Source organism: Salvia hispanica, chromosome 5 (assembly GCF_029641045.1).
Source record: "Salvia hispanica isolate PSC_SH4W2 chromosome 5, Shi_PSC_v1, whole genome shotgun sequence".
Lineage (NCBI taxonomy): Eukaryota > Viridiplantae > Streptophyta > Magnoliopsida > Lamiales > Lamiaceae > Salvia > Salvia hispanica.
This window is the reverse complement of record NC_142696.1, coordinates 44806395-44948062: the sequence shown is the minus strand read 5'-3', so window position 1 is coordinate 44948062 and position 141668 is coordinate 44806395. Positions and strand designations below refer to the sequence as shown.

The 141668-nt window shown below is 35.4% G+C and overlaps 15 protein-coding genes, 3 long non-coding RNA genes and 1 pseudogene across 23 annotated transcripts; 4 read left to right on the top strand and 15 right to left on the bottom strand.

Annotated features, from left to right (window-relative positions):
- Window positions 1-12804: 12804 nt before the first annotated feature.
- On the bottom strand, window positions 12805-14682 carry LOC148926908 (uncharacterized). Its single transcript, XR_016130335.1, has 2 exons — window positions 13995-14682; window positions 12805-13068 (listed from the first exon to the last, which is right to left on the bottom strand). It is a non-coding gene; the product is annotated as an uncharacterized LOC148926908 (long non-coding RNA).
- A 14822-nt stretch (window positions 14683-29504) lies between these two features.
- On the top strand, window positions 29505-29995 carry LOC148926907 (uncharacterized). The gene is made up of 2 exons (XM_089059289.1): window positions 29505-29738; window positions 29906-29995. Exons 1-2 carry the CDS (start codon window positions 29505-29507, stop codon window positions 29993-29995), a joined length of 324 nt encoding a protein of 107 aa, XP_088915415.1.
- Window positions 29996-30448: 453 nt separating this feature from the next.
- On the top strand, window positions 30449-33241 carry LOC148926906 (uncharacterized). Its single transcript, XR_016130952.1, has 4 exons — window positions 30449-30610; window positions 30680-30745; window positions 31888-31949; window positions 32407-33241. It is a non-coding gene; the product is annotated as an uncharacterized LOC148926906 (long non-coding RNA).
- A 4826-nt stretch (window positions 33242-38067) lies between these two features.
- Window positions 38068-38918, bottom strand: LOC125216383 (5-OH-xanthotoxin synthase-like; annotated as a pseudogene).
- A 4490-nt stretch (window positions 38919-43408) lies between these two features.
- Window positions 43409-45206, bottom strand: LOC125187209 (cytochrome P450 71A1-like). The gene is made up of 2 exons (XM_048083755.2): window positions 44235-45206; window positions 43409-44159 (listed from the first exon to the last, which is right to left on the bottom strand). Exons 1-2 carry the CDS (start codon window positions 45129-45131, stop codon window positions 43569-43571), a joined length of 1488 nt encoding a protein of 495 aa, XP_047939712.1. The 5' UTR covers window positions 45132-45206; the 3' UTR covers window positions 43409-43568.
- Window positions 45207-47294: 2088 nt separating this feature from the next.
- LOC125188816 (uncharacterized) lies at window positions 47295-53309 on the bottom strand. Of its 3 annotated transcripts, none has more exons than XM_048085875.2 (13): window positions 53127-53307; window positions 52090-52509; window positions 51744-51990; window positions 51390-51502; window positions 50603-50682; window positions 50363-50504; window positions 50206-50286; window positions 50010-50114; window positions 49744-49926; window positions 49570-49662; window positions 49337-49476; window positions 47695-47761; window positions 47295-47620 (listed from the first exon to the last, which is right to left on the bottom strand). In XM_048085875.2, the coding sequence occupies exons 2-13, from the start codon at window positions 52480-52482 to the stop codon at window positions 47501-47503; spliced, it is 1764 nt and encodes a 587-aa protein (XP_047941832.1). In that variant the 5' UTR covers window positions 52483-52509; window positions 53127-53307; the 3' UTR covers window positions 47295-47500. The 3 variants fall into 3 exon arrangements, 2 of the variants coding, with proteins under 2 accessions (XP_047941832.1, XP_047941831.1); XM_048085874.2 differs by having other exon boundaries at window positions 52090-52515; window positions 53127-53306; XR_007170778.2 differs by lacking the exon at window positions 47295-47620 and having other exon boundaries at window positions 49337-49487; window positions 52090-52515; window positions 53127-53309.
- Window positions 53310-54710: 1401 nt separating this feature from the next.
- LOC125187157 (5-OH-xanthotoxin synthase-like) lies at window positions 54711-56537 on the bottom strand. Its single transcript, XM_048083691.2, has 2 exons — window positions 55558-56537; window positions 54711-55481 (listed from the first exon to the last, which is right to left on the bottom strand). Exons 1-2 carry the CDS (start codon window positions 56419-56421, stop codon window positions 54891-54893), a joined length of 1455 nt encoding a protein of 484 aa, XP_047939648.1. The 5' UTR covers window positions 56422-56537; the 3' UTR covers window positions 54711-54890.
- A 13369-nt stretch (window positions 56538-69906) lies between these two features.
- On the bottom strand, window positions 69907-71693 carry LOC125189251 (5-OH-xanthotoxin synthase-like). Its single transcript, XM_048086545.2, has 2 exons — window positions 70733-71693; window positions 69907-70646 (listed from the first exon to the last, which is right to left on the bottom strand). The coding sequence occupies exons 1-2, from the start codon at window positions 71600-71602 to the stop codon at window positions 70056-70058; spliced, it is 1461 nt and encodes a 486-aa protein (XP_047942502.2). The 5' UTR covers window positions 71603-71693; the 3' UTR covers window positions 69907-70055.
- Window positions 71694-72836: 1143 nt separating this feature from the next.
- On the bottom strand, window positions 72837-74587 carry LOC125186549 (uncharacterized). Its single transcript, XR_016130208.1, has 2 exons — window positions 73534-74587; window positions 72837-73070 (listed from the first exon to the last, which is right to left on the bottom strand). It is a non-coding gene; the product is annotated as an uncharacterized LOC125186549 (long non-coding RNA).
- A 2107-nt stretch (window positions 74588-76694) lies between these two features.
- LOC125190920 (aluminum-activated malate transporter 9-like) lies at window positions 76695-79037 on the bottom strand. Its single transcript, XM_048088342.2, has 6 exons — window positions 78736-79037; window positions 78536-78673; window positions 77969-78238; window positions 77761-77888; window positions 77534-77680; window positions 76695-77452 (listed from the first exon to the last, which is right to left on the bottom strand). The coding sequence occupies exons 1-6, from the start codon at window positions 79031-79033 to the stop codon at window positions 76844-76846; spliced, it is 1590 nt and encodes a 529-aa protein (XP_047944299.1). The 5' UTR covers window positions 79034-79037; the 3' UTR covers window positions 76695-76843.
- A 2348-nt stretch (window positions 79038-81385) lies between these two features.
- Window positions 81386-83249, top strand: AHP2 (Tat-binding protein 1(Tbp-1)-interacting protein (TBPIP)). Its single transcript, XM_048084020.2, has 6 exons — window positions 81386-81573; window positions 81660-81685; window positions 82011-82278; window positions 82527-82597; window positions 82665-82853; window positions 82937-83249. The coding sequence occupies exons 1-6, from the start codon at window positions 81546-81548 to the stop codon at window positions 83033-83035; spliced, it is 681 nt and encodes a 226-aa protein (XP_047939977.1). The 5' UTR covers window positions 81386-81545; the 3' UTR covers window positions 83036-83249.
- Window positions 83250-84273: 1024 nt separating this feature from the next.
- On the bottom strand, window positions 84274-92374 carry LOC125190388 (uncharacterized). 2 transcript variants are annotated; one of them, XM_048087685.2, is made up of 15 exons: window positions 91767-92374; window positions 90178-91205; window positions 89912-90075; window positions 89267-89466; window positions 88984-89052; window positions 88743-88815; window positions 88245-88401; window positions 87812-88103; window positions 87593-87707; window positions 87344-87507; window positions 87184-87258; window positions 86660-87078; window positions 86170-86233; window positions 85769-85822; window positions 84274-85622 (listed from the first exon to the last, which is right to left on the bottom strand). In XM_048087685.2, exons 1-12 carry the CDS (start codon window positions 92217-92219, stop codon window positions 86890-86892), a joined length of 2979 nt encoding a protein of 992 aa, XP_047943642.1. In that variant the 5' UTR covers window positions 92220-92374; the 3' UTR covers window positions 84274-85622; window positions 85769-85822; window positions 86170-86233; window positions 86660-86889. The 2 variants fall into 2 exon arrangements, with proteins under 2 accessions (XP_047943642.1, XP_088914511.1); XM_089058385.1 differs by having other exon boundaries at window positions 89267-89463.
- Window positions 92375-93819: 1445 nt separating this feature from the next.
- LOC125188381 (uncharacterized) lies at window positions 93820-95317 on the bottom strand. The gene is made up of 4 exons (XM_048085186.2): window positions 94901-95317; window positions 94683-94782; window positions 94528-94609; window positions 93820-94052 (listed from the first exon to the last, which is right to left on the bottom strand). Exons 2-4 carry the CDS (start codon window positions 94758-94760, stop codon window positions 93919-93921), a joined length of 294 nt encoding a protein of 97 aa, XP_047941143.1. The 5' UTR covers window positions 94761-94782; window positions 94901-95317; the 3' UTR covers window positions 93820-93918.
- Window positions 95318-95451: 134 nt separating this feature from the next.
- On the bottom strand, window positions 95452-99492 carry LOC125188379 (uncharacterized). Of its 3 annotated transcripts, none has more exons than XM_048085180.2 (7): window positions 99098-99492; window positions 97803-97873; window positions 97581-97703; window positions 96910-97459; window positions 96680-96813; window positions 96377-96593; window positions 95452-96292 (listed from the first exon to the last, which is right to left on the bottom strand). In XM_048085180.2, exons 1-7 carry the CDS (start codon window positions 99372-99374, stop codon window positions 95787-95789), a joined length of 1878 nt encoding a protein of 625 aa, XP_047941137.1. In that variant the 5' UTR covers window positions 99375-99492; the 3' UTR covers window positions 95452-95786. The 3 variants fall into 3 exon arrangements, with proteins under 3 accessions (XP_047941137.1, XP_047941140.1, XP_047941136.1); XM_048085183.2 differs by having other exon boundaries at window positions 96680-97093; window positions 97334-97459; XM_048085179.2 differs by having other exon boundaries at window positions 96680-97459.
- A 12297-nt stretch (window positions 99493-111789) lies between these two features.
- LOC125188610 (dihydrolipoyllysine-residue acetyltransferase component 4 of pyruvate dehydrogenase complex, chloroplastic-like) lies at window positions 111790-114459 on the top strand. The gene is made up of 6 exons (XM_048085555.2): window positions 111790-112632; window positions 113003-113194; window positions 113274-113361; window positions 113444-113514; window positions 113582-113665; window positions 114166-114459. Exons 1-6 carry the CDS (start codon window positions 111790-111792, stop codon window positions 114268-114270), a joined length of 1383 nt encoding a protein of 460 aa, XP_047941512.1. The 3' UTR covers window positions 114271-114459.
- LOC125188611 (ACD11 homolog protein-like) lies at window positions 114449-115831 on the bottom strand. The gene is made up of 5 exons (XM_048085556.2): window positions 115592-115831; window positions 115267-115510; window positions 115024-115196; window positions 114803-114948; window positions 114449-114729 (listed from the first exon to the last, which is right to left on the bottom strand). Exons 1-5 carry the CDS (start codon window positions 115645-115647, stop codon window positions 114623-114625), a joined length of 726 nt encoding a protein of 241 aa, XP_047941513.1. The 5' UTR covers window positions 115648-115831; the 3' UTR covers window positions 114449-114622.
- Window positions 115832-118494: 2663 nt separating this feature from the next.
- LOC125186020 (ubiquitin receptor RAD23d-like) lies at window positions 118495-121980 on the bottom strand. Its single transcript, XM_048082321.2, has 12 exons — window positions 121792-121980; window positions 120763-120924; window positions 120574-120627; window positions 120255-120325; window positions 120003-120080; window positions 119731-119902; window positions 119473-119613; window positions 119328-119396; window positions 119187-119234; window positions 118997-119106; window positions 118818-118896; window positions 118495-118723 (listed from the first exon to the last, which is right to left on the bottom strand). The coding sequence occupies exons 1-12, from the start codon at window positions 121855-121857 to the stop codon at window positions 118607-118609; spliced, it is 1167 nt and encodes a 388-aa protein (XP_047938278.1). The 5' UTR covers window positions 121858-121980; the 3' UTR covers window positions 118495-118606.
- Window positions 121981-123975: 1995 nt separating this feature from the next.
- Window positions 123976-124688, bottom strand: LOC125189253 (uncharacterized). Its single transcript, XM_048086547.2, has one exon. The coding sequence runs from the start codon at window positions 124572-124574 to the stop codon at window positions 124062-124064; it is 513 nt and encodes a 170-aa protein (XP_047942504.1). The 5' UTR covers window positions 124575-124688; the 3' UTR covers window positions 123976-124061.
- A 9383-nt stretch (window positions 124689-134071) lies between these two features.
- LOC125190918 (uncharacterized) lies at window positions 134072-134716 on the bottom strand. Its single transcript, XM_048088341.2, has one exon. It carries the CDS (start codon window positions 134575-134577, stop codon window positions 134260-134262), a length of 318 nt encoding a protein of 105 aa, XP_047944298.1. The 5' UTR covers window positions 134578-134716; the 3' UTR covers window positions 134072-134259.
- Window positions 134717-141668: the final 6952 nt, after the last annotated feature.

Here is a 141668-nt window from a genome sequence, read left to right as displayed (position 1 = left end):
CCTAACCTTAAATTTTGGTAATGGTATTAATTGTGGTTTATTATAATGTACTAGTATCACACCCGTGCGCGATGCACGAACCAATTGGTTTTCTATATGCATTATTTTAGATTGTTTTATCAAGAGCTAGCGTCATCATTTTCTTAAATTGTTTTATCAAGCGGTATTTAATTTATAGATATTCATATTTTAAATTTAATTGAAAAATTACAATAGTAAGCTTCTTGTGTGCCTTAATTGTGAGAGATATGACCTATGTACATTTTAATTTTTTGTCCACTTCAATTCTGTTGCCATGTGCTTTTACTTTTACCTTTCTTAGTGATAGTTAAGGCTTTTGTGTTGCTTAGGGTGTATAATTAGTTTTTACGTGCAATTTAATTTAAATGTCTTAAGACTTTTAGTTAATTATTTATTAATTGACTAAACTCCAATTTTGGTCTCTTACATTTGCCCTAAAATTTTTTGACTGTTAATTAATCCTAGACTTTAATTAAGTTATTAAATTGATCAAACATTTTGACTGTTAATTAATTTTAACAGAAAATGGTTATTTTGGACCAAAACAATATGTTGGGGACCAAAAAGTACCAAAATAATATGTTAGTGACCAAAAGGTCACAAACTTAATGTATGAGACCAAAAAGAATTTTAGGGAAAATATAAGGGACAAAAATGAACTTTAGTCGTATTGATTTTAGATTATTGTCTGTATATCTTCCTAACCTTAAATTTTGGTAATGGTATTAATTGTGGTTTATTATAATGTACTAGTATCACACCCGTGCGCGATGCACGAACCAATTGGTTTTCTATATGCATTATTTTAGATTGTTTTATCAAGAGCTAGCGTCATCATTTTCTTAAATTGTTTTATCAAGCGGTATTTAATTTATTGATATTCATATTTTAAATTTAATTGAAAAATTACAATAGTAAGCTTCTTGTGTGCCTTAATTGTGAGAGATATGACCTATGTACATTTTAATTTTTTGTCCACTTCAATTCTGTTGCCATGTGCTTTTACTTTTACCTTTCTTAGTGATAGTTAAGGCTTTTGTGTTGCTTAGGGTGTATAATTAGTTTTTACGTGCAATTTAATTTAAATGTCTTAAGACTTTTAGTTAATTATTTATTAATTGACTAAACTCCAATTTTGGTCTCTTACATTTGCCCTAAAATTTTTTGACTGTTAATTAATCCTAGACTTTAATTAAGTTATTAAATTGATCAAACATTTTGACTGTTAATTAATTTTAACAGAAAATGGTTATTTTGGACCAAAACAATATGTTGGGGACCAAAAAGTACCAAAATAATATGTTAGTGACCAAAAGGTCACAAACTTAATGTATGAGACCAAAAAGAATTTTAGGGAAAATATAAGGGACAAAAATGAACTTTAGTCGTATTGATTTTAGATTATTGTCTGTATATCTTCCTAACCTTAAATTTTGGTAATGGTATTAATTGTGGTTTATTATAATGTACTAGTATCACACCCGTGCGCGATGCACGAACCAATTGGTTTTCTATATGCATTATTTTAGATTGTTTTATCAAGAGCTAGCGTCATCATTTTCTTAAATTGTTTTATCAAGCGGTATTTAATTTATTGATATTCATATTTTAAATTTAATTGAAAAATTACAATAGTAAGCTTCTTGTGTGCCTTAATTGTGAGAGATATGACCTATGTACATTTTAATTTTTTGTCCACTTCAATTCTGTTGCCATGTGCTTTTACTTTTACCTTTCTTAGTGATAGTTAAGGCTTTTGTGTTGCTTAGGGTGTATAATTAGTTTTTACGTGCAATTTAATTTAAATGTCTTAAGACTTTTAGTTAATTATTTATTAATTGACTAAACTCCAATTTTGGTCTCTTACATTTGCCCTAAAATTTTTTGACTGTTAATTAATCCTAGACTTTAATTAAGTTATTAAATTGATCAAACATTTTGACTGTTAATTAATTTTAACAGAAAATGGTTATTTTGGACCAAAACAATATGTTGGGGACCAAAAAGTACCAAAATAATATGTTAGTGACCAAAAGGTCACAAACTTAATGTATGAGACCAAAAATAATTTTAGGGAAAATATAAGGGACAAAAATGAACTTTAGTCGTATTGATTTTAGATTATTGTCTGTATATCTTCCTTACCTTAAATTTTGGTAATGGTATTAATTGTGGTTTATTATAATGTACTAGTATCACACCCGTGCGCGATGCACGAACCAATTGGTTTTCTATATGCATTATTTTAGATTGTTTTATCAAGAGCTAGCGTCATCATTTTCTTAAATTGTTTTATCAAGCGGTATTTAATTTATTGATATTCATATTTTAAATTTAATTGAAAAATTACAATAGTAAGCTTCTTGTGTGCCTTAATTGTGAGAGATATGACCTATGTACATTTTAATTTTTTGTCCACTTCAATTCTGTTGCCATGTGCTTTTACTTTTACCTTTCTTAGTGATAGTTAAGGCTTTTGTGTTGCTTAGGGTGTATAATTAGTTTTTACGTGCAATTAATTTAAATGTCTTAAGACTTTTAGTTAATTATTTATTAATTGACTAAACTCCAATTTTGGTCTCTTACATTTGCCCTAAAATTTTTTGACTGTTAATTAATCCTAGACTTTAATTAAATTATTAAATTGATCAAACATTTTGACTGTTAATTAATTTTAACAGAAAATGGTTATTTTGGACCAAAACAATATGTTGGGGACCAAAAAGTACCAAAATAATATGTTAGTGACCAAAAGGTCACAAACTTAATGTATGAGACCAAAAAGAATTTTAGGGAAAATATAAGGGACAAAAATGAACTTTAGTCGTATTGATTTTAGATTATTGTCTGTATATCTTCCTAACCTTAAATTTTGGTAATGGTATTAATTGTGGTTTATTATAATGTACTAGTATCACACCCGTGCGCGATGCACGAACCAATTGGTTTTCTATATGCATTATTTTAGATTGTTTTATCAAGAGCTAGCGTCATCATTTTCTTAAATTGTTTTATCAAGCGGTATTTAATTTATAGATATTCATATTTTAAATTTAATTGAAAAATTACAATAGTAAGCTTCTTGTGTGCCTTAATTGTGAGAGATATGACCTATGTACATTTTAATTTTTTGTCCACTTCAATTCTGTTGCCATGTGCTTTTACTTTTACCTTTCTTAGTGATAGTTAAGGCTTTTGTGTTGCTTAGGGTGTATAATTAGTTTTTACGTGCAATTTAATTTAAATGTCTTAAGACTTTTAGTTAATTATTTATTAATTGACTAAACTCCAATTTTGGTCTCTTACATTTGCCCTAAAATTTTTTGACTGTTAATTAATCCTAGACTTTAATTAAGTTATTAAATTGATCAAACATTTTGACTGTTAATTAATTTTAACAGAAAATGGTTATTTTGGACCAAAACAATATGTTGGGGACCAAAAAGTACCAAAATAATATGTTAGTGACCAAAAGGTCACAAACTTAATGTATGAGACCAAAAAGAATTTTAGGGAAAATATAAGGGACAAAAATGAACTTTAGTCGTATTGATTTTAGATTATTGTCTGTATATCTTCCTAACCTTAAATTTTGGTAATGGTATTAATTGTGGTTTATTATAATGTACTAGTATCACACCCGTGCGCGATGCACGAACCAATTGGTTTTCTATATGCATTATTTTAGATTGTTTTATCAAGAGCTAGCGTCATCATTTTCTTAAATTGTTTTATCAAGCGGTATTTAATTTATTGATATTCATATTTTAAATTTAATTGAAAAATTACAATAGTAAGCTTCTTGTGTGCCTTAATTGTGAGAGATATGACCTATGTACATTTTAATTTTTTGTCCACTTCAATTCTGTTGCCATGTGCTTTTACTTTTACCTTTCTTAGTGATAGTTAAGGCTTTTGTGTTGCTTAGGGTGTATAATTAGTTTTTACGTGCAATTTAATTTAAATGTCTTAAGACTTTTAGTTAATTATTTATTAATTGACTAAACTCCAATTTTGGTCTCTTACATTTGCCCTAAAATTTTTTGACTGTTAATTAATCCTAGACTTTAATTAAGTTATTAAATTGATCAAACATTTTGACTGTTAATTAATTTTAACAGAAAATGGTTATTTTGGACCAAAACAATATGTTGGGGACCAAAAAGTACCAAAATAATATGTTAGTGACCAAAAGGTCACAAACTTAATGTATGAGACCAAAAAGAATTTTAGGGAAAATATAAGGGACAAAAATGAACTTTAGTCGTATTGATTTTAGATTATTGTCTGTATATCTTCCTAACCTTAAATTTTGGTAATGGTATTAATTGTGGTTTATTATAATGTACTAGTATCACACCCGTGCGCGATGCACGAACCAATTGGTTTTCTATATGCATTATTTTAGATTGTTTTATCAAGAGCTAGCGTCATCATTTTCTTAAATTGTTTTATCAAGCGGTATTTAATTTATTGATATTCATATTTTAAATTTAATTGAAAAATTACAATAGTAAGCTTCTTGTGTGCCTTAATTGTGAGAGATATGACCTATGTACATTTTAATTTTTTGTCCACTTCAATTCTGTTGCCATGTGCTTTTACTTTTACCTTTCTTAGTGATAGTTAAGGCTTTTGTGTTGCTTAGGGTGTATAATTAGTTTTTACGTGCAATTTAATTTAAATGTCTTAAGACTTTTAGTTAATTATTTATTAATTGACTAAACTCCAATTTTGGTCTCTTACATTTGCCCTAAAATTTTTTGACTGTTAATTAATCCTAGACTTTAATTAAGTTATTAAATTGATCAAACATTTTGACTGTTAATTAATTTTAACAGAAAATGGTTATTTTGGACCAAAACAATATGTTGGGGACCAAAAAGTACCAAAATAATATGTTAGTGACCAAAAGGTCACAAACTTAATGTATGAGACCAAAAATAATTTTAGGGAAAATATAAGGGACAAAAATGAACTTTAGTCGTATTGATTTTAGATTATTGTCTGTATATCTTCCTTACCTTAAATTTTGGTAATGGTATTAATTGTGGTTTATTATAATGTACTAGTATCACACCCGTGCGCGATGCACGAACCAATTGGTTTTCTATATGCATTATTTTAGATTGTTTTATCAAGAGCTAGCGTCATCATTTTCTTAAATTGTTTTATCAAGCGGTATTTAATTTATTGATATTCATATTTTAAATTTAATTGAAAAATTACAATAGTAAGCTTCTTGTGTGCCTTAATTGTGAGAGATATGACCTATGTACATTTTAATTTTTTGTCCACTTCAATTCTGTTGCCATGTGCTTTTACTTTTACCTTTCTTAGTGATAGTTAAGGCTTTTGTGTTGCTTAGGGTGTATAATTAGTTTTTACGTGCAATTAATTTAAATGTCTTAAGACTTTTAGTTAATTATTTATTAATTGACTAAACTCCAATTTTGGTCTCTTACATTTGCCCTAAAATTTTTTGACTGTTAATTAATCCTAGACTTTAATTAAGTTATTAAATTGATCAAACATTTTGACTGTTAATTAATTTTAACAGAAAATGGTTATTTTTGACCAAAACAATATGTTGGGGACCAAAAAGTACCAAAATAATATGTTAGTGACCAAAAGGTCACAAACTTAATGTATGAGACCAAAAAGAATTTTAGGGAAAATATAAGGGGCAAAAATGAACTTTAGTCGTATTGATTTTAGATTATTGTCTGTATATCTTCCTAACCTTAAATTTTGGTAATGGTATTAATTGTGGTTTATTATAATGTACTAGTATCACACCCGTGCGCGATGCACGAACCAATTGGTTTTCTATATGCATTATTTTAGATTGTTTTTCAAGAGCTAGCGTCATCATTTTCTTAAATTGTATTATCAAGCGGTATTTAATTTATTGATATTCATATTTTAAATTTAATTGAAAAATTACAATAGTAAGCTTCTGGTGTGCCTTAATTGTGAGAGATATGACCTATGTACATTTTAATTTTTTGTCCACTTCAATTCTGTTGCCATGTGCTTTTACTTTTACCTTTCTTAGTGATAGTTAAGGCTTTTTTGTTGCTTAGGGTGTATAATTAGTTTTTACGTGCAATTTAATTTAAATGTCTTAAGAATTTTAGTTAATTATTTATTAATTGACTAAACTCCAATTTTGGTCTCTTACATTTGCCCTAAAATTTTTTGACTGTTAATTAATCCTAGACTTTAATTAAGTTATTAAATTGATCAAACATTTTGACTGTTAATTAATTTTAACAGAAAATGGTTATTTTGGACCAAAACAATATGTTGGGGACCAAAAAGTACCAAAATAATATGTTAGTGACCAAAAGGTCACAAACTTAATGTATGAGACCAAAAAGAATTTTAGGGAAAATATAAGGGACAAAAATGAACTTTAGTCGTATTGATTTTAGATTATTGTCTGTATATCTTCCTAACCTTAAATTTTGGTAATGGTATTAATTGTGGTTTATTATAATGTACTAGTATCACACCCGTGCGATGCACGAACCAATTGGTTTTCTATATGCATTATTTTAGATTGTTTTATCAAGAGCTAGCGTCATCATTTTCTTAAATTGTTTTATCAAGCGGTATTTAATTTATTGATATTCATATTTTAAATTTAATTGAAAAATTACAATAGTAAGCTTCTTGTGTGCCTTAATTGTGAGAGATATGACCTATGTACATTTTAATTTTTTGTCCACTTCAATTCTGTTGCCATGTGCTTTTACTTTTACCTTTCTTAGTGATAATTAAGGCTTTTGTGTTGCTTAGGGTGTATAATTAGTTTTTACGTGCAATTTAATTTAAATGTCTTAAGACTTTTAGTTAATTATTTCTTAATTGACTAAACTCCAATTTTGGTCTCTTACATTTGCCCTAAAATTTTTTGACTGTTAATTAATCCTAGACTTTAATTAAGTTATTAAATTGATCAAACATTTTGACTGTTAATTAATTTTAACAGAAAATGGTTATTTTTGACCAAAACAATATGTTGGGGACCAAAAAGTACCAAAATAATATGTTAGTGACCAAAAGGTCACAAACTTAATGTATGAGACCAAAAAGAATTTTAGGGAAAATATAAGGGACAAAAATGAACTTTAGTCGTATTGATTTTAGATTATTGTCTGTATATCTTCCTAACCTTAAATTTTGGTAATGGTATTAATTGTGGTTTATTATAATGTACTAGTATCACACTCGTGCGATGCACGAACCAATTGGTTTTCTATATGCATTATTTTAGATTGTTTTATCAAGAGCTAGCGTCATCATTTTCTTAAATTGTTTTATCAAGCGGTATTTAATTTATTGATATTCATATTTTAAATTTAATTGAAAAATTACAATAGTAAGCTTCTTGTGTGCCTTAATTGTGAGAGATATGACCTATGTACATTTTAATTTTTTGTCCACTTCAATTCTGTTGCCATGTGCTTTTACTTTTACCTTTCTTAGTGATAATTAAGGCTTTTGTGTTGCTTAGGGTGTATAATTAGTTTTTACGTGCAATTTAATTTAAATGTCTTAAGACTTTTAGTTAATTATTTATTAATTGACTAAACTCCAATTTTGGTCTCTTACATTTGCCCTAAAATTTTTTGACTGTTAATTAATCCTAGACTTTAATTAAGTTATTAAATTGATCAAACATTTTGACTGTTAATTAATTTTAACAGAAAATGGTTATTTTTGACCAAAACAATATGTTGGGGACCAAAAAGTACCAAAATAATATGTTAGTGACCAAAAGGACACAAACTTAATGTATGAGACCAAAAAGAATTTTAGGGAAAACATAAGGGACAAAAATGAACTTTAGTCGTATTGATTTTAGATTATTGTCTGTATATCTTCCTAACCTTAAATTTTGGTAATGGTATTAATTGTGGTTTATTATAATGTACTAGTATCACACCCGTGCGCGATGCACGAACCAATTGGTTTTCTATATGCATTATTTTAGATTGTTTTTCAAGAGCTAGCGTCATCATTTTCTTAAATTGTATTATCAAGCGGTATTTAATTTATTGATATTCATATTTTAAATTTAATTGAAAAATTACAATAGTAAGCTTCTGGTGTGCCTTAATTGTGAGAGATATGACCTATGTACATTTTAATTTTTTGTCCACTTCAATTCTGTTGCCATGTGCTTTTACTTTTACCTTTCTTAGTGATAGTTAAGGCTTTTTTGTTGCTTAGGGTGTATAATTAGTTTTTACGTGCAATTTAATTTAAATGTCTTAAGAATTTTAGTTAATTATTTATTAATTGACTAAACTCCAATTTTGGTCTCTTACATTTGCCCTAAAATTTTTTGACTGTTAATTAATCCTAGACTTTAATTAAGTTATTAAATTGATCAAACATTTTGACTGTTAATTAATTTTAACAGAAAATGGTTATTTTGGACCAAAACAATATGTTGGGGACCAAAAAGTACCAAAATAATATGTTAGTGACCAAAAGGTCACAAACTTAATGTATGAGACCAAAAAGAATTTTAGGGAAAATATAAGGGACAAAAATGAACTTTAGTCGTATTGATTTTAGATTATTGTCTGTATATCTTCCTTACCTTAAATTTTGGTAATGGTATTAATTGTGGTTTATTATAATGTACTAGTATCACACCCGTGCGATGCACGAACCAATTGGTTTTCTATATGCATTATTTTAGATTGTTTTATCAAGAGCTAGCGTCATCATTTTCTTAAATTGTTTTATCAAGCGGTATTTAATTTATTGATATTCATATTTTAAATTTAATTGAAAAGTTACAATAGTAAGCTTCTTGTGTGCCTTAATTGTGAGTGATATGACCTATGTACATTTTAATTTTTTGTCCACTTCAATTCTGTTGCCATGTGCTTTTACTTTTACCTTTCTTAGTGATAGTTAAGGCTTTTGTGTTGCTTAGGGTGTATAATTAGTTTTTACGTGCAATTTAATTTAAATGTCTTAAGACTTTTAGTTAATTATTTATTAATTGACTAAACTCCAATTTTGATCTCTTACATTTGCCCTAAAATTTTTTTACTGTTAATTAATCCTAGACTTTAATTAAGTTATTAAATTGATCAAACATTTTGACTGTTAATTAATTTTAACAGAAAATGGTTATTTTGGACCAAAACAATATGTTGGGGACCAAAAAGTACCAAAATAATATGTTAGTGACCAAAAGGTCACAAACTTAATGTATGAGACCAAAAAGAATTTTAGGGTAAATATAAGGGACAAAAATGAACTTTAGTCGTATTGATTTTAGATTATTGTCTGTATATCTTCCTAACCTTAAATTTTGGTAATGGTATTAATTGTGGTTTATTATAATGTACTAGTATCACACCCGTGCGCGATGCATGAACCAATTGGTTTTCTGTATGCATTATTTTAGATTGTTTTATCAATCTAAAACCATGCCACGATCCATTGCAAAGAGAGGCAAATTTCGTTTGGAAACCCCGAAGGTGAAGCTACCCGCTTACACGGAATTTCTTTAGGAACGCGAAAATCTGTAATATCGATGTTACAAGCCAACAAGCTGATGGGGAAAGGATGCCCCGCATACCTTGTCCACTTGAACAAAGAGGAGAAAGACGAAAGGAAATTGGAAGAGGTCGACATCGCTCGCGAATTTCCGGATGTGTTTCCTGACACACTACCGGGTTTGCCGCAAGACAGGCAAGTGGAGTTCATTATAGATCTAGAACCAGGATCTGCTCCAGTATCAAAGGCACCATACCGAATGGCCCCAAAGGAACTAGATGAACTGAAGGTACAGCTGCAAGAACTCCTGGACCTGGGATTCATCAGACCCAGCGTCTCGCCATGGGGAGCACCTGTACTGTTCGTCAAGAAGAAAGACGGGACCATGAGGATGTGTGTGGACTACCGAGAGCTTAACAAGCTGACTCTCAAGAACAAGTATCCCTTACCCAGAATCGACGATTTGCTTGACCAGCTCAAAGGAGCTAGCGTATTTTCTAAGATGGATCTGAAGTCGGGATACCATCAGCTGAAGATTAAACCAGCGGATGTGCCCAAGACGGCCTTCCGAACCAGATATGGTCACTATGAGTTTACGGTGGTGCCGTTTGGACTAACGAATGCACCGGCAGTGTTCATGGACCTGATGAACCGCGTTTTTCATCCTTACCTCGACAAGTTTATCCTAGTTTTTATTGACGATGTGCTGATATACTCTAAGAATAGGAAGGAACATGAGGAGCATTTAAGGACTGCTCTAGAGACGCTTCGGGCGGAGAAGTTGTATGCCAAATTCAGCAAGTGCGAATTTTGGCTCAATGAGGTGAATTTTCTTGGACATATTGTGACAGCGGAAGGGATCCGAGTGGACCCTGCAAAAGTGGAGGCGGTACGAAGTTGGAAGGTACCAACTACGCCCAACGAGATCCGAAGCTTCTTAGGACTGGCAGGCTACTATAGAAGATTCATTGAAGGATTCTCGAAGATTGCACGGCCGATGACTCAGCAACTCAAGAAGGGAACCAAGGTCTCATGGTCTCCTGAGTGCGAGGCGAGTTTTCAGCTGTTAAAGGAGAAATTGACCAGCGCACCCGTACTAGCAGTCCTAGAGCCAGGGACGGACTACGTTGTCTATACGGATGCCTCCAAGAGCGGACTTGGATGTGTGTTGATGCAGAACGGGAAGGTGATTGCTTATGCATCACGGCAACTCAGGCCACACGAGCTCAACTACCCAACACACGACCTAGAACTGGCGGCAGTGGTCCACGCCTTGAAAATTTGGAGACACCACCTATATGGAGTTAGGTGTGAAATTTTCACGGACCACAAGAGTCTCAAGTACTTCTTCGAGCAAAAGGATTTGAATATGCGACAGAGGAGATGGCTCGAATTAGTAAAAGACTATGACTGCGGCATAAATTACCACCCAGGCAAGGCCAACGTTGTGGCAGACACGTTGAGCCGGAAGACTCAGCACCAAGTGGCAGTCCTGTTCACTCAGGAAGAGGCATTGCTGCGAGAATTCGATAGAATGAGTTTAGAAATGGTGCGAGCACCCGAAACTGTAGAAGGCATAATTTCTACTCTAGTAGTTATTCCCGATTTGAGAGGCAGAATCATCGAGGCCCAGAGACGGGACGAAACTTTAGAGAAGTTGCGCCTAAAAGTGAGAACGGGCGAACAAAAGAACTACCAGGAGGAGGCAGATAACGCCCTCACATTCGAAGGGAGATTGTGTGTGCCGAACCAGGAAGGGCTCAGGAACGAGATAATGAGCGAGGCGCACGACACTCCATACACCGCCCACCCAGGAAGTACAAAGATGTATCAAGACTTGAAGAAGAAGTTCTGGTGGGACGGTATGAAGAGAGATATAGCATCTTTCGTTGAGAGGTGTCTTGCCTGTCAACAAGTGAAGGCACTACACCAACGACCTTATGGAAGGCTGCAGCCATTGGAAATTCCCGAGTGGAAGTGGGAACACATAGCTATGGATTTCGTTACGGGATTGCCGAAATCTCAAAAAGGAAATACTGCAATCAGGTTGATAGTGGACCGTCTCAGTAAGAGCGCCCATTTTGTACCGATACCTATCACATACGGGTCGGAGAAGCTAGCCCAGTTGTATGTGAAGGAGATCATTCGCCTGCACGGCATACCAGCGACGATTACGTCAGACAGAGATGCTAAATTCACGTCCAGATTTTGGAAGAGCCTACAAAAAGAGCTAGGGACGCAGCTGAATTTTAGCACTGCTTTTCATCCACAGACCGACGGACAGTCGGAGAGAACGATTCAAACACTAGAGGACATGCTAAGGGCAGTAGTGCTCGATAGAGGGAGCAATTGGGAACAAGTACTGCCGCTAATAGAGTTTGCCTATAACAATAGCTACCAGGCAACGATTGATATGGCTCCGTACGAAGCTCTGTACGGAAGAAAGTGTAGATCACCCCTCTATTGGGATGAGGTTGGTGAGAGGAAAATTCTGGGCCCAGATGCGGTCGAAGAGATGATAGAAGTTGTTAGAAAGATCCGAGAGAGGATCAAGGAGGCTCAGGACAGACAGAAGTCCTATGCAGATCTTCGGCGGACGGATTTGCAGTTTACTGTAGGAGATAAAGTTTTCTTGAAAATATCGCCCTCGAAAGGGATCACCAGATTTGGAGTCAAGGGAAAACTCCGACCCCGCTATATAGGACAGTATGAGATTTTGGAAGCGGTCGGACCAGTAGCTTATCGATTGGCGCTACCGCCAAGCTTTGGAAACGTTCACAACGTGTTCCATGTATCCCAGCTAAGGAAGTATGTGTTCGATCCGAAGCACGTGATTCACCAAGAAGAGATGATAATTAATCCGGATCTGAGCTATGAGGAAAAGCCTAAGAAAATTTTGGATAGAAAAGTGCAACAATTGAGGAATAAGTCTATCACTTCGGTGAAAGTACTGTGGGAGCACCACGGGCAAGAAGAAGCCACGTGGGAGTTGGAAAATAAGATTAAGGAACGTTACCCCGAACTTTTCGAGTAGAGCTGCACAAATTTCGGGACGAAATTTCTTATAAGGAGGGTGGAATGTGACGCCCCGGAAATTTCGATCCTTTCTTTCGAGATAAATCGGATTTATTAGCTTAATTAATTTCTCTTAGAAGTTGTGTAATCGTACCTTTCCTCGTTGTTTTCGACTTTGGAGTAATTTAAGTATGTTTCGTGGAAGGAATAAAGTGCAAGGAAATTTTGTGTCAAGGATAAAAGTAAAGCTATGCTTTTATTAGATAAATAATTGAGGAACAAATTACACAAGAATGTTGGAGATACATCTAGCACATGTTACATATGTGAGGGTGACACACACACCTTCTCTACACCATTATCCTACACTAGTGAGCAAGTTGGAAGCTAGCTATTTTGGTGATGGAGCCAAAGGATCTCTAGAGGAGCATCTTCTTTCTTTCCCCCTCAATCTCCTTCTCGATTTTCAGCCCATAAGGCTCCAAATTTCCAGCCTTGTACCTGCAATATTAACACCAAAGAGGGTATTAGAAGATGACTCACAAGTAAAGAGAGAGGGAAGCACAAGCTAAATAAAGAGATGGAGCATTTAGTGATAATGTAGCTAAGTAAGCTACAAAGTATAGCATGAGGTGAGAAAATCTTGATCACCATCTCCTCTAACATCAAAAGGGAGTCGAGACAAAGGGGCATTGGAGAGCGAGCTCCTACACAAGCCCAAAAATAGAGGATGAGACAAACTCTCATCTCCCCGTCGATCGAGGCCGAGAAATCAGCCAAGAGAATCAGCCACAATCACCAAAACGGCAAGAATCTCACAATCATCAAGCTCGAAAGTAAGAGAGCTAACAAGCCCAAAATAGGAGTCTTTGACTCCAAGTCTCAAGCCTAGCTTTCAATAGCTTAGCACCATATAAGCAACCTCTCCTCACCTCCTCCACCACCACATTCCATCACCACAAATTCTGCAACACCAAACGCGAAGAGCAGCGAGGGAGGAGGGAGAGGGCAGCGAGTGGTGACGGCAAGGACAGCCACCACCGATACAAGTTCAGCAAGTGAGGTAAACAACCTCAACACCCATCTCCATCGCATCATGTAGAACAACGAATGGCTAGAAACAAGAACTTAGAATTTCCATAGGATCCTCGCAGCAAGGATAAAACAATAACAACCATGTAACACTAAGTTGAAGCTCAAGAGCTTAGAGCTATGCAAATTAGAGATAGCCGCGTGATAACCCCCCCCCCCCCCCCCTCCATATGAATTCAGTAGCATAATCTCATAAGCAAGAGCGTAACAAGGTTTCAATTTGAGCAATATATCACCATAAGCCACACAAGACCCCAATAGAGAATTTCCTTTCCAAGAATAAGCTGCTGCCATAACTCGAAAGAAAAAGAGTAAGGGGTAGGGGGGGAGAAGACTTAGCTTAGGCGGAGGGGTGACCGGGCGACGGCGAGCGTCGACGGAGCCGAAGAACCTCCGCGGAGAAGCTGCGGATCACGGCGGCAGCAGGGGCGAGGCAGCCGGCGACGGCGGGACTCCGAAAACCTCCGCGGAGCAGCTGCAGGTCGCGGCTGAGAGAGGGAGAAGGAGGCGATGCCTCCTCTCTGCCGCTAGGTTCGCCAAGGACGCCGGCGCTGGACGGAGAGCGCTCGTCGGAGGACGCCGACGGCGAGCGATGTCGGCGGCGGTGCGGTGAGGCCGCCGAGCGAGAGGGAGAAGCCGACGAAGGGAGAGGCGACGCCTTCTCCCTAACCGGGACTTCACCGAATGTAGAACCGGCGGAGTCAAGGCCGCCGAGGAGGAGCAGCCGCGAGATCGGAGCAGCGGCGGGCGCGAGGAGAAGACGCCGCCGGGTGCTTTGATTTGATTTCAATTTAGGGATTTTGAAATTGATTTAGGGATTTGATTTGGAGTTAGGAGATGAAAGAAAAAAAAAAAGGTTTTAGGGGAAGAAGGAGAGAGCTCCGGCGACGCCGGAGATGGCGATCGCCGAAAAGGTCGTGAGTAAGGGGCGGGGGCGGCTGAATTTCCGCCGATAGAAGAAAAGAGGGAAGGAGGTGAAATGCCTTGAGTTCTGAGTATTTTGATGAAGGAATATTGAGAAGTGCCGATAGCACTTAAGGAGAATTGGGTTGGTGCCTTATTTCTTTTAATTGGGCCTCCCATTATTTTAGTTGAGTTGTTTAGTGGACCAAGAGAATTATAGTTGGGCTAAGTCCCATTTAATGGAACAAATGGATAAGTGGGCCACTTGAATTGTTATAATTAATTGAGTGCAGTGCGCTTTGGGCCAAGATTTAAATTATGAGAAGTTGGAATTATTTAAGAATTGAGATGGAGCTCAATTAATTAATTCCCGAATGATTTACTAAGTTTCCAAATATGGAAAAAAATAGAGTTGGAGCTCGAAGGTTGAGGAATAAATTCTCAAATAATTTATTTAGAGTCCGGAAAAATAAAGTAGTAAAGTGGGAGACGCGAAAGCCGACCGGCGTCCCCCCGCGACGCCATGGGCGGCCTTAAGAAAAATCCGAAGAAAAGGATTTAAGAAGATACTTTCCAAGAATTTCCTATTCTTGTTAATAAGTGCCCGAATATTTGAGTTAGAGAAAACAGAATTTCTCCAAGTTAATAAAGAGAATAAACAAACTCTGCAGAGTAGTAAAGCTGAGGTAGGATTTAGAAAAAAATCCTATAGGCCGAGACTGAGATGTAAGTGCTATCCAATAGGATGCATGCATTCTTTTTAGAGAGAAATAATCCAAGTATTAATTAGCGTGCTACGCTATTTATTTTCAAGGGGTAAATTGCTCAAGGGCGAGTGAAGCCAAAGCTAGTAATTGAGTTGAGACATAAGCATATCAGGTGGGCTTTCTTTTAATATCCAGCACTATAGTGTGGATATAAAGCAAATACTTTGAAGTTATGAAAAATCATTTTTTCTCAAAATGAAGCAGTGATTATTTTTAAGTTGTTGTCATGCCATAAAATATTTGTTTTGAGGCCTATCTGTTGAGGTTGTAGCCTGTGGGGTATGGCGATGCCAAACCTAGTTTAACGAATTCGGTTCCCAATAGGACCGCAAATCCTATTCGGAATAATGTGCACGAGAGCCGTGAGCCATCAGCTGTTGGCCGGCGATGTGTCCGCTGAAGGTGGCCACCTTCACGGTACACGATTCACAGATATGGTAGAAATTTTGAAAGAACTTAGACTGCAGTCAGACTTTTAAGATCACAGAGAATTTAGTATGCTCGGGCCTTTTAAGAAAAACCCCCGTGCGATACTGTGGATGGATGACAACTATATATTGTATGTTTTGTTTTCGGCATGTGTCCACTGAGTACTCCTGTACTCAGCCCTGCATGTATTTATAAATGTGCAGGTTGAATGTCAAGAGGTTGGAGAAATGATCGGAGTCGATGCTACTAAATAATCAAGTGGATCTTTCACAATTCGTGTCTTCATACACGAAGTCGTCTAGTATGGACTTATTTCGCTGCTCTTTTGTGAAGTGAGACATCTTAGAATCTCACCTTCGAACTCTGATTTATTGATGTAATATTCATTCTAGTTCTAAGACCATGAAATGGTACATTTAGCTTCTATTCTATGAAGTGTTCGATTTGGCCTTCGAGTATATTCACAAGTTCTTTCCCCCTTTCTTTCCCCGCTTCTTTAATCCCCCATTAGTCGCGATTTACCCGCTTTCGCTATCCTTAGCAAAATGCGGTCGTGACAATTCTGTTGCCATGTGCTTTTACTTTTACCTTTCTTAGTGATAGTTAAGGCTTTTGTGTTGCTTAGGGTGTATAATTAGTTTTTACGTGCAATTTAATTTAAATGTCTTAAGACTTTTAGTTAATTATTTATTAATTGACTAAACTCCAATTTTGATCTCTTACATTTGCCCTAAAATTTTTTTACTGTTAATTAATCCTAGACTTTAATTAAGTTATTAAATTGATCAAACATTTTGACTGTTAATTAATTTTAACAGAAAATGGTTATTTTGGACCAAAACAATATGTTGGGGACCAAAAAGTACCAAAATAATATGTTAGTGACCAAAAGGTCACAAACTTAATGTATGAGACCAAAAAGAATTTTAGGGAAAATATAAGGGACAAAAATGAACTTTAGTCGTATTGATTTTAGATTATTGTCTGTATATCTTCCTTACCTTAAATTTTGGTAATGGTATTAATTGTGGTTTATTATAATGTACTAGTATCACACCTGTGCGATGCACGAACCAATTGGTTTTCTATATGCATTATTTTAGATTGTTTTATCAAGAGCTAGCGTCATCATTTTCTTAAATTGTTTTATCAAGCGGTATTTAATTTATTGATATTCATATTTTAAATTTAATTGAAAAATTACAATAGTAAGCTTCTTGTGTGCCTTAATTGTGAGAGATATGACCTATGTACATTTTAATTTTTTGTCCACTTCAATTCTGTTGCCATGTGCTTTTACTTTTACCTTTCTTAGTGATAGTTAAGGCTTTTGTGTTGCTTAGGGTGTATAATTAGTTTTTACGTGCAATTTAATTTAAATGTCTTAAGACTTTTAGTTAATTATTTATTAATTGACTAAACTCCAATTTTGATCTCTTACATTTGCCCTAAAAGTTTTTGACTGTTAATTAATCCTAGACTTTAATTAAGTTATTAAATTGATTAAATATTTTGACTGTTAATTAATTTTAACAGAAAATGGTTATTTTGGACCAAAACAATATGTTGGGGAACAAAAAGTACCAAAATAATATGTTAGTGACCAAAAGGTCACAAACTGAATGTATGAGACCAAAAAGAATTTTAGGGAAAATATAAGGGACAAAAATGAACTTTAGTCGTATTGATTTTAGATTATTGTCTGTATATCTTCCTAACCTTAAATTTTGGTAATGGTATTAATTGTGGTTTATTATAATGTACTAGTATCACACCCGTGCGCGATGCACGAACCAATTGGTTTTCTATATGCATTATTTTAGATTGTTTTATCAAGAGCTAGCGTCATCATTTTCTTAAATTGTTTTATCAAGCAGTATTTAATTTATTGATATTCATATTTTAAATTTAATTGAAAATTTACAATAGTAAGCTTCTTGTGTGCCTTAATTGTGAGAGATATGACCTATGTACATTTTAATTTTTTGTCCACTTCAATTCTGTTGCCATGTGCTTTTACTTTTACCTTTCTTAGTGATAGTTAAGGCTTTTGTGTTGCTTAGGGTGTATAATTAGTTTTTACGTGCAATTTAATTTAAATGTCTTAAGACTTTTAGTTAATTATTTATTAATTGACTAAACTCCAATTTTGGTCTCTTACATTTGCCCTAAAATTTTTTGACTGTTAATTAATCCTAGACTTTAATTAAGTTATTAAATTGATCAAACATTTTGACTGTTAATTAATTTTAACAGAAAATGGTTATTTTGGACCAAAACAATATGTTGGGGACCAAAAAGTAGCAAAATAATATGTTAGTGACCAAAAGATCACAAACTCAATGTATGAGACCAAAAAGAATTTTAGGGAAAATATAAGGGACAAAAATGAACTTTAGTCGTATTGATTTTAGATTATTGTCTGTATATCTTCCTTACCTTAAATTTTGGTAATGGTATTAATTGTGGTTTATTATAATGTACTAGTATCACACCCGTGCGATGCACGAACCAATTGGTTTTCTATATGCATTATTTTAGATTGTTTTATCAAGAGCTAGCGTCATCATTTTCTTAAATTGTTTTATCAAGCGGTATTTAATTTATTGATATTCATATTTTAAATTTAATTGAAAAATTACAATAGTAAGCTTCTTGTGTGCCTTAATTGTGAGAGATATGACCTATGTACATTTTAATTTTTTGTCCACTTCAATTCTGTTGCCATGTGCTTTTACTTTTACCTTTCTTAGTGATAGTTAAGGCTTTTGTGTTGCTTAGGGTGTATAATTAGTTTTTACGTGCAATTTAATTTAAATGTCTTAAGACTTTTAGTTAATTATTTATTAATTGACTAAACTCCAATTTTGATCTCTTACATTTGCCCTAAAAGTTTTTGACTGTTAATTAATCCTAGACTTTAATTAAGTTATTAAATTGATTAAACATTTTGACTGTTAATTAATTTTAACAGAAAATGGTTATTTTGGACCAAAACAATATGTTGGGGACCAAAAAGTACCAAAATAATATGTTAGTGACCAAAAGGTCACAAACTTAATGTATGAGACCAAAAAGAATTTTAGGGAAAATATGAGGGAAAAAATGAACTTTAGTCATATTGATTTTAGATTATTGTCTGTATATCTTCCTTACCTTAAATTTTGGTAATGGTATTAATTGTGGTTTATTATAATGTACTAGTATCACACCCGTGCGATGCACGAACCAATTAGTTTTCTATATGCATTATTTTAGATTGTTTTATCAAGAGCTATCGTCATCATTTTCTTAAATTGTTTTATCAAGCGGTATTTAATTTATTGATATTCATATTTTAAATTTAATTGAAAAATTACAATAGTAAGCTTCTTGTGTGCCTTAATTGTGAGAGATATGACCTATGTACATTTTAATTTTTTGTCCACTTCAATTCTGTTGCCATGTGCTTTTACTTTTACCTTTCTTAGTGATAGTTAAGGCTTTTGTGTTGCTTAGGGTGTATAATTAGTTTTTACGTGCAATTTAATTTAAATGTCTTAAGACTTTTAGTTAATTATTTATTAATTGACTAAACTCCAATTTTGGTCTCTTACATTTGCCCTAAAATTTTTTGACTGTTAATTAATCCTAGACTTTAATTAAGTTATTAAATTGATCAAACATTTTGACTGTTAATTAATTTTAACAGAAAATGGTTATTTTGGACCAAAACAATATGTTGGGGACCAAAAAGTACCAAAATAATATGTTAGTGACCAAAAGGTCACAAACTTAATGTATGAGACCAAAAAGAATTTTAGGGAAAATATAAGGGACAAAAATGAACTTTAGTCGTATTGATTTTAGATTATTGTCTGTATATCTTCCTAACCTTAAATTTTGGTAATGGTATTAATTGTGGTTTATTATAATGTACTAGTATCACACCCGTGCGCGATGCACGAACCAATTGGTTTTCTATATGCATTATTTTAGATTGTTTTATCAAGAGCTAGCGTCATCATTTTCTTAAATTGTTTTATCAAGCGGTATTTAATTTATTGATATTCATATTTTAAATTTAATTGAAAAATTACAATAGTAAGCTTCTTGTGTGCCTTAATTGTGAGAGATATGACCTATGTACATTTTAATTTTTTGTCCACTTCAATTCTGTTGCCATGTGCTTTTACTTTTACCTTTCTTAGTGATAGTTAAGGCTTTTGTGTTGCTTAGGGTGTATAATTAGTTTTTACGTGCAATTTAATTTAAATGTCTTAAGACTTTTAGTTAATTATTTATTAATTGACTAAACTCCAATTTTGATCTCTTACATTTGCCCTAAAATTTTTTGACTGTTAATTAATCCTAGACTTTAATTAAGTTATTAAATTGATCAAACATTTTGACTGTTAATTAATTTTAACAGAAAATGGTTATTTTGGAACAAAACAATATGTTGGGGACCAAAAAGTACCAAAATAATATGTTAGTGACCAAAAGGTCACAAACTTAATGTATAAGACCAAAAAGAATTTTAGGGAAAATATAAGGGACAAAAATGAACTTTAGTCGTATTGATTTTAGATTATTGTCTGTATATCTTCCTAACCTTAAATTTTGGTAATGGTATTAATTGTGGTTTATTATAATGTACTATTATCACACCCGTGCGCGATGCACGAACCAATTGGTTTTCTATATGCATTATTTTAGATTGTTTTATCAAGAGCTAGCGTCATCATTTTCTTAAATTGTTTTATCAAGCGGTATTTAATTTATTGATATTCATATTTTAAATTTAATTGAAAAATTACAATAGTAAGCTTCTTGTGTGCCTTAATTGTGAGAGATATGACCTATGTACATTTTAATTTTTTGTCCACTTCAATTCTGTTGCCATGTGCTTTTACTTTTACCTTTCTTAGTGATAGTTAAGGCTTTTGTGTTGCTTAGGGTGTATAATTAGTTTTTACGTGCAATTTAATTTAAATGTCTTAAGACTTTTAGTTAATTATTTATTAATTGACTAAACTCCAATTTTGGTCTCTTACATTTGCCCTAAAATTTTTTGACTGTTAATTAATCCTAGACTTTAATTAAGTTATTAAATTGATCAAACATTTTGACTGTTAATTAATTTTAACAGAAAATGGTTATTTTGGACCAAAACAATATGTTGGGGACCAAAAAGTACCAAAATAATATGTTAGTGACCAAAAGATCACAAACTTAATGTATGAGACCAAAAAGAATTTTAGGGAAAATATAAGGGACATAAATGAACTTTAGTCGTATTGATTTTAGATTATTGTCTGTATATCTTCCTAACCTTAAATTTTGGTAATGGTATTAATTGTGGTTTATTATAATGTACTATTATCACACCCGTGCGCGATGCACGAACCAATTGGTTTTCTATATGCATTATTTTAGATTGTTTTATCAAGAGCTAGCGTCATCATTTTCTTAAATTGTTTTATCAAGCGGTATTTAATTTATTGATATTCATATTTTAAATTTAATTGAAAAATTACAATAGTAAGCTTCTTGTGTGCCTTAATTGTGAGAGATATGACCTATGTACATTTTAATTTTTTGTCCACTTCAATTCTGTTGCCATGTGCTTTTACTTTTACCTTTCTTAGTGATAGTTAAGGCTTTTGTGTTGCTTAGGGTGTATAATTAGTTTTTACGTGCAATTTAATTTAAATGTCTTAAGACTTTTAGTTAATTATTTATTAATTGACTAAACTCCAATTTTGGTCTCTTACATTTGCCCTAAAATTTTTTGACTGTTAATTAATCCTAGACTTTAATTAAGTTATTAAATTGATCAAACATTTTGACTGTTAATTAATTTTAACAGAAAATGGTTATTTTGGACCAAAACAATATGTTGGGGACCAAAAAGTACCAAAATAATATGTTAGTGACCAAAAGATCACAAACTCAATGTATGAGACCAAAAAGAATTTTAGGGAAAATATAAGGGACAAAAATGAACTTTAGTCGTATTGATTTTAGATTATTGTCTGTATATCTTCCTTACCTTAAATTTTGGTAATGGTATTAATTGTGGTTTATTATAATGTACTAGTATCACACCCGTGCGATGCACGAACCAATTGGTTTTCTATATGCATTATTTTAGATTGTTTTATCAAGAGCTAGCGTCATCATTTTCTTAAATTGTTTTATCAAGCGGTATTTAATTTATTGATATTCATATTTTAAATTTAATTGAAAAATTACAATAGTAAGCTTCTTGTGTGCCTTAATTGTGAGAGATATGACCTATGTACATTTTAATTTTTTGTCCACTTCAATTCTGTTGCCATGTGCTTTTACTTTTACCTTTCTTAGTGATAGTTAAGGCTTTTGTGTTGCTTAGGGTGTATAATTAGTTATTACGTGCAATTTAATTTAAATGTCTTAAGACTTTTAGTTAATTATTTATTAATTGACTAAACTCCAATTTTGGTCTCTTACATTTGCCCTAAAATTTTTTGACTGTTAATTAATCCTAGACTTTAATTAAGTTATTAAATTGATCAAACATTTTGACTGTTAATTAATTTTAACAGAAAATGGTTATTTTGGACCAAAACAATATGTTGGGGACCAAAAAGTACCAAAATAATATGTTAGTGACCAAAAGGTCACAAACTTAATGTATGAGACCAAAAAGAATTTTAGGGAAAATGTAAGGGACAAAAATGAACTTTAGTCGTATTGATTTTAGATTATTGTCTGTATATCTTCCTAACCTTAAATTTTGGTAATGGTATTAATTGTGGTTTATTATAATGTACTAGTATCACACCCGTGCGCGATGCACGAACCAATTGGTTTTCTATATGCATTATTTTAGATTGTTTTATCAAGAGCTAGCGTCATCATTTTCTTAAATTGTTTTATCAAGCGGTATTTAATTTATTGATATTCATATTTTAAATTTAATTGAAAAATTACAATAGTAAGCTTCTTGTGTGCCTTAATTGTGAGAGATATGACCTATGTACATTTTAATTTTTTGTCCACTTCAATTCTGTTGCCATGTGCTTTTACTTTTACCTTTCTTAGTGATAGTTAAGGCTTTTGTGTTGCTTAGGGTGTATAATTAGTTTTTACGTGCAATTTAATTTAAATGTCTTAAGACTTTTAGTTAATTATTTATTAATTGACTAAACTCCAATTTTGATCTCTTACATTTGCCCTAAAAGTTTTTGACTGTTAATTAATCCTAGACTTTAATTAAGTTATTAAATTGATTAAACATTTTGACTGTTAATTAATTTTAACAGAAAATGGTTATTTTGGATCAAAACAATATGTTGGGGACCAAAAAGTACCAAAATAATATGTTAGTGACCAAAAGGTCACAAACTTAATGTATGAGACCAAAAAGAATTTTAGGGAAAATATAAGGGACAAAAATGAACTTTAGTTCAATTGATAAGTTTGGAATATGAAGTTTTGCCAAGAAAAGAGTAAAGGATAAATTGAGCACACACACATAGGATGTATGCATTGTTAAATTCATTTTTGCAAAGTCTAATTGTGCATATCATGTTTTCGAAAAGGGTGAATTGGTGCACGTTGGTTGCGGTTGGAACAAAAAGTGATTGAGGAGTAAGCTGTCGAGGTGGGCTTTCGTTTTAAATAAGGACTATGTCCTAAATATTTTTTTTATTATGTTAAAGGAGGTGAAAAATGTTTGTCTTGCCATGTTTTGTATTTGAATGAACCTATCTGAAGTGGCTATGCCATGTATTGTTAACGAATTCGGGTCCCAGTAGGGCCGCAAACCCTGCTCGGACTGGTGTACACCCAGTAGATCGTGCGCTATCTCATTGGAGTTGGCCGGTCTAGTGACTTGGTTCGTGGCCACGTTCCTTGTCATGTAGTTCAGATATGGTGATGGTGGATGTGGATGGAAAATGGTTGCAACCAAATTTATGTGAAATGTTTTTAGTGACTTGGGTTCTTTTCAATTAAAACACCCAAGATCACTCATTATGGCTTGACAAACTGAATTTGGCATGTGTCCACTGAGTGCATCAAGTACTCAGCCCTGCATATTTGTTTTTCTTAATATGCAGATAGAGCGACGACGGACGGGCGTTGAGGATGTTGAGCAGAATTTATGGATTATTTATGCTTAGAATTGTTGGATATGTCGTGTCTTCATACTCGGCATTTTTCCGTGTCTTGAACGCTTCCGCTAAGTGCATTCTCTATCTTTAGAACTGTCTTGTTATCGAGAGTCATACTGTTTTCAAAATTGTTAACGCTCCGGTCTATATTTCCTTAGAGTTGGTACTTTGTTGAGATGATACTATGTTGTTTTCTAAGTTATTTCAGTTATTTAAATATTTTAGTCAAAGATGTGAGTTTCCCCCTTTCTTCCCCGCTTCTTTAATCATCCCCTAGTCGTGATCAACCGTGTTTTCTATCCTTAGAAAATACGGGCGTGACAAAGTGGTATCAGAGCAACGTTCTTTCCGCTCTGGACTCAAGAGTCTTCTTTCTGTCTTGATCTAGATTTGTATTCCTAGATCAAAAATAAATAAATAAACAAAAATTTTAAAGTGTCAAATGGCTCAACATCCGACCGTCGCGCTCAACCTGAAAAGAGGTAACAAGATTTTGAAAGAGGAAGTGGAAGAAGTGTTGTATAGAAACAAAAAAAAAAATTATTTTGTATGATGTGAAAAGAACGGGTGCTAAGTTTTGAAAGCTTTGCGTAGTGTTTGACGTGTTAAAAAAAATTATATATATTTGGAAATGATTTGAGGTGAATGATTTGCAATGGTAATGACTAGTTGTTTTGGAGGAATTTGGTTGAGGAAAATATCTATGTTGAGGAAAATTATTGAAAATTTCAGAAATCTTTGAACTTTAAATGAAAGCATGCTAGTTCATTTCTTTTGGGAAATTGAGATTTTGCAGTGAATGAGAAATATGACATTGTTATGATTTGAGGTGTCTAGTGTTACATGTTTATGTAAGTTTAATTATGTGAGATATGAATGATGTTTTAAGTGATAGTTTATAGATGTTGAGGTATGAGGTATATAACGACGTTGTTTATGGAAGTTGAAGTAGGAGGGAATGAATTGTGTGAGAATATAGAAGGCCTATGTATCCGAATGACATTCAGGTAATGATTGATAGACGTTACGGTATGAGACTCTGAACTATGTTTGCGAATATAGAGTGCCTAAGAAATAGACTAGGCTGAACGCGCTTGAACTTAGTTGTAAGATGATGACTGCAATATCACTTTCCCAAGTGATTGGACAAACAAAAATATGAGGCAATGAGGATACGAAAAAAAATGTGGTAAATAAAAAAAAAATTATGAAAAGAAGAGGTGCAAAACGAAAAGAAGTTTCAAACGAGAAATGATTCAAGACAAGAAGAGATTTATTATGTACCCTCAACGACGATAGATCATGCCCGCGATCTAATAAGTTAAACCCAATCTTATGTCAAAAGTGGCGATGCGACGAAAACGACTGTTATAACATGTTGAGAGCGTGGGGATGATTACAATCTTTTATGATAATGATTGTTATAATGTGCGAGAACACTATGCAGATATGGCCATCGACTACGGTTATTGATTGTAACAATTCGAGGAAATCTCAATGGGGAACCTAGAGTTTCCTAGAGCGATCTTACCATGTTTGAGCTCGCGAAGGCGAACGAGAAAGTACCATTTTATTTGCTAGAATGGACAATTTTAATCAACAGTACTTACTTGGATTCTAAGGAATTCTTTTTCTGAACCAAATGCGAGACTTTGTCTATTTACAACCTTGGTCGATTCACACTTTGCAAGTAATTCCTATTATTTCTTTTTCCAACATCAAGTCATGACTCACTTTCAGTTCTCGGAAATTGGGGTTTGCCCTTATAGCTTCGGACACCTTGATTGGTTGTAATCCTCTTTGACTCATCATTCGTAAGAACAATATTTTTACTTTGCGAGCTTTCGCCATTGATCTTCATTCCTAAAGTTTCTTGCAGTTATGTCCTTCAACATAATCACGTCTCCCAGACATGTTTTCTATGGAATATTCCTCTTCGAACTTTTGTTCAGCTTTGCATTTTTGTAACCATGTATGTGGCAAGTTCTTTCTTGTAGAAGTGGAATTCTTTTTGTTCAGTTCCACTACATGTATCGTTTCTATATTAGAACTCTTCTTTCTACAAAACTAAGTTAAGGCCTGCATTTTGTACTTTCCCTTAACATATTTAATCCACTTGATTATTTTAAAAAAAGTCCCCTTGACTATGGCTCTCTTTCACAAATTTATGAACCCATTGATGTGATTTATTATTCCATATTATGATTTTCGTTTCGTTGAACCATTATTAGTACTGCTTCATGGAAACTGCCTACGTTTCTAAATCCTTATGCAATCGATCATTTCTGGCCGGACATGTTTGAATCATTATCCACTAATGCACGAGACCTTTCAAATTTGGTCGGACAATTGAATTATCTTGTTTGGTAGCCTACTACAAGAATTGATATTTATTTCAAGTCCATCCTATTTTCAATGACCTATCTTATGATATTTCAAGCTCTGTTGGGATGACCCAAACCAAATGTTGCAAGTTAGTGTTGAGATTCTAAACAAAAGTCGAGCTGAAATTGTAATTCTTGTTTCCTTGAGTAATTTTGGAACTCTTCCAATTTAAAGACATTTTAGTAGTGTTGTTATAATTTGAAATCGGCCCATATCCAAGTTAAGACTGTTTGATTAAATTTTTAGTTCTTGATACATATTCTGAGTTTTGATGCAAGGAAAGGCAAAAAAAAAAAAAAAACTTGATCTTTTGAGATACACATGGGAAATAAATCTTACAGACAGTCACGCGCCGAAATGATACACCAACCAGAAGTGTAGACATGACCAATAGAACGAGATCCGAAATATTTCGCATTTACGAACCGCTTGTAACGAGTTGCTAAGAAATTGAGTGTCGTGTTATGTACATAGATAATGAGATTGAAGAAAATAAATGTTATGAAAAATTTTAGGCACATAGGCCTAATTGTCTTTTATGGTGTAGAGATCTATGTGAAAATAGTTGCTCGATCGATACGAGGATGATGAATAAAACTAGGTGAACCACAAGGAATAGAGTATTTAAAGATCACTGCTACAATACAAAAATTGCAGAGAAAATACGAGTGTGTTAACAAGGTAGCACCATCAACAAAAAGAGGAACGTTGGGGACGAGATATGTCGAGTAGGAAAAGCAATCGAAAGAAAGAACGCGTGGTAGCCCCATCACCTCCTCAACCAAAGTAGAGAGTTAGGAATATTATTAAAATAATTTTCGCATAGTAAGAAAATGGATGGAATGTGGGGAGAAGTATTCAATGATATGTTCACAACCAGATGGAGTAGACCGAAAGTGGAAATGACAAAATAAGTTTATCTTTAGGATCGTTATGGAAAGTCGTAGTTTACAACTGATTTGGAGCTAGGATCGGCATCGATATCTAAGGCACCATACCGCATGGCGCCTAAGGAATTGGAAGAGCTTAAGATACAACTGCAAGAATTGCTCGACTTGGGTTTCATTAGACCCAGTGTGTCGCCATGGGGAGCGCCAGTGTTGTTTGTGAAGAAGAAGGACGGAACATTGAGGATGTGCATTGATTATCGAGAGTTGAACAAGTTGACACTCAAGAATAAGTACCCGCTGCCGAGGATAGATGATTTATTCGATCAACTTCGTGGAGCTGGAGTGTTCTCGAAAATGGATTTGAGATCAGGATACCATCAACTGAGAGTCCGACGAGAAGACGTACCCAAGACTGCTTCCCGAACTAGATACGACCATTATGAGTTTATAGTGATGCCTTTTGGATTAACAAATGCCTCGGCTGTATTTATGGACCTTATGAATCGTGTGTTCCATCCATATTTGGACAAGTTCGTCCTAGTTTTCATAGATGATGTACTTATCTACTCAAAGAACGAGGAGGAACATGAAGAACATTTGAGGACCACCTTGGAGACGCTAAGGGCCGAGAAACTCTATGCTAAGTTCAGCAAGTGCGAATTTTGGCTTAAGGAAGTGAATTTCCTTGGACACATAGTGACCACAAATGGAATTCGAGTAGACCCTGCAAAGGTGGAAGCTGTACAACAATGGAAGTCATCGACTACACCTAATGAGCTTTGAAGTTTCTTAGGAGTGGCGGGATACTATAGGAGATTCATCGAGAGATTTTCAAAGATAGCGAGGCCAATGACTCAACAATTGAAGAAGAGAGTCAAAGTGAATTGGACACCGGAATGTGAGGCGAGTTTCCAGTTGTTGAAGAAGAAGTTGACCACCGCACCGATTCTCGCTCTGCCAGGGCCCGACACTAACTATGTGGTGTATACTGATGCATCGAAGGTTGGACTGGGATGTGTACTTATGCAGAATGGGAAAGTGATTGCGTATGCATCAAGGCAATTGAGGCCACATGAGTTGAACTACCCGACGCATGACCTGGAGTTGGCAGCAGTGGTACATGCCTTGAAGATTTGGAGACATCATCTTTATAGAGTTTGCAGTGAGATATACACGGACCACAAAAGCCTCAAGTACTTCTTCGAACATAAGGATTTGAACATGCGCCAACGTAGATGGCTCGAGTTAGTGAAGGATTACGATTGTAGCATAAACTACAACCCAGGGAAGGCGAACGTAGTGGCTGATGCTCTAAGTAGAAAGTCTCAACCTCAATTAGCCACTTTTCTCACAAATGAAGAGCACTTGATACGAGAGTTCAGTAGGATGCAATTGGAAGTCATGAGGGCACCCGAGACAGTACAAGGAAGGATCGCCACCTTGGTGATGGAACCTGACCTAAGAGCTAGAATTGTCGAGGCTCAAAGACGCGATACTTTACTAGAGAAAATCCGTTCGGGAGCGAGGGCAGGAGAGCAAGAAAATTTTCACGAGGAGGCGGATAATGCCCTCACCTACAAGGGAAGGTTGTGTGTGCCTAAAGACGAAGGACTTAGAAATGAAATCATGAGGGAAGCACATGAAACACCATATACTGCGCATCCGGGGAGTACCAAGATGTATCAAGATTTGAAGAGACAATTTGGGTGGAATGGCATGAAAAAGCATGTTGCGGCATTTGTGGAGAGGTGTCTAGCATGTCAACAAGTGAAAGCTCTACATCAACGACCCTATGGAAGACTGCAACCACTTGAGATTCCGGAATAGAAATGGGAGCACATCGCAATGGACTTCGTGACAGGATTACCTAGATCTCAACGAGGAAACACGGTTATTTGGGTGATTATTGATCGTCTCACCAAATCTTCCCACTTTGTGTTGATTCGTGATACTTATGGAGCTAATAAGTTGTCTAAGATGTATGTGCGAGAGATCATACGCTTACATGGGGTACCGGTGACTATTACATGTGATCGTGATTCGAAATTTACTTCTAGATTTTGCATGAGCTTGGAGCGAGAGCTAGGCACTAAGTTGATTTTTCAGCACCGCGTTCCACCCACAGGCTGATGGACAATCAGAGAGGACGATACAGACTTTGGAGGGTATGTTGAGAGTCGTAGTGCTAGATCGAGGAGTAGGTTGGGAGGAAGTGTTGCCACTAATAGAGTTCGCTTACAACAATAGTTATCATGCGACTATTAACATGGCTCGCTCCTTATGAGGCATTGTACGGGAAGAAATGTAGATCACCAGACTAAGGAGGAGAAATGGTAGAGATTGTTCGAAAAATCCGTGAGAGGATCAAGGAAGCTCAGAATCGTCAGAAATCATACGCTAATGTTCGAAGAACCGATCTACAGTTCGAAGGTGGTGATAAAGTTTTTCTGAAGGTAGCTCTGTCAAAAGGAATAACCCGGTTCGGTGTGCAAGGACCTTATGAGATTCTTGATAGAGTGGGTCCCGTAGCGTATCGATTGGCGCTACCACCAAGCTTTGGGAAAGTACAAAACGTTTTCCATGTGTCACAATTGAGGAAGTATGCGTTCGACCCTAACCACATAATTCATCAAGAGGAGATGATGATTTTGAATCCAAACTTGAGTTATGAAGAAACTATTTAGATCAGAAGGTACAAGAGTTGAGAAATAAGTCTATTGTTTCGGTGAAGGTTCGATGGAGAAATCATGGTGTTGAGGAAGAAGCTACATGGGAGTTAGAAGACAAGATGAAGGAGAAGTACCCGGAACTGTTCAAATGATCTAAGCAAATTTCGGGACGAAATTTTTGTGAAGGTGGGTAGATTGTAACACCCGCTTTTATTATTACCTTTTCATATTGAGATTTTGTTTTGAAAACGAGCGAGTGATAGACCTTGAATAAAATACCGTCATTTTTTTTTTTGATGGTTTGCGAATGAAATTTGTGAATGCTTGATTTGTTGTTGGTTAATCGTGGGGTGTATAAGTAGTCAAAGAGAATGAAGTGTGATTCGTTGATGGGAAATTTGGGCGATTGTTTACAAGTACTTGGAATCACACCAAGATACTAAAATCAAACAGCAAAATTTAATATTTGGGCCTATCAATTTTATCTATATTTTTATTCTAGCTCATTTATCCTATTTCAATTGGGCTATGCAATTTATTCTTAAATTTCCCATTTATTTTATCGGTCAAGACCTTGGTCAAAACATAATTCTTCTCCTAATCTCTTTCTGCACGGTTTCTACACCAAATACCTCCACTCCCCAAAAATCTCTCCAACAAACAAATCAAATATTTACATTATATATCTCTTTCAACAACTGCATTTTATTTTATTAGCGCCGTTCTACAACTCTACTGCAGTGTTCTTTTTCTTCTCTTCCGTGAAGGTAATTTCTTCTCCTTTCATTGAGTACGAAAAATCTCCATATTTCTTGATTCCATAATTCGTATTACAGTGGGAAGGAGGAATTGAGAGTGTTGTGATTACTGTCTGTTTGTGCGAACCTTGCTTCTTTCCAAAGGTATATCCACTACTTCTTTTTGAATCCTCTGCATCTCATTCCATGCCTTAGTTCGCATATTCACACACGGGAATAAATTCTTTTGAAATTCTGGCATCTGTTGAATGATACTCCCTCCTAAAGCTTCGATCTTTAACACTTAGAATGCGCCTTTTGTGTTTCTCTTCAATTCCAAATTTCTAAATTTCAATTTCCTGCCCATAAATATTTGAGACGAACAACTATGAATTTTTAAGGAAAGATTTAGAGTTGGAAAAAGGATGAGAGACGTGAGTTTTAGAAGAGAGAGATGAGTACCTCCTATCTGTGTTTTTGGAGAATGGCGTGAAAGAGAGATATGAGAGATGGGAGTATTTGTTCCTGTTTCAAATTTGTGTATGAGTTATAGAGGGAGACTTTTGAGAAGTAAGAGAGAAAGAATTCATAATATTTGAATTGTTGAAGAAGCCATAGGTGATGGCTGGTAGTTTTAATGTTATAATCCTCATTTTTTTTTTGTTTAATAAAGGGGTTGGGATAGGAGTATAAACGTGTGACGTGGGAGTATATTAGAATATATGTTGCTGACTCTTTTCTTTTTTCTAATTTTAATTGTTGAGCACTACTGTATGGTTATATTATTTTGATGGGGCAAATTAGTTTAGTGTATAATAGTTTTGTAAAAAGAGTATATACGTGCAGTAATGTGGGAGTATGGAAATATTATGTTACTTTATTTAGTTTTGCTTTGATCACCTGAAAGAAAATAAAAATAAAAAGAGAGAGAGAGAGACAGATGCGTTGGTGACGGAAGGAAATATATATGGTCTATCTTATCTTGTTTCTTTCTTTACACACATACGTGGTTGATTTGGGAGTATAATATGTATTTTTCCTGTTCTTTTATTTTGCTTGCATATGATTGTTAGGCCATAGAATTGTTGCTATGGGATTTCTATTTGGCTGCGTGATTTAAATTCATGAGTGTACCGTCGGATGAAAGTATAATTTTGTTGATGTTGGTTTGTTCAATTGATAAGTTTGGAATATGAAGTTTTGCCAAGAAAAGAGTAAAGGATAAATTGAGCACACACACATAGGATGTATGCATTGTTAAATTCATTTTTGCAAAGTCTAATTGTGCATATCATGTTTTCGAAAAGGGTGAATTGGTGCACGTTGGTTGCGGTTGGAACAAAAAGTGATTGAGGAGTAAGCTGTCGAGGTGGGCTTTCGTTTTAAATAAGGACTATGTCCTAAATATTTTTTTTATTATGTGAAAGGAGGTGAAAAATGTTTGTCTTGCCATGTTTTGTATTTGAATGAACCTATCTGAAGTGGCTATGCCATGTATTGTTAACGAATTCGGGTCCCAGTAGGGCCGCAAACCCTGCTCGGACTGGTGTACACCCAGTAGATCGTGCGCTATCTCATTGGAGTTGGCCGGTCTAGTGACTTGGTTCGTGGCCACGTTCCTTGTCATGTAGTTCAGATATGGTGATGGTGGATGTGGATGGAAAATGGTTGCAACCAAATTTATGTGAAATGTTTTTAGTGACTTGGGTTCTTTTCAATTAAAACACCCAAGATCACTCATTATGGCTTGACAAACTGAATTTGGCATGTGTCCACTGAGTGCATCAAGTACTCAGCCCTGCATATTTGTTTTTCTTAATATGCAGATAGAGCGACGACGGACGGGCGTTGAGGATGTTGAGCAGAATTTATGGATTATTTATGCTTAGAATTGTTGGATATGTCGTGTCTTCATACTCGGCATTTTTCCGTGTCTTGAACGCTTCCGCTAAGTGCATTCTCTATCTTTAGAACTGTCTTGTTATCGAGAGTCATACTGTTTTCAAAATTGTTAACGCTCCGGTCTATATTTCCTTAGAGTTGGTACTTTGTTGAGATGATACTATGTTGTTTTCTAAGTTATTTCAGTTATTTAAATATTTTAGTCAAAGATGTGAGTTTCCCCCTTTCTTCCCCGCTTCTTTAATCATCCCCTAGTCGTGATCAACCGTGTTTTCTATCCTTAGAAAATACGGGCGTGACATGCGATGTGGGAAAACGAGGATGAGTTCTTGCCTGAGAGGTTTTTGGAGTCCGGCCTTGATCCAAGGGGCCAGACTCCAGAGTTGATCCCGTTTGGATTCGGGCGAAGAAGGTGTCCGGGGATTAGAATGGCAATGGCTGAGATGGAACTCGCATTGGCAAATGTTGTGGGAAAATTTGATTGGGAGTTGCCGGTTGGAATGAAGGAAGAGGATATTGATTTTGAGGTTTTGCCTGGAATCACAATTCATAAGAAGAATGCTCTTCGCCTCCTTCCCAAGCTCGCGATTGCATAGATCTTTGTAGACTATCTACTTACTATAAATGTCTAAGTAAGCAATGTTATAAACTAGACTCTTAAAATGTTCTAAACCCTGTGAAATATTTCAATTATTATGCAAAAGTTATAACTAGCTTGTATCGTTTACTCGTGGTCAGTAATGAACGGGTTTTGGAACCTAATAACTTGTAGTGGTCCAACTAGACATTTATTTCGTAGTATTAAATAATTATAACTTTCTATATACTAATCTACAAGATTCCCTCGTGTGGAAAACCTATTTTAAAATACATAGAGATATGAGGTGGGAAAACACTTATAAAACTTCCCTAAATGTGCTTGATTAATTTATTCAATGTATGCTACAACGAATAGACTAACAAATGGGGTGAGAAAATAATTGATAAAAACTTTCCAAATGTATAGGATTTACTTAAGTACTATATCTCACAAAGTATAATGTTTTACCGATTTAGGGGCCGACTTAAAGTATGGATCGTTGTGAAATTTAGCAGTTTCTTTTAATTATTCATAAATTATTTAGATGTCTAAAAACTATTTTTTTTAATCAGTAGATAATGCTCGAATGCTCGCATTCCAAGGAATGTCGGCAATGACACCTTCTCAATGGTTGAGCGTGGAACATGTACCACGTATGTCAGGCGAGCGGTCGCCAGTTTTCCCTTTCACATGAGCTGCCTCATACTGTCAGCCCATACAACGTCGCTCGCAACCGTGATCACATATATAATTTATTTGTAAAAATAAAGGTAAATCCATCTAAACCAAGGCCGAATCCTAGTTTGGGGGACATGACATGGCTCCATTTGTTGGAGTGGTGGCGGAGACCGGTCGTCAAATTAACTTGTGTAGATTGCCGATGAACGGTGGGTCCGGCAGTAGGGGTTTGTTGGCATGTTTAGATTTTAGTAATTATGGGGAGAGATAAGAATAATAAAGAAAGTGTCACATTTTTAAGTTTTGGTATGAGTCGTGTACTCTATTTACTAGATAAGATCACGGATTGCGTATACACATCTAATATATTAGCTACAATGCAAATTTAATTTTCAACGAATTATTAAAGTTGTTATATATATAACTATAACGTTGAATTAATTGCATATATGGGATAGACAAATCAAAATTTAGCTTAAGACAACAAATTGAAATTAACCAAAAAATTAAAATGTACACGGTACATATCACTCACAATTTAGGCACTTTTGACACTTGATATGGAATCAAGTTGGTTGCTGTATGTAATAAATACTCCCTCCGTCCAGCAATAGGAGTCCCGTTTTTCCATTTTGGGACGTCCAAGAATAGGAGTCCCGGTTCTACTTACCATATTCGGACAATCTAATTACCCTACTTAATTCACTTAAATTTCAAAAATGCCATTAAGAAAAACCCAAATTTATTCCCTAATTCCCATTCAGCCATTCTCTCTTTCTCACTCTCCCATTCTCTCTCGGGAAACCTAATCCCTCGCCGCCTCCACCGCTCCCTCCACTGCCTCCACCACATTGCTCCACCGCACCGCCACCACCACGCTGCTCAACTGCGCCACCGCCGCCATCGCCTCCTTATCATCTGTCGCATGCACCACACTTCCTCTACCTCGCCGCCTCCACCGTCTCCTTATTGCCCATCGCCTCCACCATGCCGCCTCCACCACCCCATATCAAACCCTAATCGGTCGTCTCCTCCTCTCGCTGACATGGAATAGAGTCCAAAACATTGTCTCTTATCCCTCTCTGCGAACCCTAATCCCCTTTCCTTTTCTTGAAATTAATTGTTTTGTTAAGTGTAATTAGGGTTTTTCGAATGGTTGTGTACCTGATTTGGACTAAGGTCCTAAACATTGTTGTATTGGAGTATTAATTTCATAAAATTTTGTTCTTGAAAAATCTGTTCTTGTGGCCACTCTGCTGTTTTTTTGAACTTTGATTTAAGCTCGGTGCTAGATTTGATGAATTAATCTTGTCTTTTGAAATCGATTCACATTGGGTTTGGATTAAAGTGTGGATTTTGCAGTGTGGATTGACTTGATTTGGTTCTGTTCTTGGTTCTATTCTTGGTGTTTAAATCCTCAGTGACTGTGTTTAAATCTTCAGTGACTGCAATTAGCGTGCTCTGTTCTTGGAGTATATAATTTGGAACAAAAAACAGTGATAAAAAAATATTAAAATCAGAAAATTATTGTACTATAAAAATGAATTTATAAATTTAACATTTTAAATGGACTCAAAATTCTACTATCATATACTTCCTCCGTCCCACAAAACAAAAGATGTCACACTTGTGGGACGGCACGGGATTTTAGGAGGTTTTGTTTTGTGTGTTAAATGGAAAGAGAAAATATAATTTTTATATTCATGTGGAGAGAACTTTTTCCAAAAAGGGAAATGTGACATTTTTGGTGGGACAAACTAAATAAGAAAGTGTGACATCCTTTGTAGGACAGAGAGAGTACCATTTATTACACTCTCCACCACTTTCTTAAAACCCGTGCCCTTTAGAAATGACACTGCTATTATTGGACGGAGGGAGTACTAGTATTAATTTACTCAGATTGTATGCCACAATAAATATACTAACAAACATGGTATGAAAACAATTTATAGTAGTACTAGTGTCGGCAATGGCACCATCTAAGTGGCTAAGACGTGGATTTGGCGAGCGGTAGCTAGTTTTCCCTCTCACGTGTGCGGTGTGTTGTCTCATTCAGCCCGCCTCTGCTCGCAACCGTCTCACATATATTAATGTTTTCTTAAACGGTGTACTTGTTGGAGAGACGGCTGATGAACGGTGGCGCTGGTGGTTCCTGCTGTTAGTGTTTGTTGGCATGTTTAGATTTTACTAGTTATTAAGGGGAGAGATAAGCACAGAAAAAGAAGTGTCATCACATTTTTAGTTGGTTTGAGTTGTGAACTCTGTCATGAACAATTATCAGCTATTGCTTATTGATATTCATATTTTAAATTTAACAGAAAAATTACAATAGTAAGTGTCATGAGTGCCTAAATTGTGAGAGATATGTTGCCATTAAGCTTTTACACTATCTTTTGATTGGTAATTAGGGTTTTTTATACTTTGGGTGCATAATTAGTTATTAGCATTAAATTTAAATGTAGTAGTTAGTTACTCCTTCCGTCCCGCTTTAGCAGTCCCATTGACTTTTCTGTCATCTTTTTGTAAAAATGATAAAAAATAGTTAAAGTGAAGAAATGGTAAAGTAAGAGAGACAATAATGTAGATAAGACTCTTCTCTATATTATTCTCTCTCTTAATTTACCATTTCTCCTCTTTAACTATTTTTTTATCATTTTGTACAAAAAGAGGGCAGAAAAGTCACCGGGACTACTAAAGCGGGACGGAGGGAGTATTTATTAAAGGGTCTGTAAATCTTCCTAAGCTACAATTTTGGTAATCTTATAATTGTGGTCAATTATCTAACATATTTTATACTCCATTAGATAAATTTTGATTTGTCTATCCCATGTATAAAATAAATTCAAGGCTTACAGTTGAACATATAACAAATACTAATGTTGATAATTAATCTGCATTATACTAGTTAATATATTGAATGTGTATATGTAGTCAGCGATCTTATCTAGCAGTTATATAGTAGTATATCACTATATGCATGATGTAGAATGATTACTATATTGTTTTTCAACACAATAAAATGATGATTCTTCTCTTGTTTTTGCGTCTCCCAATAATCATCACCCTCAACTTCCAAGCACAAATTTATGAGCAAGCCACGAAACTCCACCCAACGGGGCCACGTGGGCTCCCTCTTTGGCAAATGTATTGAACAAAAATAGATGCACGGTATATGCACGATATATGCACGTAAGTAAGCATTGTTCTAAATAAAGCTATTAAAATGTTCTAAAGCTAAATGATACTTATTAAATACTATTTGATTTATCATGAAAGTTACATTTAACTATATGAATTTTAAAAAAACTTTTTGGGGGCAGAAGTGAAAGGGTTTGAACTAGGGGTGTAAATTCGGGTTCCCGCGGTACCCAAACCCAAAAATTCGGGTACCCGAACCCGAAATCTCAAAAATATTATACCCAATACCCGACCCGTATGTGAATTCGGGTACCCTAATACCCGATGCGGGTACCCAAACCCAACTAATCGGGTACCTATAAACCCAGAATTATTATATTTAAAATTTATTCTTTTATATAAATTAAATTGTGATAAGAATAGAAATTATTAAAAATAACACAATACTTATACTATTTATTGACTATAATTCTATATTATATAAAATAGACAAATAGACACTACTTAATTTTAATATAAAATTTTTTTTGGTATAAATTGAAACATAAAAGAGATTAAAATAATTTTTAAGACATTAAATGAACATGTAAATAAAATAGAGAAAGCATAACTAATTAACTATATATTTTCAAAAGATAACAACGCAAATAATGCAACATGAACCTATACCCGAAATAAAGTTACCCTAGATTTACCCTGAGGGCCATAGGCATACTGAATAAAAATATTTATCACAAATACATAATTAATCGGGTTTAATCAGGTATTGGTCGGGTACCTTAATACGGGTTTCGGGTACCCTAAAACCCGAAAAATCCTAACATTAACTACCCAAACCCGTACCCAAACCCATAATTTCGGGTTTCGGGTACCCAAAACCCGTCGGGTATTGGGATTGAGTCGGGAATACCCGAAACCCGCGGATTAAATTTTCAGGCCTAGTTTGGACCCTAAATTAAGGTATACCTTAAGCTTTCAAAACCACCGTTCCATTAAGCTTGACCTTCATTTTGTATTTAAATCATCACAGCGTGAGCCGTCTCACAGATATTAAGTTTCTGTAAAATTAAAATAAAGGTATATTTATTAAAGGTAGATGTAGACCTTCAAAATTCTATCTTGGTGGATTCTTATACAGAACATTGTGTTAGACTATAGTCTTTATTTATTTAAAGAGGTGATTACTCTTTTAAACAACCTTGGCAAGGAGGCAAAGAGCATTCTTCTTGTGCGTTGCAGTTCCAGGCAAACACTCGAAATCAATATCATCTTCCTTCATTCCAATCGGAAATTCCCAATCAAATTTGTATACAAGATTTGCCAATGCAAGTTCCACCTCGGCCATCACCATTCCCATTCCCGGACACCCTCTCCGCCCGAAGCCAAAAGTGATCAACTCCGGACTCTGACCCCCCAAAAACCTCTCCGGCAAGAACTCATCCGTGTGTTCCCACATGGCGGGATCTCTTCCAGTAGCCCAAGCATTGATAAACATCATACTTTCACCGTCAATTTCGTAACCATTTACACTACATTTGTTTGTTGTCTCTCGTGGTACTCAAAGTGGAGTTGGTGGATACAATCTCACACTTTCCTTTACAACTGCCATTATACATGGAAGTTTCTCTATGTCTTTTTCATCGATTAAATCTTTCTTTCCTGCCATCCGCCTTATCTCCTCTTGCAACTTCTTCATTACCAAAGGCTTCTTCATCAACGCCGTCATCGTCCACACCAATGCAGCTGCTAACGTGTCGCTCCCTCCGGCTACTAAATCCAGCAAACAAACTCGCAATTATTTCTCAAATTATTATATTTAGATGTAAAATTCATTACCATTAGTACAGCTTTGATGTGGTCTAATGTAAGAGGAAATGAAGAGGATCCATTTTCTTTAATCCTTAACAAAATATCGATGAAGTTACCATCCATAGATTTAGGCCTATTAGGATTCATATGCTCTTCAAGCAGTTCCTCACAGAAAGAATACATGTTATGAAAATTATGATCGAGCTTTGCAGCCATTCCAGAGAGGCTGTCAATCCATCGAAGCCAAGGCAAGTAATCTTCCATAAAAAAACCTCCAATTAGGGGCTGAGTTTCGCAAAGAAGATCCATGAAACGATCATATACTGATATATGCAATGCTATACAGTACTATCATATAATTACTTGATGAGATCGCCAAATACACATACATATCCGTTATATTAGCTATATATGCGACTGCATTAGTACGTTTTATATAAGGCTAGTACTTATTAAATCTATCACCAATATATCATAATCCAAGAATTCACGATAGAATTGAGTTGAAAAGAATGCACTATCACCAAAAAAACTAGCTATCAAATTGTTTCTACATCATGCATTTAGGGAGTAGTAGTATGTTTTTATATAAGGCTAGTACTTATATATATTAGCTATATATGCAATGTATAGGAATAATGGAGATAATCAATATTTATCTAAATAGGGAGGAGTAATATGTTTTTATATAGGGCTAGTACTTATTGAATCGGTCAGCAATGATATCATAATCCAAGAATTGTGATAGTAATGTGTTGGAAAAAAAGTACAATTGCCAAAAAAAACTAGCAATCAAATTAATTCTACATCGTGCATATAGTGATACAATTACTTGATAAGATCACCGACTGCACATACACATCCAATATATTAACTATATATTTGCAAATTTGCAATATACATGTAGAATGCATATTTAATTATCAACAAACAATTACTTGTAATACTATAAGCCTTGAATTGATTGCATACATGGGATAGACGAATCAAAATTTATCAAATCAGTACATTTTATATAAGTCTACTACTTAATCAATATCCAAGAATTCAAAATAGAATGTTAGATATGTTATTTAGACTACAGCCAAAATCAGGGGCAGACATAGTAAAGACTAAAGAAGAGGGTAGGCCAAGCCTTGACCCAATTTTTTATTTTTATTTATTTTTTCCTGTTTTTCTGTTTTCTTTAAAAATTGCAAAATTTGTCTTAAGCCCTTACTATATATTGAGGGGCTGAATTTAATCTGAAATTGAATAATTAGAGGGGCTAAATTTAATCTGAAATTTTTTTTTTCAGAACAAAATGAAGGACAATGGCCGTCGTTTGTCGCAGGGAAGAAGAAAGACTTAATATGAAACCCCTTTTAAAAAGAGGTTGTAGTTTTGTTTTTAAAAGCGTGCCAAGCCCTTTACTAATAGACGTGCTATCAAACGGCTTGATTAAATTATGGGTGATGCATTTACAAAGAGCCATGTCAGCATAATCTAATTTCATAACTAAATTTTCAATAAACAAATATATAAATCAATTCTAACTTTAATAGAATTTGTTTGCATTGCAACTTTCTTCACAAAATTCGTGTTCTTGGTAGTATTAATGCGTGAGATAAGTTTTTCTCTAGTTTTTTTTTCTCTAATTTTCAATTCAATGATGTAAATTTTTTTTAATGGTTGAGTTTTGCTTGTTTAATTTGAATTTAAGTTGTTTGGATTCAAGATTAAAGATTTTTTATGCTAGTTCATTCCAAAAAACTATTATCCATTTCTATTTATAGTAGTAACCTCTTTTTTTAATCTCTAATGTAGGTCTCAATCTTCTTCAATAACAATATTGTAATTACTCTTTTTTTTTAGTCTCTTTTTATATTAAAACTTGGGGATGTAATCAATTGCTAACTAATTACTAATCTCAAATTGAGACCAATTTTCAACTATTAGATTAGAAGATCTTGTAGTTAATATAATGTCAAGTGTAATATATTTTAAATTTAAATAATTATTAATTAAATTAAAAGGGTATTAATGTTAAATCCTATATGTAGTAATTATAACTAACTACTTTCTCTCTCCTCAAAATCATCTCAAATCTTTAAATTTACGTAACTCTCTCAATTTAAATTATTTTTTCACAAAAAATATATCAAATAAAAGATAATTTAATAAGGATTCCAACGAGATCTCAATTGTATATGTTCCGACGATGTTCGGGTGATGAAATTTGATAAATTATATTTCAATTTTCGTACATGTTGATAAGCAGCTATTTTCAACAAATGCAACAAAAAATCTCAATATATTGTAGGCAAAATCTCAATATTATGCATGTCCAATCTCAATAAAAATGTGTTGATATTTTCTTGTCCTTGTGTTGATATTCTAATGTCATATTGTTGATATTTGTAATACACAATGTTGATATAAAAAAACACTCACGAAAATTATCATATGATAACATAATGACGATATTACCCAATTGTTGATATTTTGTCTACTATTTATTGAGATTTTGTGAGCTTTAATCTCATCCACTCATTTTAAAATCCAAGGGTCGAGATTTAGTCTTGATTTTGGATTAGGGTGCTATAAGCATTAGAATAGGACCCTTAAAACTTGTACAATACCAACGATATCTATTTTAATGAATATCAACGGAAAGTGAATCACACCTTATTAGAGATAAATAAATTTTCTGAAATAGAAAATTTCTATTTTTAGCAAATGGACAAAAAAGGAAAAAAATTCTATTTTGAGAAGACAAACATAGTACATAATTGAGCCCTTCCTGAAAAAATTTCTGCGTTGCCCCTGATTATAGCATATATTAGTATATTCATCAAAATGCTATAATTTCCGGTATCATAACTAGTTGTTGAGCTATTGAATATCGTCACTAATTCCATCAGTATTTTGCGTTTTTTTTAGTTGCTATAAGATTAATTAATCTAAAACCATCAAGATCATTACATGAGTTTGTCATTATTGACAATGTTATCACTATTATGATACTGAAAATCACAACATTAGCGTGGACTACGAAAACCGTAAAATCAACAAAATTAAGGTTACAAAATCTAATTAAAGAGTGAAATTTTAGACTATACTATGACGGCCCTTAGCTATTATAAAAAATAACAAGTGGGTTTTGGAGCTGCCATTATTTAAAAGCTCTATGGTAATTGTCATTATCATACCTAGGAAAATTTGTATAATCTATTTGCATTTGTTTATATCTTAGCTAGGACCCAACCACTTCTATTTAATGTGATGAAACAAATTTGTTGACCAAAGTATTTTTTAAGATAATTTTGTGATAGTATACTTATTTTGTAATGTTTAATGGCACGCTATAATATAGACTATGCGATAATTCGTAGCATATGAGAGGTGCCTGAATTAACAAGTGGGTTTTGGAGGCAAAATCATTGAGTTTAGGATATTGGTAACTAAAATTATAAACTTAACTTGGTCAAATTTGGATATTCTTCGCAAACTTTAAAATTGGTCTAAGATATTAAAAACTTTACGTTTTGTTTGTTATTTCTGAACCTTAACCAAAATAAGATATCTTCGGTGAAAAACTTATTCTACGTGCGCAACCGTGAAATGTTTATAATAATATTTTACCATTTTTTAATTTGTGGCAAGTAGGAAAAAAAGTCACGTTAATTTAGTAATGCCAAATAAGATAAAAAATGTACGTAAGTTAGTCGGATATAGGGATCGACCTGCCGTGGGAAATAACTAACAAAATGTAATGTTTGTGATATTTTAGTCCAATTTAAAGTTTGTGGAAAATATCAAAATATGTATAAGTTTATAGTTTTAGAGAACAACTAGATTTTATCCCGTGCCAGGTCAACTATTTGTTATCAAAATACGTTCGAAGAAGAAGACCGCAGTATATTCATTTTCTCAAATTCGATTCGCTCCGTGAGCCGTGACCCTCGCTTCTTGCGCCGCGTGCCGTGGACTTAGATCTTGACAATTGGTCTTTGGGGTGGGTCGTTGAGCCCTGCCTAATCTTTTTGGACCACCTTAGTCTTAACAAGGTCCACGACGTCCATGTCGTGATTGGACCCCAACGCAAAGCATGTGCCAAAAGGTCCACGATCCGCAACGCATAGCGCGTTGATGCATTATTTATTAGCACTAAAAGTATCTGTAAGTAGAAATGGTAGATCTAGTATAGCGAAAGCTCGGTACCAAATATCGAACACATGGAATAAAATTACACACTGCCTGTCACATACTCAACCTCACATACTATTTGGATAAACGGGATTTTAAGTATACTCACTATTAAAATAAATAAAGTAGTAAACAAAGCAATAAAAGAAACACGTAAATAAGCTGCAAAAAATCATATCAACAAGGGAACTAACCTTCTACCAAATCACTCTCCCTCAATTTTTATCCAATTTCTGCACAACTACTCTACAGCGTTGTCCCTCACACAGGTCTCTTTGACGCCCAATTCTTCAGCCATAGCAAACAGGTCAAAAACTGAATCAACTCCTTTCTAGACCTCTCCTCCCCGAACGCACGTGCAATGGAGTATAGATCTCATTCCTTAACTCATCTATCACACTCTAACGTGTCATTGTCACATGTCCCTCTGCTATATGCCAATAGAAGTGTATCTATTTATTATTGAATGAATTCAGTTAATACAATAGAATTTTAATCATATTCATCTCATTCATATCATTATCATATATAGATAAGTAGTAAAATATTTCAATATACTGTGTCTCAGTGGATTCATTTTATTAGAATCCTTTATTTACACAAATGATTAATCTCTAAAACAACTGTCTCGGTGGATTCATTTGGTTAGAATCCTTTATTTGCAGAGATGATTACTCTCTAAAACACTAAGCTTTATATGGCAATCTTGGGAACAAGTAAGAAAGGATTCTTCTTATGCATAAAATGTCCAGGCTCACACTCGAAATCAAGATCCTCTTCCTTCATTCCACCCGGCAATTCCCAATTAAATTTGTATACAAGATTTGCCAATGAAAGTTCCAGCTCGGCTACCGCCATTACGATTCCCGGACACCCTCTACGCCCGAATCCAAACGCGATCAACTCTGGATTCTGAAGGTCCAAGTACCTCTCGGGCATGAACTCATCTGGGTTTTCCCACACGGCAGGATCTCTTCCAATAGCATAAGCATTTGTAATCACAAAACTTCCTCCTTCAATTTCACAACCATTTACAATACAGTTAGTAGTAGTCTCTCTTGGCACTAAAAGTGGAGTTGGTGGATACAATCTCAAACCCTCTTTTACAACTGCCCTCAAATATGGAAGTTTCTGTATGTCTTGTCTATCGATCATATCTTTCTTTCCGGCCAACCCCCTTATCTCCTCTTGCAACTTCTTCATCAATAAAGGCTTCTTCATCAACGCTGTCATTGTCCACGCTAGAGCAGTTGCTGTCGAGTCGCTGCCTCCATTTGACAAATCCTGCAAAAATTAATCACCTATAAGCAATTGTTTCTCAAATTATTACTACTATATTTAGATTATAAAATTCTTTACGTTTTGTATAGCTTTGACGTGGTCTAATGTAAGAGGAAAGGAAGAGGATCCATTTTCTTTAATCTTTAACAAAATATCCGTGAGGTCACCATCCATAGATTTAGGCCTATTCGGATTCATATGCTCTTCAATGATTTCTTGACAAAAAGCATCAAACTTCTGAAAATTCTTTTCAAGCCTTGCTTCCAATCCAAAGAGGCTATCCATCCATCGAAGCCGAGGAAAGAAATCCCCAAAATAAAAAGCTGCAAGTACGTCGCGAGTTTCGTCAAGAAGGTCAATGTAACGATCACTTCCATACCCTCGATCACCATCATCATAAGTCTTCCCAAACAAAACACTGGAGAGAATATTACTGAAAAGCGACATCGCCATGTCTCTGAAATTGATGGCGTTGGAAGCAGAGGCATCTCTTGCAATCTTCTCCATCATCTTGCTCAGTTCATCTCTGAAACGGATGTGATTTGCTTGAACTTTGCTCGGGCTAAGGAGATGGAAGGTGGCGATCTTCCTCAACTCCCTCCACGAGTCGTTGTAGGCTGAAAACCCGATGTCTTGGTAGTTATACGATACCCTCTTCCCGGCGACAGTACTAACTCGGCTTGAGAAAATGGCATCGGTTGATCTCGTGATCTCTTTCACCGCTTCTATTTTCGAAATCACTACGACCTTCCGGGCTCCGAACTTGAGGGACAAGACGGGGCCGTATTGCTTCGAGAGGCGCTGGAGGTATCTGTACGGATTCTGGCCGTCGAATTGGTGAAAATTGCCGATGATCGGCAGCCCCGGTGGGCCTGGTGGTGGTGGTCCCAGTTTGTTGGCATTTTTGGATTTTTGTGTTTGGAAGTAGAGAATGAATATGGGAAGAAACAACAAGAGTAAAATAAGTGACATCATTTTGTCTTGTTTTTTATATGAAAATGATATTCTAGAATAACAAGTCTCTTCTTTTTGTTTGGAATACTGAATACAACAGGTTTAACTCTTATAAATAGGATATACATTTTTGGTAGGTCGTATAATTATATTAAGATAATAAAAATAACAGAAGGAAGTGGGCTTTTGAGCCGCAATTATTTAAAAGCTCTATGCTAATTGCCACTTTCATTAATTAAATAGAAAGGAGGAATTTTTGGGAATTTTGGGAATTTTGGAAATTATTTATATTGATGAATTCATTCAACCAACTTTTGGTGAAGCAATTATGATTTATGAAGAGGTATAGGTGTACTTTATGAATGGCAGGAATAAATAATGCTAATTTGTTTTTATTGAATGAGATAGAGAGGATTCTATAGAATTTATGATATTTTTGGATTCTATAGAGGCTATGCGACTGAGTTGTTATTATGTGTTGAATATAGAAGGTTGCAATACTATTACTATTTGATTAAATTTTATTTTCTGGCAGAGAAATCTAGAATAGTGACAAGAATGAGTATGCATTCAGTGAAGAAGTTGGTTACTTTTAGTAAGTGACATCATTTTTATCTTGTTTTTTATACGAAAATGATATTCTAGAACAACAACTCTCTTCTTTGTGTTTGGATTTAACAAGTCGTCTTATAAATAGGATACGTATTTTTAAGAGATTGTATTATTAAGGAAGTGGCTTTTGAGCCGCAATTATTTAAATAGAAGTTAGGAGTTTTGGGAATTTTATTGCATTTATTTTGGCTCTTAGCTATGCCCAATAAATTTGTTTAATATGATCGAAATAAATACCATATTGACAAACGTTTTATTCGAGATAATTATGCAAGAATAAGTTTCTTTGTAAATTATAATGGCCTAACAAGTGGGTTTAGAGCCGTAATCATTTAAAAGTGCTATGGAAAATGACATTATCATTAATTATATAGAGGTGGAAATTGTGCAATTTAATTCGATTTTTTTCTTTTAGCAACAACCTACAACTAGTGTTTGATATGATCTTAGCGAGTTTAAGTCCAAAGATCTATATAATAGGGGTAAGCTAAGAAAAAAATGGTATTCCTTCCTTTCACTATTAAGAGTCCCATTTGAGCCGCAATTATTTAAATGTTCTATGCTAAGTGTCATTAAACATGGAAGTTTGGGAGTTCTATTTGCAATTATTTTACTCTTTAACTAGGCCCCAACGACTTGTGTTTAATGTGTTTGAAACAAATATGTTGTAGTACATATTTTTACTCAAGATAATTTTGTGAGAATAAGTTTCTTTTGTAAATTATAATGGCTAACAAGTGGGTTTTGGAGCCGTAATTTTAAAAGTTCAATGGTTAAAGCCGCTATCATCGTGTTTAATATGATCGTAACAAGTTTAAGTCCAAAAATCTACTCCCCTGTCTCACAAAAATAGGAACTTTGAAGTATTGTGAGGCTTATCTCATAATAGAAAAAAAACATAATACCAAAAGATGAAGATGACTATTTTTGTCATATGACCCAAAACGAAAAAAAAGAGTTTAATTTTGTGAGATGAAGAGAGTATATAACATAGGTAAGCTAAGGAAAAAAAAATAATAAGAAACTATACAAAATACATTTATATCAAATTTACTTTTGTAAATTTATAATTCAATTTATTTATATCGGATATGATTTCTCTCGTGTATTTAATTTGTAATTGAGGACTTCGTATTAACTATAGATCAATAATAGTATAGATGATTAAGCATTTTTATTCTTATTATTTGGATTTCGTTAATCCTGAGAATTCAACTGTCTATCAACTCCTAATTAAGGCATCTATTAATTGTAATCACATGATTCATATTAATACTCCCTCCGTCCCATAGAAATATGGACAATTTTAACAGTGGTATAAGTTGTAAATAAGTTTATAAAAAAAATAATAAATTGTAATAACTTTCCAAAAATAAAATATGCATATTTTCGTGGGACATACTAAAATGAAAAGTGCACGTATTTTTATGAGACAGAGGAACTATTGTAATGCAACACCTTTTATTTCTCGAAGATATCTAATTATTCAATAACTTAAATATGCTTTTTTCTTAATGTACTGTATCATTTAGTTAGGGTGAGAATATTATTAGGCTTCGAAAAACAAGAGAATTAGACAAAGAAAGGCCTAAAATTAAGACATCAGAGTTGAGTATCAAGTCTGCGACTGTTTGAACTTAGCTTAAAAACAAGAAAATCACTATCTTATAAAACACTATCAATGGCACATCTCAAATAAAATCATGAGACAAAATACAAATGATTTGCATGCTAATTAGGTTCATAAACAACAATAGCTATAACTGGCGTGCGTTTTTCTAGCTAGACATCATGACATGATCGATTGACTGGAGCGCTTGATTCGCAAAAAAACGGACATCAACGTCAGGGTCCTCCGAGAGCTCGACCAAACTGGGACGAATAGTCTTCTCCACCACCTTAGAAGAGCAAGAAAACGTTTCAGAGAGTTGGAAGAAAATTAATCCCACATTGTAAAGGAGGTTATACTCACAGATTGATCAACGATGGGGATCATCGACTGCAACACCTTGGCCACGTTGAATTTGATGTTGGGCACCCTGCCAGGATGATGGGAGGTTTTGATTATTACAATACATCGATAATGGAGATACATAAGCAGTTTAGGAGCTTATTTTGCCAAACACATCTAAGGAGCTTATAACTCAACCAAACACCCCCGCAATAACTCAAGAGCTTATATTTAGCAGAGTGTTTGACAATTGAGCTTATAAAGATAAAGAATTCTAGTTAGAGACAGCGAAATAGAAGACCAGTGAAACTGAAAAGGTCTCAAGAAAGATGACCTATTCCTTGGGTGACACGTAATTTTATGTAGCTTTATTTTGTGTGTTAAGTGGAGAGAGTAAAGCGAGAGAGAGGGAGAATAAAGTTCAGATAAAGGTGTTTCAAATTTCAATAATGGGACATCTTTTGGGACAAACCAAAAATAAAAGTGGGTCATCTTCAATGGGATGGAGGAAGTATATTATACTCCCTTCTTCCCTGAAAAGCATGAACATTTGGGTCGGCACAAATTTTAATTTAGAATTGATAAAGTAAGAAAGATGGAGACAAATGGTTGTGTAAGTAGTATTAGTGGAGAGTGGGCTCCACATCATTAGGAGTGTAGTGTAATGATATAAGTTGTAAATAAAATAATGTGTAGGAGCATAATGTGTTGCTTAAGCTATTCTAAAATTATAAAGTTTATACTCTCTCCGTTCCGCAGCAGTTTGGTCATTTCATTTTCTGCACTCTTTTTTAAAAAATAATACACCCTTGGTCCCCAAAGAACATGCATTTTAGATTCGGCATGAATCATAATCCAAAATTGGTAATGTAAGAGATAGATAGAGAGAAAAAGTAATTAAAGTATTGTTATGGGAAATGGATCTCATCTCATTAGAGAAAAAAGAGTTCCAAAATTAGAAACTGCATATTCTCGTGGGACGGACTAAAAAAGAAAGAGTGCATATTTTTGTGAGAATGAGGGAGTAATAAACAGATAAAGTGGGGAAAAAAAGTAAGGTAAGAGAGTATAATGTAGATAAGACTTTTGCCTACCTTATTTTGTCACTTACTTTACTCTCTATCCATTTTAACTATTTATTATCAGTTTTTCAAAACAAGTGCAGAAAATGAAACTTCTCAACAACCGCGGAACGGTGGGAGTACTTTTAAGAGACAGACTAATAAGGAAATAGTTCTTACATTTCAGGACGGAGGGATTAAATACCAAACCATATTAGGGCTATTTTTATAAAATTATACTCCCTCCATTTGCGAATAGGAGTCCCATTTTTCCATTTTGGTCTGTCGGCAAATATGAGTCTCGGTTCATAAGTTCCACAAATGGTAAAGAAGCCCCACATTCCACTAACTCATTTCACTCACATATCATTTAAAACTAATATATACAAGTGAGATCTTATTCCACTTTCTTTTCTTAACATTTCCTAAAACTCGTGCCGAAAAGAAATAGGACTACTATTCGCAGACAGAGGGAGCAGTTTATAAGATTATTAAAAAGATAAATGTGGTAGTTATATGACTTTACCTATCCATTTACCTCTCCCATTGGAGATGCTCTTATAAGCTTAGCCAAACACCCTGAGGATGAAAGAGGGAAATACCTGTCCTTGGTAGCGTTGACAATGACGGGCAATAATTTGGAGCAAGTTATGTCGGAACCCATGACCGGAGCAAGTAGCGAGATTGCTTGAAGCACAGTCATACGGTACAAGTAGTGTGGGTTCGTCACCATATCCAAGACCTGCATTGAAACTATGGACATATTATATACAAAAAAAAGGTAAAATAGGAATATGTCAAAATGTAAGAAGCGTCAGCACAGCCATCCACAAACCTGAGGAACGATATGCTGCATTGCCCATTCTGGACCGAATTCCTCCGCCAGACGCTTCAAATTATTAGCAGCAGCTTCTCGGATCGAGTAAACCTGCATACAGTAGAACCCAAACTCTGAGTACGACTTTGAGGGAGTCTTCGGTAAGAGAGGCAATCAAAGGGAATCATGAACCTTGTCCTGCAGCCACTGCATGCAAAGGGCACCGAGCTTGTCGTCGAAAAATCCAACACCCAACTGACTAGCCAAAAGAGGTATATATTCTATGATGGCAAGCCTGACTCTCCAATGTCTGTCTTCTGCCAGCTCGACAATGGCTGGTAGTAAGGACTGGGAGAGAAGATCGATTCCTATAACCTGAATGGGCAGAGAGGTAAACCCTAAGTAGAGGCGTTAATAAAGTGAAACAAGAAGAACAACAGAAGCGAGGAGGCACAAACCTGGTTGACTTGGTCTAACTTGCTAATGATATTGAGGCGAACATCAGGGAATTCATCTTTCAAGAGGGAGAGAAATATGGGAAGAAGTTGTTCGATTGTTGCATCCTGCCCAATCATCAAAATTTGTAAAAAAAAAATAACCAAGAAGTTAAGAAAGTCAAGACGTTTGAGGTAATACGGTACTTGCAGATTTTACCTTTCCCAAGACAGGAGCCATCCCCATAATGACAGATGCCAAAGCAGATCTTACATGTTGGGAAGAATCAGATGACAATTCCTGCAAACAATGATATGGGAAACAATAGGTCACTAATTCTGTTACAATTGAATAATTCAAGTTAGGCTTCGGTTACCTTCACACAGGGCAGAATATGCTGGATAGCAAGTTCTGGATCAAGAATCCGACAGAATTTTGTAACTTTTCCAGCAGCTGCTATTCGCACTTCTGCTTCGTTATCTCGAAGCAGACGCACATATGCAGGAACTAAATCCGTCCTTGAAACATATAAAAAATGGTATTTTATCATGAAAATCATTCTAATAAGAAGGGAAAACGTATCAATCACAGCAACGGATCAGATATAGATACTTACCTAGTAGGTTCAGGCCCCACAGCCTCACAAAGCTCATATAATTGATTGGCAACCATGTAACGAACACGCCAAGACTTATCCTGATGAGAAACACACACATATCAAAAGGGTTTCATTGGGGAAAGAAGGAAAGGGGCAACATAATCAACTTGAACATAAGAACAAGCATTGAAAACTTATCATCAGATACACAAACTCATAAGCATAAAAAGTTGTACATTCAACCTCCCCCCAAATTAATAAGCTACAACAGTACCCAACATATTGATACAAGGAATGATGATTACAGCAACTACATAATTAGAACTCAACGTTATCAAGGTTATATATACTTAGGACTCGTTTGATACAAAAGATGGGATATGAGAAGATATGTAAAACAAGATAAGAAATACGGGCTTCATGTCAAGATATGCAAAGATATGATTTTTTTCCGTTGTTGTTTGATAGATAAGAAATTATCTAAATTTGTATTGTATATGAAATAACATGGCTTAACTTGACAAATTGGTGAGATACATAAACAAGGTTAATGTTATAATTTTGGTAAGATTAGATAGGGCCCTCGTCTTATATTGGGCTTTGAGTTAAGCTTAACTATGATATCAAACAATTAGAAATGTCCATATATAATTCTCTATCTTGGTATTACTAACTTATCAAACATGCCCTTAAAATACTTATTACCCACATTTAGACGGAGAGTCAACAACAAAGTAACTAGAATAAATTTTAAATAAATGGCTCCAGTTCATAACTATATAGCAATAGTTTCGACTCACTATACCTGTGAGAAGTTGACAATCACAGGCAGAATATGGGCAACACAATCCTGAGGCTCCAACAACTTTCCAAGAGCAGCGCAGCCCTCAACAGCCAGTAAGCGAACAGAATCTTGATCTGGTAAGATCAATTGAAATGAGTAACTTTCAGTATATTCACAGTGCCATCTACCATCTTAATTTCCCATATTTTGTAGCTATCCATCATTTAAGACAACAAAAATAATAATTCGATCACTTGATCTTTTGTTGCAATTTTTGCATTTGGTATATTCCAATGGTATCTTAACAAGTTCAAGTGATTTCTAGACATAGCCTCAATAAGACTATAAGAGCAAAAGACTCAGACTCCGATTTACCATCTTGTGTGAGGTCCTCAAACATAGACATTATATCTGTCTTGAGATGAGCAGCTTCCACTGTAGCAGCAAACTTTCCCAAGTTTGTTGCAGCCGCTCTTCTCACCATAGGCATATCATCTTGACATAATTGGCTGTATATTGACCTTAATTCTGTCTTTAGTGTATCCGGGGCACTTGGATATGCAATATGAAATATGCCACAAGCTGAGACACGGGCTGTAAACCACTCGCCTGCTGCCAGTCTCTGTAATTCAAAATAAAAAAACAACTCCAGTCAAGATAGACACAAAACTGACATATTTGGTATCTGACTAACTATCTTATAGAGATATTGCTCTTTAACCTTTGCAAGAGGAATAAACGAGTCAACCAAATCACTCTCCCTCATTTGTGATCCAATTCTGCATAACGATTCTACAGCTTTGTCCCTCACACAGGTCTCCTCCACAGTGCAAAGTGTTTCTAAAGGGGGGAGCAGCACGTTAGCATGTTCCTCTCCTCCAACATATGGAATGAAGACGCCCAATTCTTCAGCCATAGCAAGCAGCACCTCATCATCGTCATCATTGTTCTCACTCAAAAACGGAATCAACTCCTTTCTAGTCCTCTCCTCCCCGAGCGCACGTGCAATGGTGGATAGTCTACGTATGGAGTTCAACCGTAGCTGAATGTCCTCATTCTTTAACTCATCTATCAGGACTGCTATTGGGTACAATGGTTCATCCACCATCGACATAGTGGCACAAAATAATGGTACCAAAATCTGCAACTTCACATAATAAAATTCAGGAATAATATTAGCACACCATAGACCAACTGAATCCTAATTTACACAACCAAAAGAAATAATAAAATCAATTCATTCTAAGATTATTCTGTAAATAAAATCAAAATCCACAGGATTATATTGTTCCAAACCTCATTTCCCAACCAGACTCGAAAATTTTAGAAAACTATGGAGCTGAAAACGGATCAGAATTTCCATAAGAACAAAAAAATACGAGACTATAATCTAATCACGAGATCCCATCATAACGGGTGCTAAAATTATAACTCAAAGGAAAAAAGGTTAAGCTAGGTTCATAAAATAAGAGAGAAATGCAATTTACTCAGGCCAAAAACTAACGCAGGGATCACCCTCCCCCAGATCAAAAAAAGGGGAAAGCGAAATAATCTAAATTAACTCGGAGATGAGATATTAGACCCAAAATTTAAATTTGGCAAGCCCTAATTGTTTTTTTTATTATTATTATTTGGGAAGTTGGAATAAATTAAAGAGCAGATCAAAATCCATGGGAAGAAATCCAAGATCTGGGGTCTGAATCCTCAATCAACATCAATTAGGGCAAAGAGAGAAAATTGAAAGGAGAAGAGATTTACCTGTGGCAATAAGCTCCGCCGGCTCCCTCAGAATCAGAGGCGTTTAGGTGGAGAGATATTTATGAATTTTGTATTCGAGATTTCAGGCCAATGTTTGCATGTAAAAAGCTGGAGAAGAAGAAGAAGAAAAATGGCAGCCGAAATACAGTCTCATCAAAAGGAGCGATTAAATTTGCTTTACTTTAATCAGAGTGATGCCAAGGTTGAATATTTTATTTTATTTTATTTTATTTTCTATATAAAATAACACCTCTACCTTTTTTGATTTAAAAAAATACAGAGTACTACTAGTATCTTTTGTATTGAACAACTCCCACACAACCAACTGATTGAAGATCAAATATTTTGAACCTAAAATCTTGCTACCATTGAAAATCACCCCTTTCAATCTCCAATCTTAACTATATATTTCAGAACTCTAACTAACTAACTAGAGTTCAAATATCTCTAGCCTTGTTAGAACAACAACATCAGGATCTATGAACTCTGCCTCCTCACTAAGCTCCTCAAAGAAGTCCACCATAATTTTTTTTATGGACTTATTGAATGCTCCAGATTTTCGTGTGACAATCCTGTAATTTAACTATCAAGTTGCTGGCCTAACATTTTTAGTAATGTTTAAAATCTGTATTTCTGCAATAAAGTTTGGAAACTTCATGTCGCTAATTTTTATAAACAAATTATGACACAGGCTATGGGCTTAAACTGATTAAAAGCCCAGTGTAGTTATAGGCCCATGGCCCTTCCTTTTAAGAAAGCAACAATGGCAATCATCAAACGACAAGAGTAGCAATGAGATGAACATATCCTTTGGTAGTAGACTGCATCTTGCAAAGCAAATGATATAGATAAAGACATAAAAGAGCAATGCCTATCACTCAGAGAATTGATTGTATCTGAACAGGACCCCCCTACAATAAAACATGAAACAAATGAATCAGAAGAAAAATACCACTTCATTTCGAAGTTGAATTGCAATCACCTTATTCTTCAAATTGTGCAAATACAATAAAAAAATCAGCTATACTTACAAAAGCATATGGAAGTAAGAAGAGCCCTCTTCTTATATGTTCCCTAGCTCCGCTCAGAATAGACCTTCTTGTGCATTCTCATAAATATGGTCAAAAATGGGTAAAGAGTTACTACATATACACGCATACGAAATATGCTTATATTGTATACTAACCTCTGACACCTTTGATGTAGACCAAAAACTCATTCATGTAAAACATTCCATTTGCTAGAAATGAAATAAACATATATCCTATGCTGATTCTAGTACTTAAAACGTGAAATGAACTTGAGTCCTTTGATAGCAATCAACTATACGTTTGACGCTGTTTCAAGAATAACTTAAAATAAAAGGTGGAAAAAGGCGGATCATTAGAGACTTCTTTGAATAGCATAAGCATCTATCAGGACTCCAACGTGTCACTATCCTATATGTCAATAGAAGTTTATCTATTTATTTTTTGAATGAATTCGACTAATAGAATAGAGAATATAATTGTGCACACGTAGATTAACCTCCTCATTAAACCAATTTGAACTGAAGGTGGATCTATTAAGAAGAAAAAAAAGGCATGGATAAATAGATCTCATTCATATCATTATGTAAGTATAATATTTCAAACTATTGTCTTGGTGGATTCATTTTACTTGAATCCTTTATTTACATAGATGATGTATAAAATTTCAAAATATTGTCTAGATGGATTCATTTTCTTAGAATCCTTTATTGATCAGGGTCTAAAACACGAAACTTTATATGGCAATCTTGGCGACAAGACAAAGATCATTCTTCTTATGCATTGCTGCACCAGTCGTACTCTCGAAATCAATATCATCTTCCTTCATTCCAACAGGCAATTCCCAATTAAATTTGTATAAAAGATTTGCTAAAGCAAGTTCCATCTGGGCCATCGCCATTCCATTTCCCGGGCACCCTCTCCGCCCGAATCCAAACGCTATATCCTGAGTAGTCTGATCCCCCACGAACCTCTCCGGCAAGAATTCATCCGCGTTTTCCCACGCGGCGGGATCTCTTCCAATAGCCCAAAGATTCATATACACCATAGTTCCAGCTTCTATTTCATAACCATTTACACTACACTTTTCAGTAGTCTTTCTTGGAATTGAAAGTGGAGCTGGTGGATACAATCTCATACTCTCTTTTATAACTGCCCTCAAATATGGAAGTTTCTCTATGTCTTGTTTATCGATCATATCTTTCTTTCCAATCAACTGCCTTATCTCCTCTTGCAACTTCTTCATCACCAAAGGCTTCTTCATCAACAATGTCATTGTCCACAATATAACACTTGCTACTGAGTCGTTCCCTCCGGTAACCATATCCTGCAAAATTAATCACCTAAACACTTGTTCCTCAAATGATTATATCAAGATGTAATTTCAATATAAAATTCATTACCATTAGTGCTGCTTTGATGTGGTTTACGGTAAGAGAAGAGGTTCCATTTTCTTTAATCCTTAACAAAATATCGATGAAGTCACCTTCCATAGATTTAGGCCTATTCGGCTTCAGATGCTCTTCAATCAATTCTTGACAAAAAGAATCCATCATGTGAAAAGTCTTATCAAGCCTTGCAGCCATTCCAGAGAGGCTATCAACCCATCGAAACCAAGGCAAGTAATCCCCCACAAAAAAGCCTGCATATAAGCTCTGAACTCCGAGAGCAAGATGGTTTAAACGATCACCTCCATGTACCCCAAACACAAGTCTGACCATGATATTATTTAAAAGCATCGTCGTCATCTCACTGAAATTGGTGACGGTGGAAGAAGAGGCATCTCTAGCAATCTTCTCCATCATCTTTCTCACTTCATCGCTGAAAATGGAGTGAGATGATTGAACTTGCTTTGTGCTAAAGAGATGGAGGGTGGAGACCTTCCTCATCTCCCTCCACGTGTCATTGTAGTCGGAAAACCCGATGTCTATGTTGTTATACGACAGCTTATCCATGGTGACAAGAGAAGGTCGGCCCGAGAAAATGGCATCGTATGATTTCAAGATCTCTTTCACTGCTTCTACTGAGGAAATCACAACAAGGGGCTTGATTCCGAGCTTGAGGAACATGACCGGGCCGTATTGCTTGGAGAGGCTCTGGAAGTACGTGTGCGGATACCGACCGTCGATTTGGAGCATATTTCCGACGATCGGCAGCCCTGGTGGGCCCGGTGGTCTGAGTTTGTTGGCATATTTAGGTTTTTGTAATTGGAAGTAGAGAATCAAGATTATGGGAAGAGACCATAAGAGTAAAATAAGTGATATCATTTTGTTGTATATATGATTATACAATGAAATGATACTTTAGAACAACAAGTCTCTTCTTTTTATTTGGGATACAACATGTTTTACTTATAAATAGGATACACATTTTTGGGAGATCGTAGTATTATAGTAAGATAATAAAATTAATAATAGAAGGAAGAGGGCTTTTGAGCCGTAATTATTTAAAAGCTCTATGCTATTATCATTACCATTAATTATATAAAAATGGGAATTTAGGGGATTCTATTTGCATTTATTTTGCTCTTAGCTATGCCTAACAACATGTATTTAATTTTATCGAAATAAATATTATGTTGACCAACATTTTTTTCTAGAAAAATATATGAGAATAAGTTTTTTTGTAAATTATACTGGCCTAACAAGTGGGTATAGAGTAGGGGTGGCAAATCGTGCGTGTCGGGTCGTTATCGTGTCGACACGATAACGACACGAACACGATAACAACAAACACGAACACGACCCGTTAAAAAAACCTCAAACACGAACACGAACACGACCCGCTACCCCCAGACACGAACACGACACGAACCCGTTAACGACACGAACCGTTTCGGATCAACACGACACGAACACGACACAAACCCATTAATGACACGAAAATAAGTATTGAAAAATGAAAATAATAAGAATAATAATATTAAAATATTATGTGTTAATAAGAATAATAATATTAAAATATTATGTATTAACGGATAACACGAACACGACACGAACACGCATTGTTAACGGATAACACGAACCCGACACGAACACGACACGAAATTTTCGTGTCCTTAATGGGTCGACCCGATAAGGACACGAACACGATAAGCTCTGACCCAAACCCATTAATTTCGTACCGGTTCGTGTCGTGTCAAAATTTGCCAGCCCTAGTATAGAGCCGTAGTTGTTTAAAAATTCTATGGTAAATGTCATTATCATTAATTATATAGAAATGGGCATTTTGATTTTAGGGTATTCTATTTGCATTTATTTTGCTCTTAGTTATGCCCAACAACATGTATTTAATGTGATCGAAAAAAATACTATGTTGACCAACATTTTTTTCAAGAAAAATATATAGAATAAGTTTCTTTGGAAATTATAATGGCTTAAGTAACAAGTGGGTATAGAGCCGTAGTTATTTAAAAGTTCTATGGTAAGAGTCATTATCATTAATTATATAGAGAAAATTGTGCAATTTATTTCCAGTTTTTATTTTTCTTTTAACAATGGCCATCAACTTGTATTTGATATGATCACAGCGAATTTAAATCCAAAGACCTAAGAAAAAAATTGGTAAGAAATTACACATAATGAATCTATATCACGCATATCACGCTGAATTAACAACTTTGCACCTACTCATAACTGCCGCAATCTATTCTGATAAAGAGCAAGGAAGTGGGTTTTTGAGCCGCAATCATTTAAAAGTTCTACGCTAATTTTCATTATCATTAATTATATAGAAATATGGAAATTAATGTGATCGAAACAAATATGTAGTCCATGGAATTTTTTCAAGATAATATGTAGTCCATGGTTTTTTTCAAGATAATTTGGTGAGAACAAACATGGAAATTAATGTGATCGAAACAAATTATAATGGCCTAATAAGTGGGGTTTGGAGTCGTAATTATTTAAAAATTCTATAATAAACGCCATGATCATTAATTCTATTGAAACATGGAAATTGTGTCATTAACTTGTGTTTAATATTGACCGTAACAAGTTGAGTGATGCTAAATGGTCACATTATGGCCAGTCATAATCTTAAAATATTATTAAAATTCTGTGTAATTTGTGAATCTTGCGACACAATGAACACGAACACAAAAGAAGACAACGATATAACGTGGTTCGGCGTAAGCCTACGTCCACAGGCAAATGAGGAACTTCTTCACTAATCGATCAAAACAAGATTACAGTGTGGATCTCAAAAGCAAAACAAGAACAAAGAGATAACTAAGCTAACACAGCCATATTCTCCATCAACTATAGAACACTCTATTTCACTCTTGTGTCTCTTCTTCTCATGGAATGAAATTGAGTGAAGTAACGGCTGATCTCAGCTCTTATATGTGAGCTAACAGCCTCGGCTCCCAGAACCTCAGGTTAGTTGCAAACTAGCCGTTGCAACTAATATTTGAAACTGATCCAGCTCACTCAACCGACTTGCCCTTTTTCAATTGCTAAGATGATGATTTGTTCTACCATATACTTAACAATTCTCCACCTTGGTTGATCAAATCAGTTCTAACCATTCTCATCTGCCAAACGCCCCAGATTACTGACTGCTCAATCCCACCAGCCCCAAGCAATATTTGAACTTGGGTGCTAGGAGAGCTTTGGTTAACATATCGGCCGCGTTTTCCTCTGTGTTGACCTTCTGCACCTTCACCTTCCCCTTATCTATCTCATCTCTAATGAAATGGAGCCTCACATCAATGTGCTTCGTTCTTTCATGAAAGACTTGGTGCTTCGTCAGACATATAACACTATTACTATCACAAAATATGGTAACACATGTCTGCTCAAAACCAAACTCTTCTACCATTCCTTTCAGCCAATAGCTCTCCTTAACTGCCTCAGTTAAGGCAATATACTCTGCTTCAGTAGTCGAGAGGGCGACCACCGATTGTAGAGTGGACTTCCAACATATTGCAGCACCAAAAAAATTGAAGATGTATCCTGTCTGAGTTTTTCTGCTATCCAAATTTGAAGCGAAATCTGAATCGCAGTAACTAATCAGAGCATCTCCTTCATTGTTCTTCTTGGCTCTAAACAAAATTCCAAGCCCCTCAGTTCCCTTCAAGTACCTTAATATCCATTTAAGAGCTAGCCAATGCTCTCTTCCCGTATAAGCCATGTACCTGCTCTGACTACACTGATTGCATGAGCCACATCGTGTCTAGTACACACCATAGAGTACATAATGTTGGGGTTTGTATACTAAAAGATGCTTCGAGCGTACATGCCTTTGTACAGTTAGCTTGTACATGTATACGAGAAATGTCACGTCCACTTGTTTACCTATTTATGAGAATAAATAATATAATATAATGGTTTATTATTGAAATATAATAAACAAGTCTAAGGCTTTTTACTAAGAAGGTCAAGTAGGGAAATTCGATGAATCTCCTCATGAGTTTTCCAGTAGGGGACTTGGCCAGATCTAGTAAGAATAAAAATGTATTCACAACCTAGATAGGCTTTGGCTACCTATTGGTACGGTTGTGGTGTTTGTGATAATTCTCTCTTACCTAAGAAGAGATTAGTAACACCGGTGTGGTAAAGCACTGAAAGGATCTAATCCGAAATGTATTCTTTATTGCTATCTACTGAAAATATATATTTCAGAAAGTTTAGTATTTTCTAGTCTATGATATTAATATCAATATTGTTTATTCAATCAAACGCCACTTTGAGTCAATATGTGAGAGTTTGTACGTAACTCAAGTTCATGATATCTTGGGTGGTAGTAATTGAATAACATGAAGGTATTGGAATATTATTTCATAGAATTCGCGTGCCCAGTGTGGTATGATTAAATCCCTAAGGGGCGATCCCCAAGAGGTGTTTGAAAAAGGAATTTATTATTCAGAAAACTGCGCAGTTGGAATTTATTCCACGAATAATAAATAAAGTTTCAAACTAGAAAAACTCTTTGAAGAATTAATTTAATTCTATCATATAGCAGACAAAAGAATTAAATTGACGAATCAAGATAATCTTAAACGCAGGAAATATTATAAAATAAAATGGACCCAAGTTATTTGTAATTTGGTGATTTAAATGGGAGTGCAATATTATTCTTTAGTGGAACAAAATAATATTCCATTGATAATATATTAAATCATGGATCATTTGATTTAATTAGTAATTTATCTAATGGGTGAGCCCAACACTTAAGTCATTCCATGGATCTCCTTACTAGCCCAATAAGGTCCACTATAAATAATGAATGAAAGTAAAACTCTAGCACACAATCCAAGGCACCTCAAACCCTAACCCTAGGAGGCAAATCGGCGCCTCCCTCTGCTCTCTCATTTGGTCTCGATTTTCGTGCCTAGCACGTGGGAAAATTAGGGTTTTGATTATTGTTCTTGATCTATCCTAATTCATAGGATTAGATCTAGACGATTTGGTGTTTGTATTGGGTTTCCCTACATCCATTCAAAGTTATTTAATTGATAATCTAGATCCGCCCACACGGATGGAGAATCAAGGACAAGGGAATAGTACGGAAGATTCGTGGTCGATAAACCAAGGATCTCCGGGTGGTGCAGCTAGCAACGTCAATCCAATGATGGATTATGAGGTAACGATCGAATCTACATCGAATATGCATGATTATGTGTTTATTTGATGTTATATCTATAGATCTATATTTGTTGCATGAAATTGGAGTAGAATGCATAATCACCTAAATAGATCCGTCTAGGACTTGTTTGGTTTCCGTGTCTTCCGTTGCGGTAGTCCCAACACATAATACTGCCAACTACATTTGAATAAGGAATCTGATTCATTTCCCTTTCTTCTTCAATACTTTTGGGACACTGGTCTTTTGAAAGTCTGAAATGTTGAGGCACTAGAGTTGAAGTTTCCTTGCTTTTCTCAATCTGGAACTTCTTTACAACCTTTCTAATATAATCTCCTTGAGATAACCACAACAGTTGTTTGCTTCTGTATCTAGCAATGTCCATTCCTAGAATTCGTTTTTCCTGACCCAAATCCTTTACTTCAAAAGCCTTTTTCAGTTCTGATTTCACCTTCTCAACCTCTGACTTCTTGGACCCAGCCAAAAGCATATCGTCCACATATAAAAGTAAATATGTAACTGATTCTGTAGCCTTATTCCTCACATAAACGCAGCTATCAAATTTGCATCTACTGAAACCAATATGTTCCATATGCTCGTCGAATATGATATACCATTGCCTACTACTTTGCTTCAAGCCGTAGATGCTCTTCTTAAGTAAGCACACCTTCTGGCCAAATTTCTTATTCACAAAACCTTCAGGTTGACACATATAGATCCTTTCCTCAAGTTTCCCATGTAAAAAGGCAGTTTTCACATCCAACTGATCCAATTCCCAACCATTTTGGTTCACAGCTGCCATCAAAATTCGAATGGAGCTATGCTTAACTACTGGGGAATAAACCTCATTATAATCTACACTTTCCAGCTGATTGAAACCTCTAGCTACGAGTCTTGCCTTAAATCTGATTTTTGATCCGGTTGCTGTAGTCTCCACCTTTTTCTTGAAAACCCATTTGCAGGTTATAGCTTTCTGATCACTTGGTGCATCTACTAGTATCCAAGTGTCATTTTTCATGAGAGAATCCATCTCCTCATTCATTGCAACCAGCCACTGCACTTTCTCCTTGCTCAACATTGCCTCTTTATAATTTGTCGGCTCTATGTACTCAATGTTCTCTGCCACACAGAGAGCAAACAATATGTACTCAGAATCACTATACCTTGAAGACGGTTTAGGAATTCTTCTAGCTCTATCTCTGACCAACATATAGTCATTTGTTGCTGCACTGCTGGTCTCTACTTCACTTTCCATGTTGGGTACATGATCAGGCAAATTTTCTAGCTCCACATCAGCTGCTTGTGAGACATTATTCTCACTTGTGGCCATATCCTCTCTAAGCTCCACCTGAACACTTATCAGCAGTAATGCTGCTGGATTTTTCTTTCTGTTTCTCAAGGAAAGACATTCTTGTTTCTTCAAAAATAACATCCCGGCTAATTATGTACCCAACATGGAAAGTGAAGGAGAGACCAGCAGTGCAGCAACAAATGACTATATGTTGGTCAGAGATAGAGCTAGAAGAATTCCTAAACCGTCTTCAAGGTATAGTGATTCTGAGTACATATTGTTTGCTCTCTGTGTGGCAGAGAACATTGAGTACATAGAGGATATATTAGACAATTTCGTAATAGGGTGAATCATTTAATTATAGAATAATAGACCACTCCGATTTCATCGTTCCACAATTCATGTTAATTAAACGTTTCAATTACGCCCCCTCATTCCAACCTTTCATTCCCTCTCCTTTTCGACTATTCTCCCCCTCCGTTCTCTCTGCGGCAGCGATTATTTGTTAAGCAGCAACGACGGTGGAAATAGTCTCTGCAGCAGCGGCATCAAGTTGCAATGAGTTCTGGTGGACGAAAACCTAGGCAGGATCGGGCGGAGTCCTCAAAGAGTGAGTTTTTCAGCCAAAACCCTAGTTCAAACGAGTATTTAAATTCTTTTTCTGCAAAAACTTGCTTTAATTTTGCAGCGAAATTGCATTGATTCTGGGTTGATGTTGAATTTTGGGTTGAAATCTTGTAGATTCTATATTGATTCAAAAATTTGTCTTAATTTTATGAAATTTTTTTTGTCGACATTGTGTTGAATCGATTGTGCGGTTTTTCTGAAATTTTGTTGATTCTTATGTTGATTTTGTGTTAGATTACTTATGTTGATTTTGTGTTGAATTTGGTTTGCTGAGTTTGTACTGAATTTCTATTGATTGCCCGTTGATTTTGTGTTGGATTACTTATGTTGATTTTGTGTTGAATTTGGTTTGCTGAGTTTGTACTGAATTTCTATTGATTGCCCGTTGATTTTGTGTTGAATCACTTATATTGATTTTGTGTTGAATTTGGTTTGCTGAGTTTGTATTGGAATTCTATTAATTGCCCGTTGATTTTGTGTTGATTATGTGAGAATGGTTATGTTGGCAGGAAATGGTAAATCAATGGTAAATCTATTGATGCGGGTGGAACAAGTATGAAAAAAAACCCTTCAATAGATTGCGCATTTTCAAGGCAATCAAGGTGATTGTCCCCCAGCCACTACAAACCATCCGACCAAAAAACTTCTGAAGATTAAAAGAACGACTAAGTTCTTTGTGAAAAATCTACATTCTGGAATGATTGAGACTGATGGACAAAGCAGCCAAATGTCAGCAGTTAATAAAAAAAGTTGGCCTCACACAATATATATCAATATAGAATCAACAAAAATGTCAACAGAATTGCAACGCGGATTCAACCGTAGCTTACAAATTTCAACATAGGATCAGTATACAACATATCAACAAAAATTGCAAAAATTTCAACACAGGTTCAACAGAAAATCTTCAACGCAGTTTCAACACAGGTTCAACAAAAAAATCTTCAACGCAGTTTCAACAAATGCGATCTAAAAATGAAAAATCTTCAACATATTGAAATCACGAATCACGAATGTGTCAATCTTCAACGTAATCACGAATGTGTCAATCTTCAATGTATGGAAATTTTGAATCACGAATGTGGAATCTTCAACATATGGAAAACAAGTATCTGGAAATGAAAAATCAAAATCACGTCCGGCGAAGTCATTACCTTTATCAGCGATGGAAACCTCCATACTATGAGATTCATGTGGAGGTGATGGTAAAGTCATAAACTAAATTCTTCAATTCACTGGCATATAAATCAATTTAAGTTTTGACGTAGTTATGTGTTAAGATCTCAATATTTTCAGTTTTGGAAGGTGGGAGAGAAATCAGGAAGCATAAACCGTTCAAAAATAATCTCACAAAAATACCCAAAAATACCCCCCTATTGCCAAATTACAGAGTTTTGTTGCATCAAATAGTATCTACGCAATCTTAACCACAAATCTGTAACAAAGAATGGCTAGGATTGGAGTTTGGAGTTTGTATCAGATTAATAGTTTGCATTTGATCACATCCCTGTCATTAATTATATAGAAACGGGGATTTAGATTTTAGGGTATTCTATTTGTATTTATTTTGCTCTTAGTTATACCCATCAACATGTATGTAATGTGATCGAAATAAATACTATATGTTGACCAACATTTTTTTCAAGAAAAATATATGAGAATAAGTTTCTTTGTAAATTATAATGGCCTAACAAGTGGGTATAAAGTCGTAATTGTTTAAAAGTTTTATGGTAGATATCATTATCATTAATTATATAGAGAAAATTGTGCAATTTATTTCCATTTTTTTTTCTTTTAACAATGGCCATCAACTTGTATTTGATATGATCATAGCGAATTTAAATCCAAAGACCTATATAATAGGGGTAAGCTAAGAAAAAATTGATAAGAAATTATACATAATGAATATATATCACGCATAGGGGTGGGTCGATATGATATATCGTATCGTGTTTCGTATCGAAAATATCGATATGAAAGAATTTCATATCGTTATCGTATCGAAAGTTTCGATATATCGAACTTTCGATATGGATAATATCAATATCGTTATCGTATCGATATTTTGCTATATCGTAAGATCGATATGATATATCGAAATATCGTTATCGTATCGAATACATGTACGTCGAAAAATATAATTTTAAAAATGAAAAATAACACAAAAATTAATAAAACTTCAATACAATAAAATAAATAGTGTTCTTATTAGGATTTCATATATATATTTTCTAAATATATGAATGAATTAAATGGATTTGTATATATTCATAATTTTAAACTTCAATATGTATTGAATTTCAATAGGTTTCGATATATATGATATATATCGTATATTTGATATAAAATGATATATCGAAAATATCGATATATATCATATATTCGATATAAAACGATATATCGCGATATAAGGAAATTCATATCGTTATCGTATCGAAAACTTACGATACGATATCATATCGTATCGAAAATTACGATATACCAAAAATTCGATAATTTTTTGATATTTTTCAATACGATACAAGCGATATATCATTTTTTCGGTATTTTCCCTTAGCCCTAATCACGCTGAATTAACAACTTTGCACCTACTCATAACTGCCGCAATCTATTCTGATACAGAGCAAGGAAGTGGGTTTTTGAGCCACAATCATTTAAAAGGTCTACGCTAATTTTCATTATCATTAATAATAGAGAAACATGGAAATTAATGTGATCGAAACAAATATGTAGTCCATGGTTTTTTTCAAGATAATTTGGTGAGAATAAGTTTCTTTTGTAAATTATAATGGCCTAATAAATGGGGTTCGGAGCCGTAATTATTTAAAAGTTCTATGATAAACGCCATTATCATTAATTATATTGAAGCATGGAAATTGTCCAACCTATTTCCACTTTTTTTTAGCTATGGCCATCAACTTGTGTTTAATATGACAGTAGCAAGTTTAAGTCCAAAGATCTAGATCTATACAATAGGGATAAATGACACTAAATAAATCTGTAAGTATATAAGATATATATAGTATAGCTAAAGGTCAGTTCTAAATATCGATGACGGGAAAAACTATCACAAATTATCTACCTTCTACTCATGGACGGAGCTAGAAATTCCATACAAATGGGGCAAAAATATATATAAATATATTTTAAGAAGTAGAGAAGAGGCATATATGGAGGATATTTCAAAAAAATTTAAAAATTAATAATCAAAATAGTATAAATAATTTTTTTCAGCTGGGGCAATTGCCCCTTGTGATCCTCATATGGATCCGTCCCTGCTTCTACTAAACTTCCACTACTATTTAGAAAAACAAAGATTTTTGGTTTTGAAAAGTAAAATAAAGAAAACAAGTAAGCAATTGCAGATAAAATCACATAGATAAGCAGATGAGATAAGGGAATTCCAGTGATGTGTTTTCGCAGTTATGATTTGTACAAGTCACATAAATATTTTCCATTTTCCATGCGGCACAAAGTAGATCACAGATACTAGGAGCGTCAATCTTAGATTTATAGCTCCTAAAAGCTCCTAAGACTCCTATGGTTCTCGCTCTCAATTAACAGAACTGTTTTAAGGGAATTAAATGTTGTAACACCCGCAATTTTCGGATAATAATTCTTTTCATTGAATGCGACATGATGATTAAAATGAAATTTTTGAAAAATAATACTCCCTCCGTCCCGCTTTAACAATCCCAGTTGGACAATTTCAAACGTCCCTCTTTAAGAGTCTCGGTTGAACTCAGTGCATTAAAAAATGACTTCATTCTAATTTTAAAATCAACTAAACAACTAAATATAAAACCCAATTAAAAGAAAAACCTTTCACATTCCCCTCATCTCTCTCTCTCTCTGTTTACTGTGCGTCCCCTTCTTTGCGAACACTAGATCTGGAACCCTGTGTTTACTCCTCCCTCAAATCCAACTGCCCCTTAAACGGCAGCGACGACAGTCTCTCGCCCCTGGACTCGACCAGCCCGGTGTCGTTCGACCAACAGAGGCCTACTGCACTCCGACCCGGAGCTCTTCAGCGGCAGCGCTTCCACCTACGCTCATGTCACCGCCTACACTAATAATCCGCCGGCATTCTTTGCCGATTTCACCACGGCCAGGATTTGATTTTAATCCTCTTTGTTTGTCCAGTCCACTGGGTTTTGGAATTTTGGTGTGTTTACAGAAATTAAAAAGTCATTTTTGTTTCACTTTGTTGACGAAAATTTGCTTGTTAATTTTGGACAGATTCTAAATTTTAATTTTGATTGTTTGATTCAGAGCTTGATTTCCAAATTATCTTCTACCCCTCTTCCTTTGGTCGTTCTTTTTGTTTTGTTTGGTGATATACTGAATTGGGTGTATCTCTACAGAAATTAAAATATCATTAATGTTAATATTGCTAAGTTAAAAAAAAAATTCTAATTAGTGAATAAGCATTAGAAAAAGTGTTTTAAATGTAAAAATGTTGAAAAAGTTGGTCCCAACATCCACTATCATATTTATTTAATACACACTCAAATTCTTCTTAAAATATGTGCCCAACTCAATGGGGACTGCTAAAGCGGGACGGAGAGAGTATTTAATTTCTCGCGGAGCAATGAATAAAATATTTTTGGTCAAACGAATAATACTTTTGAACATGATGAATTCTTTTGGTTCTTCTATGAACTTTGTGAAATACGAATCTTGGATGATTAATCAAGGAAACATGTTGAGGAATTGTTGTAGTACTTGACATAACACACTGATTGTTTGACTGTGCAAAGGAAAGTGCATACGTGGAATAAATATTCATACTTGTGCAATGTGAATTATTTTGTTGAAGGAATTTTCTGTCTTCATGGAAATGATTAAAAGTCCTTTGCTTAGTACTTTGTGGTTTGAATCGAGGATCGATTGTGGAATTAATAATTGGAACAAAACTAGGTACTACTCCTTCCGTGCCAATAAATATGAAATAGTTTGGTTTTCGGCACGAGATTTTATGCAGTGTTGTTTTGTGAGTTAATGAAAAGAGAGTAAAGTAAGAGAGAGGGAAAAGTAGAGAGAGTGGTGCTTCCATTTTAGAAAACGTTTCATTTTTAGTGGAACTACCCAAAAAGGAAAACGTTGCATTTCTAATGGGACAGAGAGAGTATTTCTCAATCCGTTTCATAGTAGTTGAGATATTTCTTTCCGGCACGGAGATTAAAAAAAATTGAAAGTGAATTAAATAAAGAAAGAATAAAGTAGGAAATGAAAAAGATAGATAGATAAAGATAGAATAAAATAAGAGTGAGTAAAGTAATTGAGAAGAAATTTGTTGATTTTTACCAAAAAGAGAGAATGACTTTACTAACTATGAAACGTACCAAAATAGTAAAATGTCTCTAATACTATAGACCGTACCAAAATAGCGAAATTACTCTATTATTATGGAAAGATGCGAAATATAAAGTATTGTATACTTGGGCTTCTCAAATAAATGAAATAAAGTCCAGTGTTTAATTCAAAGCGGCTTTGGGCCATGAGAAATAAGTCCAAATAAATAAATAACTTTGGGTTTGATTTAAGAGTAAAGGTCAAAATTGAGTGTGAATATATGCTCATTTTATCACTTTGGTTCTAAATTTTATCTTTTGAATTTTTTTGTCAACATATGAAAATTTGATCATTTTAGTCCTCCGTCAACATCTCCGTTAATATTTAACGGTCAACCATTTAATCACAATTTTGACCAAACTTAAGTAATTTTTAATTATTTAATAACTCTTAATCATAACTTTAATTATGGTGATTAATGACAATTTATTAATTAACACGCTGCTATCACCACAATTCAATTTATAAATGACAATTTATTAATGCCAATTAATTAATCACCAAATTGGGTGGCCAACGAACAGCATTGCCCAGCGACGCCGACGAAGTCGCGAAGCAGCCAGACGACGGCAGAGGTTTTCTCCAACGGCGGTGGCTGCTGCGTAAGTGCGACGGAGGCTGAACGGCGACCACCCCCTCTCGCTGCATCGGCGCTGAGAAATTGAGGGAGGCGACGGATTTGGGGGATGGAGTGTTTTGTTGGACTCAATTTTTTTTACTTTTTGGTCCTCATTAAATAAATTAGAGAAATAAGATGGACTGAGATTTTAATTAGTTTGGGCTGGAAATAAAATAATTCCTGGGCCAGTTTAATTTAAAATTCTTGGGCTATTTTTAATTCAATTTTTTGGGCCTGATAATTAATTTTAACTGTGGGGACTTATTTATTTAATTTTAGAATACTTCGAAGGGTGAATAATTTTAGCCCAAGTTCGAAATAATTTAATTCGAGGGATCTTTTGTGAGAAATTAACTACGCGCTTAGTAAAATTTTGGAATCTAATCCTACATCGTGGAGGAAAATACGAAGAGTCAAAGGAGGAGTTTATGGGCGCAAGGGCCCAACTAGCGTCGCACACGACACCTTAGGAGGCTGCCGAATAATAAAAATACGCGAAAATCGAGAAACGAGATAAAACATTTTAATTAGGGTGCATGCATTATTAGTAGTTTTTTGCACTAATTGTTGTGTTATTATTTTATTTATCTAAAGGAAATTGTTCCATGAGACTCTAAGTTCAGAACGAGAAATATTCAAGTTGCGAGATCTATTTAAACGCACGAGGTGGGCTTTCTTTTAATTTAAGAAGTACTACCATTCAAGAAATATTTTGGGTTTTCTTCCCCTATGATAATTAAATGTTTTTACGTAAAATGAATGATTGTTATGTCATGTTTTGGATTTTGTGGAATACCTATCTACCTTGGCTTTTTGTTGGTTGCCTGGATTGCTAGATGTTTAATCGAATTCAGGTCTGAGTATGGGCCGCAAACTCTGCTTAGGCTAGTGTACACCATATGGGGACCGTGAGCTACTTGTCTTGTACCGAATGAGTCATGTCTTCACACGTGATATCATTTTGAATAATGTTACTTTTGGTTTTGAGATACATTGAACTCACTACTCTGATTCAAGAAAAAAGGCGTGGTTAATAGATCTCATTATCATTATGTAAGTACTTCCTCCGTCCCTCCGTCCCATAATAGATGTCACATTTTCCTTTTTAGTTTGTCCCACAAAAGATGTCCATTTCCATTTTTAGAAAAAAATTTCTCTCATATTAATATAAAAATTATATTTTCTTTCTCCATCTAACACACAAAACAAAATCTTCAAAAATCTCATGTCGTCTTACAAGTGTGACATCTTTTATGGGACAGAGGGAGTATAATATTTCAAAATATTGTCTTATGGATTCATTTTGCTAGAATCCTTTATTTGCATAGATGATTTATAATATTTCAAAAATACTCTCTCGCGGTGGATTCATTTAGTTAGAATCCCTTATTTACAGAGATCATTACTTTCTAAAACACTAAACTTTATATGACAACCGTGGCAACAAGACAAAGATCGATCTTCTTATGCAGTGCTGATCCAGGCTTAGCATCCAAATCAATATCCTCTTCCTTCATTCCAACCGGCAATTCCCAATTAAATTTGTATACAAAATTTGCTATCGCAAGTTCCACCTCGACCATCGCCATTCCCATTCCCGGACACCCTCTCCGCCCGAATCCAAACGCTACCAACTCCGGAGTCTGACCCTCCAAGAACCTCTCCGGCAAGAATTCATCTGCGTTTTCCCACGCGGCAGGATCTCTTCCAATAGCCCAAAGATTCATATACACCATAGTTTCACCATCTATTTCATAACCATTTACAGTACACTTATTAGTAGTCTTTCTTGGCACTGCTAGCGGACCTGGTGGATACAATCTCAAAGCCTCTTTTATAACTGCCCTCAAATATGGAAGTTTCTCTATGTCTTGTTTATCGATCATATCTTTCTTTCCGGCCAACCGTCTTATCTCCTCTTGCAACTTCTTCATCACCAAAGGCTTTTTCATCAACGCCGTCATTGTCCACACTATAGCATTTCCTACAGTGTCGCTGCCTCCCATTACCATATCCTACGAACAAACTCGTAATTAATCACCTAAGCAATTGTTTCTCAACTTATTATATCAAGATGTAATTTCAATATAAAATTCATTACCACTAGTACACCTTTGATGTGGTTTAATGTAAGAGGAATGGAAGAGGATCCATTTTCTTTAATCTTTAACAAACTATCGATGAAGTCACCTTCCATGGATTTAGGCCTATTTGGATTCATATGCTCTTCAATGACTTCTTGACAAAATGAATCCAGGCTGTGAAAAACCCTATCAAGCGCTGCAGCCATTCCAGAGAGGCTATCAATCCATCGAAACCAAGGCAAGTAATCCTCCACAAAAAAGCCCGAATACATGATCTGAGTTTTCCTAAGAAGATCGTTGAAACGATCACCTCCATGAATCCCAAACACAAGTCTGACCATGATATTACCTATAAGCGACTCCGTCGTCTCACTGAAATTGACGATAGTGGAAGAAGAGGCATCTCTAGCAATCTTCTCCATAATATTTCTCACTTCATCTCTGAAAATGGGGTAAGATGATTGAACTTGCTTCGGGCTGAAGAGATGGAGGGTGGAGATCTTCCTCAACTCCCTCCATGTGTCGTTGTAGTCCGAAAATCCGACGTCTATGCCGTTATACGACAGCTTATTCATGGCGACAAGAGAAGGTCGGCCTGAGAAAATGGCATCATATGATTTCGAAATCTCTTTCGTTGCTTCTGCTGAGGAAATCACAACGACGCGTCGGCTTCCGAGCTTGAGGGACATGACGGGGCCATATTGCTTGGAGAGGCGCTGGAAGTACTTGTAGGGATACTTACCCTCGATTTGGAGCATATTGCCAATGATCGGCAGCCCCGGTGGGCCGGGTGGTGTGAGTTTGTTGGCATTTTTAGGATTTTGTGTTTGGAAATAGAGAATCAAGATTATGGGAAGAGACAATAAGAGTAAAATAAGTGATATCATTTTGTTGTATATATGATTATACAATGAAATGATACTTTAGAACAACAAGTCTCTTCTTTTTATTTGGGATACAACATGTTTGACTCTTATAAATAGGATACATATTTTTGGGAGATCGTATTATTATATTAAGATAATAAAATTAATAATAGAAGGAAGAGGGCTTTTGAGCCGCAGTTATCATTATCATTAATTATACAGAAATAGGGATTTAGGAGATTCTATGTGCATTTATTTTGCTCTTAGACTCTTAGCTATGCCCAACAACATGTATTTAGTGTGATCGAAATAAATACTATGTTGACCAACATTTTTTCAAGAAATATATGTGAGAATAAGTTTCTTTGTAAATTATAATGGCCTAATAAGTGGGTTTAGAGCCGTAATTATTTAAAAGTTTTTGGTACTTGTCATTATCATTAATTATGAGAGGAATCATATCCGACCTAAATAAACCGAATTACAAATTTACATTCTTTAGTGTTATTATGGCAATTATGAGTAGGTGAAAAGTTGTAAATTCTATATAGATTCATTTAGTATACTTTCTTACCATATTTTCTTAGCTTACCCCTATCATATAGATCTTTGTACTAAAACTTGTTACGATTATATCAAAAACAAGTCCACGGCCATAGCTAAGAGAAAAAAGTAAATATATTGCATAATTTCCATGCCTCTTTGTAATTAATGATAATAATATTTACTATAGAGCTATTAAATAATTACGGCTCCAAATCATACTTGTTAGGCCATTATAATTTTACAAAAGAAACTTAGTCTCATAAAATTATCTAAAAAAACCTTGGTCAATTTATTTGTTTCAATAACATTAAACACAAGTTGCTTGGGGTAGCTAAGATTAAAATAAATGCAAATAGATTTCCCAATTCCCACGTTTCTATAACTAATGATAGTGACAATTAGTATAGAGCTTTTAAATAATTGCGGCTCAAAAATCCACTTCCTTTATCTTATTATAATAATACAATCTGCGAAAATATGTATCCTATTTATGAGAGTTAAACCCATCCTAGACAAAAAAGAGACTTCTTGCATGTACTTAATTTATAATTGAGGACTTGCATTAAATAAAGATTGATAATAGTATAGAAGTTTGATTCACTATTTTTGTCACGCCCGCATTTTCTAAGCATGGAAAATACGGTTGATCGCGACTATGGAAGAGTTAAAGAAGAGGGGAAGAAAAGAGAAAGAACAAAATATACACGACTAAAACAAAAGATTAACCAAAAAACTTAAAACAAACGTCAAATACTGTCTCAACAATACTAACTTCGAATAATAAGACCCAACGATAAAACAGTCAAAGGAATTTAGAATTTTAGCGGAAGCGTCAAGACATGGAAAAATGCCGAGTATGAAGAACCGACAAATCCAACAACTAAATAAGACATAATTTTCCAATGACTCTGCTCAGCATCCATCACATTCATCGCCGCTCAATCTGCACATTAAAAAAACAATATGCAGGGTTGAGTATATGATGCACTCAGTGGACACATGCCAAAATACAGTTTGTCAAGCCATAAACGAGTGATCTTGGGGGTTTTAATTAAAAGAACCCAAGTACACTAAAAATATATTTTCCGTAAAGTTCGGTTGCACAACCATTTTCCATCCACATCCACCATCATCATACCATATCTGAACATACATGACCAGGAACGTGACCACAAACCAAATCACTAGACCGCCCAACTCCAAAGAGATAGCACACGATCTACGGGATGTACACTAGGCCGAGCAGAGTTTGCAGCCCTACTGGTTACCGAATTCGATTAAACATACATGGCATAACCACTTCAGATAGATTCATTCAAACACAAAATATGGCAAGACAAACATTTCCACCTCCTTTCACACAAAAAGTATTTAAGACATAATCCTTATTTAAAAAGAGAGTATACCTCAGTCGCTTAACTCCTCAGTAGAATTATTCTTCGTTAAAACCAATTCATCAATCAAAACACAAAAATCCCAAAGCATACTTTAAAAAAAAAAAACTAATCATCCAGCATTTAATATTATTTAAACCTAAAGGAAAAGTCAATAAAATACTCCCAACCAAAACACACGTACATACACTTAATCCTAAAGGAAAAGTCAATAAAATATACTTCCAACCAAAACACACGTACGGTACATACTCCCTACTCAACTCCATACACCATACTGCCAACCCACTCAAACAATTAAGCTGGCTCACTTCTAAACAAAAGCCCCGTAGGCCTATTAAACAAAAAAAAAATTTAATTAGAGGCCCAAAATTTGTAAGTAAATTAAATGGCCAAGCCATTAAACAAATGAACTAAAATATACTCCCAGCCATCATCAACGTATCTCTCTCCCTTTTCATTTTAAACAAAGCAATAAGGAGGAGGTTCATATGAGCTGGCAGTTAGATAGAGTTAGTTGTTAGTTAGAAGAGAGCTGATCGTGTGTGATCAACTCTCATGCACCGTGTGTAGCTATCTTTCTCAAAAAATAAATAAATAAATAGCTAGCTATCTTTTCTGTAACTTTTCAACTTGCGATAAATGAGAAATATCTTCTCTTGCATTTCTTCTCTATATTGAGAATTGATATCTTTCTTTCATGCTCCTTCCTCCATCCAACATAATTTGACTCAATATTCTATTTTGGATCGTTCCATATAATTTGATACACTTCATTTTTATTATTTTTGGTAGTGGACCACATATTGCACTGACTCATTCCTACTCACATTTTATTATAAAATAATACTTTAAAAGTAGGACCCACATCCCACCAACTTTTTCAACTCACTTTCCATTAGATTTCTTAAAATCTGTGTCGGGTCAAAGTGTCCCAAATTATGTGGAACGGAGGGAGTATATGTTTCCTTTCCATTTTCTATACTCTCTCAGTTCTCCCCTTTCAACAACTGTGATATCAAGAATTTGAATTGTGGGATCAAAAAAATATGGAGGTTCCTATTCATGGAATTGAGGAGAATTTACCTTTGTGTGGAAGAGAAGGAAACTGCACAGAAATTGTGAAACGGCAGATGCTAACCGATGAGTTTGTAGGGACGGATGTATAATGTAGAGATTTGATTTGTTTGTTGGAGAGATTTTTGGGAGTGGAGGTATTGGTGAAGAAACCGTGTAGATATTGGGATTAGGAGAGGAAATTGACTGATAAGATAAATAGGTGAATTAAGAATAAATTGCTAGAATAAGAATAGCTTAATTGAAATACTAGAACAAGATAGATAAAAGTGATAGGCCAAATATTTAACTTAGAGAGTGATTAAATTGTGGTGTTATATTTTAGTACTTTGGTGTTAGGCCCAAGTACTTGTAGACGGACGTCCCAATTTAACCAACAATAAATCAAGCATTCACTATTTTCAAACGCAACCAATTAATAAAGACGGTATTTTACTCAAGGTCTATCATCCGTTCGTACTCAAAATAAAAATCTTAACATAAAAAAGTAATAATAAAGCGGGCATTACAATTTTATTAGCATTACAAATACTTGCAAGTATAACAAGGTAATTGTAGTATAGCCAAAAGATAAGCACACTGTTATCAAAGTGAAGGAAAACTATCACAAATTGGCTATCAAATAGTAAGCTTCTATCACTATTTGGAAACACAAAAGGGTTTGTTGATTTAATCGCCAAACAAAGTACTAGTAAATTTTAGTGCTTAAAGAGAATAGTAAACAATCGTAGTGTATTTGAGAAGACAGATGGAAACAAGGGATGCACTTTCTCAATTATAGTTTACACAAAATGCTGTGACAAAACCTATAACACTGTTCATACTTAATTAGAGCGAGTCACATAAGTATTGCTCATGCAGTACAAAGTAGATTAAACACTAAGGTTGTCGGGCTTAGATTATTAACTCCAAACAGAACTATTGCACCTTCAATAAGTTATCACTCTCAATTAACAATACATTTTTAGGGGAAATTAATTGTAGTGTTAGCTAAATACGTCTAACATGCAAATCCTCCATAAGTAACTTTAAATGCCAAGAGTTCATCATAAAATGTGTCACTCAAACATGAAGCATTATCGAACAATTTAAAATAAAGTAAACAAGAACAAACGGATACCAATAGCAGGAATTATATAAACCAAAATACTACTTCCTCCGTCCACGAAAAATAGTCTGATTTTGCCATTTTTGGATGTCTACAAAAATTAGTCCGATATCTTAAAATGAAAAGTTTCTCTCTCATTTTTTTCCACTTTTTCTCCCACCTATCATACTTTACCTGTTTTTCTCATGTCTCTTTTATCCTACTTTTTCCATTTTTTTATCCCACGTCTCTTTTTCTCCCCTCTTTTTCTCACATCTCTTACTTTACCGATTTTTCATTAAAACTCATGTCGTCAACAAATAGACAAATTTTTATGGACGAGGAAGTAGTTACTAGCACACTACTCACACACAAATATACTAACCTCATAGTTTGTAAAAATATAGAAAATATAAAAATAATAAAGACAAAACCCAAGGAAAGAATCTTGTATCTTTTATCTCCTCTTGAATCCAAGCTTCAAACTCCAAGTGTGGTGGAATGATGTAGACCGATGGAGAGGAACTCTCAAATTATTTCTTAAATATATAAGAATGCAACAAAAGGTTCTTTGATGACGCTTTAGTGGGTATTTATAGTCTTCGAATCGTGCTCCTTCATATGGTATATCTTCTATCCCAACAAGGTAAGTTTCTGAGAGAAAATAAGTTAAATTATGCGCCATCCGATCTTAGGTTACAGTGGGCCGCTGCCAAGTCGCTGATCTCTTGGGACAATGGAAAGTCGTTGGTCGTGTCTTCTTTCAGGCGTGAATTCCGAGGTGGACCGCTGCTTCATTGGTCGTAGATGGGCTCCGCCGTTGGCTGGCTCTTTTTTCCGGACTTCTGGTTTTAACCTTTTTTAGTCTTTTGAGGCTAATTTGCACATTTCTCATAAATCACGTTAAAATACCAAAATATATAAAATGTGCAGTAAACAGACATGCAATGTTTTGACACTCAAAACAGACTAAAGTAATCTTATAACTGTGCAAAATCCGACCATATCAATATTTATGCATTTTTATTCTTATTATTAAACTATATATCCCTTTCAATCTCCAATCTTGACTATATATTTCAGAACTCCCAAATCCCACGCAGCAACTAACTTACTAAAGTTCAAATATTTGCAATTAAACTATACAATGAAAAATCATCACTTGTAACTCAAACATCTCACTAGCCTTGTCCAAAGGCCTCCCCTTTCTGTTAGAACAACAACATCAGGATCCATGAACTCTGCCTCCTCACTTAGCTCCTCAAAGCAGTCCACCACAATCTGCAGCCTCGCCACGAACTCAATCAACAGCGAGGCGAACGTGGCAAGTGACAAGGCGCTCGCGCTCTTACAAGTCTTGGCCTCGCCATCTCCAATCACTACCGCTCCATCACCTTCCAAACAAAATGAGGAAGGCCATGGCACGAGCCTCCTCACATTCCGCGTCAGAGGCTTTTGTATATAAATCGAAGTTTCACTCAAAGACTTTTGGCAAAGATGGTGTTGTGGAAGATCATCAAGTTCTTCTAGATCCTTCCTGTGGCTGCCAACCTCCCAGCTCTCGGAGTTCACTAGAAGGAATGATCTCTGGTCTATCTTCTTCTGCAGCTGCTCAGCCGCCTCGTGCACTTGTTCTAGAATGTTCTTGACTGCTCCTAGCTTCTCCATCTTCTCTATCTTGCTTCCTAACTCGAGCAGAACTCTTGATCCCTCGGCACTCACCTGCTGGAGCTCGCTTAAGAACACCCTCCTTTTATCCGGTGGCGCCTGAGATCATGAAAAATTATAGTAACAGGCTTACAATGTTGAAACATAACAACAAAAGCAACCGAAAAAAGAGTTACATACCTGAATTTCTGACATAATGCATCCATGGAGTGCCATCACAGTGTAAGCACAGTGCCTAACCGCATTGCTCGTCTTCACATACATCCTCCACGGATAGTGAAGCTTTCTGTAGCGGCCATGAGGCGGCTCCCATATTGCAAACCCGAACTGCATATGTTTTGGACTTATGTTACCATCTTGAGACACTAATTCATGAACAAAGTTTTAAAAAAACATAACATTTTTACCAAGCTTTGCTCTCTGCTTGCAGATTCTATGACTGATTTGTAGCCAATCTGATCACTGGATGCTTGAGCCATGAAGCGGCTGCTCGTTCTTTCGTAGTTGACACTCCTCAAGTAGCCATTCACACAACCTGATTAACAGTTCAAATAAAAAGAAAATGTGAACTTTTTGGGAAAGAATGTGTTTTTTTGGTATGAAATAGATATTGACCTTCCAAAGATGTGGCAAGCTCGTTGAAATTATTCACCACGAGGCGATGCAGATCGTCTCCAGACCAGATAGGGTAGACACAGATGTTAATGGTGAAGCAGATGCAAGCACCAAGAGCAATCAGAACCAATCTAGTTAGAATTGCCAACACATAGCCCCTATTTCTGTTCCCAGCCACCATTAAGATACAGAACGTGAGCACAAAAACGCGGTATCCATAGTCGTACGGTGCCATAGTAGGGTAAAGCCTCAAGTACGACCCACAACAGCCTGCAAACCATTATCAAACAGAGTAAAAAACCAGTATTATATGAAACAGTGAAATCTTGATTAATCCCATTTCTTGAAACGAAGTGAAAACCAGTTTCATAAGCCTATTCAAATTCATTTAACAGACAAAACAAAATCTTGATTAATCCCGTTTGTGAAACAGAGTGAAAAGCAGTTTCCTAAACCTATTTAACCTCATTTTAACTCACAAAATGAAATCTTGATTAGTCCCATTTCTTGAAACAGAGTGAAAACCAGTCTCATAAAAATGAAATCTGGACATTTCTTGAAACTGACCAATGATGAAGAAACTTATAACAATCACAATCTTTTCCCCTGGTCCAGCCAAGACTGACAGCCCTGCAAATAAAAAGGCCAGCATTCCCGCGAAAAAGGTGCCTAAACCGCGGTTGAATCCCTTGATGAACGTCGCCCCTACAAAACATAACAAGCATTAGTGTTGGGTTTATCAAACAAGAAAACACGGTGTGGCGTACCTATACTGAACTCGAACATCACAACGACGGTTAGGATAGCCCAGATTGAATACTGGGACGCATCTTTAATAGGCATTTCCCAAAATAAAAGCAATGAAACAAGAGCCAATGCAGAGCCCATCTTGAGAGCATACACCACTTTTCTTGGATCCTTTCGCCCCATCTCCACCGCATTCTTGGCGTAATCGCAAGAATTGCACCACAACTGCTTCAATATGTTGCGCACTGAGGAGAGACATGAGCTGCGGCTAGTCTCCTCATCAATGCTACCTAATGAAAGCAGGCTATCTTTGCTCATGTTTGCTTATCTTTGGAGATTGATTATCATTCTTGAGAGAAACAAGACATTATATAGGGATTTAAACGTCATATTTAATAACTGTGAACTGACTTCTTCACTGTGACTATGACAAATTTTAGGCGTGGGATCAAATGTGGAGCTCTATCATCACTCCAAAGAGTTGCACGATTTAAATTAAAATAAGTCGTAACTTAGGTACCATTTATTTGTAAACGTCATAATTGACTGATAAATCATTAACATTTAATGAATTGTGTCAATATTTCAGGATGAATTTTTTATCATGATTGAAATTTACATGCTGTTTAATCCTAAGTGGACTTAATATAATCTTGGGTGGTTTGTGAGGGTGATGTCAATCAAATAAGCATATGTTTTCGGATTCACAATTATGAATTATTTGTGAAGTGTTCAACTAGCTATTATTCTGCAATTCCAAAAAAACGTTCAGTACAATTAGAGTAAAAATTAAATACAAACCTTGTTGTCATTGAATCGAGTGAAAATTGATCAGTAATTTGATATCTCGAAAAGTGTCATACGTTTATCTTTTAGTGGTTATTATCTTTGTCTCATATTGAACTTCAGAACTTTAGCTTTCACTAAGCAAATCCAATTCTGATTTATTGTTTTTTCAGTACGATGGTGCAAGCACGTGTCGAAAAGTTTTGAACTAGATGCATTATTTTTGCGTTACCGTGGATTTCACATGATTATGTTATGGTCACATATTGCTTCGACAACCTTAAGGTTAATGATTGCAGTGGTATCATCCGATAATTATTAGAAGCCTGTCGGAAAAAATCAATTTTAAAGAGAGGTGGAAGAATGTTTTGCTACCAAAATCAACTTTTTTGAGGAGAGGTGTAATAGTGTTTTGTCTCTATAAATTTTAACAACATCAACTTTGAAGAGAGGTATAAGAATGTTTTTGCTCTATAAATTCTAACAAAATCAACTCTGAAGAAAGGTGTAAGAATGTTTTTTGCTCAATAAATTCTAACAAAATCAACCTCGAATCAAATCACTTTTAAAATTGCTAAAAGGGTACCATATATTCCACCTTATATTTTCGGCGACCCAATTAGAAGCTTTCACGTTTGTTGAATAATTCATTTGCATGAATTATTCACACATGGCCCTTCACTTCAAAGATCACATTTTTTTCAAGTAGCTTTTCATGGATTTGGAGAGGGATAATGAAAGATTTTTCAGCGCAATCTAAGTCATTGTCTGCATTTAGTAAATTACACATGGCAGCTTGGCAACAATCATACAATGTATATTGGTGGACTTAGTTAATATGTGTCATTTTCTTATATTGAGTTCATGAGTCCTTTTGGATGTACGAATTTATTAAATTAGATGATAATTTATTGAGCACAAGAAACAAAACAAAGAACTTGTCACATTTAAGATTCGAGCTCATATAAATTCATTTGTAAGATCAATAAATGATTAGTAATTAGTTACAAGTTACAACAGATTCAAGAATTGCATACGTCTAAGTTCAACAATGAAAAGAACTCATAACAAGGAGACGCTTTGATATCTCTCTCTATATATGTAGTGTATGTAATAATAGGAATATTCAAATAAAAACCCTTGGAATAAAAAGTCTATAATCGGAATGTTCAAATAAAAACCCTTGGAATAAAAAGTCTATAATAGGAATGTTCTAATAAAAACCCTTTTGGAATAAAAAAATCATATTCAGTTTGTCTTACTCCATATCTTTGGTGTCCTTTGCTAGCTTACATAGGAGTATTATTTTATGAAGTCGTTTTGTAAGTTTGTGAGTATGCATGAATTTATATTGACTTGCTCCAGATTTTCGTATGACATCCTGTAATTTATTTATTAAGTTGTTGGCCTAACATTTTATTAGTCAATGGTTAAAATCTGCTTTTCTGCATTAATGTTTGGAATCTTGATATATCAATCTAATATTCCAATCCAAATATGCCTTCCGTTGATACACCGATAGGCAAAAATAAAATTATTCTCTAAAATTAATTCATTTTGTTCACCGAAATTAGTCTACTTCTATTTTTAAAATTATAAATTATCACACATTATACAACTTATATTACTTCAATTATTTTTCTCTTGCTTCTGTATTTTCTCAATTTTATATTATAAACTAGTGAGATATAAAAAAAGAAATATGCATACTCATATAAATGGGAAAGAAAGGCCAAAGCCCACTTATTTATAGTGTTGTGGGCGTAAATCGTAGAAGCCCAATAGTCCTCTCTATCTTCTAAGATTTGTACCTTATCCAAACACACTTGTATTGTGTAGAATGAAGTTTCAGAGCTTAATCAAGAATCTGCTATATCGCCTCCAGTTACTCTACCTCCAGTTGGTCCAGTTTCAACTTAACAGATTGGGCTCTATCAGCCCATGTGCAAGCCTTTTAATACGGCGTCGTTTTTAGAACTGACGCTATAACAATTACTCTGCGAAGCAAGCTTTTCTCCCACGGAAGGTTTTCCCGCTCATACCGATGGCTCCCAAATCGGATAGCGCTGAAGGTCATCATCTGCATACACTTTTCTTATACAATTTCCATTTTCTCTAGTAATTGTTGGATTAATTTGTTTCGTTTTGTCCATACCAGGAATCGTCCTCAACTTCGTCAATGAGGTGAGTTTCCTCCCCTCCCTCTCTACTTCTACCGTCATTTCGGTTTTTGCTTTGTCGTTTCTCGGTATCTCACATTTTAGCTTTTAATTATACGAAATTGCTTCCTGTTCGGAGATTGATAGTTCATTTGGCTCAATTGGTTTTTCTGCTTCCTGGGAAATTCTGTGTTTATGCTTTAACATATGATTCGTGATTTTGATACTACTTTGGAATTTCCCCTGAAGCATCCCTCGCATTTTCTTCATATTTAGTTTCATTTGTGTAGTTAGTGGCTGAGTATGAAAATTGCACTCCATGTGATTGGAAATTTCTGGGTTCTGTGCAGCAAAATAGGCCTTTGAATTCACAAAATGTGGCCGATTCCCTGCAAAAGTTTAATCTCAAAAAGGCTGCCATACAAAAAGCCTTGGATAGCCTTGCAGACGGTGGTAAAATATCATTCAAAGAGTATGGCAAGCAGAAAATATACATGGCTAGGCAAGATCAGTTTGACATCCCAAACAGCGAAGACCTCAACCAGATGAAAGAGCAGAATTCGAAACTCCAAGAACAGCTTGCTGAAAGAAAGAAAGCCATCTCTGAGGTTGAAGCAGGTATAACTATGATTCTCTTATTGAAAATAGTTATGTTTCCTTTTTGAACTGGGGTATTTTGAGCTGGTTATGTACTCCAGTCTTCATCGTTAATCTATGCTCGATAGCAATGTATGTATGCATTGTATGATTTTGAAGGAAATCTAGTAGAATCAAGGTTACTTGAGAGAGTTCATGTTGAATTTGATTTGAAATTGTTCAATGTCAACAATACTCTAATCTGATCTGCCTGTACTAATAAATGGCAGAGGTCAAGGCACTGCAATCAAATTTGACACTCGATCAGATACTAGCCAGGCAGATCCAACTGGGAAACGAGGCAAGTCAGATGTGTTAACAAGCACATAGCTCGGATGTATTGCTTATGAAACCATAGAAATATGCAGGTTAAGCAGATGGAGGATAAGTTGACTAAGCTGAGGCAAGGGGTTACTCTGGTGAGTCCAGAGCAGAGGCAGGTCGTGGAAAAGATGTATATGGAGATGATGAATCAGTGGAGACGACGCAAGAGGATGTTCAAGGATGTATGGAGTGCCATCACAGAAAACTCACCCAAGAACCCTAACGAATTCAAGGTATTTTCATTGTCCGGTTCATTTATGATTCCTTCCAGCAGCACGGGCTCCTTCCTTCACCACATTTGTTCTTGTTGCAAAAGGAGGAACTTGGTCTGGAGTACGACGAGGATTGTGGTGTCAGCTTGCAGTCCTTCGATGAACTAGGGCAGGGCATAAACAAGCGAGCCAAACGCAAATGAGCAATCTAAAAGAGAATTTGACAGAAACGAAGCTATTCTTGGTAACAAAGCAGTGGAAGATTCACGGATAGGATGGCGTTTTATGTATTACACTTTTTCTACTGTTAAAAAATGGAGTAATAGAATAAGCAAGTAAGAGCCCTACTGTATTATTCTGCTGCGCTTGTATTCACTGTTGCGCTTTCATCCTTTTCTTAAAGTAATTTTTCATCTACGTACTTTGCCCAATTCTTTTTATATGATGATGGAATCTATTTTAAGTAAGGATATTGGTCTTAAAATCTTGATTGAATAGGAAAGAGGAGTATGAAAATCCTTGTAATCCAATATATCATGAGGATTGAAAGATACGTCAAAGCCATAAAGCCTAGCTTCACTCAACCTTGGCACCAATTTGCCGGAGATATGAGCTCCCATCACCTTCTCCCTCTGAAACACGACTGGGAACTGTGAAACAGCGCTGACACTGCCAACAATCCTCGACAACTGATACGTATGTCTCCTTCGTTGTGCTCAACATTGATAATGGTCAGATTGACATCGTCACAGTTTAGTTAGAGCTTGACCACATGCCCTTCTCCACAGGCGCCACTAGCTTTCCCAAATTCACAGCACCAGCCATGAATTTCTCTGCCGGATATTTTGTCACTGGACGGGGGAATGGCATATTCACCAGCATAGGGGGAAGCAGATCCAAGATGCTATGCTAGTTCGTGATAATGAGATTCGAAATCTTGACTGAAATTTTGGGCAATTTTATTGTTGTAATATCTATGGATACTTTTATATAGGAGTATGTTACTTTCAACGTGAATAGTTAAAAAATTTGGATATTATGCTAGTTCGTATGATGAGATTTCAAAATCTTGATTGAAATTAGGGCAATGGTGGTGTTGGAAGAACATGATAGATATGACTTGTTTTAATTTTCATTAAATTGTACTCTAAAAACAATCTCATGTAAATTTCAGCATGTCCACATAAATAATTCAACGTGCCACATCTGATTTTAACTAAGCCAGAAATAGAAGAATCAAGTCAGGTTGGTGAAATCCACAATCCAACGAATAAATGAAATTTAGAACTTTGTTGTGAATTTATGGAAAATACTAAATTTTGGCCAAAACTCTTAACAAATATCGCTTTATATAAGTCAAAAATGCATGGGACTAACTACAAGATTTCTTAAGTGTAAATGCAAATACATAGAAACTGAATTAAAAAAATCAACGTTGAGATAACAAGAAGAAAATGCTTCTGGGATTTAATAGTACTTAGACTATAAACAAGTACACATTATCAACTTTTACCAAAATCAACCTATCCCCTTACATTTGCAGTAAGCAAGCAGTAAATGATCACAACGAAAGTAATCTCTACGAGAATGTTAACAAAACCAAAACCAAGAACCTGTCAAGTGTCAACTCCACATCAACAAGCATCCTATAACAATCTGAGCCATAGGCTAGACTTCTTCATAATATTAGGTTTACAGCAGAATTATGTAGATTTATCGCCCATCATAAGTAGCCACTTACCAGCAACTGGAACCAATATAATCACCAGGATACAACATGAACAAAATGTAAAATGAACTTTACAACTCTGCACCATATATCGTCTTACAGCGCGCATTACTCTCTCAACACTTGGCAGAACAACATTAACCAATATATTTTTAAACAGAAAAAGTTTCATTGTTTTTTAGTATAAGAAACACAGTTATAGAAGGAGAAGTGATGCACAGGTAAAACATGTGGCATGGCACTTCAATCTCATTACATTTAAGTACGTTGTGGCATGTTGACAGTTGATCAAGTTAAAAGACATGGAATCACTGCTTCAAGAGACAGATATACCTTTACATTTGCCCATTCCATCCATGTAATAAGAGAATGCTGCTTCACCAATACTGAGCTCTCAGCAAATCTTTCTTTAATTATTTATTTAAGTAAATGGTTTACCTAATCTGAAGGTTATTTCAGTACACATCAAATTCATACAGTATTTATAATTTGTGAACCCACCTTAGCATCATGGCTCTTAACATGGTACATGTGCAAATCATATTTCCATTTAACACAACATCTAAAATTGAAAAAAAATCTCAACCCAAACATTAATGACAGCCTATAGTTTGCGCACACTTGGAAATTGATTATAAGCTTGCATATAATAGTACTTTCAACCATAGACGAAATTCAATCTAGATTTTCTAGTTCAAATATGATCTATTTTCCTTTGTTGGGATGGGGGATAAGAGTTTTTTAAATGAGTTTAATTAAAATTCAGATGTAGAGCCAAGAGTAAGAGCTTCTTACTTTTTGAAAGCCATGAACTGCACGAAAACGGATTTGCGTACTAAACAAGGGTACTATCCATAGCTGGACCAGTAATTTGAAAGTTCGTCAATGAAAAAAGTTGAAACCAACTGGACCAGTAATTTGAAAGGAGTTGAATAGACAGATGAACATGATGCCAGGGATGTCTAAGCATCACAGGCCAGATTTGAAAGGAAAAAAGAAGAGACCAAAAACAGCAGGGAACACAGAGGTCACTCACCAGCGTCAAGGGGAGATGCTCAACCCTACAAACACAACAGATGCAGGTCATAATAAGTTTCGGAATGACTAAATGAATATGGTACATTACCGTACACCCTCCCCCCACCAACAGAGATGAAGATAAAAAAAAAAATAGAATATAATAGAAATATCAAACTGGATTACTTACTTGAGTTATTCCATACTTCAGAGCAGCATCCTAACATCTCCGGGGCATACAGTCCTCCAGAACAACCAAACCATGGATCAGATATGTCAACCTCAAGGTACATAAATTAAAAGTTCTAAAGCAGAAGTAACAAACAAGCACATACTCAAAATCAATTTGAGGCACATATGGTACAACAAAAAGCACAGTAGACCAACAAAGAATTTTCTAGCAAGCATTCATGCAATACCTCACGGCTCTGAGACATTTTGAATATATAAGCATAACTCAGTCAAATTAACAATTCATGAACTGAACTACCCAAACCAATGTGAATAATAAAATTCATTGGAGTAATTCACATTCACATTGGTTAATTCTCAAAGGCACCACATAAACTCCTAAGAGACAAACCAAGGTACCTTCTCCAGAGTGCCTTTAATCATCTAAAGCATTGAACAGTTTCTTCATAGCATAAGAAGAATCCTGAATGAAACATTAGATTAGACTCTCCAGAACAAAAAGGTTATAGCAGAGGAATATGAATAAAATAAAGCAGAGAATAAATAACCTAGAACAACAATAAGCAAATCACCTGGGATAATTATTTTAATAACAGAAAACAAATGGTATCATGACATGCACATGAAAAGACTATGACAACTCTCAGACAAAATTCGCAAAAAGAACCACATTTAAAAAGCACATCACATATATACATATGTATAGGTGGAGGTTATGGTATCCCTTTCTCGATACTGGGGAAACTAATGTCTCCAATGTAAATGATAATACCAGATCCAGAGTAAAAGTAAATCCGAATCATTGAAAACAATGATTTGTAAAACTTTCTTGATTGTCATCATTAAGAATTAGTACAAACAATGGAAACGCCTTCAGTGAGTTTCTTACAATAGAAACAGAAAAGTATCCATGGAAAGAACTCCACGATAACAGCCTTCCCAAAGATCATCTCTTAGAAATCCAACCATGCCCCATTCACTGTCTCCTGAATTCTTGCTCCCAGACAGCAGACAAAGACAGATAAATGTCCAATTAGATAATTCAGTATTGAGACGAGACCATAATGCATAAGTATCTAATGCAACAGCAATTCTGTAGTCAGAAATCAGCATCATGGTTCACTTGCCCGTGATGAAAGGATGGCCTAAGGCCTGTGATACATTCAACCTCTTGTCTGGATCAAGGACAAATATCTTTTCCATAAGATCTCTAAAATTAGCAACCATTTTTGGATCCTCACCAGGAGATCCTGAAATTAATGTGCCAAAGTCTTTTTGCTTGATATTTACAAGCAGCCTCCTTATTGGCTGCGAAAACATAGTAAAAGTTCAACAAACCTTACATTATAACCAATATGAAAGTAGAGCATCATCTGTAGAGATAGCAAAGCAATCCAAAATTAGCATACCAACCTTTTTTGAGACTGGGTCCTCATCTGTCGCAAGAAAATTCAGATCCTGGTCAAAGTGCTGATCCGTAAATGCTCCCTGCGAGCAATCCAATGACCATCAAATGACCACACAATAAATAAGGACCATCGACTTGCCCTAAACTATTAAACTTCATACTTACCTTACGAAGCATCTTTTTAGGGAAAGGACCTTTCAGTTCCATGTGAAGGCGAAGCATGTCATTGTTAGTAGCACCAGGAAATAAGACCTTCCCAGTGTAAAGCTCAAACAAACAGCAACCAACTGACCATATATCCATGGGAAGGTCATATGATAGTCCTAGAACTGAAGCCAGAAATAATAACGATTAATTACGAGAAAAATTAATCAAAAGGAAGCAATATTAAATTGCAAATAGTATCGAACTTACTTATCTCAGGGGCGCGATAAAAACGGCTAACAAGATAGGGTGTGATTTCATTTTTACCGACAAACATGGCATTACCGAAGTCGCAAAGCTTCAATACGTTTTTTGCTTCATTGACCTAGAGAACGAAATCACACTAATCACAATGAAGAAATTCAAAATAGTATACAGAAACTCTAAAACATAACAAGAAAACAAAAGCAGAGGATGCTGCCTGCATACCAGCATATTATCAGGTTTGATATCACAATGGAGAACGCCACAATTTTTCAAATGTTTCAGTGCTATGAATAGTTGCTTAGCATATGCCCTCACAGCTGTAAGCTTCAGACCAATATTACGACCAAATTTCTTCAGAACTTCTCGTAAATTCATATGAAGAGATTCAAAAACTAAGCATAGATGATTCCGGTACTTGAAGATAGAAAGAAAACGAACACAATGGCGCTTGCTCTCAGGATCAGCACCGGCCAACTTCTTTAATATGACCAACTCTTCCATACCTGCCTTATACCTGTATTTAAATACAAAACAAGAATATTAAGATGGTTGCCTTTAGATACTCACATTGTTTCATTATTACGTATAAATTTAATTATTCCAATTATTACAACCATTTAAAGCTAAATAAAAGCAAAATAAGAAAGATACTCACATTGTTTCATTATTACGTATAATTTTAATTGCTACTTCATCAGTGTCCCCAGGCTTTGCCTTTAGATCCTTTGCCCGAACAACAGTTGAAAATACACCTTTTCCATGGGAAGCTATTATCTCATAACGGCCATCAAGTACTTCCCCGAAACGGTAGCCTGGTTGTAAAGAAAGTAATGAGACTACAATTAGAGAATGTCCAACTGAAAAATTAACACATACATAAATAGCACAGATATACAAATAGGCATATACAACATGGTTTGGACACTACTCTTAATCATTTCCAAAATGAGACTTCATCAAACCCAGCTCCACCAAAAACTCCAATTTTTACCCTAGTATGATATGTTTCAAGTTACAAGAGCACACCTTTTACCAGGCAATGGGTATTTAACCAAGTCAAAAAACAAGAAAAATAATATCATGGATTTATATAAATAGATGGATACAGACATAATGCAGTAGAGAATAGAGATATTAGTGGTTAGGCACATACCATAGTAACCTTCGGCATCATCCCAGTTGTCATTTAGTCCACTCTTTTCAACAGCTATACCATCCCCTTTACCCTGAAAAGGTGTATGATTCAAATAAGAGAAGCAGCAAACGGCTACTAACAGAGAAGCACATCAAAAAACGATGACATGGAGTAGATTCAGCAGACCCTGGGCAACATAACTTCAATGAAAAATAAAAAAATCATAAAAACAAAAACAAGAAAACACCCCAAGACTAACCATTTTACGAATTCCAGCAGGTGATTCTCCAAATATATCATCACAAAACATATCATTGGATCTCTCGCTCTGCAACAATTCCAGAAAGAAACCCATCATTCTTTGACATTATATTACAATATAAAGATAAAAACTTGAAACAACCATCAGAAAGTGTCATTTATGATACTGAGACAATATGAACCCCTCCTATGACCTTTTCTATAAGAAACAAGCAACAAGGGAACTTGCATAATGCTGATAGTGAAGATAAAAAGTTTTAAATCAAGGGCAACAAAAGTACCTTGGGGGTACCCTCTCCTAGCCCGCCAGTTCCAGTGGGCATTTCTACAGTTGAAACACCATTTTGCGAAGGAGATTTCCCCACAGCAAAGGACTGTTCAGGGACATAATCATCTACTCCTTCAGTCTGATTGTCAGAGTTTTCAGGTAGAACTTCAGCAGATGCCACTTGTGCTAGTGTATCTACAACTGCATCCACTGCTGGCATGTAAAATGCAAGAATTACAAAAACATATCATTAGCAGAAAAAGAGAAGCACACGTCCAGCAACATGCTTAACATACAGGTGACTATGCTGTCATAAAATGACAAACCATCAGAAAGTTCCAGAGTGTAATGTTAAATTTCAGCATATAAAGAGAAAAGGCTTTAAGATAATTCAGTCATAATCCAGTATAAACAGCATCTATAATTGATAGCAAACACTTCTATTCATAAATCCAACTTTATCTTGCATTCATATATATGATGAACTAGTTAATACCAGATAACTTATGAAATGGCAAAAAGAGGACATAGAAGTGACATAGAATTGAACAAGTGTTGCTCCCAGTGAAACTCAAGCTCAGCTATTTGCCAAACAGCTAGTACATACAAATGTTAGTAAATAACAATAACGGTAAGCACATATTATCATTGAAGATACCTTGTAAATGAGTTTCAGGTTTTTGCTGTTTGTTTTTGTACTTTTCAAGGATAGCTTGCCTTCGCCTCCTACTTTCCTCCTTGATTCTCTCAAGATCATCCTCTTCCTGCTCAGCAAGTTGCACTGCTATCTTTTCTTGATAGTCCTCTTGCCTGTCAAGATCTCTGAGACCACCCAAAGCACAAAACGAACAAGTTTAGCATGTGATGAAGAAAAAGAATAATCACATCAACTAATTTCTTTTAAAGAGAATCAGAGATACACACCTCTCCAACTTCTCATTCCCCTCTTTATCTTTAGATCTCTCATTTTCAAAATCACTTCCTGTATTCTCTGTATGGTAATCTTCATAGTTTCTTCGGTGCCTGGTTTCATTATACCTATCTTTATGAGCATCTTCACCCTTCTCATATTTCTGGCGTCTGCTTAATCGATCTATATCATTATCCCTGCTTCTAGCCCTTCTGTCATCTCTAACCCCTTGTCGATCTCTCTCCCGATCCCTGATATAGTCTTCTCTTACATGATCCCTGTCCCTGTCCCTCTCCCTCTCCCTCTCTTGCACCCTTTCTCCTCGGTATCTGTCTCGAAGCCTGTTTCTTTCTCTTTCTCTTTCTCTTTCTCTATCTCTATCTCTTACGATGTCCTCCTCCTTCCTTCCTTTGTCTCTAATTCTATCTCTATCTCTATCCCAATCCCTGTCCCTGCTGCCCTCCCTGTTAGGGTCCCGAGCCTCCCTGTGTCTTTCTACTCTCTCTGTATACCTGCTGCTAGAGCTACGCTCCCGTTCTTTATCCTTGATGTCCCTGCAGCTGGGTCTGTACAGTTTGGCATCTCTAACAGTCCGTTCATCGTCAGATCCACTCCGATGTTTCCTCTCCCTACAATAGGGGTCTTCCACAGAAGCTTCACGTACGATACTTCGGGACCGGGACCGGGACCGGGACCTTCCCCTAGACAATTCAGGAGACCTCAATAGGTTACTATATGATCTCTCTTTCAGGTGAGTTTCATGAGAGTTGGATCCGGCCCCAGGCACTTTCTCAGAAGATGAAGATTTCCTCAAACCTGTTCGGTCAACTTCATCAGCAAAGTTGTGAATCTGCTTATCATCTCTAGAGAAACGTGTACTATCCACTTCCTGATATTTATGTCCATAACCACCATTTGCGAGACTCACAGAATTAGATAATCTCTCCTGATCTATCTCGGCACTTTCTTTGCTATCTGTTTTGTCCTTCCCCAATTTCTGAAACTTTTTATCAACTGTTTCCAAACTATCTCCATTAAATCCCTGAAAAGAAACAAAATGAAGGGAACACTACTCAACAAGCCAAAATCATACATAACTAACAATGCTTGCAAAATAAGTTCTGTACATGTAACCAAGTCTTACAATCAATTCAAAGCCATCATTTCAGTCTTCTGGAAAGTGGAAACGCCTAAGGGAACTTTGCCTGACACCAAAATGTAATTACGGGGTGCAAGACTCCCCTTTTCATAAAATTTGCCGGATCCATGTAATGCAGCAAGATTATTTGCATGAACGCAGAACATCTTCCTATCACTACTGATTTGATCAGAAACTCATTGCAAAAAACATAGGAGGAAGTATGGGAGCTCATGATATACGAGTTCCAACTTCCAAAATACTAACAAACTCTGGTAACACTTGGCAATGTGGAAAATTTCATATACAAATTGAAAGACGACGTTATAAGAAAACACAAAAACCATATTCATGAAACAAACATATGCAACAGATACCGAAAGAACCTATAAACCCCATGAAGCAATGAATGCTATTATGGATTAACAACTAATGTAGAGAAAGAGTAAGGGGAACTGAACACACCATGTTAAAATCATCACATCCGTTCTTCTTAATTTCCCGAAACTCAACATCAGACTGTGGATTCTTCTTAATATCCCCAAACCCAACATCCTTTTTGAACTTGTCAGAATCATCATTAACAAAATCAACCAAACCATCATCCTCCACAATCTCGCCTTCCTCCATCTCATAATCAAACCCAGAAAAATCATTACGCTTCACCGGAACTTCGCTCAAAGAACCTACACCGTTCTCCGTAGTGCTTTCCAATTTCATTAATTCAACCTCGGTATCATCGATTCTATCACCATCCAATTCTTCCAGCTTGGTCGTTTCTGCTTTTTCTTTGCTACTCCGGTGGCGGTGGCGGTGATGATGGCGATGTTTGCGGCGTTTGGATTGCTCCTCCGCGTCGTCGGGGGAGGAGGATCGGCGGTGCTTGCGGCGCGTTGGTTCAATCGAATCACCGGGCATAGTCGCTGGGTTTAGGGTTAACGAACAGAATTAGGGTAGAGGAGGTACAGCGATGAAATCTTGATTGCGGAAGAGATGCAGATGTAGGGTTAGGGTAAGTTCGCCAAATCTATCGATTCAATATTCCGCGAACAAATAGCCAAACAATTTGTGACTCATACAGATCTTATGGAATTCTTAAGTACCTAAGAAGCATCCGCATCGCGACGGTCTCGTCTCGACGAGACGAGACACATCGAGACAGCGATGTGGACTCCGTCTCGTCTCGACGAGACGAGCTGTCTCGACACTCGACGCGTCCCGGCGAGGCCGGCCTCGAGCTCGCGAGACACGCGCCCGGCGCCACGTGGCGCACGCGGGCGGCTGGCGTGACGCCCACTCGCCGACCCACGAGTGGGCGTCGGAATTATGACGTCATAATTCAATTTTTTTTAAAAAAAAAAAAACAATTTTTCAAAAAAAAAATTAAAATTAAAAAAAAACGGTAATATGACCGTTCAATGGTCATATTTAAATTTTTTTTTTTATTCTATATATACTCTTCTCCATTTTACACAACACAAACACATATTTTTTTGTGTTTAAGTGTGCAATTTGTAATTTCTAATTTTTTAATTATGTCTTTTTTATTTTTTTAGGTATTTAAATTGTAATTTTATTTTATTTAACGAAGTGTGTTTTTTATTAATTGAATTTGTTTGAATTCAAAATAAAAAATGAAATTGAATGAATAGTTTAAGATATGGAGGGATGCAGGTGTTGTCTCTTAGTTAAGAGATGAGCTGAAAAGTACAGCGGGGCCCGTGAATAGTTAAAAGATGAGACGGTTAAGAGACGGATAAGAGACAGCGTTGCGGATGGCCTAAGAATATAAAGAGGGACAATTCAATTACCCCCTAAAGTTTTAATAATTTTTCTTACCAAATTATTCTAATTACTTGAAATTCGATTTCTACTGTAGTTTTAATTCAAAAAATATATCTATACAAAAGAGAAAAAAAGCTACTCCTACCACCTCCTTTGGAAAATAGAAACTTTAGAAGCGTCACAGATTTTAAGTGAAAATTGGTAAAGTAAGAGGGCAGAATATACTAAATAGAAACTTTAAAAACCTAAATGAAAATGGTAAAGTAAGAGGGGAGAATTAGTAAAATAATCCATAAAAAAAGAGAGGAAATGAAAAATAGGTAAAATAAAAAGAAGAAAAGAAAAAAATAGTAAAAATAGTGTTAATAGATTGTGGGATCTACGTCGTAAAATGTAAAGATTCAAAAGTTTTGTTTTTAAAAGGCCGGAGATAGTACGTAACTCCACCATTGAAGTTTATATCTTGAAAATGTTCTATACCATTAAAGTTTACATCTTGAAAATGTTCACATTAAAACTTGAAAAAATCTTGAAACCAACTATGGTAGGACAGGAGGAATTTGCTCAGTGCCGCCATTAGCGTTACTAAGTACTTCAATTTTTAGAATTCGATTCATTTTCTTCCTTTACTTAATGGCTAGATCCGTTGGAACGAATCTTCTACACGCACCATTACCTTGCTCTGTTGCTTATTTACCAAATGTGTTTCTAAATCTTTAAATAAAAAAGGAAATGTTCCAAACATTGTAGTATTGTGACAGAATATTATTTACAAATCTGCACTAGTAAGTAAGTAAATGTGTCTTGATCCTCAAGTACATTAGGTTAGAAGTTAATTGCACGAATAGCGCAAGAGGCGCAACAATAGGGGTGTCTTGCTCCATGAGTTCCGGCTGGCCGGCTTTCCCTCACACGTCAGCGTCACCGTCTTCTCCAATACACTAATCACCACCGACTGAGTTTCCCCTGCTTACCAAAAACGAGCAACTATTTGAATTTAGATGCTAATATGACATTGACACATGTTTTACTTGGATCACCATAACAAAATAAATTTACCAGACATGCAGGGAAAAAGAATAGAAAAATAGCTATCGCGCAAGCTGTGATTCTTTGTCAGTATATTAAAATCTTGGAATTTAGTAGTAGGTGAAAAGACAGTGCGTTAAAACTTAAAATTGGTTTATTATGAGGCAGAGACAACTTCTCCATTCTCCCAACTTTTCCTTCCAACAAAAAAACAAGATTTGGAGTTCAAATTTTGTCCGATCTCCATAAAAAATGGAGTAATAAAAAATAATCACCCACGCAATTAATTCTAGCAAGTTAGCCATCGCTCAAATTATGTAATTAATCAAGAAAACTGAAAATATAATGTAGATGTCACTAGAAAGGAAAAAGTCAATTAGCGAAGAGAATCCTATGGCGGAATTTCACATACCATTCATTTTGGCCATAATCTCCGCCACCCTCCTCTGGCACTTGGGGCACCGGAAATCAGCCAAAAACACCACTTCTTGCACCTGAAATTCAACCAAATTAACACAACAAAAAAACAGCAAAAAAGGTTATAATGAATGTATATAGTGCTCTCACAAGGGGCAGAGCTAGTGATTCCACGGCGGCGAGGGTGGTCTCCGAGAGGCGGCGGCCGTGGAAAGTGGCCATGGACATGCCTTGTAGCTTACTGGAAACACTAATCAAACAAGCCAAAAAGGATCACAAATAAAGGATAGTGGAAAAGCCTATTTTTTTAGTTGGCAACACAAACAACGATGCTATCTAAGGAAGGGAATTTTTCAGATAAAACTCACTCATATAAAGTACTCCATATATAGTACTCCTACTAGATGTTTGCCAAAGTGGTGAAAATGTGATGGAGTTGACAAAAAGAGCTTAAGTTGATCAAGGGCCCCCACACTGGCTTTAATTTAATTCTTCACACATAATAATTATTGGGCTAATGTTGCTTTGAAGATTCAACAATCTCAATTACCTCTCATAATTTGCTGTGAGAAACCAATCAGGTCAATTTTTGATTAGGTAATTATATGGGTAAAAGGATTGTATTTGGGTGGGAGGTCATCCGTCTCAGGTAAAACTAAGTACTCGTTTTCCAGATTCTTGAAAATTGTAATGCTCTTAATAAACATATTTTGACTTGGACAATCAAATTTTTAGTGTTATTTTATGGAGTGATCATTCTCCACACGGCTACGACTTAGACAGAGGATTTCTGGAAATTTATTTTAAAAGACCTTATAAACTGCAAGAAATTGGATATTTTGTTTCATTTTAAGCAACAAATAATATTTACTAAATACTATGTCAGCACATACAAAAAAAAACGTGCTTCCAGAGAGAATTTAGAATAACACACGATTTCATTAGAAGCTGAATGGAACAACTTACACAACTTTGATTTAAAAAGAATAATTACAGTCTACAACGGATTTCAGTAGAAATCCAGATACATCCTAAGTAATTGGGAATCACCTAAAGCTTTTTTGCTACACCAAAACTGCCTAGGATCTGAGAGCAACATGGCACACTCAGGTCACCTAATTTATACACGGGGCAAGCTCTTCAGGGGCTGCGCTTCTCGATTTTCTAAACATCTCTCTACACAAAATTATGGAAATCTACATTCTAAGTCAGGTTGAACAACAGCTGCATATGTACACCAGAAACTGAGGAGCATCACCTTGACACAACCAAGTTTGACATAGGTGGGACGACAGATGAACTGAAACGAGAATCTCTTAAAGATTTACAGTTGTCTGGATCTAACTTCAAGGCTGAGTTAACAAAGAATCCCGCGAATGCTGCCTCCACTCCGGCCTTGACAGGGCTTCGAGAGCGTCTTCTTTTCCCTGATGATCTCCATCGCAGCTGACCAAGCAGACAATCTTTTGTTAGGTCTCTGAAAGCTTGAGACTCAACTACCATTTTACCATCTCGGACTGGCGTTGGATCGCCTGTTTTGATCACTTTCTGATGCAAAGCATCTTCGTTCAAGGAAGCAGCAGCAATTTCTCTGTTATCGAATGAAGGCAACTCATCTTTCTTGGTATCGGATATTTTGTTGCTGCCATAGAGAGCCGATAGAACATCCAGCCTTTGCTTGATATTTTGCCACGTATTGTCGAACCACTCATTTGAATGCCTCAAATCACCAGCATGGAACGTAAACTCTTGCTTTTCGTCTATTGCAATGATCATGTCGATATCAGTATTAGTATATTCAGTTATTTCGGATAACAAATAACGGGGAAGCTAATCATACACACCTGGAAAATAGACATTAAACCTATCCTCAGATTCTTTCTTCACAACAATCCCTTCCCACCATCCATCATGCCGCCAAGCATCAACAACAGTGCCGATAGTTACTGCACAAGATATGTTCCCCTTTTCAGAAGACAGGGTTGGTCTAACAGTGGTCCTTCCAGACAAACGAATACCAAATGCATCTGGTCTAGCGATTCGAGAGGCCAAGATCCACTCCTGCATATAATGAAAGAACAAATTAGTAACTCCAATAAAGAATCCTACTTTAACTACTAAAGCACAAAAACTAACATCATCCTTACCTCTAGATTTTTTGATTCATCAACTGCATCCTTGACATCCCTGTACTGTATTTTGACCTTATCTCTGTGTTTCTTAATAATCAAAGCCCTGAACCAGCAGCCCCTGATGCCACTATCTTGAGAAAGCACCTCAACTTGGGAGCCGACAGCAAAATATTTATCAGACTTGGGTGGTGGAGTATTATCTCGAGCTGACAAAGATATACAGGAGCCATATTCCTTCTTGTTACCTTTTTTTACCCCCACTTTACACTCTAGAGAAGTGCCACTAATGACTTGTAAACTGGTCACACCAGACTCTCCATTGTCAGGGGACTTTGAATATAGCTCACTCTCTTTAGACCAGCGAATTCTCTTGTTGGGTTTTAATCCAACAGACTCGCCAACAGTTCTTTTTGACTTCCTGAATATTTCCTGCTTCCAATAACCTTTAACTCGTGTTATGTCAAAAGGCTTAACATCATTATTCTCAAAGAGTTTAGAGCACACAAAAGGCATCAACAGTGTATTTGTTGCTTCGCTTATGTATTTCTCATAATGTTCTGGACTGAGAACGGTTGCTAATCCATCAATGCATTCTATGCTGAGATCTTGAAGACACAGAGAAAAGAAAATCTCTCTGTCATTATAATCATGAGGTAAAACAAAACCAACCTCATCAATTTTGTGAAACCATCGTACCACAACCATCTTGTTTCCTCTGATGTCTTCGTACATATCATCTAAGTAAGCAACAAGTCTTTTGCCTTCTTCAGCCAATACATACACAAATTCCTGAGCCTGCGAGTCAAGGGAAGATTTTTACTTAAAAAGCATTAGAAGAGGTAATATTAAAGCACAAAAATGATAACACTTGCATGCCATTGCCAGTAAAAGCAGCAAATTTGGGAATTGTGCTTACAGAAATCACAGCTCCATTGTGACAGAACGATTGATAATGACTACGCCTTTTCCGGCACATCCACGAAGAACCTATCCACATAGATTCAGCTTTATACCGACCTAACTTCTGTTTCATAACATCCTAAAAAGATCAAGCAAAATGAGACACATGGACCAATATAATCACTGGCAATGACAGGTTTAACCATAAGCACAAACAGAAACCATGCCACTAACTAACCTCAATAACGTCATCATCCAAATCCCTATCCATACTACTTCCAAATTGTCTAGAACTATTCGGCTGGTCATCTGAAAGCATAGGTACACAAAACAATTAGCATAACAAGAAAGAGCCACCTTCTAGAAGCTTCATTAAAATTTAACAAATTAGTAGAACATGCATTTACATTAGAGACTTAACTGAAAATCAGACTAAAAGCAAACAAACTGTTAAAACTGTCTGTACAAATTGCATATGCTTACACTCTGCATCCAAGTTATGATCACCACAAATCAAACATAGAAAAATTAAGCAAACACAGAGGAAGATAGTATTGACTGTGTGAGAACTTTCAGATGTTCACCAATAAAAGGAAGTTGGGTTCTGAGTCTCTCAACTAGCACTTACAAATCTTTGCGAGCATCACTGGAGTTAAGATGGTTTTTTCAAGATTGAAAAAGAGAAAGGTTAAAAAAAGGATATTCAAAGTAAAATGATTTCTCATAAAACAGTGCAGCCAACCTCCTAAATGCCACAGATATATTAAGCACCATGGAGAATAGGGCTAAAGATATACTTATAATTCAGACAAAAGACAGATCCACCATTCATCCGGGAGACAAGGCTGCGCTAACTTATGGCAAGTAAATATAGAAACTTGTTAATTCAAGCCATTGCTTTACCCAAAACTGTAGCCGCAATAAAAGAAGACACCAGACGGAGAAAAACACCCCAACAACCAGAACCAAAATTTATTTCGTTCATGGAGTATATTTGCTCAAACATAAAAGACGCAGCAAGAATAACAGTTTTTGCACCCATTTCTCACAGATCCCGCCAGAACTTAAACTCAACCTTTTCAATTTAACTCGAAGAATATATAGTACTTAAAAAAACACCAGAAAGTACTCACCCAGTAAATTTGGAGGTAAAGCGGAAAACGTGATACTATTACTCATCCCCATAAATATTTGGAGAAACACACATTGAAAGGTAAAATATGCTCCAGAAAAGAAAACACGAACCAAATCCCCCCCCCCCAAAAAAAAAAAAAAATCTCCCAGATGCAAAAGAGCATATCCAGATTCAAATAATTGGAAAACACAAAACGGTCAAAATCGAGAACAAAACATCGAAACTCAATTCGAAGAAAATCATATGAACAACGTAAAAGAATGAAAATTTTGAACAAAACAAAACTAGGAACTAACTCACCACCACCGAAATGAAACACTTTTACCCCAATAACTCACATTTCATGGTAGAGGATACAAATCAGCCCAGACAATCAACAAAATGAAAATGAATGGAACCTGAAATTATTGATTCCAGCCAGTCGACGACCTCTCGTCTCGACCTCAACTTCACCCCCGAAGCGCCGCTCAAAATCGAGGGCGCCAATTTGTTATCCCTAATCTTGTAATGATACGGCATATTCCTAGCGCTCTTCTCCTTCCCCACAACCACCAGATCTCTGCCGCCGCCGCCGCAGCGTTTGAGATAATAGTGAACCTCCCGCCGCCCCTTCTCCGTCGAAAACAACACCTCCTCCCAACCGGCATACGCCGTCGTCGTATTATTCATCGCCATTTAATTTCGAAATTAGTGGATAAAGTAAGGGGAGAGGATGGGGATAGACTTAGAGAGAAGAAAATGAGTTAGCTTTCCTTTTCCAATTTTTCGATTTTATTATGTGGATTTTTAAAATTGAAATTCGGTTTGAAATCAGTTTATATAGAAGGCGGCCTAGGGTATCGCGGCTGAAACGGGCGGCTGAGATTGTGTTTGGGCGCCGCGATGATACGGAGGAAGGTACGTGCGTTCTACTATTTCATTTGCACAGAGACCCTTCAACTATTCCTTATTCTCGAATGTAGCACCAGCATGTTTTTGATTTTTCATCCGTTTTTCTTTCTCTTGTTATTTACGTTGTCAGCATATGAATCTGATACAACTTCGAAAAATGAAAACTCACAAAAATTATTCCGGAAAATAATCCTATTTTGGGAAAAGGCAATTAAGTTGTTTGTCATTTCATGTATGTGACGTGTTAAATGTATTTATAGACTTCAAACACGAGTATTAGTTATTTCCAACAATTGCATTTTCTTAATTTTTTACAGAAAAATGTTATCCCGATTCGGCAAATGGTTATGAACTTGTTATTACAACAAAATACAGGCAGCAATAAGTATAATACAAAAACAAATAAAATAATGGTGAATATTTTGGACCGAAACAAAAATAAGCTTTGAATATCACTTTTTCTTATTGTCACTTATTAATACTCCCTATTCCATCCGTCCGTCTCAAATTAAACGACACACTTTTTGGTCGGAACGAAATCTTTTTGAAATTAGGAGTGCTACTTAATGTATTATTTTAAGAGAAAAAAGATACTGCATGAGTATTAAATGAACGAGAAAAACAAAGAGTTAAATATTTTAATTGCAAATGAAAAAATTGTTGGATATATTAAATGGAGAGAAAGTTGCTCTATTATTACTAAAAATAGAAATGTTTCATTTTATATGGGACATACTAAAGAAAAATGTGTCATTTTAGATGATCAGAGGAAGTAGTAAATAGTATAGGGTATTTATTTTTGGCAATATTATTATCATTTTCTTTTCCATTTAATTATTTTTATATGGGACTATTGAGCTTAACTATTTTTTCTTTTTCAACTATGCATTATTTTAAAAAAATAGCAAAAATAAGCTTTAAAGAAGGCAGTGATGCACTTAGATTTTGTATGGTTTTAATTATTAAACTTGCATAATTTTGATCATATGCCAAGAAATAACATGATTATATCTTTTATCTTTATTATGTCAGTAGTTTGACTAGTTTGTAAAAGATAAACATAAAATAAAGCTTACATAGGTTAAAAGTGATGAAAGACGGAGTTCAGAACAAACAAGGAAAATATGAACTGCTTGGTTTCAACCCAATGACTTGTTGGTGAGCCTCTGACCTATCGACATTTCTAACGATTAGTTGGGTTTAAGATTCTGTCGAACTCGTCGACTCGCTAAGAAGTGTAATTGTTCCTAGAATATAGCCCTAAGGACAAATGGACCCATGACACGATTTCCAACCACTAACAGCCCCCATATGAGTTTAGAAGGATTTTTGAAAATAATTTAAGCGATAAGGAGAAAAAGAGATATATAATAGGAATAATTCATTCTAAGCGTTGAAGACGATGATTCTATCTTCCATGAACTTGGCATGCGTCAAAACGAAAATAACTAGTCAAAGAGAGGGATATCAGATATCTCCAATCGGCAATCAATCCAAGCGGCCGGCCCACCAACTTTCATGAGGCGGGAAACACTAGTATTCAAATTTTACAATTTCTCTAAATTCATCTCTCTACTGGAAATTGGTCGTGGAGTTTTGGTTACTGGAAATGTGACGTGGCACAGTCACCTACATATGTTACATGGACACATCTATTTAGGTCATCTCTAACCATTTACGTCAATCTCAAACCCATTTTTGAGTATATGTCACACCAAAAAGTATTTTTACTCAAACCATTTACACCATCTTTAAGTTTACACCATTTTTTAGTATTTCTCTAATAAAATTTTAGAATAACATTATATTTGGTATTATTCCATTAAAAAATCCAAAAATGAGTTTGAATTTAATTTATGATTGGAGAAATTATCTGCACCAAAACTCTGTTAATGATTCACAGTAGTTATCCATTAACGATTTGCTATTATTGGCAGTTCATCGCCTAGATATTTATCACAATAATTAATACTACTACTACTACTTTTCTGCTTCAACTTTGGTCAATCAAATTTATGTAGTGATTATGCCGTTTTTGCCCTTCGATGTTTATAATAATTAGGTGCAGTGCTAATTCATTGATTGACAAGTTAACGTGGTTAAATTTCAGGAAAATATTTTTAGGCTATAATATTTAAAAAAATGTCTGGAAATAATCCAATTCTGAAGCTGCTAACTTGCTTGTAGGGTGTATGTGTAGTCCGAGTTAAGCTACATGCATTTGAAATTCGATACTACGTACTACTATCAATTTATCAATTTACAATTTTAAAGTTCGCGACGGATGTTTATTTAAGCTCATAATCTAATTTATGGAATTAAAATGTAGTATTATTGCACTAGTATCTTCATTATATGTCATGCCAAAATATGATATGGTATATTGTATTGTTTCATACAATAATAGTACTGAGTTTTTATTATATGCAATAACAAAATTATATTTATTTTATTCCAATTATATTCCAACTTTAATCAATTTTATCGTCAATATTTCACTCTAATAATGAAATCATGATATAACGTGTATCTTTTAAAAAATAAATTTATTTTATTCTAGAAAATAATTATTTGAAATTGATAGGCTTAACAAGTTGAAAATACATTATGAATTAAAAATGGGTACATTTTATGAATAAGATTGAGAACTAGTAAATTGTCTAGTAAACACGGGTTTAAATCCCTTGTTGTGGCTGATTGCACAACAAGAAATGTTTTCTTACATTCATACTCACTTTATCCCTAAAGAATATATATTTAAATTTAGCACGAGTTTAATGCAAAATTGATTAAATAAGAGAAAGATAGAGAGAGAAACAGTTATTAAAGTATTATTAGTGGATAATGAGTCTTATATCATTTAGAGAAAAAAGAATTTTTAAAATTAAAAAATACTTATTCTAATCGAACGGACTAAAATTAACGAGCGCATGTTTTGTGGTACGGAGGGAGTAATATTTTATAAAAAAAAATAATATTTAAATTTAAAATTTAAAATTTAAAATTAAATTACTATCAGCAACTTGTATGTACGTGGATATTAGTCTTGCTGCAATGAAAAAAAATGAAGACAAAAAACGCCAACTTGGACCCACATTCACGTTGAAATTAATGTGAACGTCTGCAACTTGTCTGCGGATATTTTCGCTGCTTCCAACGGCAAGTAGTAGAATTTCAATACCCATTACTAGAAATTAATTTAAATTAAATAAAAGTTGTGTGTCAGTTTTAAAAATTGATGTGTATTCAATCAAAACATATTCATGAATAGTTATTTACAAGATTTTTCTTTTCGTTTTTCTCAATGATACTATTTCGTTTTGTAATCGGATGATCGAAGGAAATTGTTGAATTCTGTGAGATACTACTCCTATTTCGTTTTGTAAAGGGCTGGAGGCTGGAGCCATTATAGTTCCTCACTATTTAAATGAAATCTCATCATTGATTCCGTTCGAAAAAAGTGGTGGGGTTTGTGTGAAATGAATAGCATGTGCGAAGTTGGAATGGTCCACAAATATCAACTTTGTCAGGATTTTATTTCTCAAGGTGTTGTTCGAGATTCGAATTAAAGTTTAATATTACTATTAGTAGTATATTTTTTTGTCGTCGATATATGTGAAAGCTGAATATCTATACAATATGTAAAAGAGGAGTTTTGGATAAATTTACAAGTGCTATTTAATTTAAAAAATTATATTAAATTAAATATATATAGTTTAAAGGCCATTAAATATGTGATTAAGTGGAGTAAGTGGGAGATTTACTATGTTATGTGTGATTAAGTGGAATGAGTTGGAGGTTTTACTATCTCATTTAAATTTGGTTATTCTCATTCACTTATCTGGCTGAGTATTTGTCAGTTTTTACAAAAGTATATTGCACGAATAGTTGGATTGCAGCATTTAAGGGCTCAGTAAATAACTCACATTGTGGTATTCATCAGTTTTTGAAGAATTTATAATAATTTTATCGATACATACAATTTCAAGGAGGCTTGCTGACAGGAAAGTGGAGAGGTTTGAGAAGAACGTAACAAAGCGAGGTTCCGTCCCTGAGACCACTGCAAAGAAGGGCAACGACTACCCTGTTGGACCTATCTTGCTTGGGTGTTTCGTTTTCGTTGTCATAGGATCATCTAAGTATTTAAATCAAATTATGAATTTTCTTTATATTCGTAACAGAGTATCTTATTCTCCCACTAATCTCCCACATGTGACATTAGATTTATGGTGTATGTTACTCCGCGCTTATTTAAAAAGATCCTTGGCTAAAGTGCATGCCTATTTTAAACTGAAGTAGTTTGTTATATCTTGATAGCGAATGACATTATCTTTTGTTATGGGCAGCACTCTTCCAGATAATCATGACGGCGACGAGCGGAGGTGTTGCTTAAACCTCATGGTCGAGGGAAGGCAGAGGTGATTTTGTGGTTATGCAACATTATGGTTTTAATACATATTGATTATTGATTTTGTGCATTGCAAATTGATTTTGTTCTTATTTTATTGTAGTTTTAGGTGAGGCGGACGGCTTTAAAGATGACAAACGAGTTATTTTACCAATAAGTTCTGTTGAAGAATGACGAATTGTGAAGAATTTAAGGTTTTAGTTTATAATGATCAAGTTTATTTTAATTTTAAAGTTAAGGTAGTGAATAAAGAAGTTTTAAAAATTATGAGTAATTATCCATTTTGTTTAATTTTTTTGACTCCATGATTTAATGTTTAAACATTATATTATGTGATTTGTTTCAAATTTATTATGATTCAATGATGATTTGTATAGATTTTTTATTCTCATATAACTAAAATTGCTACTCATATTGTTCATTGTTAAGATTGATTCTAATTTTATTTAATTAATTTAAAATTGAAAATTAATTTTTTAAAAATATATTAATATGTGCAGAATACTAGTATATTATTAAAATATGAGTATGGATCGATATTTAACTGTATCATACATAAAATTCTGTGCTATATAATTATCCTATGGCTAATTTGTTAGATGTCTCACATTTTTTCCCTATTAACCGTTATCACGCTGTTGCATGCAAAATTATTTATGTACATATGTTAGTAATGATGTAATTTATCTGCACTCTGGTCACATTATCTATTTTATTTGATTTTAAGACCTGTGGCTTGTATTTCAACAATAAATGAATTTAAGTTTAAAAGTCCCTTAAATCTTTAGCCTTAAACATTAACTTCTCTGCCACTCAGTCAACTCACACACAAATATTAAGCCTTTTGGGAATGGAGTTGAATGTTCTATGCAACCAGATTTTGGTTACGATATTTGCTGTTATTCAGTGGATCACGAAACTCATAAAAATTTGAGAAACACATAGTTTTCAACTTAAAGCCCAAAAAATTGATTAGACTGGCCTACATGGGCCATTACTACGACCAACACAAACATGCGGCACTTAACCCATAAACTAGTAATGTTAACCCAGTCCAGCACAAAATAAATAAACTAAAAAGAAGAGGGAACATCTTTTTTGGGTCCACGAACTTTGCCAAAGTATCATTTTAGGTCCGTGAACTTTGAAAATATCATTTCAGGTCTATCAACTATGTGTTAATATCATTTGAAGTACTTTTTTACTATTTCCAAGTTTTTCTAGACAAAAATACCCTTGATACCATAAAGGGTTTATATTTTTAATAAATTTATCCTATACTCATATTTTTTATAAATATCTTTACTATATATTTTTGATTAATTTTCTAAATATATAATTCCTTCAATATTATCACTTAATTTTGTGACATGCAAGAAAATCTTTTTATTTAATTTTTTATTATTAAAGAAAAGTTCTTTATTCAATTTTAAAATTCTGTAATATAAAAAATTGAAGAAGCAATTTTACTTGCATGTCACATAATTAAGTGATAATATTGAAGGTCGAATTATATTTAGAAAATTCGTCAAAAATATATTGTAAAGATATTTATAAAAAAATATGAGTATATGATAAGTTTATTAAAAATATATATCCTTTAAGGTATCGAGGGTATTTTCGTCCAGAAAAACTTGGAAATAGTAAAAAAGTACTTCAAATGATATTAATTCATAGTTGATGGACCTGAAATGATATTTTCAAAGTTCACGGACTTAAAATGATACTTTGACAAAGTTCATGGACTAAAAAAGATGTTCCCTCAAAATAGAAATATAAACCTAGTTTTACTTGTTTAGGGATTTAATAATTCTTTGATAAACCTTCTCCAGGTTTAGATTCCTTCTTGTGGCTTATTGCACAGTAGGGAATAATTTAATCATAAATCAACATATTAAATATTACTCCCTCCGTCCCATATTAGGAGTGCCATTTAGTTATGGCACGGGTTTTAAGAATTTGGTGGAGTATGTAAGGGCATCCGCATCGCGGCTCGATGTCGTCTCGGTCTCGTCTCGACGAGACGAGCTGGCATCGAGACGGCGATGCGGCATGCATCTCGTCCCGAAGAGACGAGCCAGCTCGTCGAGCGCGGAAGAGGCCGGCCTGGAGCTGGCTCGTCACGCGCGCGTGCCACGTGGCCCGCGCTGGCGGATGGCGTGACGCCCACTCGCAGGCCCGCGAGTGGGCGTCGAATTATGATGTCATAAATTTGTTTTTTTTTAAAATCGAAATTTCGAAAAAAATAAAATAAAAATAATTTTAAACGGTCAAATGACCGTTGCAAAGGTCGAATTTTTCAATTTTTTTTATTTTTCTTTTTTCTTTTATTATTCTATAAATACTCCATTCCTCTTCCATTCTCCATTTTGCACATAAACACTACACTCATCTATTCTTTTCTCTCCAATTGCTGAAAAAATGTCCGGCGATGGAAACTCCAGCGGCGGCGGCTTCGGCGGCGGCTCGCGGCGCTCTGGCGGGTTCGACTTGAACTCGTTTGACGATTGGGTGAGCATGTACAACTTTTTGGGTACTCCCGGTTCGTCGCCGGGCACCCAAGTCTCGACGACTCCACCGGCGTACTAAACACCACATTTTGATGTGGATGCATACTATCGTCCCTCCCCCCCAGAGGTACGGGCAATCGCCGGGATTATCCCAAATTCCGGAGAATTTTACGGCAGAACGCACTTTGGAATACCGGCCAAAGGTGGAGGCTCCGCCAGGATCGGCGTCAAAGCCAAGGAGGAAGAGGAGGAAGAGGGCGACCACGAGGTTATGGGGGGCGGCACCGTCATCCATACAGCCAAAAGGAGACGTTGGCTCTGTACGACGCTTGTATCAGCGTCTCGTACGATACTATTGTCGGGAATCAACAATCCCACTTGTGTTTTTGGAAAAAAGACACCGAAGTTTACAACGCACGAAGGCTGAAGAAGACCTTTGCCCGCAACGTGAAGATGCTCCGCAGTCATTGGGACCGATGCGACAAAGGTGTCAAAATTTTTTGCGCGATATACAGGGCAGAAGAGGCGAATTACCAAAGCAGAGCCAGTGGAGCCGACATTCTGAGAGCGGCGTTGCGGGTCTTCAAAGACGACGTTAGTAAAGATTTCAAGCATGTCGATGTTTGGTCGCAAGTCCACCACCTTGAAAGGTGGGCTGGCAGTGTCGAGTCGGGCTCGAAACGCGCGAAGCACACGGCGTATGGCCACTACAAGTCTAGTGATGGCGGCGAAGGCAACACCTCACAAGAGGGCACGCCAACCGATGATGCAGGGGGGTCTTCCGGTTCACGACGGCCCCAAGGGACCAAGGCGGCGAAGGCGGCGAGAGCGAGGGGGAGGGGCCGCGGCGGGCGAGGGCTCGGGCTCCGGCACGGGCACGGGCTCGAACACCCTAATGTCCATGTACCTGGTCGCCACGATGGCTGACACTTCAAAAATGAGTCCTCCCCAATTTGAAGCCCATATGGACGGAATTGCGCATTTGAAAGCTCAACTTGGTATTCAGACTCGATCTAACTTGGGTGCACGCCGACTTCGGGGGATGATTCGCCGGCGGAGTAGTTTTTATAATTTAATTTAGAGTATTTTAATTATTGTATTTTTAATTCTTTTAGGCCTTTAAATTTTAATTTTAATTTTATTTAATGAAGTGTGTTTTTATTAATTGAATTTGTTGGAAATAAAAATAACAAAATGAAATTGAATGAATAGTTAAGGGATGAGATGATTAAGAGATGGAGGGATGCAGGTTTTGTCTCTTAGTTAAGAGATGAGCTGAAAAGTACAGTGGGGCCCATGAATAGTGAAGAGATGAGACGGTTAAGAGATAGGGATGCGGATGACCTAATAAATGGAGTGAGATGATAGAGTGTATAATAAATAAAGTAAGATAATAAATTAAGTGAGTTGGTTGAAGGTGAGTCCCTTTTGACTTTTTTGGTTTTTTATTTTTGTTTTTGTTTATTTTAATGTATATAATGACATTTTGAAGTAATTTTGATGAACAATGGGGTAAAATTGTATGACCAAATATGAAAAATTCTAAATGTGACTCTTAAACTGGGACGGACTTTTATGACAAAATGTGACTCTTAAACTAGGACGGAGGGAGTAATTTTTTTTTTTTTTTATTTCCTCCGTTCGATTGTGGTGGAGTCTTTTTACCATTTTGGTACGTTCTATAATAGTGGAATCATTTTCCATTTTAGTAAAAGTCAACACATTTCTTCTCATTTACTTACTATCTCTTATTTTATTATCTTTTCATCTCTTTACCTTTTTTCATTTCCTATTTTATTCATTTTTTACTTAACTCACTTAACACAATTTTTCTTAAATTACGTGTAAAAAAAACGTCTCCACAGCTATACAACGGAGGGAGCATAAAATATCGTGGATGTGAGAAACAACATTCTTTGTTGTATAATTAGCCAAAATAGGGGATCCAAACCCTCACCTCAAGCGGGTGGAATTTGATACTTAGAATATGAGACTAGACATAATGGAATAAGAACACTTAATAACATTTCATCTCTTGATAATATCGGAGAGGATCTCCAGCTCCACTCCTCATCCACCTCTCACAATCAAATAAAATAATTCACTAACACTTATTAAAATTGTTCATAGTTATAATATTATTTTATTTGATTGTGAGAGGTGGATGAGGAGTGGAACATGAGAAGTGGAGTAGGAGATCCTCTCTGTGATAATATTGCATCCGTCCCTATAAAATATTAGTAGATTATTTTATTATTTTGGAATGTCTCTTAAAATTTATACACCTACAATTTATATTTTAGGAATTTTTCTCTCTCTAATGAGGTGGTTTCATTATCTACTAACAATACTTCAATCTCTTTGATACCCGAATGAGGCTGCTATCAACGGCGAACCCAGGTGGGATCACGTGGGGTCGGTCGACCCCACCGGTGGTCCACCTGAGTGCAGCCGAAAAATGTCATTTCGACCTTTGACACAGCACAGCTCCGCCTCCGACCCCACGAAAGCTTCAACTCCATAAATCTTCTACCTTTTTCCAAATAATAAGAATACAGAGGAACAATATTAGATAAACTTAGAGGAGAGAGGTGGGAATCTGATGTTGGCCAGTCGGCTGATGAAAAAGACGATGATGGTTCCATATTAGTTAGGTTAAATGAAATTTTTTGGGCCTATTTTGCTTATTTGTTAGGCCACCTAAAATGTTAATATCAATTAATTAAATAGGTCGGCTCAAATTTCGTTTCATCAACCACAAGTCATTTTTATTTAATCACTTTTTAAAATTATTATGTGTTAAATATTTGGTGTTAAAGAATTTTGAATTGGTATGGTAACTAATTAGCATTCTCAGATCAAATCTTAGTTATTAGATTAGAAGATCTAGTGGTTGAAATAATGCCATAGATTATATTTTTAATTAAGAAAATTAATAAATAAAATTAAAGGGTATTAATGTCAATTTCCTTTCATTAAAATCATCTTAAAATTTTAAATTTACATAACTCTCTCGATTTAAATTATTTTTTCGCAAAAAATATATTAAATTAAAGATAATTTTATAAGGATTCCAACGAGATCTCAAATTGCATATGTTCCGACGACGTTCGGATGATGAAATTTAATATTTTTTATTTTAGTTTTCGTAAATGTTGATAACCAGATTTTTATCAACAAATACATCAAAAAATTTCAGTATAATGCGTATAAAATCTCAATAAAACCATATAAAAATCTCTATAAATATGTGTTGATATTTTCTTGTGCTAGTGTTGATATTCTTATGTCATAATTATTGATATTTGTATTACACTATGTTGATATAAAAAAACATTCACGAAAATATTATATGATAACATAATGACGAAATTACCCTTTTATTGTTATTTTTATTTTGTCTACTATTTATTGAAATTCGTAAGGTTCAATCTCATCCACTCATTTTAAAATCTAAGGATGTAGATTTGGTCTTAATTTTGGATTATGATGCTATAAGCAATGGAAGATGACCCTGCTATTGTATATACAAATATTCATCTGACTACTTAAAATATAATACTCCCTTCGTTCATAAAGAATATGCATTTTGGGGACGACACAAGTTTTAATGTAAAATTAGTAAAGTAATAGACATGCTGAGAGAAAAAGTAAGTACAACATTGTTAGTGAATAATGAGTCTTACCTAATTAGAGAAAAAAAACTTTCCATAATTAGAAAGTGCATATTTTTGTGGGACGAACTAAAAAGGAAAAAGTGCATATTCTTGTGGGACGGATGAAGTAATATTTAATTTAAAATAATTATTTATATATTATTATATTTATTATTATTTTTAATTATATTCGACCCCCACGGAGATCCACCATTGGCTGCTATGATCGGTGGGGCTGCTCCAGTCGATGGGGAGAAGAATTCCGCGTCTATGGTGTTGGCAGTGCTACTGCGCTAAGGATGGCAGCACTGGCCGCGGCTCTAGTCTGACATTGTAGGGGAAGGAGAAGATGTCGAGAGATGTAGAGATAACATTTTGAGAACTAACATTGGAGTAGTATTTTCACTTGGGTTGTTTTTTAATGCAAATGAAGATAATTCAAATAACTTTGGCTGCATTATCTTTCTTGTTTAATCCATCAAAGGGCTCTTGCTGGTACATGTGTGCTCCCTTATATTACAAATTGTGGTATATTTTTTGTTTAATCTATTAGTTTAATATATTTTTGAATTAATACATGCTGATATTGCCAAAACTGAAGTGTTTATTGGTGGAATCAAGATAGCATGGTAATTATTACTTATATTGCATAAAACAAAGTGTTAATACTAATATTGCATGATTGTGTAATCTGTTTTGCATATGTGTATCTCACTTTTGCATATTGCGAATTATGACATCCAATATTGCATTTTTGAATAAAAGATTTTGCATTTGAAAATTGTTGGAATTCTTCTTATGTTGATAGTGGAATACGAATTACATTGTGTTAGTGTGAATTAAATGATGGTTTTTTTGGGTTACAAACTCTTGAAAATACCCGCATGAATCGTGACTTCCGTAAACATCCTTTCTCGTTTTTATCTCTTTTTTTAGAAAATAATTTTGCATCCATTGCAAATTAATGAAAAATGTAACCCATTTTTTTTTTATAACATCTTTTTTTTTTTTAACATTTCTTTGGCTTTGATGAAGAAGATGAAGGAGAAATCTATCAATTTTGTAATTTGGAATTCCGAAATTTGTTCTGTAAAGTGGTGCTAGAATTAGACCTCTTGAATTTTGAATTTAAGAGAGAAAGAACATCCTTTGGATATGCTTGATTCATTCATTTCCTTTGTATTGTCCTAATAGAAGCTATCATCACTATTTAGCAAATAATTGTTCGCCGCAAGAAAATAATAGAATCAAAGTGACAATTCTCCGTCTCATAAAAAAAAACATAAATAATCCTAGTTTGGAGAGTATTTTGATCTCAAAACAAGCAAAAGTCATTTGTGCAATGTCGTATCAATGTCCAAAAATGTTCTGCTTATGATATATTAAAATATTAAAAATAAAGAATATGTTGAGGAAATAAAAATTGAAATTCTGTGTTTGAAGTTATATCCCATGAAATGAAAATCTGATAATTTACACATTAATAAAATCATAGAATGGAATTGGCAGGCGAACTACTCGAAGCTAACTCAAACTAATTTTCCCCTCGACGCCTCCGCCCCCTTCTCTCTACTTGTACACTACCACTACCACTACCACTGCCGCCACCGCTTTCATCTATCCCAATGGCTTCTCTCTCTTTCTCCTCCTCCGTCTCTACCTCCACCCCCTTCCTCCGCCCCTCCGCATTCCTCCTCAGGCCCCGCTCCGCCCGCCTCCCCCTCGTCCAAGCCAAGATCCGCGAGATCTTCATGCCCGCCCTCAGCTCCACCATGACCGAGGGCAAAATCGTCAGCTGGGTCAAATCCGAGGGCGACGTCCTCTCCAAGGGCGAATCCGTCGTCGTCGTCGAATCCGACAAGGCCGACATGGACGTCGAGACCTTCTACGACGGAATTCTCGCTGCAATCGTCGTCAACGAGGGCGAGACGGCTCCCGTCGGCGCTGCGATTGGCCTTCTAGCCGAGACCGAGGCCGAAATCGCCGAAGCTAGGGCTAAAGCTGCCGCGCAGTCGTCCGCCGCGCCGCCGGCGGCGGCCGAGGAGCCGGCTCCTGTTGCTCCGAAAGCTGAATCTCCAGCTCCAGCTCCGGTGGCTGCTGCGACGCCGGGGAAGCTGGTGGCGACGCCTTTCGCGAAGAAATTAGCGAAGCAGCATAAGGTGGATATCACTAAATTGGTAGGGACGGGGCCGTTCGGTAGAGTTACGCCGGAGGATGTGGAGAAAGCGGCTGGAATCGCGCCGGCGCCGAAGGCAAATGTGGTTGCAGCGGCGGCGCCTGTGGCTCCTGCGGCGGCATCTCCGCCTAAGACTGCAGCGAGTTATCCTGAGATCCCAGGGGCGAAAATAGTGCCGTTTACCACAATGCAGGCGGCGGTATCGAGGAATATGATCGAGAGTCTCTCCGTGCCGACCTTTAGAGTTGGTTATCCCATTGCAACGGATGCGCTCGATGCTCTGTATAAGAAGGTACAAATGCTCAATTCAATCCCAAATTCCCAAATTCAATTGAATAAGTTAGGGTTTCCATAGTTAATTGATGATTCATAACTTTATGAATGAGGGAATTTCATGTTCAATTATTATGCTATGGTATGAGTTGATGAGTTTGTGATGTGATTTAATCCATTGATGCTATGTATACATTTGATTAAAAGGTTACTGAGTTGATCTCAATTTCCCTAGTTAGTTGAACAGATTAGGTCTTCCATAGCCAATAGAAATTCAGAACTTTGTGGTTGAAGGATTTTTATCTCCAGTAATTATGGTGTGTGGTGTGAATTGATGAATTCGGTAGATTAATAATAATAAGTAATGTGAATTATTAAATTGATAATAGGTGAAGGCAAAGGGTGTTACCATGACTGCCTTGTTAGCAAAAGCTGCAGCAATGGCACTGGTTCAACATCCGGTGGTGAATGCAACATGTAAAGATGGGAAAAGCTTTACTTACAACAGCAGTGTAAATATTGCTGTGGCTGTGGCAATGGATGATGGGTTGATCACACCAGTGCTTCAAGATGCTGATAAGGTGCACTGCTACTTGATTCTCTTGTTATTTGGCAACTGTTGTTGCAAGATCATAACTTGGTTGTGTGCTGTTGTTCTAGTTGGATTTATATCTCTTGTCTAAGAAGTGGAAGGAGCTAGTTGAAAAGGCACGAGCGAAGCAACTTCAGCCCCAAGAATACAATTCAGGTAGTGTACTCATAGAGTTGGATCTGTATTAATTTGGAGAACACATATGGCATTGAGACTGAATTACATTACCAATATGTAGGGACTTTCACATTATCTAATTTGGGCATGTTTGGAGTGGATAGATTTGATGCTATACTTCCGCCAGGACAGGTGATGGTTTAAATATAACATTATACGGATTGTAAAGTTATGATTATTTACCAAGTTATTTGTTCAGGGAGCTATAATGGCCGTGGGGGCATCAAAGCCTACCGTTGTAGCTGACAAAGAAGGATTCTTCACCGTTAAAAACCAGATGCTGGTAACTTCACCAAACTGTGTCTTAATTTATATTTCATCATAAACACTACCTACAGGTTTGGAAAAGATGTTAAATTAGAGAGATGGGTGATCTTATATTTGAGAAATGTCCTTTTGGACTTACCAGAAGACGCATATAGCTGTTTGGCTTCAACCACACACCCAATAAAAGGAAGACATAACAATACCTATTTGTGATTGTGAAATAATATTTGAGATAATTTTATTTTGTAGTGACTACTGACTATATATACTTGGGTTATATAAGGAAATGGTAGCTTTTTTACGAGATTGTAAGATATCAAAAGGCCTAAGATTAGGGGAAGTAATGGCTAACCAGTTTTAGAGGTGGAATTTGTGGAACTTATTACGTAGTAGTTAGTAATATGATTCATCTTGCTGAAAACCTAGCTTGTAGATTAGAGCTATTGTTTACTAAGAAATTGTTCAATTTCCTTCTCTTGTTGGCAATATAATGATATCCAAAACCTTCTTTTTTAGGTGAATGTTACAGCTGACCACAGAATCATCTATGGTGCTGACTTAGCTGCCTTCCTCCAAACATTTGCAAAAATCATCCTGAACCCGGAAAGCTTGACAATGTAGAAGTGAAGCAAGGCATTACACTGAATAAAGTAAAGCCAACTGAAGAGTTTAGTGTTTGATTCTTTGCCTCTGATATTTATACTCTTGCAATCAAAATTATTGAAGGCAGTTTTGAATCGTCTATTTGAGGAGGATGATGTCCATTTCCAAAATTTTTTAATGAAATTGATGCAGAAGGTTTTCTTATAATGAAGATTAGCATAACTTACTGATGTTATAAATGGTATGACATTGCATATATACATGTACCATTTGGTCACCTATTAAATGGATACCTCAACTGTTAGTTCTACACATAATATCTCTGACCTAAAAGCACAGAACATCACCCATTTGAACCTCCACAGCAGCCTCACCAATCCAAGCTGATATTCCTTTTAGTATAGAGCTTGTCAATGTATTCTATGATAGGATCCGAGGCTTTGATGAATCTTCTCATCTCCCTCTCTGCCGATTCATCTGTTAAGAAAACCGTCGTTTTAGGGCAAGATCACACTCTGCAGAAATGAAGAAGGGGAATTTGAGAACTCACGAGTTTCGTTTAGTTTGACGAGCAGCTGTTCCCTTGTAGGAAGAGCATACATCCCAGCAGAAGCAGCTGTTCTCACAGCCCAAGTGTGGTAAGGGGCGCACGTTTTGGCATAAGCCGACGAGGCTGCTTCTTTCAAACTCGGATCACTGCGATGTCAAAATGTGATCCGATTAGCCGTGATTATGAATGAATGAATCTTGTTAGTTTGCAGCAAAACATACTCTGAGTTGAGAAAGTTCTTGAACAGAGTTGAGATGAGATCAATGCCCTGTCTCACTCTTCTCAGCTGACGAGTAAGGCTTCCTTGTGTCCTAACCGTGCCTTGTTTTATGTCATAATCTATTATTCTGTTTAATGTTAAGTGTGTTTTGATTGCTCCTTTAAGCCCACCCACCTGAAAACCATGAATTGAGGTTAATTATAGTTTATAGTAGAAAAGATATCGTAATTAATGAGATCGATACCTTAGCACCATATTCTAACTCGGCAAATTTGAAGGCAGTGCCAAGGCAGGTAAAGAGAACAGAGACAAGAGAGCATGCGTCGCAGAAGCTCTTCAAATCGAGATCGCCATCGAAGCTGCCAGCGTTCACCGTGGCGCAGAGGTCCTCGAACGCGTCCGCCACCGCCGACAGCGGCGTAAGCTTAGTATCAACACCATCCTCCTCACGCCTTGACGTTATTGAGCTTTTCACAAAACTTTCTCTCCTTCAAAAATTTGCAAAAAAAATTAAACAAATCAAGCATGGAGAAATTCAAGAAATGGAAGGAGAAGATTGAAAATCTTACCTTTCCTTGAATGAGCCTCCTGATCTTGATAATAGGGAACGCAATTTGGAGGCCATTCCAAAAAAATCAAACAGATAGAAGAGAAAGATGGTTAATGTGAAAAAGTGAGAAAATAAAGTTTATAACTTAATATAGTTAGTAATGGTTTGGGAGGAAAAAATGCAAATTTATGGATAGCACAGTTCTAGAATTAGAAAAAGTCGTTGAATCTACTAATTTGATCGTTCTCTGTTTTTGCTTGTCTGTAGACTATAATGACGACTTATCTACTTCTACAAAATTCTAAGTTGAAATTGGATATCGAATTTTGTTGTCATAATCTAAGAATAGGCATCTAACACGTATGAAGACAATTAGACAAGTGGAATCATTTTATGTAGTTGTATTATATAACAAATCAATTTGTTCTTAAAAAAAAAAAACAAATCAATTTGTTATTTATAGTTTTAGTGGGCATTGGGATGTGTGGTACTGGATTCGTTTCAAACGAGGGATTAACCGTGCAGTAAGTTACAGCTTATACAGTTAATTTTTTTTTAAAATGAGGGTTGTAGAGTCAAACATACATTTAACAAAGTTTGAAATATAGCAATGAACTTATATAATAAAATTATGTCAACACGCACAAAAAGCTATATAGGGAGTAGAATATATTCAAAGTAAAAGTCTTGTTAGTTGGGCCGATTCAGAGTTAAGGATAAGAGCGAATAATAAAACTCCACCCATCCATAAAAAATAATTCATTTTTTCTATTTTAATCCATCCATAAAAGAAATATAAGTCTAATTTATGGTAATTTTATATTTATAATATATTGTGTCCCATGTTAGTGAATAATGCATCAAATATTATTTTCTTTTTTTTTCATTACTTTATGAGTAATTTTTACATAAACATTGTACTTCATTCACTATTAAAGTAGTTTTCATAGATGGAGAAATAAAATTAACTCTTACCTTCCATCTCTTGCAGTATTAAAAAGAGACACACGAACTCATGATAATAAGGAAGGAAACTCATTTGAGAGCTTTTCTTTTTTATAGATAGTACTCTCATCGTATAAAAAAAATAGTACTAGTTCTTTTTGTTTATCTTAGTTCGTCCACTAAATTTAGTTCATATCTCTTTGCGATAAGCATCTATCTCTAATGGCTTGATCCACCTTTTCACGAGTAATTAATCAATATTTTTTCTTTTTATCTCTCTTATTTAAAGGTGTCGAACGGATAAGATCGACTATATTTAATAAGGTCTACGCTAGTTGAGGCCCATACTCACTTGGTAAGTGAACTGCGTTGGGACGGGGTGTGTTGGCAGTGAGGATCACCTAATTCTTTTCATATATCATCCCTGCTCCATCCCTCACAAACGTAAAATATAACGGTGAGTCAATTACTTACAAGTTGATAATAACACAAATTTGTTATACTACTACTCCCTCCGTCCGCGATTAGGAGTCCCGTCCCGGTCACTTTTGCACACCTATTTTATAAAAATAATAAAAATAATAGTTAAAGTGGAGAAATGGTAAAATAAAAAAGAGAATAATGTTGAGAAGACTCTTGTCAACAATATTATCTCTCTTACTTTACCATTTGTCCACTTTAACTATTTTTTATTATTTTTATAAAACGGGTGCGCAAAAGTGACCGGGACTCCTAATCGCGGACATAATATTCCAATTTTTAATTGCGGTAAGTTCAATAAAGTTACTACAGCCTACAAGTTAAAAAATTAGCTAATCTGAATGTTTTTGTCAACTATATGTAAAATTTGGAACTTGAGTACTTGAAAAAGTAATAATCCATACTTGAAAAATTCTAAAATCTTTCAACATCCGACCTTTGATTTTTTGTGCATTGTTTACCAAATTCGATTCATCATTTCATAGTCTTAAAACTTCTTCTTTGATTTGTCATATTCTATAAGTTGTGCATTCGGTAAACTTTATTCAACCAATCCTTCAAGTCAAGAGGATGAAAAGTTGTGACTTTATAGACGGAAGAATAGTGTATAGAAATATGAAATACAACTAGAAGATGTTAGTGCATTATTCATGGGACGTGCTTATTCAAATTTTGTAACGCTATTCAAAGAGCAATTATTATACAGCGAGTGAATAATGGCTTTCCGTGTCCCTTACAATTGACCTAAAATCTAAATTATGTTGACGAGTCGATCTATTCTACAATGTTGTCGATTCTACTAGAATTCACATAAGCAATTGTTGATGAACACATAATTAATTATTTTGGTGGGAAACGGACATTTGATGATGGCGCGTTAACATGTCATATTGCATAATGATAATTCTCTCTGTTTTAGGATTCAGTTTTTCTCTTCTTATTTCTAAACTAGTGTTACCACCCGTGCTATGCACGGGACAAAATATTTTCAAATAAAAAATATAAAGAAAATAATATAAAAATATATTTCTTTTAAGAATATGAATTAATTAAAAATGATATTAATAAGATTATAAATAATTAAAAACATTATAAACAACAATAAATAATCATTTGTAATTCTCTTCACCCATTTTTAATTTTTTAAAGATTTGATGCAGTTACTTGGTAAATTCAATTCAATAATCTTTGAAAAAAAACATGTTTCTTAATCTCCCCCTCTTTATATCTGTGTGTTAAATTCAATATACAGGATCACGATCATTAAGATATGAGCTAAATAAATCAACCATTCAGTGAACTAATCACATCTAGTTATGTGCTTAATTGATTATTAATCTCTGATGCAATAATACTAGAAATTCCATAGATACTTCCTACGTCATGCTGATTCAAATTTTCAATTATATGGAACTATTTTAGATGGTGCTTTGAAATTTTTGAATGGAGGGGGTAAGAGATGGAGTTAATACATTTCTGAGCATCACGCCATATAAATTAACTCCAAAAAAAGATGGGTAATAAAGTTCAGAATATGCACACAATAAGAACTGAGAAAATAGGGTTTTGGAAATAGATAATTGTTATTGACCTCAATGCTAATATTTCATCACTCTTCAAACTCATGTATATGGTCCAACAAGTAGTTTGCAGCCAGCTCCTCATTCTTGTTGCAGGCGAAGAACACTTGAAGAACTATTGCCCGGTCGAACCCCATAGATTCAAGCTGGAAAAACAATACCATACGTTAGCTACAAAACATATTCAAGAAGCTGAAAAGTGTGCATCTGTGGAGAAGGTTCTGTTAGGCGAGAAGTTACTCGTTCTATAGCCTCGCGTTCCTCTGGTGTAACTGTCACGGCCTGAGGCATTGCTGCAGGAAGCTGCCCCTCTACATTGCTGAAATCAACATCACACAAATAAAAAAATTTGAATCAGAACCCCACTTCCAATGACAGGAACATGTTTTTAGTATTATTGCTTTGCAATTAAGAGATACCCTTCATCGCCTTCTATGGGCTCATTGATCAGGCGAAGAAAGTCTGCTTGGTGGTCTTGAATCAGCCTCACTAATTGAGGATTTTGCTTTCCGAGCTCTTGAAGCATGGGCTGCCAAAAAAAGACAAAGCTCGTCAGTCAATGCCTGTTCGACATAGGAATAAGAAGATATGATGAGAAAGAGAGCGAACCTGCAAGATTTGAGGGTTGGCCTGCACCATCTCCCTCAGTGCTTGGAACTGATGCAAAGGATTAAGAAATAATTCAAAAATATTAGAAGCAAATACAAGAGTTCGTTCTTCGTTGAGCTATTTTAAAATCCTCAAAACTACCTGTGGAGTGTTCCGTAGAAACTCTAGGGTGTTTGCACCACCAGCGTTCGGACCCATATTTGGGAGACCCTGTCAAGACATAATCATATCTGCGTCATCAACTATGCATTTTCCATTCGCATGTTATGATCCTCTCTAGAATAACCTGTGGGAAAAGATTTAGTGGATCCGCATTCGGTCCAGAGGCAAGATCAGGTGCTGCTTGCACAGCTTCCTGAGGTTGTGCAGGCACATTGACAGCCGTTCCACCAGGTGCAGCAGGGGCTTCAGCTGATTCAGGTATCCCCTATGATGCATCACAAACAAGAACGCGCCACCAGTGTAATTACTATTATTTGAAGGATTCAAGTTAAACGCGTGATGGAGAAAGCTTGAGAACAGCCAAGATAGAAGTTTCACTCACAGAATATAAATAATCAATCGCTCTCTCTGGGTTATTGAAAGCAGCACGAAGAGCTCGCACAACTGTGTCTCTGTCCCAAATTCCCCCACCCATATCAATAATCTGCTGGATAGTACCCTCAAGGTTATTACCTGATACTAGATTAGATGCAGCTTGTCCGTAAACATCCGACCTGCAATAAAGCCGGATGTGAGAGTCCTGAAAGCCACAATGGCACAATTGCAGGGAAAAAAGAAACAATCTGTATAAAATATCATTAGAAGGATACTCACACAGCATTGGCAGCTGAAACAGGAGCAGGAGAAGGAACAGCAGCAGGAGCTGGAACAGAAACAGGAGCGAGTGAAGGCCTGCAAAATAAATTAATTTTAATCTCTGGCCACTAAATAAATTTAAGATGAATATAAAAATTATATCAATGTGCTACATGCATCCAAGAAAAGTAGGGGGCAGAGAGGGAGGAAGGGAGCACCGAGAATAACAAAGTTCCGAGCACTAAAAGTAAATGGTAACAAAACTCTTACACAGCCACAGGAGGTTGAGGGGTTGTTGATACTGGAGCTGAAGTAGGCTGTGATTCACCTGATCTGGGTGCCTAGAAAACATAAAGCACAGATGATTTACTAAAGTATGCCAAACTTCACGAAAGCCTCTAGAAAGTTGTTTGCAAATGGCATTTTTAATTAATCAATATGAGCAAATTGGTCAACACACATTGGTGTGGGGCATCAAACTATAGGAGTGATAATTGGAGCTGCAACGTTAAATACATGAATCTAATTGATTGTTTACCAGATATAGAAAGTAGAAACATCATTATTAGTGAATCTAGTTTGTTGTTACCTTCACAGTGGGTGCACTTGATGTCGTTGAGCCTTCACCTTGAGAGACCTTGTTCTACAACAACAAAAAGGAAGTCACAACAAAAGGACAACCGATCGGATAATAACCGTAGGTTAAAGTCCAGCTTGGAGAACACATCTGCTTTGTGTCTCCTAATGAATCAAGAATTAGCAACAAATGAAGTCTTACCTTCGACAGCATAATAACAACAAACGCATTTTCAGCAATTTTATTCTCATCAAGTGTTGTGCCATCTTTAAGAACTTTTCCTTGATGGATAAGCATTTGCAGTGCTGCAGGATAAACATCGGCTCCCTGCGTAGTTTCTATGATTCTCTTCACATTCTCAACCTGGACATTAAAGCTTATCAACAAAACAAGCCAAATCCCCAAAACATAATGCTAATCATTTATTCTATATATTCACCAATTTAAATGTGGCATATAAGATACATCGATGTTCATATAAAGTCATCTCGAACACCTGGTGGAATACCCTACGCAACACCAGATGAGAAGCATTACGTCCAGTGGCTAATGTATGATTAGAATGGCAATCTTCTCATACTTATGATACCGTGAAGTGGCGATAATTCCCACAAACGAATCACAATCACCATGATCAACACAATTCAGAGACACTGCTAATATTCTTCTTAATGACTCAAGCACTACAGCAGAAGCTACTAAATCCAGAATCCAACTAAAGGGATTGTCAAGTTTCAAAGTTCAAACACTACATCTACTCATTTGAATAACTTACTTATCTGAAACATCGACCTCTACTATTAAGCTTCATTATCACTTAATTAGGAAATCACAATAGAAGTATTACACCAAAGAATTTTAATCACACAAGTGATTTTCATCATAAATCACACACTAAAACGAGCACACGCCAAATGAATAGTATTGAATAGTTTCTACGCCCCATCCATTGCTCCATGAGTCCATGAGCATAAAAACCAAGTAATTGCTTAAAAGTAACAAATTCAATTGAACAGTTTCTCAATTGAAATGGGAAAAGGAGGATTTCAACATGTAAAATCACAGATATATCATGATACACTAATTCCAATAGCAGATTAAACAACAACATCTTCACAATAAATTAATCAGTAAGTTTCCAAAAACCGCAAAAATTCGAGCGTAAAAATTCATCATCGATTAAAATTCAACACAATTAGGAAAGATCAAAACATAGGAGTTGTAGAAAACCTTGTCTTCGGGTTTCACTTCGATTTCGAAGCTGGTGCCCTTGAGCGTCTTCACGAAAATCTTCATTTTTAATTGTTACAATAATAATTGATACGGATTTTCGAGGATTTAGTTTAGAGTTTTGAGAGAAGAGATGCAGAAGAGCAAGGGCATAATTTCGCCGTGGACTTTAATTTTGCCTTTCAGAGATATTTTTCCACAGTATCTCAGCTCTGAGTGGGAGAGATACACTCGCTCTAACATTCGCGTGGAAGACGGAGGGGAGGGGAGGCAGTATGATTGGTGCGTGGAACTCACGGACGATATGCGAGGTTGGCCTTTGTTGGGGTATAGATAAAAAGTGAGCTTGTTTTGTCTACGATTCCAACAACTGGATGAGACTTACCTCAGGCTTATCTGTATGTTAATAGCTTTTCTGGAATGTTTTTTCTACTAATTTTAATTTATTAATGTATTTTATGTGACGAATGAATAATCCTTTTATTTATGCATGCTTCTCTATGATGCTAAATAAATTTGATTTATTCTTGGGCCTATATGCATCAAATGTGTGGGAACCACGATTATTTATTCTTTTTTATTATTGGACCAATTATATCTATCACCGAACTAATTGATTATTCATTGTGTTGATCTGTAGGTATCTTGAAGGATGAGATAACTGATCTAAATATTTAAGGTTGCTCAATATCTAAAAACAGAAATCTACCCCTGATCATTTAATTAAGGATGGACGAGTCTCATACCACTTGAGTACACTCTTTAGATTTAAGATTATTTATTATTATTAGTTATTACTAATAATATTATGAAAATTTAATTTGTCAAGGGTAATTGGGTCATCTAATTAAATTTGGGCCTAATATGAGAAATTAAACCTTTTGAACAAAAAAGTTGGGCGGCGATATGCCATTATATTTGGGCTGGTTATTGCCAACTATAATTGGGCTAAACTTATTGCAACATAAATTTTCTTAGTATTTAAAAGGTGGATAAAAGTGCACAGTAAATGGGCAAGAAAATGAAATAGGCTTTAAACTTTTAATGCACAATTACTATGATGAAATGGGTTTTAAACTTTTAATGCACAATTACTACGGCAAAAGAGAAATTTAGTAGGTAGGAGAAAAAGAGAAAAAAATGGGTAAAAAAAGAGAAAAGAGGAGTATAAAATATTAGAAGTAGTGTTAATTGATCGTGGGATCCACTTCTATAATAGGAAGTTTAAAAAGTTTTTTAAAAAATTCTATTTTTAAAAAATGGACTAAAATGAAAATAATTTCTATTTTAAGGGCGAAAGTAGTAAAAATATACTAATCATTACCTATTAGTTCCTTATTAATTGAGTCGTTTTTCTATTCCAGAAAGTTCATGATAATTAAGTTATTTTTATTTCGGATAAAAAAACTACTCCCTCCATTCACTTTAGGAGTCTCATTTAATTTCAGTGCGAGGATTAAGAAATGCAAAGAAAAGTTGTGAAAAAAGATACTGATACGGGTGTCCTACTTTATTAATTACTACTCCCTCCGTCCCCGAATACTTGACACGGTTTGACCCGGCACGGGTTTTAAGAAATGTAATGGAAAGTGTGCTGAAAAAGTTGGTGAGATGTGGGTCCTACTTTTAAAGTATTAGTTTTATAATAAATGTGAGTAGGAATGAGTTAGTGGAATATGGGGTCCACTACAAAAAATGGAAAAAGTGAACTGTGCCAAGTATTCGGGGACGGACCGAAATGGCAAACTGTGTCAAGTATTCGGGGACGGAGGGAGTATGTGTTAAAATTTAATATTCATATTCTTATGAAAGGAGTAATATTCAGCCAATCACAAAATCTTCTCTATGCAACTTCAAAAAAAAAACCCAAAACCTCACGTAATATTTTAAATATTAACATGAATTGCCTGAAAAAATAATTTAGCACCAGTTCTTTATAACACATGCTTTGCATAAATTCATTCCCAACAATCTTTGTCCATTGTTTTTCGTAGAACTAATTAAAGGGTAGTAATTCAAGAATTACATCATGTTTCATATCAAAATTATGACCATACATGGTTCATATCAAAACGGAGAGTCTGATTACAAACTCAGTTTCAAGTTCAACTTTCAAGTTTCAACAAATTTCTTCATATCTGAATATGTATGTCGTCACTTTTTTTTTTCCTGTTTTTACCAGTATCAAAACAAATAAAAGTATAATATATTAAAAAATGTACATAAAAAATATTCCTCGATTGACCCTAACAGTAGCATATTTATCGAAACTACTGGGCGGGCAACGTTTCGGGTCTCCAAAAAACATCACCCGACCCGAATCCCATATCCGAATAGTCAAACAAACCGTCCAGCGCCACGTAATCACCGATACTATTTTCATTTTCAACTTCCCCAAACCCCAACCCGAAAGTATCGTAACCCGGAACTTCCCAAAACTCGTCCCGCAACTCAACCGTCACCAACGCAGTGCTCCACTCATTCACCGGAGGAGGAATCCCTAGCTCGTCATCGGATGCCTCCAATAAATACCCTAGATCTTGCTGAGAATCTCCGGGATGCGTCGCCAAATCAACGACTCCGTTATTCGCCGGCGAGGCAGTGATCTCCTCTTCAAAGCTCTTCATGAACGAGTCGAGATCCTGAGTTGAAGTGCTGAAATCAGAGTCGTCGTCAACTCCGTCCAATAGATCCTCCCTCAGCCGCTTCACCGCCGGCGAATCGATATCCGATTCCGCCTCATCCAAATCTTCTCGGAATCGTTTCCTCACCACTTCCTCCATTTAACGAAAAATTAAAAACCTCTTTTATCAATTTATAGATTAGCAGAGCAGAGTTAAATTGAAAGCCAATTGAGAATTGTAGAGAGATAAAATGCGAAATCTGCGATGCTAAAGGATAAAGAGATGATCGGATTTTATAGGTAAGATGGGATGATGAAAGCGACGGAGGAATACTGGGGACCCACATCCGGAACGTCTCGTCAATCGTAAACATCTTTGAAGCAATTGGTTTGACGTGTCTACTCGATTTTTCTGGTGTGGAATTTAGTATTGCGTAATTAACTGGATTTGAATTTTTGTTTGGAGTCCGTCTAAGGGAGTAGGGACCACCCGATATGGCAGTGTCAATCACGGCCGTTAAGTTTGGTTTGGGGTCCGTCCGTACTCTACTCCGTAATAACTGAGTAAAATAGCAATTTTCTTCTTATTTCAATATAAATTCAACATTTTAATCTACCATAGAAAAGTGATTTATTTCTACTTCACATTTTGTGGGCTATTATGCACAGTCGAAATTATTCAAAATCACTTTGAAGGTAAATATAATAAATGTTCTAGAAATAACAACAACAGAACGTGCGTTACAGTTGAATGCAGGATGATTATGCCTTAGAGTTTAACCGGAACAATTCATAAAAATTAATAACTTGGTATCATTAGTATGAATAAAAATTAATGTACATAGTTATACATGTACGTAGTACCTCAATTTGATACCCAGCCTAAATACATAGCATGGTATTAAGTATTAACAGCTCACCACTAATTTTATAAGAATACAATTTGCTTATATTCAATAAAAGGTGGCTCTTTGGCCTTTGCAAAGCGGTTTGTCAATTATTCAACCGCGCATGATACAATAGGCCTGCCTCCATAAATAATGGTCCAAATAGGTCCACTCAAACCACCTAGAATTCTAGACAATTCTAATGTTTGATTTAATTTGATTATACAATTTATTAAGCGTTGCGAACTTGTTCCATTTAACAAACTTCGCCACGTATAACGAATTTCATATACTGTAAAATCGTTCAGTATATAATTATTATAAACAAAATGATGGTAGTACAAAATAAGAAAAATTCTAACCTTAAAAACCACAAATTGCTCTTCTATAATACAATCACAAAATCATTCCAATAATAATATTCTTACACTAACTTAAATTAATAAAATATGGTAGCATGATGTGTGTTACATGCTGCTACCCTTAACTCATGCTCAGATTAAACTTAATAATCTAATTGAATATGTGATGCACACCTGCCAAATAATGGAGAAATATGGATCAGTTAGGAAATGTGAGTATTAACTATTGGTAATATTTGGTATTAGTAGTATACTACTGTTATTCATGTGTATTATGATATATTTAACATGTTGATGGCTTGGTAATAAAAGGATCAAAATTTTGTATGACGATGTTTATTACTCCTATATTTCGTATTGATATTGTTTTTTTTATATAAGCGAAATGCTCCAACTTAAATTATAATCACGGAATGGGTTTTATATCAGGGAAATGCTCCAACTCAGTAAAAACTGTCAAATTTCTTATTCTCTTTTCCTCTTCCATTTACTCTTTCCACTTTAAGAGCATCTCCAATGGGACGGTCATCGCCCTTCCCGACGAACTTTCCAAAAATACCTCCTCCCACAGCACTGCCACGTCATAAGGACATCCCACTGCATAGTGGCGGACATCCCAAGGACTTTCCGCGCGGACTTCCCGCAATAAAAAAAATTCACAAATTCACCAAATTAAAACAATTTTCGGAATTAAAATTTAGACACGAATACGGGGAAAATGCAACGATTTTATTTTTTTAAAAAAAACATACATATGCGTTGAATCTATATAGTTTGCCGTTAGCCGAATGGGGGTCTCGCTGTACATATAGAGTTTGCAACGAGCCGTATATATAGAGTTTTTTTTTTAAAAAAAAAGCATCGGGACGTTCGTCGGTATGCCACAGTGGCGGACGTCCGCCCGCCATTGTGACGGACGTCCCGGGAATGCCGCAGATCTCCCGTGTCCGCATCCCCCCCCCCCCCCCCCCCGCCCCGCCTCGCCTAGCCTAATGTCGGATGTCCCGCGTGGACTTCCCGCACGGCGGTCCGACATCCGCCGGGACATCATCCATTGGAGATGCTCTAACTTTTAACGCATTATTTTTAAAATTTTATGCATAAATGAATGTATAACCTACGTGGGGACCCATGGCATTCTATGCTGCAAAATTGGTTCCAAAATACTGCACCGTTAGGTTGGCAAATCATTTATTTCATCAACCCAACCCAAGTGGTAAATTCGTCATTTTGCAGATCTAATAATTATCTCGATGCCCCATCGAGCAATAATTTAGAAATTCCGGCCAGCCCACAAAAATATGCTCTAAATCCGAATAAAACCACAAACTTTAACAATTATAACCACAAATTAATTTTTTGCATTTGCCTTTTTTTTCCACTTAAACAACACCAATTATTCCACATCATGAGAAGACGATACCTTATTTTATGAAGTATACAACCTTGTGGTCCACTCTCACAAAAAAAATATCTAACTAGATACACTAATTAAAAATTTAAAATGTCTGGTGATAATCTCTATATCGAAGCCTGCAATGCAGAATCTATGTGTATTATACACAGTTTTGGGTGTAGTTTATGCACTTATTTTTAATTTTATTTGGTCTTCCATCAATCAGTGTTTCTTTCTTCATACTATGACTTTCTTTTGTCTTTGAATACTACATTGTCTTAATTGGCGTGAAAAATTTCAACTTTTTAATGAGTTAAGATGCTTGCTGTATAAAGTCATAAACTAGGTTCGTGTATAGTAATGGTTACGTTTTCATTAATTATAATTACAAAAAGGGTAACTATTTTAAAGTCACCAACTTTTCATGAATTCCGGTTTTTCCCGCGAATTTTAAAAAGTACGTGTAATGTCACGAACTTTATTATCGGTTGTCATTTTCCCATGTCAGGTTTTCCGGTCTGATTCAAACAGTTCGTTTCCTATTAAGATAATGTCCAAATTCTTTTATCTTACCATCGTTATCTTTGTCTTTGAAATAGCTTCGCGTGGGTACCTTATACGCCTCAATCGGAACTCGGATGAAGAAGTTATGGCCATTATGATAGTACAAGGTCGCACAAAGGTCGCAGTCTTCATCAAATGACCACAACTTCTTCATCCGAGTTCCGATTGAGGCGTACAAGGTACCCACGCGAAACTATTTCAAAGACGAAGATAACGATAGTAAGATAAAAGAATTTGGACATTGTCTTAATAGAAAACGAATAGTTTGAATCAAACTGAAAAACCTGACATGGGAAAATGGCAACCGACAATAAAGTTCGTGACATTACACGAACTTTTTAAAGTTCGTGGGAAAAACCGGAATTCATGGAAAGTTGATGACTTTAATAGCAATTACCCCGTTACAAAAAAAGCCCATATATTATATAAAGTAGAACCCTTTTTTTTTGTTATTTGAGCCGTTTAAAAGTTTTATACAATTAATTAAGTCATTTTACGGTAAATCAAGTGAAATTGATCATCAAACAAGTTGAGTTTAGTCTTGTTGAAATAGAGATAGCTGACTATAAGTAAAAAGTTGTTACAATAATTAGTTCCACTAGACCAACATTATTACCACTTTTGATTTAGCATTACTTTGTGGGCATAAATTCTTTCAAGTCAGCTTTCCTATTTATATTCCACCATATATACCCACACCAAAAACACATTCACTATCAAAATTCCTTATTTATTGGGGCAAAAGATTACACAATTTCTCTTTCTTATTGATGACATGGTTTACACTTCATAAATAATGACCCTTTTTTGTAACAACGTTTGGGACGGGGAAAGAAGACTTTTCTCATTGGTTGACATATATTCACATATAAAGCATGATTGTGATATTGCTTTGCTTTCAAGAAAGTGGAGTCATTTGATACTCCACTTTAATTGTTATACTGTATTAACACGACGTGAAAGAAATTAATTACTATTTCTAATCGTGAGAACACTACATTAACATTAGTATTGGAGTATTAATTTTATTACAAGGAATATATACAACATACATATATCTAGTATATAATTGTGTAGTATAGTATATGGAAGAGAAATACAAGCTCAATAAATATGAACTTTGGAATCCATAGATAAATATTCACCAGATATTGCCTAAAATTGCTGTGGGCCACACAATTATCAGAAGGCATCTTTTTTAATTGTTTGGTCCAAATTTTATCACTTCACGAAAAGTATTTGTTATTCTCCTCTCTTTCTTTGTGTATTGTGTGTTTTTTCTTCCTTTTTTTTATGTTTTGTCAAAAGTTGATAACTTCAGCTGTTTGAATAAATGCCAAGGTTTCCAATTTATCACGATAACGTGTGTATATATTATGTAGCACCACGTATAATCTGAAATTCTATCTCTAAAAGTTAGATTTGAGGTGTGCATCCAACTTTGATCAGGTGCCTATTATATATTCAAGAATATTACTCCACGAAAGCTAATAAATTTGATCATGTCACTATAACATAATGAGAGTTAGAGAATTAGAGTCCTTGTTTGAATAAGCAATTTTTTGTACTAATATACAATACCTAGCTAGGTTTTCTGTCAAATGTACAAATTGAATAAAATAATTGAAACTTTGAAACAAGAAATTTTTGACCTTTCATTCTTGTAGGGGGCGGAAGCCATAACATAAGTAATCTAGAATTTGGTCAGTATATTTATTGGCTGCTAAGTCTAACGATGAATCAACCATGGCACACATTATTTTATTTCTTTAATTTTCATACAAGACGTATAATAACATTTATAACAAAATAAATGCACTCAATTATGTTACGCACACGCCACATACAAATTTAAAAAGTGAAAAAATTAAAAATTTAAAACGTAGCACTATTGGTGTTAGGTTTAGAAATGTTGATACGGTAAACTGTTGTATAATTAAGTAGTCGCAGAAATTTTTCCAACCAAAATGAAACTATCAAGATATCAACGTCACGCAGGAGTAGTTGGAGATGTAAAATAATGAAACTTTTATAAATTGAGAGTTTGTTTCTCTAATCTTACATGTTTTTCTAAAATTGGCCTCCAAAACAAGAAAGGAAAAAAAATGATAGGTGTGTTGGTTCGCATGTAGCATTAAAATTAAATGCGTATATATACGGTATACTTACTTTCCAAGTTGGATTTAAATTTCTTAATAAATTTTAAAGTTTTGTCGGTGCATGTAACGAAAGAAAGACTATCCAATTATTCAATCTTCTAAACCAACAAGTACATATAGTAGCACAAGAACGAATTAATCAACCATTCCAGATTAGAAGATGGATCCATTGTATACTCACTCAATAGTACTGTTATTGTAAATATTGGTCAACAATAATAAAAAAAAAAAAATTAATTGATAATTTCAGCCGTTAATTAGATTGTTGGTATACCTTCAAATATAAATATTGCAAAATTGTCGACAATATGCAACATGAAATTAGTACTGGAGTTCTTTTCTTTCTAGTACAACGACGTCTCTGAGCATCCACTATAGGAGAGCCGCGGCTCGTGGCTCGGGCATGGCCCGGCCGTGGCTCCCTATAGTGCAAAACATGGGCGGACGTGGCGGGGGGGTTTGCCCACGAGAGTGCCACACACGTGGCCCGGCCGCGGCTCTTGGGCAGTTGGGCGGGAGCCGCGGCTCTCCTATTGCAGCGGCTACGAGCCGCGGCTCTCCCTATTGTCAATTTTTTTTTTTAATTCTATAAGTATACACATTTTTTTTACCCCATTCCTACACAAATTCTATAAATATACCCATTTTTAATTAATATACATAAAATGAAAAAAATAAATTATTTGGTGGTTTGGGCATGCCCACTATAGTGGAAAACATGAGCGTTGGTGGCCCGACCACGATTTTGTGGCCTGACCATACTTTGTGGCTTGGCCCGACCAACTATAGTGGACACTCTTATAATGGCGACCGTAGCAACAAATTTGAATTATAATAGGGGAAAAAAGTACTTTTAACCACTAGAGTAGTTAAGATTGTGAATTTCAACATTTGATTTATTTATTTAGGAAAAATGATTACAATGAAATTGGTTAGGAAACTCATAAACGAAGAAAATAAGATGTCACGTATGACAAGTGTTAAGTTTTCACAATGGTCCTGCAAGGTAGATCCCCATTAATAACGGAACTTTACCTATAAATTTCTTGGTAGTTTCTCTCATCTTCCAAATGGAAAAAAAGAAATTAATACACCATCTATCCCTTTAAGAAATGAAACATTTTTCTTATTTGGTTGTCCCATTAAAAATGAAACATTTTCTAAAATGAAAATCACTCTATCTTTACTTTTTTCCATCACTCTAACTTTATTATCTCTTCATTAACTCACAAAACAACACTAATAAAATTCAATGCTGATTTCTAAATATTTTATTTTAAGTAGGACGGAGGGAGTATTTCGGCGACACTAGTAATCAGGTAGCTTAACTGGAGAGTATTAATTGATTATAATTTAAAACGTGTTGGGTTCGAAACTAGTGTCATCAATTATTGTGGTTCCTTCACTCCTTGTATGCATCATAATATGCGACTGTTTCTTTAAAAAATAGACTAAAATTTACCTTGATTTACTTCAAAACTGTTGTTGATTTATTAGACTATATATTCAAGACTACAATAACTATGCCTCAATAAATATGAAATAAAGTATTTATTTTTCGTCATAAAATTTTATGTAGTTTTGTTTTATGATTTAATAAAGAGAGAATAAAGTAAAATATGGGGAGACGTAGAAATAATGTTGTTTCATTTTTAACAAGACAACGAAAAATGAAGTAACAAGACAACGAAAAATGAAGTATTTCATTTTTAATGGGACCGAGTCGAGTAGTATATAGAGTCACCCTTCTTATTCCAATGCACGATGTTGATATAATTATTAAAACAAATCTAAACATATTACAAACTTTTCCACTATATATCTTCAAAAATACTCCATTAAATACGGATTATATAATTATATAACAAAAGGACAGAAATACACCAAATATTTTTTTGATTTATTTTAAAGGCTCTATACTGATAATTTCAAACTAGCCAAAATTTGGGCCTTCAAAAAGTTTATTGAACATTACAAGTCAAAAAGGCCCATATATACTGAACCATTTACAAAAGCCAGCGGCAGCCCGTTAAATAAAAATCTCAATTAGACAGATTTCCAGGACCCATTAAATTTTGGAATATTTAATGATGTTGTAAAATTTATCATTTTTATTTGGAGAAGGATTGGTAATGATTTTTTTCAACACTGATGCTGATAAACATTTAAATATAAACAAAACTGTAATTGTAATGAGAAAATATAAACATTTTTCTTATGGAATTAATTTTCGAAAATTGTGACAATTCTACTTATGTTTACTTCACAGAAATAAATTGTGTCAATTCAGGGAAAGAATGAAGGGTTGACTATTGAATCGAAGACCTTTAGAAAATTAGACCCATTATCAAATTTATCAGTTTTTATCTCTGACTTTTTAATTGTGTCAATTCAATCCTTTTTTCCCAACTTATCAAATTCACCTCAATCTGTTCAACATGTATTGCATTTTATTTATAAGGATTCTACGCCAATGATGGAACATGACATGACGCAGCGGGAGATAACATGTTAATTTTCACTCAAAGATATTATTACCAGTTTCCTAAAAATATAAAATTTTATTTTAGATAACTTTTTTTTACTTTATCAATTTTATATTAAAACCCTATTTCTTTCTGTCTTTATTTACTTTACCAATTTTGTATTAAAAACCTACGACGTTTCAAAAGTTTCTATTTTTAAGAAACGGAGGGAGTGTGAGAAGATTAATTTATATTTTTTTAGAAATAATTATTTGCGAAAGATTGATTAATTTTATAATAGTTGAAACTTGAAAGTATTGGATAGTAAGCTGAAAAAATTGAGATGTAATTGATATAATTACGAGTAAGGACTAGCCATAAAATTGATTGTAGAAGAAAAGAGTACAACCTTATTCAATGCAAATATTGTACAGTACTACAGTAGTATATGTGAATGCCTATGCCTGTAGATGTACTACTAATTATTTATGGTTGTTTTTTCACACGTTTATATGAACCAACGAATACAGTTAATTAATTATCTATCAATAATGTAAGGATAAGTAATATTCTATGTCCAAGCACCACAGACCCCAACTCAGATTAAAATATTGTTAGATTAGTGGAGTTTCTCTTATTTCTCATATGCCGTTTTGTAATCTAATTAGAAAGTAATACGTGGGGATGTGTACATAAGAATACTAATAATAAATGTACATCCATTTCACATGATAATATTAGATATTACACAATTACTTTCATTAAAATTGAATTAAAGAATATTGTGTGTTGATGACTGCACATTGTCGAGTCAACTTTATATAATGTCTATGGCACTAACCTGTTTATAGTCAAAAGCCAACCTATGCAGCCTTTCACTATTGACCAATACAACATACTCCATATTATTGTATTAACATTTTCTAAATAGTTTAATACAGCGTATACATTTCTATTCATTGCACATGTGAAACACCTGAAATGTCAAAATTGATTTGCATAACAAAAGCTCCCCCTAAAACAAAATAATGGCATAGTGCAATTATAATATAGTACTAATTCATTTCCTATTTTATCAGCTACAGAACGTCTACGATGACCACTCTATTAACAGTTAGTACTACCTGTTAACTTCGTGACGTTAATAATAATATGTTGTTATAGAAAAATTACAAAAATAAATAAAAATCAACTAATTGTTTCTCTCAAATCGTGGTGGAAATAAGTAAAATCTTACTTATAATTTTTCTTGTTATAAATGACCACTCATAGCTTATAAAAGAGATGGTTATAAAGTAATTTAAAGAGGAGTTAGAATAACTATTTTATTAATGTGGAATAAGAAGGGATTCAATACGGTAACGTGAGGGTAATAGACTATCGAACTTCTAAAAATACTGATAATTGACTTGGGTCCACTCTGCTAGTATTACTATATTAGTAATGAGCCTCTCAATCCTTTTAAAGCTTTTACAAGGAAAATAGTTATCCACTCATTTATAGAGGAATCAGAATCTCGCCATTTTATCAATATGGGACAAGAAATTTCAATACTTGCTCGAGTCACTATTTCGTTAAAGAGGTTACGGGCATGTAGAAATCTAGCACGTAAAATTATATTTTAATTTGATGACAAATATAGAGAAGCTCCTATGGTATTTTCCTGGAACCAGCCTATTTACAAGAAATATGCTATCATAATTGTTTTTAAGAATCTCTTACGTTCGCGATCATAAATTTTCTGAACTTGTCTATCTTTGTTGTAAAATACGAACGATCACTTATTTGGAGTATTAATAGCAATAAATTGATCAATCACAATGATGCATCGTAATCTCGAGTGTCTAGAATTCTCCAATTTTAATTCAGAAATGCTAAACAAATACTAGTAATACACTCAGAAGCATCTTTGTGTTTCTAAGATAATCTCATGGTTTGGAAACATGAGTTAGTTCACAACAATCGAACAAACAATTATTGTTAGCGTTAGAAACAAACAACGCCTTAAAAGTTTAAACGGAATCAGATCCATCCGAAACCGGGTCGGAGTTAAGATCCAGACCCGCGTGAGAGCCTTCCGGGTCCGTCTTAACTCCGTCAAAGTCCTCTCGCTCAAACGTCCACGCAGGCTTCGCCGCCGCACCACCTCTGACGCCGTCACGATTCTTGAAATACTTGAGCGCCACCCGAATTCTCTTCACCATAGCGAAAAACTCCTCCACTTCTTCATCCGGAGGCGGCGCCACCGCCGGCCGTTTGTGCCCGCCGTTATCTTCCCGTGATTTGCCTTCGCCTTGGCGTTTTCTCTTCTCCACTTGGACGGAAGACATGGCGGAATTGAAGCAGAAATTAGGGGATCGACTTTTCTTCTTTTTCTTTGTAAACAAAGTAGACTTAGAAAAATGAATACTACAACGAAAGCAGATGCTCTGTGAACAAGGAGAGAATGGTTTTTGATAGGTGATGGTGTTTAAAGGATGGAAAAAGACTTAAATAAATTTGAAGAGGGCTTCAACGAAGATGACGTTATAAGGTGACGTAACACGTGTGACGAAAATAGACTATTTTAGAAGAGAAAAATCATCATATTCGTTAGGTTGGTGGGTGGGTGCAGTCACCTCACCCCTTTTATTATTTAGTTGGTCGCGTGAACCACGAATTGGAGTGATTATGTAGAAAAAAATGATTCAATTAATGAAATGAAATTATATTTTGTAGATTAGCCCAGGACTGGTACTGAACATATATCAATTTTACAGTTTTGGTCATATATTTTATTTTTTGAATTTTTGCATCCTGAACATTTCAACCCGAGTCACAATTGGTACTAAACTAACAATTTTGTCAATTTTTAAACGATTTTAACCCGATTTTTTAAACGGTTTTAACCAAATCGGTCAAAATCCGATTAAAACCGTTTAAAAATTGACGAAATTGTTAGTGTACGACCAATTGTGATCCGAGTTGAAATGTTCATGATGCAAAAATTCAAAAAGATAAAGTATAAGACCAAAATCATAAAATGAGCATATGATCAGGACCAGTTTTGGCCTTTACTCTATTTTGTATTCAAAATTTTTCAAGATGTTTGCAGATTTAACATTTTCCTCATTGTAATTTTATCTGTCTCAACCTATTCTTAAATAATACTCTCTCCGTCTCATAAAAATACGGGCAATTGATATGACATGAGATTTAAAACAACATTGGTAAGGTAAGAGAGAAGAATATGATAGTTAAAGAGGTTAATGGATAGTGGGACTCATATTATTAGTAGTGTTTAGTGGTGTTATAAGTTGTAAATAAGTTAATATATGAGTAATAAATTGGGATAACTTTATAAAAATAGAATGAACATATTTTTATGGGACAAACGAAAATAAAAAGTGCACATATTTTTATAGGATGGATGGAGTACTTAATAAAATATCACCATTCCTTATTCCATTTTAAAATCCTAATTCCGTCCCCATGCTCAAATGCAATGTTATGAATTAGGATGCACAAATTTAGAATACTCCATATACGGTGGTGATCAATGGCTAACTAATTAGTATTTTAAAATCAAAATCAATTTTAAATTATTAGATGAGAAGATTTAATGGTTAAAATAATGCCAATTGGATTAATATAAATTTAAATAAATTTAAAGAGTATTAATATCAATTCATATGCTCCATATTGTAGTTAAAATTAACTACTTTCTTTCTCTCCAAAATCATATCAAACTTTAAATTTACGTAACTCTCTCGATTTAAATTATTTTTCCACTAAAAAATATCAAATTAAAGATAATTTTATAAGGATTCTAACGAGATCTAATTGCATATGTTCTGACGAAGTGCGGATGTTGAAATTTGATAATTTAAATTTCAGTTTTCGTGTATGTTGATAAACAGATTTTTATCAATAAATGCATCAAAAAGTTTAAATATAATGCCTGTAAAATCTTAATAAAACTGTGTTGATATTTTCATATACTTGTGTTGAAATACTCATATTATTGTGTTGATAATTGTAATATACTATGTTGATATAAAAAAAACTACGACAATTATAATATGATAACTAAATGACGATCTTATCTCTTTGTTGATATTTTTTCTACTATTTATTAAAATTTGAGAAGTTTAATCTCATCCATTTATTTGACAGTCTAAAGACGTAGATTTGATCTTAATTTTAAATTATAATGCTATAAGCATATTAGGACCCCTCAATATATTTCTTAGAATATAGATTTTGTGTTGGTTGAATTTATTCGGCTAAATTCTATAAATGGGGTCTTCTACAATAATCGTTCCACAGGTAAGTCATCCGTAAACTGGCTAACTCATCATGCTTACTACGTTCAGTATTGGAGGAACCGGGGAGAAATAGAACAACAGGTGTATCGAATACTGACTACATGAATTGGTTTCGGAAAATCACTGTGACTTACATTACTAGACCCGGCATCCATGGCCAGCCAGACATCCATGAGACTGCCTCTACACATATGATGATGGTAATATTTTTTTTTGTCGTTTTTATAGTGCATTATCAGTAGAATAATGTCTTTGTTCTGTGCAGTTGGAGACGTTGGTCAATGTGTATCACTGCCTTAGCGGATCTGAGACGGCATATCATCAGGACATCCAACGTGCTCTGAACATGGTGTCGACTTGTATGACAATATGTGCGGAGACTGAACGTCTTGATTTTGTGCCTACCCAGCGATCAGCGATTGACACTACAAGACCAATCATTCACAACGCTAGGCACGAAGGACGGCCAGGTGTCCGTATTGGCGGTCCAGGGTATAGACGGGATGCAGGTTTCTCGCAGATGGGTGGAGGATGCAGTGACCCACCGCGTGCTTCTTGGCATGCTGGATCAAGTTCACAGATGATGGGTGACGAATATTATTCTGATGTTAACCTTGATGAATATTTTGGAGTAAGATTACAAACACAGAGGGAGGTTGAGGCCGATGAGGATGATGATGCTGAGGAGGATGAGGCTGAAGTGAATGATGATGCTGAGGACAATGAGGCACGTGAGACAGCTTGGCGCGAGTCACGCACAAAGGCTCGTCATGAGTCTGGGGTGACTTCTGGGGCAGCTTCTAGTTCTTCACTCTCCACTAGAGGATTGACACGGAATATAACAAGATTCTTTACTAGGAGAACATCCTCGCGTACATCCAAAGGGGTAGCTGCCACCAAGTTTACACCAAGTACTTACAAGTAGTTTGTGGTTGTTTGTTAGACGTAAACATTTGTGATATTCAACTTAACTACATTTTTTTTAATTTTTAATCCATTCTTCCATATTTTTCTACATTTGTTTTGATCTCTACATTTTTCTACATTTACATAGAACACATGCTTAGAAAAAAATCAATTCCATTTTTTAAATCCCAAACAAAAATGAAAGAGTTATTAATCTTAAAAATCATAAAATTTAAGCGAATATTAGTACTACTAGTTTCTGTTCACTCTAATAATGGTTTAATCTTCCACAATTTGCTAAATCAAAATAGTAGTAAATAATGTCCAACTACAAACCAAAATCAAAATAGTAGTAAATAATGTCCAGCTACAAACCAACAACATCAAATAGTAGTAAATAATGTCCAACTACAAACCAAATCAAAATAGTAGTAAATAATGTCCAACTACAAACCAAAATCAAAATAGTAGTATATAATGTCCAACTACAAACCAACAACATCAAATAGTAGTAAATAATGCCCAACTACAAACCACAAACAATCACACAGTGCGCCCCGTTGTGCAGTTACGCCTGTCATGCCCTACTTGTCTACAGATCTTGCAACTCCTCTGTCGCCTGGGTTGATCAGGTTCATTTTCGTCCATCTGGTTCTGTATTCTTACTTTTCTATACCGATCGCGAGAACGAGGAACAAATTGCCCTACTGAACACTCCAATGTCCACGGTGGTATCTCCCAATAGTCCTGGTGCCTAAGTGAACGAAAACCAAAAGAATACTGTTTCACCCAATTTGACTTCAAATAGTTCTTACTCACAAGGCGTAGAATGTAATCTCCTCGATCTCTAGCAACTGCCACAACGTGAGAATAAGGCAACCTCCACATCTGCCATTTCCAACAACTACACCTTTTTCTCAAATACTTGACCTCATAAGAGTTTCCACCCTTCCCTTTGGATCGTGCCTCGGATAAGACATCATATCTACCCTCATGGATGTTGACTCGTCTTACCACATGTTTTCGGCCTCTTGCATCATTATCATTCAATTTGTCATGCGCCCATGGGCTCAAATCAGTTTGGCATTGTGCCGCTTCTGTTGATCTTGTCTGGAACCATTTAATTGTTCTCCAGAATGTCAAATCGATACAAGCCCTAATAGGTAGATCTCTGGCTCATTTCAAGATGTTGTTATATGCCTCCACCATGTTCGTCGTTGCTTCACCCCATCTACGACCTTTGTCATATGCCATTGTCCATTGCTCTGCATCAATACGCCCAAGGTACTCAACTGCCTCTGGACTAACATTCCCTAGGTGGCGTCTTTTCCTGAAATATTTTCTCACCTTTGTGGCTATCCCCATTTTCCACACTAGACCCTTCACCCTCACACCCTTGTGATGCTGCAACACATTTTTCCGTACATGTACTAAGCAAAATCGGTGTATTCCTCGGAGTGATTGTTCCCATATATCAGACTCCATTGCATTCAACATTCCTGGGGTCTATCAGATATATTGCAAACATCTCTATCGCCTTTCATAACATGAAGTTTGATTAACTTCATAAACCAATTCCAACTATCACTTGTTTCATTATCAACAATTGCATAAGCAACAGGTAAACACTTCTTGTTTACATCAAATCCAACAGCGCAAAGAAGTTTACCTTTGAGTCTGCCCCGCAAATGAGTTCCGTCAACTGCTAGCACTGGCTTGCAAAGCTGAAAAGCCTCCACACACGGCCCGAATGCCCAAAATACATACTTGAAAAACTTTCGTGTCTCGGTACTATGTCGTTCATCATGATGCCACTCAACAATTGTTCCACGGATGCGCTTCTGCAACTCAATCATATAACTAGGCAAATCTTCGAATGATGACTCACATCCACCAAAAGCAAGCTCTATAGCCATCCTCCGGGCATACCATGCTTTCTTGTAGGAAATTTCAACATGATACTTTTGCTTCACATCCTCAATAATGGAATTAAGCGTATACCCGGGGTCCTTTAGAATATGATGCTTAACACACAAAGCCACCATATCTGATGAGACGTTGGCGTGGTCCCTGGAGTTGGGATTGCCTACACAAGTGTGTCTATCAGTCCATTGTCTGATTTCCCATTTGCGGTCGTGCTTCCTCAATGTTGCTCGAAGTTTCCAAATACAACCTGTTTGATTGTGTCGTCTCCTATTTGAGCTCGTGCTCTCCGACTCTTTGGGTGGCTTCAGAGTTTTGCATTCCACATTCCACTTTGTTGGTTTACTTTCCACCACGTAGTATTCTTTTGTGGATGACTCCAAATGCCACAAAGTAACAACAGTCTTCAATTGTAGCTTGGTATCAAATTTGGTTCCTAACCCAATCCGTGTAGGATTCTTCTCATCCCAAAACCAACTGCTAGATTCGGAATCATCATGGTTACTTTCATAGTAATTACCTTCTGTCGTCGGTAGAGTACGAAAATAAGATAACCCTGGATGCTCATACTCCTGCTCACTTGGCGGGACTACTGGGACGTACCTACGAGGCACATTCAATGTCTCATTGTCGGATGCATCTTGAGTTGCTTCTGATTCTTCACTCAATTCAGGTGGGGTTGTTGATTTTTCTGACACAAGGTCTTCAGATTCAGAATCGTCACTAACTTCATTATGGGGAGATAGTCCCCCATCCCCAAAACGAGACCCACCATCCCCAAAGCCAGGCCCATCATCCCCAAAACCATGCCCATCATCCCCAACATTAGCCGGATCGTGACTAACTTCATTATGTCCAGATGGCCCATCATCATATTGTACTCTATCTTGAACTTGTCGTTGTCCCCTTCTAGATTGATAGACAACGACCGTATGTGGAGTACGTTGTTGTGCTAAATTAGCTTGATAGTCAACAAATAACTCAATTTGACCTGGTTGAATAGTTGTTGCAATCACATCCCTCATATATGCATCGCAAAGTCGAACGCCCACAAAGTGATATCCATTACCAACTTGAATTGCACGTTTCCATGTCAAACTAATCATATACTCACTCACATTGATTCCAATGCAATCACATATTCTGCTAACCAACTCATTATATGGAACAAACTCATCTAAGACAAGATATGCATTTGCCACGGGTGGCTCATAAGACAAACCAATTCCTCCAATTTGTACTATTCTTCCATCCCAATATAAAAGGACACAAATAGATTCTGTGTCCATAATCTTGCAATACATACACAACTTTATCTCAAAATTTAAATAATTAAAAATAAACTATATACCAAATCTTACAAATTAACTATTCAAAAGACACTACTTACCAAATCTTAGTATTTAATAACACACATTGAACATACAATTTATACCAACAACCTAAAATTTTTATTTTTAGCCACAAACCCTAGAATCACAATTTTCACCATAAACTATGGATATAATGCTAAATTAAGAAGAAAGCACGTAACTTACCTTGAGGGAGAAACAATTAGATGAATTTGGGCGATTTATGCAAGAATCGGACGAAAATGTGGCATTCTTGGAAGGGATTCGCGGGCAAGGAGGCTGGAGTTCGCGCAGAGGGCAGAATGCTTCTGCCCGATTCTGTTCTGGACTAACTTTATGAAGGGGAGAAACGCATTCTCAGAATGCGTTTCTCAACTCCGTTTTTTCTTTTTTTTTCGCGAACAAAAACCCGAGCTTAAATACGCATTCTTAGAATGCGTATTTGAAATACGCATTCTAAGAATGCGTATCACCCATTTCCATAAACAAAAAAAAAAACCTACCTATTGGTGGAACGATTATTATAGAAGACCCCATTTATAGAATTTAGCCAATTTATTCGAAGATGCTAACCTTTAATAGGCGTAATTGTGGTTGGGCTTCAGTGTGTAGTTATTAAGCCACTATTTTCAGTATGGGCCGGAGTTGCAGCCTAAACTTATTTCCTTAAGCTGTGCGGCGGCCCGTTCTCTTGCTGGGCTACTTTTAAAGGATACATAAAATAAAACCGAAATCCCTTCCAAACTCTTATAAAAATATAGAATAAGTAACATTAAAATCAATTTACACAGTTGTCGGCAGATAGTGATACTTACACATGTCTATTAATTTTATGTGGTTGTAGGCACTGTGCCAAAAATTTCATATACAAACTGCGAAGCGTGTAAATGCAATAGTATCAGACTGGCTGAAGTGTGGGTACATCACTTGGGC

Coding starts and splice junctions, on each gene's coding strand:
- LOC148926907 (XM_089059289.1), top strand. CDS start 29,505: ATGGTAGAGATTGTTCGAAAAATCCGTGAGAGGATCAAGGAAGCTCAG. Junction 29,739..29,905: donor TACCACCAAGCTTTGGGAAA/GTACAAAACGTT, acceptor GTTTCGGTGAAG/GTTCGATGGAGAAATCATGG.
- LOC125187209 (XM_048083755.2), bottom strand. CDS start 45,131: ATGATGTCACTTATTTTACTCTTGTTGTTTCTTCCCATATTCATTCTC. Junction 44,160..44,234: donor ACGTCAAAGCTATACAAAAC/GTAAAGAATTTT, acceptor TAATTTTTGCAG/GATTTGTCAAATGGAGGCAG.
- LOC125188816 (XM_048085875.2), bottom strand. CDS start 52,482: ATGTCGATGGTGGATGAACCATTGTACCCAATAGCAGTCCTGATAGAT. Junction 50,683..51,389: donor TGATTGTCAACTTCTCACAG/GTATAGTGAGTC, acceptor GTTTCTCATCAG/GATAAGTCTTGGCGTGTTCG. Junction 47,762..49,336: donor GTCAACGCTACCAAGGACAG/GTATTTCCCTCT, acceptor TCATCCTGGCAG/GGTGCCCAACATCAAATTCA.
- LOC125187157 (XM_048083691.2), bottom strand. CDS start 56,421: ATGATATCACTTATTTTACTCTTATGGTCTCTTCCCATAATCTTGATT. Junction 55,482..55,557: donor ACATCAAAGCAGCACTAATG/GTAATGAATTTT, acceptor TTAATTTTGCAG/GATATGGTTACCGGAGGGAA.
- LOC125189251 (XM_048086545.2), bottom strand. CDS start 71,602: ATGATATCACTTATTTTACTCTTATTGTCTCTTCCCATAATCTTGATT. Junction 70,647..70,732: donor ACATCAAAGGTGTACTAGTG/GTAATGAATTTT, acceptor GTTTGTTCGTAG/GATATGGTAATGGGAGGCAG.
- LOC125190920 (XM_048088342.2), bottom strand. CDS start 79,033: ATGAGCAAAGATAGCCTGCTTTCATTAGGTAGCATTGATGAGGAGACT. Junction 78,239..78,535: donor TATAAGTTTCTTCATCATTG/GTCAGTTTCAAG, acceptor AATGGTTTGCAG/GCTGTTGTGGGTCGTACTTG. Junction 77,889..77,968: donor GCTTGCCACATCTTTGGAAG/GTCAATATCTAT, acceptor ACTGTTAATCAG/GTTGTGTGAATGGCTACTTG.
- AHP2 (XM_048084020.2), top strand. CDS start 81,546: ATGGCTCCCAAATCGGATAGCGCTGAAG. Junction 82,279..82,526: donor CATCTCTGAGGTTGAAGCAG/GTATAACTATGA, acceptor AATAAATGGCAG/AGGTCAAGGCACTGCAATCA. Junction 82,854..82,936: donor AGAACCCTAACGAATTCAAG/GTATTTTCATTG, acceptor TTGTTGCAAAAG/GAGGAACTTGGTCTGGAGTA.
- LOC125190388 (XM_048087685.2), bottom strand. CDS start 92,219: ATGCCCGGTGATTCGATTGAACCAACGCGCCGCAAGCACCGCCGATCC. Junction 89,467..89,911: donor ACCTGAAACTCATTTACAAG/GTATCTTCAATG, acceptor TTTACATGCCAG/CAGTGGATGCAGTTGTAGAT. Junction 87,259..87,343: donor CTAAAAAGATGCTTCGTAAG/GTAAGTATGAAG, acceptor GATTGCTCGCAG/GGAGCATTTACGGATCAGCA.
- LOC125188381 (XM_048085186.2), bottom strand. CDS start 94,760: ATGTCCATGGCCACTTTCCACGGCCGCCGCCTCTCGGAGACCACCCTC. Junction 94,610..94,682: donor AATCACTAGCTCTGCCCCTT/GTGAGAGCACTA, acceptor GTTGAATTTCAG/GTGCAAGAAGTGGTGTTTTT. Junction 94,053..94,527: donor GATTATGGCCAAAATGAATG/GTATGTGAAATT, acceptor TTTGGTAAGCAG/GGGAAACTCAGTCGGTGGTG.
- LOC125188379 (XM_048085179.2), bottom strand. CDS start 99,374: ATGGCGATGAATAATACGACGACGGCGTATGCCGGTTGGGAGGAGGTG. Junction 97,874..99,097: donor GCTGGAATCAATAATTTCAG/GTTCCATTCATT, acceptor CTATGCTTTCAG/ATGACCAGCCGAATAGTTCT. Junction 96,293..96,376: donor GTTTAATGTCTATTTTCCAG/GTGTGTATGATT, acceptor TCATTGCAATAG/ACGAAAAGCAAGAGTTTACG.
- LOC125188610 (XM_048085555.2), top strand. CDS start 111,790: ATGGCTTCTCTCTCTTTCTCCTCCTCCGTCTCTACCTCCACCCCCTTC. Junction 112,633..113,002: donor TCGATGCTCTGTATAAGAAG/GTACAAATGCTC, acceptor AATTGATAATAG/GTGAAGGCAAAGGGTGTTAC. Junction 113,195..113,273: donor TGCTTCAAGATGCTGATAAG/GTGCACTGCTAC, acceptor CTGTTGTTCTAG/TTGGATTTATATCTCTTGTC.
- LOC125188611 (XM_048085556.2), bottom strand. CDS start 115,647: ATGGCCTCCAAATTGCGTTCCCTATTATCAAGATCAGGAGGCTCATTC. Junction 115,511..115,591: donor GGAGGCTCATTCAAGGAAAG/GTAAGATTTTCA, acceptor AAATTTTTGAAG/GAGAGAAAGTTTTGTGAAAA. Junction 114,730..114,802: donor CGTCAAACTAAACGAAACTC/GTGAGTTCTCAA, acceptor TTTTCTTAACAG/ATGAATCGGCAGAGAGGGAG.
- LOC125186020 (XM_048082321.2), bottom strand. CDS start 121,857: ATGAAGATTTTCGTGAAGACGCTCAAGGGCACCAGCTTCGAAATCGAA. Junction 119,397..119,472: donor CACTAAATCTTTTCCCACAG/GTTATTCTAGAG, acceptor ATGTCTTGACAG/GGTCTCCCAAATATGGGTCC. Junction 119,107..119,186: donor CCAACCCTCAAATCTTGCAG/GTTCGCTCTCTT, acceptor TTTTTTTGGCAG/CCCATGCTTCAAGAGCTCGG.
- LOC125189253 (XM_048086547.2), bottom strand. CDS start 124,574: ATGGAGGAAGTGGTGAGGAAACGATTCCGAGAAGATTTGGATGAGGCG.
- LOC125190918 (XM_048088341.2), bottom strand. CDS start 134,577: ATGTCTTCCGTCCAAGTGGAGAAGAGAAAACGCCAAGGCGAAGGCAAA.